This window comes from Delphinapterus leucas, chromosome 1, assembly GCF_059928025.1.
Source record: "Delphinapterus leucas isolate spDelLeu-1000000601 "Yukka" chromosome 1, BTC_Dleu_Yukka2, whole genome shotgun sequence".
NCBI lineage: Eukaryota > Metazoa > Chordata > Mammalia > Artiodactyla > Monodontidae > Delphinapterus > Delphinapterus leucas.
The window spans coordinates 30,327,545-30,461,292 of record NC_143129.1 but is presented as its reverse complement, the minus strand read 5'-3'; the positions used below and the strand labels follow the sequence as shown (position 1 = coordinate 30,461,292).

Below are 133,748 nucleotides of genomic sequence, written 5' to 3'. Positions count from 1 at the left end.
AGTCATACATGGTCTAGTGTTTTTCCACTATTCCTGGTTAGAGCAGGACAATCTTTATTTATTACTGTTTTATCTATTACTAGTGCTGTGGCTTAGGGGATGGAGGTGGTAAAATTGTAGCTAAATGTTTAACCAGGCTTTGTGAATAACCATGTCTGAATCAAATTGTCCATAACTGTAGAGGTCACTCGGTGATATCCACCAAGGAGAATGGAGGAGAAAAGTGCGCTCTAGTTTATCAAAGATTCTATTTAGTGGGGCGTTACATGGATTACCTGATTTCAAAGACTTTATCTTTGTGATTCCAAATATCAGAAAGACACTTCAGTATCTGGCTAGGCTCATGGATCTGAAAGTTGGACATTATTATATTGGTGATGCATACAGAGCCTACTAGTAGAATTCTCCATGACAAACCACAGACCCACTCTCATATCTCCACAGTTTGATCAATTCGGGGGTCAAAACCTGTTTCCCAGAGCATCGAATTTACTTGAGGGAAAGCAGTCTTTAGTCTCAGGGGCATTTCTGGGATCTGGTAGGTCTTACTGCCACCCCTCTGTTAGTAACGGGCTCACTTAGGCCGGGGTTGGGGGGCATGGATGTCGGGGGAGGGAAGCAAGAAGACAAGTGCCTCACTTTCTCCTGCTTCTGACCCTATAGTCTATGTTTGGAAAGAGCCACCTTAATCCATAGATCAACTCTAAAAAGATTCCATAATACTCACCAGCCCATAACGCTACTGGGAACCTTTCCCTGGACCCCCTTGGTGGGAGGTGGGGACAATGGCATCCACTTGAATCTCACCTGCTTGAACTGAATGGTGATGACCATGTGAGACCGGCTGCTGCTGGCATTCATGTTGGTCGAAGCTGTGGTCCTTATTTTTGTTCCTTGTTCCATCAGTCTTTCAATCTGGGCATAGTTCTCACAAGGCACTGACTTTAGACCATCCACATAAAAGCCCAGCTGTTGGTCTTCCCTTACTTTTAGCCCTCCAGGTTTCTTGGTTTTGGACAGCAAATCTTTTACCTGTGTAAAAAAGAATAAATAATGCAAAATTCAGGAAGGCAAGGATTTTTGTTTATTTCACCGTTACAGCCCTTTCTAGAATATATTAAGTGCTCAGTAAATATGTATTGGATGAATGAATAAATGTTAAAGTTCTGTAGGTACCAGACCACCTCATAATTTAAATAAGTAAGGAAAAGAGAAATGACAAGCAAGAAAATATGGAAACCTGCTGTAATTAGTGAAATCAGAAGCATATATTTTTTTAGAAATTCAGTTTTATTATGTTCAAGTACCTAGAGCACTTCAACCAGACTGCGAGGTCCCTGAGGGCAGGGCATGTTTCTTTACTAGGACAGTAAATCCTAACATGGTTCCTGACATGTGATAGGAACTCAGCGAATGCTTGTGGAGAAGATAGTGTAACTGAAGCTAAGCTAACAAGTAATGTTTAATACGCTGAATATGGAGTATTGGCGGAACTGCTTTTGTAGCATGAAAAAACATTTTAGTCGGTATCTACAGTTGTCTGACTTTACATAGGTGATTCTAAAGCTTTTGTGCTTGAAAACATGGTTCTCAGATTATCCTAAATATTCTCCTAGCAATCTTGTTAACTCTTGTAGTTGATCCGCAACTCCTTTGTGAATAATATAAAAAGAAATGATCCCAGCCTCTTTCTGAATTATCACAAATTTTGTATTACAAAGTAATGAAGTCTTACTTTCCTGAGAACAGTGATCAATGAAACTTAAAACACTTAAAAGTTAGTAACATTCAAAGTACCTAATGTTCTGCCTAGGTTAAATCATGTTGCAACAAATGCCACCACTGTGAATATCTACTACCAAGGGAAACTTATTTAACCCAAACGGTATTTGCTACAGCCAAACCTAACAAGAGACTGTGGGTAATTCTTTGGATTTTCTTCTTATTATTGGAGATTTGTGTGATGTCACACTTAGCCCATGGCCTCAGGTGAAAGTCCATGTTGCCTCTCCCCCAAAAAAGCCACTTCTGCCAAGGCACAGTAGGTCGAGCTATGGGAGCCTGGTAGAGCCAGAGTCCCTAGAGCAGGTAGTTGGTATTATACGATGCAGGGAGATCTGGGCTGGGAATCTGACCTGGGCTCTTAGTTCTGGTTCTGCTTCCAAAGTGTGAGAGCTTTGGAAAGTCTCTTACATCCCCAGTTTTCTCCTCATAAGAGAAGAGCGATGGATAAAATGGTCTCTAAGATCTCCCCAAGTATTCTGTAGCTTTAAGTCCTAGAGTCAAAGCAAGATCACAGATTGAATTCAGGAAAGCAAATTAGGACAGTGGACAGAAAGGTCAGAGATAAGCAGACATCAGAATGGAGGCAACTCTGTCTTAGATAGGAAGCCTTTTCTATAACTTCCACTGAGTGATTATAAATTGTAGGAAGCGGCATCTAAGGCTGAAGATGTGTCTGAAGAAGGCTTATTAAAAAAAAGGTAAGTAGGTTTATCTAAATGGAATATGGAAGTGCCCAGAGACAAGGGCAGATCCTGGTACCTGATCCTCCAGGTTGTACCTGGAGATTGAATCGATGGTTATCACGAGAACTTCCTCACTCACCTCAGCTCTTGTGACTCCTAAGTCTGTATCTGGCACTCCTTCAAATATGACTTTGCCGCTAGAGAAATCTTCTAAAACCCCAGTCTGATTCTCTTATTTCCCTGTTTAGAACCCTTCACTGACTCTCCATTGCCTCCCAGACAAGAGCCCTTGCCTTTTAGCAACTGATGTTTAGCGCCATCTACTGATGCTTCCCTGTTCTCACCTCCCCACATGCTTCCAGCTCTGGCTACACAGGACTCTCACTGTTCCCTTAAACGCCATGTGCTTTCACGTATCCGTGGACTTATTAAATACGAATCCTGCTGCCTAAAGTGTCCCCCAGGCCTCCTACTGCCTCACCAAACTCATAAATATCTTTCAAGGCCCAGTCTAACTGTGTTGACAAACACCAACAGTATTAGTTCTCTCTCTTCTATGCCTTTCTTTTCACCATTCATGCGGCATATGTAATATATTTTATTACTATCTTCAGTGGAGGTTATATCTTCTATGAAACTTCTCCATGACAGGAATCATGTCTTAGGTTTTATTCATTCTCAGAGTCTAGTATGATGTCTGAAACATGAAAAGTATCTAATAAATGTCACTTTGTTGAAGTACTGCTGGAAAAATACCAGAGACTCGTAGAAGATGGGACATGAAGAAGTATTTAGGATGTCCAATGTCCTTATTTTAGAGATAAGAAAAGAGAACTCCAGAGAGATTATCCTCATTAATAGGTATCAGTAAGGGACCCACAATGTGATGCAATTCTCCCCTGTTCCTTTCACAGAACTTCATAATAAAGGAAGTAAAGTTGTCCTCCTGAAGTTACTGGCATGAAATAAAGGAGCTATACTGTCTCCCAAGCCCATCAACTTGAAAGAAATATAAACTTAATCTGTGACCTTAACATAACAACCCATTTGAATTTACTATCAACCTTCAACAGTAATAAATGGCTCATGGAAGCATATGAGAAAAAAAATGGATATTTCCTCTCCTTAATATAAAGAGAAAAACACTGACAGATTTATTCCTTCAGTAATATTTATTTAGTAATGATTAAGTGCAAGGCTTTGGGATAGCACTTGGGGTTACACAAGAAATCTTGGGGTATGAAACTACCCTTAAGAAACTTAGAATTATAGATACCCCTGTCAATTTACCCATTCAGCAAACCTTAGGGGCATCCATTCTAAACCAAGTATTATACTAAGTATTGCCAATAGAAAGGTGCAATTATCTGTTCTGGAGATACAAATATGTAAATAAAATTTTACAGTATGATATAAGCACAAAGAGGAAAGGTTGCTCAATATCTAGTGTTTGATAAGCGCTATGTTAGAAATTTAAGATTCAGTGCATCTCAAAGTGTAGTGTCTTGTTTTAAATTCTCTACTTTATAAATAAGCAAACTGAGCTCTGAGATAAAGTGATATCCCAAAGTCACAAAGCTAGTAAATGAGAGAGCTGGGATTTGAACCCAGGTTCTATGATCAGGCAAACTATGGCCCATGGGCCAAATTCAGCCCTCCACTTGTTTTTGTATGATCATTGAGGTAAGAATGTTTTTCACATTTTTAAATGGCTGAAAAAAATCGAAAGAAAAATATTTTGTGACATGAAAATTAGGTGAAATTCAACCTTCAGTGTCTGTAAACAAAGGTTTATTGGTATGCAGCCACGTCCACTCACTTACATACCTCTGTGGCTGCTTTTGTGCTCTGAGGGCAGAATACAGTAGTGGTGACAGAGACTTTATGGCCCTCAAAGCCTAAAATATTTTCTGTCTGGACTTTGAAGATAAAGTTTGCCAACCACTGTCCTGAAGCCCGACTGACTGAAGCCTTAGGATGTATAGAGGAGCTGACATCTGAGCTGGATTTGAAGTTTAGTAGTTTCTTTAAGGCCAGATAAAGCAGGAAGGGTATTCCAGGTAGGGGAAGATAGATGTAGGAAAGAATGACATATTCTGCAAAGGACGAATAGTTCTATGTGGCTGAAGAATAGAATGTGTGGAGACACTAGGACATAAAATGAAGTGGAACCTACCTAAAATGAGGTAGGTTAGGGCTGAATAGTCAATGCCAGGCTAAAGAGTTTTGACTTTATCTGTAGGATAGGTGAGGGGGAGCCTCTGATATTTATTAAGCTGCAGAGAGTCACTCAGATTTGTGTGTCAGAAAATATAATCACTGTTACCTGTTCATTGTAAATTTCCAGCATGCTGAATGTAACCTGTATAAAAAAGGGCATAAAGTAAATTAAGATTCTCTTGAAACAGTCATCTTTGAAAAAAAAAAGTACTAGGGAAATGAGATAAATGTACAACAAAGGAAAAAGCGAAATATTAAATACAGTAAAGCTCTTTTTCACAAGCAATAGGAGATTCTCAAGTAATTTTAATGATATGGAGGAAGTTCTTAATATAAATTAAAAACATACAAAACATTGCATGTGTGTGTGCCTGTGTGTGTGTGTTTCAGCCTCAACTGAGAAGAGAAAAATGTTGTTCTTTATTGCTCACTCTCTGATCTGAACATATGCAGAGAAAAAGATTGGTCTTTAACCCTACTGTGCTTTTGGAATAATGCTAGCCAAGCTTACACCCCTTAAACAGGAGACTGGGGGAATCTGAACTTCTCTAGTCTAGAGAAAAGGCTCTAAGATACTGACATTTTGCCACCACCATCCCTTACCCATGAAAAGCTGGCTTACCTGTTAGTCACCCTGTGGTGAGTCCTGCCTGTCAAACCTTACCTCCCCAGAGCTTCCAACTAGCTTCAGAGAGCATCACATTTTAAGATGAACAAATGGGAGGGGAGATCAAGATGGCAGCGCAGGAGGACGCTAAGCTCACCTCCCCTCATTAACACATCAAAACTACGTGTACCCGTGGAGCAATTCTCACTGAAAACTAATTGGAAACCAGCAGAAGGATGCTTACAAAACCAAGGCTATAAGAAAGATCCACACAGAATCGGGTCGGAAGGGAAGAGAAGCAATCAAGTCGGGACCTGTGCCCCTGGGAGGGACACAGAAGAGGAGAGATGTTACACAGGCTTGGAGATCCTACTGGGGAGTGAGAGGTTTGAACACACAGTGGGCAACCCAGCCCTGGGGTCTGACACCGGGAGGATGAGTTCCCCTAGCTGCTCTGAAAACCAGTGAGACTGACAGAGGGCTATAAGAAACCTAGACTCCACTCACGAAGAGTGTGCACACACTTGCTTACTCCAGAAACAAGGCAGAGGAAGCAGATTAAAACTGCATGGGAGGGCTTCCCTGGTGGCGCAGTGGTTGAGAGTCCGCCTGCCGATGCAGGCGACGCGGGTTCGAGCCCCGGTCCGGGAGGATCCCACATGCCGCGGAGCGGCTGGGCCCGTGAGCCATGGTCAATGAGCCTGCATGTCCGGAGCCTGTGCTCCGCAACGGGAGAGGCCACAGCAGTGAGAGGCCCGCGTACCGCAAAAACCAAAACCAAAACCAAACCAAAACAAAACAAAACTGCATGGGAGGGGAGAGGGGGAAGATGGCAGAAGAATAAGACGCGGAGATCACCTTCCTCCCCACAGATACATCAGAAATACATCTACACATGGAACAACTCCTACAGAAAACCTACTGAACGCTGCAGAAGACCTCAGACCTCCCAAAAGGCAAGAAACTCCCCACGTACCTGGGTAGCGCAAAAGAAAAATGAATAAACAGAGACAAAAGAATAGGGACGGGACCTGCACCAGTGGGAGGCAGCTGTGAAGGAGGAAAGGTTTCCACACACTAGAAGCCCCTTCGTGGGTGGAGACGGTGGGTGGCGGAAGGGGGGAGCTTCGGTGCCGTGGAAGAGAGCGCAGCAACAGGGGTGCGGAGGGCAAAGCAGAGAGATTCCCGCACAGAGGATCAGGGCCGACCAGCACTCACCAGCCTGAGAGGCTTGTCTGCTCACCTGCCGGGGTGGACGGGGCTGGGAGCTGAGGCTCGGGCTTCGGTCGGATCACAGGGAGAGGACTGGGGTTGGTGGCTTGAACAGAGCCTGAAGGGGCTAGTGCACCGCGGCTAGCTGGGAGGGAGCCCGGGGAAAAGTCTGGACCTGCCAAAGAGGCAATAGACTTTTTCTTCTCGCTTTGTTTCCTGGTGCGCGAGGAGAGGGGATTAAGAGCGCTGCTTAAAGGAGCTCCAGAGACGGGCGCAAACCGCGGCTAAAAGTGCGAACCCCAGAGACGGGCATGAGACGCTAAGGATGCTGCTGCCGCCACCAAGAAGCCTGTGTGCGAGCACAGGTCACTGTCCACACCTCTCCTCCCGGGAGCCTATGCAGCCCGCCACGGCCAGGGTCCCGGGATCCAGGGACAACTTCCCCAGGAGAACACACGGTGCGCCTCAGGCTGGTGCAACGTCATGCCGGCCTCTGCCACCGCCGGCTTGCCGCGCATCCGTACCCTTCCCTCCCCCCGGCCCGAGTGAGCCAGAGCCCCCGAATCAGCTGCTCCTTTAACCACGTCCTGTCTGAGCGAAGAACAGACGCCCTCCGGCGACCTACACGCAGAGGCGGGGCCAAATTCAAAGCTGAACCCCAGGAGCTGTGCGAACAAAGAAGAGGCTCTCCAAGCAGCCTCAGGAGCAGCAGATTAAATCTCCACAATCAACTTGATTACCTGCATCTGTGGAATACCTGAAAAGACAACGAATCATCCCAAACTGAGGAGGTGGACTTTGGGAGCAACAATATATATATATATTTTTTCCTTTTTCTCTTTTTGTGAATGTGTATGTGTATGCTTCTGTGTGAGATTTTGTCTGTACAGCTTTGCTTTCACCATTTGTCCTAGGGTTCTGTCTGTCCATTTTTTTTTTTTACTTAAAAAATTTTTTTTCCTTAATTATTTTTTATTTTAATAACTTTATTTTATTTTATCTTTATTTTATCCTTTCTTTCTTTCTTTCTTTCTTTTCTTTCTACTTTTTCTCCCTTTTATTCTGAGCCGTGCAGATGAAAGGCTCTTGGTGCTGCAGCCAGGAGTCAGTGCTGTGCCTCTGAGGTGGGAGAGCCAACTTCAGGACACCCGTCCAGAAGAGACCTCCCAGCTCCACGGAATATCAAACGGCAAAAATCTCCCAGAGATCTCCATCTCAACACCAGCACCCAGGTTCACTCAACGACCAGCAAGCTACAGTGCTGGACATCCTATGCCAAACAACTAGCAAGACAGGAACACAACCCCACCCATTAGCAGAGAGGCTGCCTGAAATCATAATAAGTCCACAGACACCCCAAAACACACCACCAGACGTGGACCTGCCCACCAGAGAGACAAGATACAGCCTCATCCAGCAGAACAGGCACTAGTCCCCTCCACCAGGAAGCCTACAAAACCCATGGAACCAACCTTAGCCACTGGGGACAGACACCAAAAACAATGGGAACTACAAACCTGCAGCCTGCAAAAAGGAGACCCCAAACACAGTAAGATAAGGAAAATGAGAAGACAGAAAAACACACAGCAGATGAAGGAGCAAGATAAAAACCCACCAGACCTAACAAATGAAGAGGAAATAGGCAGTCTACATGAAACAGAATTCAGAATAATGATAGTAAAGATGATCCAAAATCTTGGAAATAGAATAAATGCAAGAAACATTTAACAAGAACCTAGAAGAACTAAAGAGGAAACAAGCAACGATGAACAACACAATAAATGAAATTAAAAATACTCTAGAAAGAATCAATAGCAGAATAACTGAGGCAGAAGAATGGATAAGTGACCTGGAAGATAAAATAGTGGAAATAACTACTGCAGAGCAGAATAAAGAAAAAAGAATGAAAAGAACTGAGGACAGTCTCAGAGACCTCTGGGACAACATTAAACGCACCAACATTCGAATTATAGGGGTCCCAGAAGAAGAAGAGAAAAAGAAAGGGACTGAGAAAATATTTGAAGAGATTATAGTTGAAAACTTCCCTAATATGGGAAAGGAAATAGTTAATCAAGTCCAGGAAGCACAGAGAGTCCCATACAGGATAAATCTAAGGAGAAACACGCCAAGACACATATTAATCAAACTGTCAAAAATTAAATACAAAGAAATCATATTAAAAGCAGCAAGGGAAAAACAACAAATAACACACAAGGGAATCCTCATAAGGTTAACAGCTGATCTTTCAGCAGAAACTCTGCAAGCCAGAAGGGTGTGGCAGGACATATTTAAAGTGATGAAGGAGAAAAACCTACAACCAAGATTACTCTACCCAGCAAGGGTCTCATTCAGAGTTGACGGAGAAATTAAAACCTTTACAGATGAGCAAAAGCTGAGAGAGTTCAGCACCACCAAACCAGTTTTACAACAAATGTTAAAGGAACTTCTCTAGGCAAGAAACACAAGAGAAGGAAAAGACCTACAATAACAAACCCAAAACAATTAAGAAAATGGGAATAGGAACATACATATTGATAATTACCTTAAATGTAAATGGATTAAATGCTCCCACCAAAAGACATAGACTGGCTGAATGGATACAAAAACAAGACCCTTACATATGCTGTCTACAATAGACCCACTTCAGACCTAGGGACACGTACAGACTGAAAGTGAGGGGATGGAAAAAGATATTCCATGCAAATGGAAACCAAAAGAAAGCTGGAGCAGCAATACTCATATCAGACAAAATAGACTTTAAAATAAAGACTATTACAAGAGACAAAGAAGGACACTACATAATGATCAAGGGATCGATCCAAGAGGAAGATATAACAATTGTAAATATTTATGCACCCAACATAGGAGCACCTCAATACATAAGGCAAATACTAACAGCCATAAAAGGGGAAATCGACAGTAACATATTCATGGTAGGGGACTTTAACACCCCACTTTCACCAATGAACAGATCATCCAAAATGAAAATAAATAAAGAAACACAAGCTTTAAATGGTACATTAAACAAGATGGACTTAATTGATATTTATAGGACATTCCATCCAAAAACAACAGAATACACATTTTTCTCAAGTGCTCATGGAACATTCTCCAGGATAGATCATATCTTGGGTCACAAATCAAGCCTTGGGAAATTTAAGAAAATTGAAATTGTATCAAGTATCTTTTCTGACCACAACACTATGAGACTAGATATCAATTACAGGAACACATCTGTAAAAAATACAAACACATGGAGGCTAAACAATACACTACTAAATAACCAAGAGATCACTGAAGAAATCAAAGAGGAAATCAAAAAAATACTTAGAGACAAATGACAATGAAAACACAACGATCCAAAACCTACGGCATGCAACAAAAGTAGTTCTAAAAGAGAAGTTTATAGCAATACAATCCTACCTCAAGAAACAAGAAAGGTCTCAAATAAACTATCTAACTTTACACCTAAAGGAACTAGAGAAAGAAGAACAAACATAATCCAAAGTTAGTACAAGGAAAGAAATCCTAAAGATCAGAGCAGAAATAAATGAAATAGAAACAAAACAGTAGCAAAGATCAATAAAACTAAAAGCTAGTTCTTTGAGAATATAAACAAAATTGATAAACCTTTAGCCAGACTCATCAAGAAAAAGAGGGAGAGGACTCTAAAATTAGAAATGAAAAAGGAGAAGTTACAACAGACACCGCAGAAATACAAAGCATCCTAAGAGACTGCTACAAGCAACTCTATGCCAATAAAATGGACAACCTGGAAGAAATGGACAAATTCTTAGAAAGGTATAACCTTCCAAGACTGAACCAGGAAGAAATAGAAAAAAAAGAACAGACCAATCACAAGTAAAGAAATTGAAACTGTGATTAAAAATCTTCCAACAAACGAAAGTCCAGGACCAGATGACTTCACAGGTGAATTCTATCAAGCATCTGGAGTAGAGCTAACACCTTCTCAAACTCTTCCAAAAAACTGCAGAGGAAGGAACACTCCCAAACTCATTCTACGAGCTCACCATCATCCTGATACCAAAACCAAAGATGCTAGAAAAAAAAAAGAAAATTACAGACCAATATCACTGATGGATATAGATGAAAAAATCCTCAACAAAATACTAGCAAACAGAATCCAACAACACATTAAAAGGATCATACACCATGATCAATTGGGATTTATCCCAGGGATGCAAGGATTCTTCAATATACGCAAATCAATCAATGTGATACACCATATTAAAAACCTGAAGGAGAAAAACCATATGGTCATCTCAATAGATGCAGAAAAAGCTTTTGACAAGCGTTTTACCCATTTATGGTAAAAACTCTCCATAAAGTGGGCATAGAGGGAACCTACCTCAACATAATAAAGGCCATATACGACAAACCCACAGTAAACATCATTCTCAATTGTGAAAAACTGAAAACATTTCCTCTGAGATCGGGAAGAAGACAAGGATGTCCACTCTCTCCACTATTATTCAACATAATTTTGGAAGTCCTAGCCACGGCAATCAGAGAAGAAAATCAGAGAATCCTAAAGATGCCACCAGAAAACTACTAGAGCTAATCAATGAATCTGGTAAAGTTGCAGGATACAAAATTAATGCACAGAAATCCCTTGCACTCCTATACATTAACAACGAAATATCAGAAAGAGAAATTAAATTAAAGAAATTAAATTAATGGTGAATTAATCAATTCACCTTTGCAACAAAAAGAATAAAATACCTAGGAATAAACTTACCTAAGGAGGTAAAAGACCTGTACTCAGAAAACTATAGGACTCTGATGAAAGAAATCAAAGATGACACAAACAGATGGAGTGATATACCATGTTCTTGAATTCGAAGAATCAATATTGTGAAGATGACTATACTACCCAAAGCAATCTACAGATTCAGTGCAATCCCTATCAAATTACCAGTGGCATTTTTTTTTTTTTTTTTTTGCTGTACGCGGGGCCTCTCACTGTTGTGGCCTCTCCCGTTGCAGAGCACAGGCTCCGGACGCGCAGGCTCAGCGGCCATGGCTCACGGGCCCAGCCGCTCTGCGGCATGTGGGATCCTCCCGGACCAGGGCATGAACCCGTGTCCCCTGCATCGGCAGGCGGACTCTCAACCACTGTGCCACCAGGGAAGCCCCACCAGTGGCATTTTTTACAGAACTACAACAAAAATCTTAAAATTTGTATGGAGACACAAAAGACCCCGAATAGCCAAAGAAATCTTGAGGGAAAAAAAACGGAGCTGGAGGAATCAGACTCCCTGACTTCAGACTATACTAAAAAGCTACAGTAATCAAGACAATATGGTACTGGCACAAAAACAGAAATAGAGATCAATGGAACATGATAGAAGGCCCAGAGATAAGCCCACGCACCTACAGTGAACTAATCTATGACAAGGAGGCAAGGATATACAATGGAGAAAAGACAGTCTCTTCAATAAGTGGTGCTGGGAAAACTGGACAGCCACATGTAAAAGAATTAAATTTGAACACTTCCTAACACCATACACAAAAATAAACTCAAAATGAATTAAAGACCTAAATATAAGACTGTAAAACTCTTAGAGGAAAACATAGGAAGAACACTCTGTGAAATAAATCACAGCAAGATCTTTTTTGACCCACCTGCTAGAGTAATAGAAATAAAAACAAAAATAAACAAATGGGACCTAATGAAACTTAAAAGCTTTTGCACTGCAAAATAAACTATAAACAAGATGAAAAGACAACCCTCAGAATGGGAGAAAATATTTGCCAATGAATCAACGGACAAAGGATTAACCTCCAACATATATAAACAGCTCATGCAGCTCAATATTAAAAAAACAAAAAACCTAATCAAAAAATGGGCAGAAGACCTAGATAGACATTTCTCTAAAGAAGACATACAGATGGCCAAGAGGCACATGAAAAGCTGCTCAACATCATTAATTATTAGAGAAATGCAAATCAAAACTACAATGAGGTATCACCTCACACCGGTTAGAATGGGCATCATCAGAAAATCTACAAACAACAAATGCTGGAGAGGGTGTGGAGAAAAGGGAACCCTCTTGCACTGTTAATGGGAATGTAAATTGATATAGCCACTATGGAGAACAGTATGGAGGTTCCTAAAAAACTAAAAATAGAATTACCATATGACCCAGCAATCCCACTACTGGGCATATACCAGAGAAAACCATAATTCAAAAAGACACATGTACCCCAATGTTCATTGCAGCACTATTTACTATAACCAGGTCATGGAAGCAACCTAAATGCCTGTCAACAGAGGAATGGATAAAGAAGATGTGGTACATGTATACAGTGGAATATTACTCTGCCATAAAAAGGAATCAAATTGGGTCATTTGCAGAGACTTGGATGAACCTAGAGACTGTCATACAGAGTGAAGTAAGGCAGATAGAGAAAAACAAATATCATATATTAACACATATATGTGGAATCTAGAAAAATGGTACAGATGAATCAGTTTGCAAGGCAGAAATAGACACAGATGTAGAGAATCGTATGGACACCAAGGGGGGAAAAGTGGGGGTGGTGGTGGGATGAACTGGGAGATTGGGATTGACATATATACACTAATATGTATAAAATGGATAACTAATAAGAACCCACTGTATAAAAAAAGTAAATTAAATTAAATTTTTAAAAAAACAGTCCAACAAGACTAAATAATCATTTAGTCATTAAGCATAGTCAAAGACATTTAGTTCCTCTTCAAGGGCTGTAGATAATATTCTGAGCCATATCCTTTGAGCTGTCTTATAGATACTAAAAACCCCACCAGGTGGAAGAAGTTAACTGTATGATGACCAGACTGTAGCCATGACAAAAGCTGCCAGAATTCTGAGAACTGGCCTCAAAAAAATGGGAACAAACCGACCCTGGAACTGAAGATTAACCATACTTAAAACAATCAAGATGATGCTGATCAGATCACCACACGACCAATTTCAAGATGATTGTCAGAGCTGACACTACTGTTTCTACATGTAGCCCCCTCTGTCCTTTCCCTGTAAAAGCTCTTGCCCACTGACTGTTGGCGGCAGTCGGCCTTCGGACAGGAGTCCACCCTCCCTCACAGGTTGCCAGCCTCTGAAATATAAAGCAAACTTTCCTTTCCACCAACCTTGCCCCTTTGTTGGCTTTTGAGCAGTGAGCAGCTGTACCCCACTTTTGGTAACAATATCTCATTGTGGTTTTGAGTTTCTTTTCCCTAATAATTAGTGACGTTGAACATCTTTTCACGTCCCTGTTGGTCATCTGTATATCTTCTTTGGAAGTGCCTTTTCAGGTCTTCTGCCCTTTTTTTTTTTTTTTTTTTTTTTGCGGTACGCAGGCCTCTCACTGTTGTGGCCTCTCCCGTTGTGGAGCACAGGCTCCAGACGCTCAGGCTCAGCGGCCATGCCTCACGGACCTAGCCGCTCCGCGGCATGTGGGATCTTCCCGGACCAGGGCATGAACCCTTGTCCCCTGCATCGGCAGGCGGACTCTCAACCACTGCACCACCAGGGAAGCCCTAATTTTTTAAAAATAGATCTTTATTGGAGTAAAATTGCTTCACAATACTGTGTTAGTTTCTGTTGCACACCAAAATGAATCAGCCATATGCATACATATGTCCCCATAACCCCTCCCTCTTGAGCCTCCCTCCCATCCTCCCCATCCCACCCCTCTAGGTCATCACAAAGCACCGAGCTGATCTCCCTGTGCTATGCGGCTGCTTCCCACTAGCTATCTATTTTACATTTGGGAGTCTATATATGTCCATGCCACTCTCACTTTGTCACAGCCTACCCTTCCCCCTCCCCATATCTTCAAGTCCATTCTCTAGTAGGTCTGTGTCTCTATTCCTGTCTTGCCCCTAGGTTCTTCATGACCATTTTTTTTTTTTTTTTTTTTTTTTAGATTTCATATATATACATTAGCATACGGTATTTGTTTTTCTCTTCTGGCTTACTTCACTCTGTATGGCAGACTGTAAGTCCATCCATCTCATTACAAATAACTCAGTTTCATTTCTTTTTATCTGCTTTTTCATTTTAATGATGGTTTCCTTCTCTGTGAAGAAGGTTTTTTGTTTTATTAGTCCCATTTGTTTATTTTTGCTTTTCTTTCCCTTGCTTTTGGAGTCAGAGCCACAGAAGCATCACTAAGACCGATTTCATTGAGGTTACTGCCTATGTTTTCTTCTAGGACATTTATGGTTTCAAAACTTACATTCAAATCTTTAATCCATTTTGAGTAAATTTTTGTGTATGGTGTAATATAGTGGTCTAATTCCATTCTTTTGCACATGGCTGTCCAGTTTTCCCAACACCAGTTATTGAAGAGACTATCCTTTTAGGATAATTAACATTATCCTAAAATAAAGATGCCGATAACTTTCATTGGGGGCAGAGAATTTCCAAAATGAAAAAAAAATTCCTTAAATAAGGGATTCTAGAATAATACATACCTGGTATTCTTGATTTTTCTCCCGGTTCTCAATTGCTTGAAATAGCTCTTCACACACATTTGGAATGATACCCTTGTTTGCCCCAAACCCAATCATGGAATAGCTTTTTCCAGAGCCAGTTTGGCCATAAGCCAGGAGAGTAGTATTATAGCCTTGCCAGGCACTGTCCAGAATTCCCCCGCCAAGATCGTGGAAAACATCTCTCTGGAAAGAAGACCACAGGCATCAAGTTCAGCACTGACTTTACACAGTACTCTTAAAATCTAATATTCTGGTTTTGGTGAGTTCCACCTTAATTAGTATCATATGACTTTTACTTGAAATATAACTCAGATTTATATCTGAGTTTATAATATTTATAATATATTTATATTAAATATAACTTAGAACCAGTGAAATAAAGCTGGCAACCGAAAAGGGATTTGTCAGTTTGGAAAACACTGATCACCACAAATCACCATGTACCTTCAACTAGGCAGTATTCATCAGTAATGGATTTGAGTATTTTATAGCCTTGACAAAACATGGGCTAGGTCTTTAAATTCAGCAATTAGACAATAATTTCAAGGCACCAAGGGACACACACCAGTCAAAGTGTTTTCTGCTTTCTCTGTATTCTTTAATCCAAACAACGTCACAAAATTCCTACATGAATTTTAACTCACTGCTGCTGAACCTTCTTTTTTTTTTTAACAAGGCCTAGTGGTTCTGAAGCCAACACACACATATACATATGCACCCTTTTTTTTTTAAGTGGCAGACACAGATGCTTGTGCCCACAATTGCTTGAAAGAGAAGATGCGGTCTGGCTTTTATTATCTATCATCTGATTATCTATTATTATCTATTATGTTATCTATAATATGAGAGATATTATCTGTTATTGCCATAGCCAGCAATAATTCTCTTATTTGAGGCTGTTTCAAAGTGCATATTCTTTTCTGTTCTCTAATATCAATAAAATAATAAGTAAGCATTATACACTCCATTTGTTGCAATATATACAATTGTGTAATTTATATAATTTTTATTTCTGGGAAAGATGCACATACTAACGTAGTGTGATTTATATAAGGACAATAGGCAATAACCAATTTTCTTACACTATTCATTTCTCATGAGAAAGGAATAAAAAGTATTACACTGTAAGTGTTAGGGGAGCTCTAGGCTTAAAATGTGGAATCTGGCCAGTGGTTTTTCAGAACATTGAGACCATACTTTTACCAGAAAAATGTATTTATGTAATAGATATCCACTCTACCTTAGGAGCTATTAGCTGAACCTAAGGAGTGCTCACAAGCTTAGTAAAGTAACTGGTTTTGCTATCTTTTTTTCCTCTGTGCTATTTGGAGATTTGGGGGAAATGCTTTTATTGCCAATTTTTATGAATTGAAAACTTCAAACAAGCAACATAGAATTTTATTAAATAAACAAAATCTTAGAGAATAGAATCATTCTGTAAATTTTGTTAGCTGTAGAGTTTTCTATATAGTTTTCCATTGAAATCTCTTTTGGGTGTCAGTGATTTGCATATTAGGTAAGCCAAGAAGTCACAGAGCTACATTTCTAGTTTCTTCCTGTTCTTCATCCTATCATCAACTACATGAAACATTTTCCTACACTACAGTATGTAAAACTATAATTCTGCAGTATCTTAATAGGTGATCAACAAAAGATAGGGAGGATGAGAGGGAAGGCTGTTGATAAAGTTAATCAAGTCTCTTTACAGCACAGTTCTTGCAGTCTTTTAAAACTATCTTTTAAAAAACTGAGATAGAATTGACATATAACATTATACTAGTTTCAAATGTACAGCATAATGATTTGATATACGTATATATTGAGAAATGATTACCAGAATAAATTTAGTTCACAGAGTTTTTGTTTGTTTGTTTGTTTATTTTTTGGCCATGCGGTGTGGCTTGTGGGATCTTAGTTCCCCGACCAGGGATCGAACCCGGGCCCTCAGCATTGAGAGCACAGAGTCCTAACCACTGGACCACACAGTCCTAACCACTGGACCACAGAGTCCTAACCACTGGACCTAACCACTGGACCACAGTCCTAACCACTGGACCTAACCACTGGACCACTAATTTTTTTTCTTGTGATGAGAACTTTTAAGATCTACTCTCTCAGCAACTTTCAAATATACAATACTGTATTGTTAACTACAGGCATACCTCAGAGATACTCTGGGTTCAGTTCAAAACCATCACAATAAAGCAAATAATGCAATAAAGTGAGTCACAAAAAGTTTTTGTTTTTCCCAATGCATATAAAAGTTATGTTTACACTATACTGTAATTTAGTAAGTGTGCAATAGCATGATGTCTAAAAAGACAATGTATACATCATAATTTAGAAATATTTTACTGCTCAACAATGCTAACCATCATCTGAGTCTTCATAATCTTTTTGCAATAGTAACATCAAAGATCACTGATCACAGATCACCATGAGAAATAGAAAGATAAGTTTGAAATATTGGGAGAGTTACCAAAATGTGACACAGAGACACGGAGTGAGCAACGTTGGAAAAATGGTATCAAAAGCCTTGCTTGATACAGGATTGCCACAAACCTTCAATTTGTTTAAAAAAGAAAGAAAGAAAGAAAGAAAAGAAAAAGAAAAAAAACACAACAACAACACTGTATCTGCGAAGCGCAATAAAGCAAAGCACAATAAAATGAGGTCTGCCTGTATATCACCATGCTGTACATTACATCCCCAGGACTTATTTCCCTTACTGGAAGTTTGTAGCTTTTGATGACCTTCACCCACTTCACCCGTGTCCCACCCCCACCCCCCTCAAACCCGACACCCAACATTAACCCCTGCCTCTGGCAACAACCAATCTGTTCTCGGTATCTAAAAGTTCATTTTTAAAAAAGATTTCACATGTAAGTGATATCATATAGTATTTGTCTTTTTCTGTCCAACTTATTTCACTTGGCATAATGCCCCAAGGTCCATCCATGTGTTGCAAATGGCAGGATTTCCTTCTTTTTTTATGGCTGAATAATATTCCATTGTGTATGTATGTATATATATGTATATATACATTTTCTTTATCCATTCATCTGTCGATGAACACTTAGGCTGTTTCCATGTCTTGACTATTGTAAATAATACTGCAATGAATATGGGGGTGCAGATATCTTATCAAGATAGTGATTTCATTTTCTTTGGATAAACACTCAGAAGTGGGATTGTTGGATCACATGGTAGTTCCATTTTTAATTTTGAGGGGAACCTCCATACTGCCTTTCATAGTGTCTGCACCAATTTACACTCCCACCAACAGTGCACAAGGGTTCCCTTTTCTCCACACCCTCATCAACACTTATCTCTTGTCATTTTCGATGATGGCCATTCTAACGGGTGTGAGGTGATACCATGTTGTGGGTTTTTTTAAATTAATTAATTAATTAATTAATTTATTTATTTTTGGCTGTGTTGGGTCTTTGTTGCTACACACAGGCTTTCTCTAGTTGGGGTGAACACGGGCTACTCTTCGTTGTGGTGTGCAGGCTTCTCATTGCGGTGGCTTCTCTTGTTGTGGAGCACGGGCTCTAGGCACGCAGGCTTCAGTAGTTGTGGCAGATGGGCTCAGTAGTTGCGGCACACGGGCTCAGTAGTTGTGGCTCGCAGGCTGAGTAGTTGTGGCGCATGGCTTAGTTGCTCTGCGGCATGTGGGATCTTCCCCGACCAGGGCTTGAACTCGTGTCCCCTGCATTGGCAGGCAGATTCTTAACCACAGTGCCACCAGGAAGTCCCCACATTGCGGTTTTGATTTGCATTCCCTGATGATTAGTGATGTTGAGCACATTTTCATGTATCTGTTGGCTGTTTGTATACCTTCTTTGAGGAAAATGTCCGTTTAATTCCTCTGCCCATTTTAAAATCACATTTCTTTTTGCTATTGAGTTATACGAATTCTTTATATATTTTAGATATTAACCTTTTATTAATATATGATTTGTAAATATTTTCTCCTATTCTGTAAGTTGCCTTTTCATTTCGTTGATGGTTTTCTTTATGTACAGAAATTTTTTGGGTTGAGGTACTCCCACTTATTTATTTTTGTTTTTGGTGTAAAATCCAAAATATCATTGCCAAGACTGAGGTCTAGGAGCTTACCCTCTATGTTCTCTTCTAGGAGTTTTATGGTTCCATGTCTTACATTCAAGTCTTAAATCCATTTTTTTTAACTGGTGTAAGGTATGGGACCAGTTTTATTCTTTTGCATGTAGCTGTCCAGTTTTCTCAACACCATTTATTGAAAAGACTGTCCTTTCCCCAATATATGTTTTTGGTTCCTTTGTTGTAAATTAATTGACCATATATGCATGGGTTTATTTCTGGGCTCTCTACTCTGTTGATCTATGTGTCCATTTTCATGCCAATACCATGCTGTTTTGATTACTATAGCTTTGCAATATAGTTTGACACCAAGATGTGTGATGCCTCCAGCTTTGTTCTTCTTTCTCAAGATTGCTTTAACTATTCAGGGTCTTTTATGGTTCCATACAAATTTAAGGATTGTTCATTCTATTTCTTTGAAAAATGCCATTGGAATTTTGATAGGGATTGCATTGAATCTGTAGATTGCTTTGGATAGTATGGACATTTTAACAATATTAATTATTCCAAGCCATGAGCACAGAATATCTTTCCCATTTATTTGTGTCTTCTTCAATTTCTTTTCATCAGTGTCATAGTTTTCAGAGTACAGGTCTTTCACCTCTTTGGCTACATTTACTCCTTGGTATTTTATTCTTCTTGGGAAAAACTCTTTATTGACATAAAATTAATATTCACTAAATTCATCAGTTTAAAGCACACAGTTCCATAAGTTTTGACATATGTATTTGGCCACGTGACAATCACCACAATCAGCGTTTTTTAAAAGTTCTCTTGTGCCCCTTTGCACTTAGGCCCTTCTTCTCACTTTCAGCCCCTGATGATTTACTCTCTGTAACTATAGTTTTGTTTTTTCTAGAATTGTCATTTAAGTGGAATTGTATAGTGAGCAGTCTTTTGTATATGACTTCTTTTACCTACTACAATGCTTTGAGATTCATCCGTGTTGTTGCGTATAATCATTAATTCCTTTTATTGCTGAATTGTATTCTATTTTATAAATATATCATAATTTTATTATCCATTCACAAGTTGATGGATATCTGAGTTTCCAGTTTGGGACTATTACATATAAAGTTGCTATGGACGTTTGTATATAGGCGTTTGTGAGAACATATATTTTTATTTCTCTTGGAATTGCTGGGTTGTATGTTAAATGTATACTTAAATTTTAAAGAAACTGCCTGTTTTGCAAAATAACTGAATCTTTTACATGGCCATAGCACTGTATTAGAGTTCCAGTTGTTCCATTCATGTATGTTAACACTTGATACTGTTTTTAATTTTTGACATTTCTCATGTATGTGTAGTATTCTCTCATTGTGGTATTAATTTGCATTTCCTTAATGACTAATAAAGTTGGATACTTTTTCGTTGGTTTTAGGATATGTTGTAATTTATATATCTCTGTTGGTGAGGTCTCTGATCAAATTTTTTGCTATTTTCTTTTTATTTTGGCCATGCTGTGTGCCTTGTGGGATCTTAGTTCCCAGACCAGGGATTGAACCCAGGCCCTCAGCAGTGAAAGTACTGAATCCTAAGCACTGGATCACTAAGGAATTCCCTGCCATTTTAAAAAAATTGACTTTTCTTCCTTTTTTTCCCTTAAGTTGTAAGAATTCATTATATATTTTGGGTACTTTATCATATATATATTTTGCAAATATTTCCTTTCATTATGGCTTACCTTTTCATGTTCTTATTGGTATCTCTCAAAGAGCAAAATGTGTTTTTAATGGGTCTCATTTATCAAATATTTTCTTTCATGATCTGTGTCCTACCTAAGAATCTTTGCCAAATCAAGATCACTACAATTTTCTCCTATACTTTCTTTTAGAGGTTTTATAATTTTACCTCTAAAAGTTAGGTCTACGATCTATTTTGAGTTCATTTTGTATGTGGTGTGAGGAAAGGATCAAAGTTCATATTTTTCCATATGGATATCCTATATCTCCAGCACCATTTGTTCAAAGACTTTAGTTTTGAAGAACGTTGTCACCTGTATTAGTTTGCTTGGGCTTCCATAACAAATTACCACAAACTGGGTGACTAAAAACAACAGAAATTTATTCTCTCACAGTTTTGGAGGCTACAAGTCCAAGATCAAGGTATTGGCAATGCCATGCTCTCTCTGAATGCTGTAGGAAACAATCCTTCCTTGCCTCTTCCTGGCTTCTGGTTGCTCCCAGCAGTTTTTGGCATTCCTTGGCTTATAGCTCCATCACTCCAATCTCTCTCCCCATTGTCACATGGCATCCTCCCTGTGTATCTGTGTGTCAAAATTTCCCTCTTAAAAGAACTGGATTTGTGGCTTACTTTAATCCAGGGTGGCCTCATCTTAACTAATTACATCTGCAAATATCCTGTTTCCAAATAAGGTCACATTTTGAGTCTTTGGGTGGACATAAATTTGGGGAGACTATTCAACCTATTACAGCTCCTTTGTAAAAAAACAGTCGATGATATATGATGATCTGTCTCTGGACACTGTATTCTGTTCCATTGATCTGTTATATCTGTCTTTTAGCCAATACCACAATGTCTTGATTACTGTAGGTCTATCTATAGTGAGTTTAAGTTCTTCAACTTTATTCTCTTTCAAAATAATTTTGGCTATTGTCAGTCCTTTACAATTCCATGTAAATTATTGAAACAATGTATCAATTTCTACAAAAAATTACTGCTGGCATTTTGATTTCTTTCAATCTATTGATCAATTTGACTTCTTAATAATGTTGAGTCTTTTGATTCATTTAAGTCTTCCTTTCAGTAATGTTTCATAGTGTACAGATTTTGCATGTATTTTGATGTTATTGTAAATATTTTAAAATCTTAATTTCCAATTGTTCACTGCTAGAATAGAGAGATATTATCAATTTTTGTATATTGACCTTGCTAAACACACTTATTCACTGTAATAGCTTTTTCTTCCCTTTTTGGGTAGATTCCTTAGGATTTTTTGCATAGATAATTATGTTTTCTGCAAATAGTTTTACTTCTTCATTTTCAATCTGCATATCATTCACTTCCTATTAATTGACTTAACTGCCCTGGCTAGGGCCTGCAATAGATGTTGTATAGAAATGATGAGATTGGACCTCCTTGCCTTGTCCCCATTCTTAGGGGCAACATATTCATTGTTTCACCATCAAATGTTATGTTACCTATGTACTGAAGGAAGTTCTATTTCTAGGAGGCTCCCTCCGATTTTAAGTTTGCTGAGAGTTTTATCATGATTGGGTGTTGAGTTTTGTCAATTGCTTTTTCTGCATCTGATCACATTCCCAGGAAAAGAAGTCCCACTTGACAACGATGTATTTTAAAAATTATACTGTTGGATTCTATTTGCTAAAGTTTTGTTAACAATGTTTGTGTCTATGTTTATGAAGGGTATTAATCTCTAGTGTTTTTGTAGTATTTGGCTCGTTTTGGTGTAATATTTACCTCAAAAAATGAATGGTCCTTCTATCATCTACCAGATTTTTTTTTTTCATAATTCTCATTATTTCTTCCTTTAGTAGAATTCACAGAAAAGTCATCTGGGCTTAGTTTTTGAGGGGAGAAGTTTAACTATAAATTCAATTTCTTTAATAGATATAGAGCTACCTGAGTTATCTATTTCTTTTTGTGTGAACTTCAGTAGACTGTGTCCATTTCATCTATGTTTTTAAATTTATCAGCATTAAGTTGTTCATAATATTCTCTTATTATTTTTTTAATGTCTGTAAGATTTGCAGTAACATCTCTCTTTCATTTCTCATCTTGGTACTTTGTATCTTTTTTTCCTTGATGATCAATTTGGCTACAGGTTTATCAATTTTATTGTTATTTTCAAAGAACCAGCTTTTAATTGATTTTTCTCTATTATTTTACTGTCTTAAGTTAATCGTTCTTATTTCTTCCTCTTTTGCTTTGTCTATACTCTTCTTTTTCTAAATTCTTAGGTGGAAGCCTAGACTGTTGATTTAAGATTGTTCTTCTCTAATATAATCATTTAATGCTATAAAATTTCCTCTAAGCCCTGCTTTAGCTGCATCCCACAAATTTTGATGTTTTGATTTTCATTCAGTTCAAACTATTTACTAATTTCCCTTATGGTTTATTCCCTGACCTATGGATTGTTTAGAAATCTGCTATTTTTTAAATATCTGAGGAGTTTCCTAATACCTTTCTGTCATTCCTTTCTAGTTTAATTTCATTGTGGTCAGAGAATGTAATTTGTATGATTTCAGCTATCTTACATTTATTGAGACTAGTCTAATGACCCAGAATATGATCTATCATAAAGAAAGTTCCATGTCACTCAAAAAAAGTGTGTAGTGCTGTGGTTGAATGGGGGTAGCAGAATTGTTCTATAATTGTCAATTACGTTGATGATATTGTTCTGGTCTTCTATAATATTATTGACTTGGGGTTATTTGTTCTGTTACTCAGAGAGGAGTGATGAAGTCACCAATCACAATTGTAGATTTGTCTATTTCTCCTTCAATTTCTATCAGTTTCTGTTTCATGTACTTTGAAGTTCTGTTATTAGGTACATACCCATTTAGGATAGTATGTCTTCTAGTGAACTGATTACTTTATCATTATGAAATATTCCTTGTTCTGAAGTCTACTTTGTGTGATGTAAATATAGCCTCTGCAGTTTTCTTTCTCTTAGTGTTTACATGGATATCTATTTATTTATATTTAAATTGGGTTTATGTAAACAGATGTAGTTGGATCCAGCTTTTCCTACCAAATCTGATCATCTGTACCATTTAATCGGTGTGTTTATTTACATTTGATAAAATAATCAATGCTTGGCATTAAATCTACCATCTTGTTATTTGTATTCTATTTGTCTCATCTCCTCTTTGTTTTTTTTCTCTCCCTCTTTTCCTGCCACACTTGAGTTTGTTTCATAATTCCATTTCCCCACACTTGACTCATTAGTTATATTTTTGTTGATTGATTTTTTATTCATTGCTCTAGGGCAGTGGCTCTCAAAGTGCATTCCCAGGAGATCCTTTAAATCCTTTCAGTGCATTTGTGAAGTTAGAACTATTTGACAGAGAGTATTTTTTGGGGTGGTTTAACAAAGGCTATAATATTTGGGCTGAATTTTTAAAGATGAGTATGCAAACAAGAAGAACAGAGAGAAAAGGTTGGGAGGAAGTGAACAGAACCTCAGTGACCACAGGGTGTGGAGAAAGGGGAACCCTCTTGCACTGTTGGTGGGAATGTAAATTGATACAGCCACTATGGAGAACAGTATGGAGGTTCCTTAAAAAACTACAAATAGAACTACCATATGACCCAGCAATCCCACTACTGGGCATATACCCTGAGAAAACCATAATTTAAAAAGAGACATGTACCAAATGTTCATTGCAGCACTATTTACAATAGCCAGGAGATGGAAGCAACCTAGGTGTCCATCAACAGATGAATGGATAAAGAAGACGTGGCACATACAATGGAATATTACTCAGCCATAAAAAGAAACAAAATTGAGTTATTTGTAGTGAAGTGGATGGACCTAGAGTCTGTCATACAGAGTGAAGTAAGTCAGAAAGAGAAAAACAAACACCATACGCTAACACATATATATGGAATCTAAGAAGAAAAAAAAAAGGTCATGAAGAACCTAGGGGCAAGACAGGAATAAAGGCACAGACCTACAGAGAATGGACTTAAGGATATGGGAGGGAGAAGGGTAAGCTGTGACAAAGGGAGAGAGTGGCATGGACATATATACACTACGAAACGTAAAATAGATAGCTAATGGGAAGCAGCCGCATAGCACAGGGAGATCAGCTCGGTGCTTTGTGACCACCTAGAGGGGTGGGATAGGGAGGGTGGGAGGGAGGGAGACGCAAGAGGGAAGAGCTATGGGAACATATGTATATGTATAACTGATTCACTTTGTTATAAAGCAGAAAGTAACACACCATTGTAAAGCAATTATACTCCAATAAAGATGTTAAAAAAAAAAAAAAGAACCTCAGTGACTTATGGGACAATCTCAAGCATACATGTAACTAGAGTCACAGAAGGAATAGAAGAGACCAAAAATACTTGGAGAAATTTTGTTTGAAATTTTTTCAAAATTTGATGGAAATTACAAACCCACAGATTCAAGAAGCTTAATGAGCTCTGTCCAGATTGAAATGACCATTTTTCCTTTGAACCCCGTTGTATCCCATAAATATTTTTTATCACAGAAACTGTAACATTTGAATGCACTTTTTTGCCTGTCTCCCTACAGCAAATTGTGAGCAACTTTAAGGCAGAATAGTGCATGGCATATGATAAATACTCAATAAACCAAAGTTCTCAAATGCTGAGTGCTGTGCAATTTTGCTTATTTTGCTCATCTCAGAGAAGGAAATATGACTGACTTGACATTCCTTTTTCAAAATATGTCAGTACATTGGAAAATAACTGACTTGAGTGTCTAAATATTTAGGCAATAGCTACACTTTTGGACCTCATATTTAACATGAAAAGGAATAAATTTAAAACCAAACTCTCATATGGAAGCATATATTTTAGTATGCTTGCATAAAAATAATTGTACCGGTATATTGTCAACACTTTATTAAAAAAAAAAAACTACCATTGAAGTTGTTTTAAAGCAATTTACCTGGCCTGCAAATTTACTGCTAGGATCAGCTGAAATAAACACACCATCCTTATCCTTTTGAAATCCATTGTGAGACCAGTATGCCAGGTCAAAAGTAAATGTCTTCGTATGTTCTGGATTCTTAGGGTCTTGTATAATGGTAGTGGTCCTGGAATGCATGGAAATCACACATTTGCTCCCAGAATTCTTCTCTCTCTGTAGTCAAATTACAAATTCAGAGTCAATCATTACAGTTTTTCTGTCATCTGATTGTTTTGCAGATCTTTACATCTAGTAAGAAATTAAGCCACTAACTTATCATTTATTCATTTTGTTCTCTAATTATGTTATTCTTAGCAGCTATTATGACAACAGTTGCTCTTATACTTCCTCAGAAATTTTAAAAGGCTTGTCTCTAGTCATATTAAATTTCTGAGAATAGCATATCTAACACTCAGCTATACTAATAGCATAAACTATAGCATCAGAGATCCATTTCCAACATGACAATGTAAGAAGCTCCACTGTCCCACTCCCCAGCAAAACTGCTGAAAATTATTAACGAAAAAAATGAAAATGAAAAAATTTAAAGCCTCTGGAAATGGTTCTAAAAGCAAACAGCCAATGAAGAAAGATCTATTCAATAAAATGTATCAAAATTTGGTAAGAAAGGAGAGTTTGTGTTGTTTAAGCAAGACTATTCCTTCCCTCTCCATTGCCAGCTCAGCAAAGCAGAGATGACTTCAGATTGCTGGAGCTAAGAACACAGGGTTCCCTTTCTCCCCAGATCCCAGTAGGAGGGATTTATTCCTAGGAGGAGAATATCAGCATTTCCCACCCTGCCCCCATCTACCTGTGACTGAGGCTAAGTGTAGGAAAGTATAGGTGAGAGGTGAGAGTTCCTTCTTCTACCCAGTTTCCACTCATGGAACGGAGACTCTACTTTGGTTGCAGCATGCTGAGAATACTGGGGTGCTGATCACCCTTACCCTGGTCCCTGAGGTAGTGGTTCTATACCAAAAGAGACAAGCTGTGAGGGTCACAGGTTGCTGTTCCACATTCACCAAGTGCTAGGCTTCTAGAGCAGGGGTGTCATACAGAGTAGCTTGCTGTTGTCCCCACCCACAAATCCAGAGCCCTGGTTTAGAGATCTAGGCAGATAGCATCTAATCTCTTCCCAAAGGCACTGACTTCATTTGCCCCCTTAGAGAAGTTCAACCCTAGGGGCACTCTTAAGAACAGAGGCGGCTGTGATGAAAGGCAATTGGGAGATTCAAGAAACAGGTTAAAGTACAGGCCCTCTAGTTTACAGGGGAGGAACCCACCTGGACACTGAAAAAAATATCAAACACTGATCTCAGAAGTTAAACTTTTCAAAAGAACCAGAATTTGATTGAATTAATTTGTAGAGCAATTTATGCCCAATGTCATTGTTGAAAACAACACAGCAATCAATCAGCAATCAGTGGAGTTTGCAGCTTGGTGTGGACAAGAGGGAAAGGGAGCCCTACAAAAACTGTTACCACCCCAGGGTAACCAGGGCATACCCAAAGCTGTGTCATCTTGAGGAGCAACAAAAAAAGTAGGGGTTGGGGGGCGTGTTTGGTATTTTCACCATTAAGCTTCTTTGCCATAAACATATTTGCTGCACACATTTTCACCACAAACATTTTTGGTGCATAACTAAATGGCCATAAAGCAATTCTGCCATGCCAGATAAAATTAACTGGTTAACAGTTTGCTTTCAATTGGTTTAAATGCATTAGCATTTCTTCCTGTTATTCACGTTACTGAAGGCTTTAACCGCCAGTGACGATTTATTTGCTCCAAGAGTTGTTTTCTTCTTTTTTTTAATAAGGTATTTAAAAAAATTTTTGTGCTCCCCCCACCTTTTTAGGTTTTGATTTTCTCTTTTTTAAAAAAAACTTTTATTTATTTGGTTGCTCCGGGTCTTAGTTGTGGCAGGTGGGCTCCTTAGTTGTGGCTTGTTGGCTCCTTAGTTGTGGCGGGGGGGACCTTAGTTGTGGCATGTGAACTCTTAGTTGCGGCATGCATGTGGGATCTAGTTCCCTGACCAGGGATCAAACCTGGGCCCCCTGAATTGGGAGTGTGTAGTCTTAACCACTGTGCCACCAGGAGAGTCCCTGTTTTCTTATTTTGAAACACACTACGTTAGAGAAGAAAGAAGCTGAGGGCCTCAAAGGCACAGAGTTGCAACATTTCCCAGAGAACTTTGGAACACCCATCAAGGGACATGTGACAATATGCCAAGAACCAACAACAGTGTAGAGGCTTTCACAACACACCAAAGCTCAGTTACAAATACATATCCTAGTGTTTGGAGCTGATACCTCTCTTAATGAAGGAAGAAATTTTAGTGAAAAAGAAAAAAGCTCAATGCCAAATGAGAAGACTAATCAACAAGCAAAAAAAAAAAAAAAAAACCATGATACTATAAATGAAAGACTTTAAAGATAAGTGCTTTACGTACAAGCCACAAAATAAAATCAGCTATTTGTGCAGTATTGCTAAGAATCTACACATAACTTAAATGCAATAAAATATTTTGTATTTAGAAATAGTCTTTTAATGTGCCTCTTTTCTTTTTCATTATTTTATTTTTTATGGCAAAATTACCCTATGGCCAACTAGTCATGTGGTGAAAATGTTTGTGGCAAAGAAGTTTACAGCAAAAGTACCTAGAACCTGGTGGAAGATAAGACTTAACTAAAATAATGCAGCCAATCACTAAACAAATAAACAAGCAAATAACACTAACAAGCTACAGAGGGGCAGGAGGACCAGTACCCAGATTTGTTACAATATATTATCTAAAATGTCCAGTTTCCCTAAAAAACTGTGAGGTATGCAAAGAAATAGGAAAGTAAGACCTACACATTGGAAAAAAAGCAGGCAACAGAAGTAACCAGATGCTGGAGTTATCAGAAAAATACTTAAAGTAACAATTATAAATATATTCACAGAAATAAAGGAAACCAGATTAAAGAACTAAAGGAAGGATTATAAAGGAACAGTATAAACAATTGATTACATTAGATAATTTAGATGAAATGGACAAATTCTTAGACACAAACTACTGAAACAGACTCAAGAAGAAATAGACAATCATCTGAATAGACCTATAACAAATGAAGAGATGGTAGTAAAAACACAACAAATAAAACTACTCATGAAGAAATGGCTTGACTGCTTAATTCTATCAAACATTTACAGAATTAATACCAATTCTTCATAAACTCTTCCAAAATATAGAAGAGGGAATACTCCCCAACTTATTTTTATGAAGCCAGTATTACCCTGATACCAAATCCAGATAAAGACATCACAAGAAAATAAAACTACAGGCCAATATCTCTTATAAATATGGACACAAGAATCCCCGACAAATGATTACCAACGTGAATCCAGCAACATATAAAAAGAATTATACACCGTAACAAAATGAGATTTATCCTAGGGATACAAGGTTGGTTTAACATCTGAAAGTGATTCTATTGATCATGTTTTTTTTATTTTCTATATTTATGAACTTTGACATCCCTGGGGCCTGGAGAGATTGTCCCTCCCAGGGCTAATGAATTTGTAGAGATAGCAAAAAACTTACCTTTCATGCAAACCAACCAATCCAAAGTCCACATCCCAAACACCTCCTTTATCTAACTCACACGCCAAGCCAATATTTCCCTCACCTTCCATCACCCCAGGGCCAGGTACCTGAAAAGTAGGCTGCACGCATGGAAACTACTCAAACTGTCCAATCCTAATATTTCTCAAAGTTGCCTACCATGCCTTGCCCATTCCTTCCTGTGGAAACGACCATAAGGCTGTGGGCCATGCATTCTATTTTTTTTTATTCTTTTTATTTTTTGCGGTACGCGGGCCTCTCACTGTTGTGGCTTCTCCCATTGTGGAACAGAGGCACTGGATGCGCAGGCTCAGTGGCCATGACTCACGGGCCCAGCCGCTCTGCGGCATCCTCCCGGACCGGGGCACGAACCCGTGTCCCCTGCATCGGCAGGCGGACTCTCAACCACTGCACCACCAGGGAAGCCCCATGCATTCTTTTCTCCAGCCTTCTGACCAACTTTGATACTTCCCATGTGGCTGCATGGAATGCTCCTTTCTCTTGAGAATTATAAGGCAGTTGTCACTAAATCTGTCACCTTACTATACCTGAGTAAAACAAATCTTGGGTACACTTTAAAATAATGATTAATGTAATACATATCAATAGAATAAAACAAAAAAAATCACACATCTCAAGATGTAGAAAATGCATTTGACAAAATCCAACACCCTTTCATGATAAAAAACACTCAACAAATCAGGAATAGAATGGAACTTCTTCAATCTCGTAAGGGGCATCCATGAGAAACCCACGACTAATATCACACTTAATAGTCAAGGCTGACTATTACCCCCTAAGATCAGGATGAAGACAAGGATTTCTACTCTTGACATTACTATTCAATATTGTATTGGAGGTTCTAGCCAGGGCAATTAGGCAGGAAAAAGAAACAAAAGGCATCAAGATAGGAAAGGAAGAAGTAAAATGATTGCTCTTTGCAGATGACGTGATCTTAGAAAATCCTAAGGAATCCACTAAAAACTATTAGAATGAGTTCAGTAAGTTTGCAGGATGTAAAATCAATATACAATAATCAACTATTTCTCTACACTTTAAACAATCTGAAAAGGAAATTAAGAAAATTTCATTTCTAATACTACCAAAAGGAATAAAATCTTTAAGAATAAGGTTAGCAAAAGTAGTACAAAACATATACTCTGAATACTACAAAACACTGTGGGAATTTAGAAACACTGTTTCTAAAAATTAGAACAACACCCCATTTTATAGATCAAAAGACTTCGCATTATTAAGATAACGCTCCCCAAATTGATGTACATCCAATGCCATCTCTTTCAGAATCCCACCTCACTTCGTTGCAGAAATTGACAAGCTGATTGTAAAATTCATATGGAACTGCCAGGCATCCAGAATAGCCAAAACAATCTTTAAAAAGAAGAAAAAAGTAGGATTCACACCAACTTCACAATTCAGTACAACCAACAGTGATCAAGTGTGTGTGGTACTGGCACATACACACATACAGACTAATGTAATGAAGTGGAGAATCCAGATATAAACCCAAACATCTGTGATCAACTGATTTTCAACAAGGCTGCCAAAATGGAGAAAGAATAGCCTTTAGAAGGAATGGTGCTGGGAAAACTCAATGGCCACATGCAAAAGAATGAACTTGGATCCTTACCTCACATCATATATAAAAATCAACTCAAAATGGACCAAAGCCCTAAATGTAAGAGCTAAAACTAAAAAAGAAAACATAAATCTTCATGACATTGGATTGGGCAAAGAGAGATGTAACATCAAAAGCACAATTTTAAAAAATGGACTTCAAAATTAAAAACTTTTGTGTTTCAAAGGATGAAAAGATGACCCTTTGGGAGATTTTCAAATCATATATCTAGTAAGAAATTTTATTAGAATATATAAAGAACAGTTCAATATAAAAAGATAATCCAATATAAAAATGAGCAAAGGATCTGCACAGACATTTCCCCAAGGGAGATATACTAATAGGCAATAGTACATGAAAAGATGCATGACATCATTAGTCATCAGGAAAATGCATAATCAAAACCATGAGATACGGAAGGCTTCCGGGAAGATGGCGGAAGAGTAAGACGCGGAGATCACCTTCCTCCCCACAGATACACCAGAAATACATCTACACGTGGAACAACTCCTACAGAACACCTACTGAACGCTGGCAGAAGACCTCAGACCTCCCAAAAGGCAAGAACCCCCCCCCCCCACGTACCTGGGTTGGGCAAAAGAAAAAAGAATAAACAGAGACAAAAGGATAGGGACGGGACCGGCACCAGTGGGAAGGAGCTGTGAAGGAGGAAAGGTTTCCACACACTAGAAGCCCCTTCGCGGGCGGAGACTGCGGGTGGCGGAGGGGGGAGGCTTCGGAGCCGCAGAGGAGAGCACAGCAACAGGGGTGCAGAAGGCAAAGCGGGGAGATTCCCGCACAGAGGATCGGTGCCGACCAGCACTCACCAGCCCGAGAGGCTTGTCGGCTCACCCGCCGGGGCGGGCGGGGGCTGGGAGCCGAGGCTCGGGCTTCGGTCGGAGCACCGAGAGAGGACTGGGGTTGGCGGCGTGAACACAGTCTGCAGGGGATTGGTGCACCATGGCTGGCCGGGAGGGAGTCCGGGGAAAAGTCTGGACCTGCCGAAGAGGCAAGAGGCTTTTTCTTACCTCTTTGTTTCCTGGTGCGCGAGGACAGGGGATTAAGAGCGCTGCTTGAAGGAGCTCCAGAGATGGGCGCGAGCCGTGGCTAAAAGCGCGGACCCCAGAGACGGGCATGAGACGCTAAGGCTGCTGCTGCCACCAAGAAGCCTGTGTGCGAGCACAGGTCACTATCCACACCCGCCTTCCGGAGAGCCTGTGCAGCCCGCCACGGCCAGAGGGTCCCGGGATCCAGGGACAACTTCCCCGGGAGAATGCACGGCACGCCTCAGGCTTGTGCAACGTCACGCCGGCCTCTGCCGCCGCAGGCTCGCCCCACACTCCGTACCCCTCCTTCCCCCCGGCCTGAGTGAGCCAGAGCCCCCGAATCAGCGGCTCCTTTAACCCCGTCCTGACTGAGCGAAGAACAGACGCCCTCCGGCGACCTACACGCAGAGGCGGGGCCAAATCCAAAGTTGAGCACCTGGGAGCTGTGAGAACAAAGAGAAAGGGAAATCCCTCCCAGCAGCTTCAGGAGCAGCGGATTAAAGCTCCACAATCAACTTGATGTACCCTGCATCTGTGGAATACATGAATAGACAGCGAATCATCCCAAATTGAGGAGGTGGACTTTGAGAGCAAGATATATTCTTTTTTCCCCTTTTTCTCTTTTTGTGAGTGTGTATGTGTATGCTTCTGTGTGAGATTTTGTCTGTATAGCTTTGCTTCCACCATTTGTCCTAGGGTTCTATCCGTCCGTTTTTTTTTTTCCCTTAAGGGGTTTTTTTATTTTAATAACTCTATTATATTTTATCTTTATTTTATTTTATCTTCTTTTTTTCCTTCCTTCCCTCCTTCCTTCCTTCCTCCCTCCCTCCCTCCCTCCTTTCTTTCTTTCTACTTCTAATTCTTTCTTTCTACTTTTTCTCCCTTTTATTCTGAGCCGTGTGGACGAAAGGCTCTTGGTGCTGCAGCCAGGAGGCAGTGCTGTGCCTCTGAGGTGGAAGAGCCAACTTCAGGACACCCGTCCAAAAGAGACCTCCCAGCTCCAAGTAATATCAAACGGCGAAAATCTCCCAGAGATCTCCATCTCAACACCAGCACCCAGCTTCACTCAATGACCAGCAAGCTACAGTGCTGGACATCCTATGCCAAACAACTAGCAAGACAGGAACACAACCACACCCATTAGCAGAGAGGCTGCCTAAAATCATAGTAAGTCCACAGACACCCCAAAACACACCACCAGACGTGGACCTGCCCACCAGAAAGACAAGATACAGCCTCATCCAGCAGAACACAGGCACTAGTCCCCTCCACCAGGAAGCCTGCACAACCCACTGAACCAACCTTAGCCACTGGGGACAGACACCAAAAACAATGGGAACTACGAACCTGCAGCCTGCAAAAAGGAGACCCCAAACACAGTAAGATAAGGAAAATCAGAAGACAGAAAATCACACAGCAGATGAAGGAGCAAGATAAAAACCCACCAGACCTAACAAATGAAGAGGAAATAGGCAGTCTACCTGAAAAACCATGAGATACCACTTCACACCAACTATCATGGCTATAATGAAGTAAGATACAAGTGTTAGCCTGAATTAGAGAAACTGGAACCCTCATACACTGCTAGTAGTAATATAAAATGGCGCATCTGCTTTGGAAAAGTCTGGCAATTCCACAAACGATAACATAGAGTTACTATATGACTCAGCAGTTCCATGCATAGGTATATAACCAAATGAAAACGTGTCCACACAAAAACTTGTAAACAAATGTTTATAGCAACATGATTCATAATAGCTAACAGGTGGAAACAACCCTGACACCAAATAGCTGAGGAATGGATGAACAAAATGTGGTATATCCATACAATGGATTATCCAGCCATAAAGAAATGAATTTTTGACATATGCTACAACATGGATAAACCGTGAACACGTTATGCTGAGTGAAAGAAGGCAGTCATAAAAGACTATATAATTCCATTTATACAAATTGTACAGACCAGGGAAATATGCAGAAACAGGGATTAGTTTAATGGTTGTTTAGGACTGGGGGAATAAGGATGATAGCTAAAGAGTACAGACATCCTGGGCCTGAAACCAAGATGGCTGAGTAGAAGGATGTGCTCTCACTCCCTCCTGCGAGAACACCAGAATCACAACTAGCTGCTGGACAATCATCGACAGGAAGACACTGGAACTCATTGAAAAAGATACCCTACATCCAAAGACAAAGGAGAAGCTGCAATGAGACGCTAGGAGGGGCGCAATCACAGTAAAACCAAATCCCATAACTGGTTGAGTGGGTGCCTCACAGACTGCCAAACACTTATACCTTATAACACAGAAGTCCACCCACTGGAGTGAAGGTTCTGAGCCCCATGTCAGGCTTCCCAACCTGGGGGTCTGACAATGGGTGGAGGAAGTCCTAGAGAATCAGACTTTGAAGCCTACTGGGATTTGACTGCAGGACTTCGACAGGACTGGGGGAAACAGATTCGACTCTTGGAGGGCACACACAAAGTAGTGTGCACATCGGGACCCAGGGGACGGAGCAGTGAAACCAGGGGAGACTGAACCAGACCTACCTCCTAGTGTTGGAGGGTCTCCTGCAGAGGTGGGGGGTGGCTGTGGCTCACCATGGGGACAAGGACACTGGCAGCAGAAGTTCTGGGAAGTACTCCTTGGCATGAGCCCGCCCACAGTCTGCCATTAGCTCCCTCAAAGAGCCCAGGTAGGATCCAGTGTTGGGTTGCCTCAGGCAAAACAACCAACAGGGAGGGAACCCAGCCCCACCCATCAGCGGTCAAGTGGATTAAAGTTTTACTGAGCTCTGCCCACCAGAGCAACAGTCAGCTCTACCCACCACCAGTCCCTCCCATCAGGAAACCTGCACAAGTCTCTTAGATAACCTCATCCACCAGAGGGCAGACAGCAGAAGCAAGAAGTACTACAATCCTGCAGCCTGTGGAACAAAAACCACATTCACAGAAAGATAGACAAGATGAAAAGGCAGAGGGCTATGTATCAGATGAAGGAGCAAGATAAAACCACAGAAAAACAACTAAATGAAGTGGAGATAGGCAACCTTCCAGAAAAAGAATTCAGAATAATGATAGTGAAGGTGATCCAGGACCCTGGAAAAACAATAGAGGCAAAGATTGAGAAGATGCAAGAAATGTTTAATAAAGACCTAGAAGAATTAAAGAACAAACAAACAGAGATGAACAATACAATAACTGAAATGAAAACTACACTAGAACAAATCAATAGCAGAATAACAGAGGCAGAACCGATAAGTGACCGGGAAGACAGAATGGTGGAACTCACTGCCACAGAATAGAATAAAGAAAAAAGAATGAAAAGAAATAAAGACAGCCAAAGAGACCTCTGGGACAACATTAAATGCAACAACATTCGGATTATAGGGGTCCCAGAAGGAGAAGAGAGAGAGAAAGGACCAGAGAAAATATTTCAAGAGATTATAGTCAAAAACTTCCCTAACACGGCAAAGGAAATAGCCACCTAAGTCCAGGAAGCGCAGCGAGTCCCATACAGGATAAACCCAGGGAGAAACACGCGGAGACACATGGTAATCAAATTGGCAAAAATTAAAGACAAAGAAAAATTATTGAAAGCAGCAAGGGAAAAATGACAAATAACATACAAGGGAACTCCCATAAGGTTAACAGCTGATTTCTCAGCAGAAACTCTACAAGCCAGATGGGAGTGGCATGATATACTTAAAGTGATGAAAGGGAAGAACATACAGCCAAGATTACTATACCCGGCAAGGATCTCATTCAGATTCAATGGAGAAATCAAAAGCTTTACAGACAAGCAAAAGCTAAGAGAATTCAGCACCACCAAACTAGCTCTACAACAAATGCTAAAGGAACTTCTCTAACTGGGAAACAGAAGAGAAGAACCGAACCTACAAAAACAAACTCAAAACAATTAAGAAAATGGTCATAGGAACATACATTTCGATAATTACCTTAAACGTGAATGGACTAAATGCTCCAACCAAAAGACACAGGCTTGCTGAATGGATACAAAAACAAGACCCATATATATGCTGTCTACAAGGCACCCACTTCAGACTGAAAGTGAGGGGATGGAAAAAGATATTCTATGCAAATGGAAATCAAAAGAAAGCTGGAGTAGCTATACTCATATCAGATAAAATAGACTTTAAAGAATGTTACAAGAGCCAAGGAAGGGCACTATATAATGATAAGGGGTCAATCCCAGAAGAAGATATAACAATTATAAATATATATATGCACCCAACATAGGAGCACCTCAATACATAAGGCAACTGCTAACAGCTGTAAAAGACAGTAACACAATAATAGTGGGAGACTTTAACACCTCACTTACACCAAAGGACAGATCATCCAAAATGAAAATAAGGAAACAGAAGCTTTAAATGACACAATAGACCAGATAGATTTAATTGATATTTATAGGACATTCCATCCAAAACCAGCATATTACACTTTCTTCTCAAGTGCGCACGGAACATTCTCCAGGATAGATCACATCTTGGGTCACAAATCGAGGCTCAGTAAATTTAAGAAAATTTAAATCATATCAAGCATCTTTTCTGATCACAATGCTATGAGATTAGAAATGAATTACAGGGGAAAAAACGTAAAAAACACAAACACATGGAGGCTAAACACTACGTTACTAAATAACCAAGAGATCACTGAAGAAATCAAAGAGGAAGTCAAAAAATACCTAGAGACAAATGACAATGAAAACACGGCAATCCAAAACCTATGGGATATAGCAAAAGCAGTTCTAAGAGGGAAGTTTATGGCAATACAAGCCTAACTCAAGAACAAGAAAAATCTCAAATAAATAATCTAACCTTACACCTAAAGGAACTAGAGAAAGAGGACAAACAAAACGCAAAGTTAGCAGAAGGCAAGAAATCCTAATGATCAGAACAGAAATAAATGAAATAGAAACAAAGAAAACAATAGCAGAGATCAATAAAACTAAAAGCTGGTTCTTTGAGAAGATAAACAAAATTGATAAACCATTAGCCAGACTCATCCAAAAAATGAGGGAGAGGACTCAAATCAATAAAGTTAGAAATGAAAAAGGAGAAGTTACAACAGACACTGCAGAAATACAAAGCATCCTAAGAGACTACTACAAGCAACTCTATGCCAATAAAATGGACAGCCTGGAAGAAATGGACAAATTCTTAGAAAGGCATAACCTTCCAAGGCTGAACCGAGAAGAAATAGAAAATATGAAAAGACCAATCACAAGTAATAATTGAAACTGTGATTAAAAATCTTCCAACAAACAATAGTCCAGGACCAGATGGCTTCACAGATGAATTCTATCAAACATTTAGAGAAGAGCTAACACCCATCCCTCTCAAACTCTGAATTCTATCAAACATTTAGAGAAAAGCTAACACTCATCCTTCTCAAACTCTTCCAAAAACTGGCAGAGGAAGGAACACTCCCAAACTCATTCTATGAGGCCACCATCACCCTGATACCAAAACTAGACAAAGATACTACAAAAAAAGAAAGGTAGAGACCAATATCACTGATGAGTATAGATGCAAAAATCCTCAACAGAATACTAGCAAACAGAATCCAACAACACATTAAAAGGGTCATACACCATGATCAAGTGGGATTTATCCCAGGGATGCAAGGATTCTTAAATATATGCAAATCAATCAATGTGATACACCATATTAACAAATTGAAGAAGAAAAACCATACGATCATCTCAATAGATGCAGGAAAAGCTTTTGACTAAATTCAACACCCATTTATGACAAAAACTCTCCAGAAAGTGGGCATAGAGGGAACATACCACAACATAATAAAGGCCATATATGACAATCCCACAGCAAACATCATTCTCAATGGTGAAAAACTGAAAGCATTTCCTCTAAGATCAGGAACAAGACAAGGATGTCCACTCTCACCGCTATTATTCAACATAGTTTTGGAAGTCCTAGCCTTGGCAATCAGAGAAGAAAAAGAAATAAAAGGATTACAAACTGGAAAAGAAGAAGTAAAACTGTCACTGTTTGCAGATGATATGAGACTATACATAGAGCATCCTAAAGATGCTACCAGAAAACTACTAGATCTAATCAATGAATTTGGTAAAGTTGCAGGATACAAAATTAATGCACAGAAATCTCTTGCATTCCTATACACTAACAACGAAAGATCAGAAAGAGAAATTAAGGAAACAATCCCATTTACCACAGCAACAAATAGAATAAAATACCTAGGAATAAACCTACCCAGGGAGACAAAAGACCTGTATGCAGAAAACTATAAGACACTGATGAAAGAAATTAAAGATAATACCAACAGATGGAGAGATATACTATGTTCTTGGATTGGAAGAATCAATATTGTGAAAACGACTATACTACCTAAAGCAATCTACAGATTCAATGCAATCCCTATCAAATTACCAATGGCATTTTTTATGGAACTATAACAAAAACTCTTAAAATTTCTATGGAGACACAGAAGACCCAGAATAGCCAAAGCAGTCTTGAGGGGAAAAAAAACGGAGCTGGTGGAATCAGACTCCCTGAGTTCAGACTATACTACAAAGCTACAGTAATCAAGACAATATGGTACTGGCACAAAAACAGAAACATAGATCAATGGAGCAAGATAGAAAGCCCAGAGGTAAACCCACGCACCTATGGTCAACTAATCTATGAAAAAGGAGGCAAGGATATACAATGAAGAAAATACAGCCTCTTGAATAAGTGGTGCTGGGAAAACTGGACAGCGACATGTAAAAGAATGATATTAGAACACTCCGTAACACAATACACAAAAATGAACTCAAAATGGATTAGAGACCTAAATGTAAGACCAGACACTATAAAACTCTTAGAGGAAAACATAGGAAGAACACTTTGACATAAATCACAGCAAGATCTTTTTTGATCCATCTCCTAGAGTAATGGGAATAAAGACAAAAATAAACAAATGAGACCTAATTAAACTTAAGAGCTTTTGCTAGCAAAAGAAACCATAAACAAGACAAGAAGAAAACCCTCAGAATGGGAGAAAATATTTGCAAATGAAACACCTGACAAAGGATTAATCTCCAAAATATATAAATAGCTCATGCAGCTCGATATTAAAAAAACAAACAACCCAATCCAAAAATGGACAGAAGACCTAAATAGACATTTCTCCAAAGAAGACATACAGATGGCCAAGAGGCACATGAAAAGCTGCTTAACAACACTATTAGAGAAATGCAAATCAAAACTACAATGAGGTCACCTCACAACAGTTAGAATGGGCATCATTAGAAAATCTACAAACAGCAAATGCTGGAGAGGTTGTGGAGAAAATGGAACCCTCTTGCACTGTTAATGGAATGTTAATTGATACAGCCACTATGGAGAACAGTATGGAGGTTCCTTAAAAAACTACAAATAGGGCTTCCCTGGTGGCGCAGCCGTTGAGAGTCTGTCTGGCGTTGCAGGGGACATGGGTTCGTGCCCCGGTCCGGGAGGATCCCATATGCCGCGGAGCGGCTGGGTCCGTGGGCCATGGCCGCTGAGCCTGCGCGTCTGGAGCCTGTGCTCCGCAACGGGAGGGGCCACAACAGTGAGAGGCCTGCGTACCGCAAAAAAAAAAAAAAAAAACACAAATAGAATTACCATATGATCCAGCAATCTCACTACTGGGCATACACCCAGAGACAACCGTAATTCAAAAAGACACATGTATCCCAATGTTCATTGTAGCATTATTTACAATAGCCAGGTCATGGAAGCAACCTAAATGCCCATCAACAGACGAATGGATAAAGAAGATGTGGTACATGTATACAATGGAATATTAATCAGCCATAAAAAGGAACGAAATTGGGTCATTTGTTGAGACGTGGATGGATCTAGAGACTGTCATACAGAGTGAAGGAAGTCAGAAAGAGAAAAACAAATATCGTATATTAATGCATATATGTGGAACCTAGAAAAGTGGTACAGATGAACCGGTTTGCAGGGCAGAAACTGAGACACAGATGCAGAGAACAAACGTATGGACACCAAGGGGGGAAAGCGGTGGGGGGGGGGTGGTGGTGTGCTGAATTGGGTGATTGCGATTGATATGCATACACTGATGTGTATAAAATTGATGACTAAGAACCTGCTGTATAAAAAAAAATGTGATCAAATGTATTCTATTGGAAAGAAGCAAAAATAGACCATATTTACTGTCTAAATTATATAATTTAATGGTAATTAGCATCTATTGCAGATGTATTCATTATTGCAGATTGTATTTGCTTTATCAATGTCTTTGCTTTGGTAATCAAAATAAAATAAAATAAAAAAAAAGAAATATGTAGGAATTCACTTTTGTTCTCTGATTAACTTTGTTCCTAGCATTCTATTTCTGGGTCATAGATTCAGTATCTTCTCTTACTTATCTGACAATATTAACTATGATGATAATGATTTTTGTTTGCTACCTGCGTTATCTTTTGTTATTTATTTGTTTTAGTCTTTGTGTTTGACCCTGAAGAATTTCCTCAAAAAAAAAAAAAAAGTACATTCTTTTTTGAGGTGCTAAATATGTTCTATCAATAAATCTGACCATGGTGATGGTTGCATGTATCTGTGAATATATTAAAAATAATTGAATTATACACTGTAAATGAGTTAAATGTATAGAATATAAATTATAATTTCAATAAAACCATTTAAAAGATATTGATACCACGGTGAAAAAACTATAGCAGCTACTATTAAAAGTTTCCTTGTCTCGTTAAGCATAGTGCTAACTTACAGATCATTTCATCCAGTGTTTGTAACAGTGACCCTGTGAGGTATCAATATCTCCATTTTACACGTAAGGAGCTCAAGGCTCAGAGCTTAAAAACGTGAAGGCTACACAGTGGGTAAGTGATAGTCAGGTTTTGAACCCAAGTTCATCCGACTTCAAAGGCTCCTGACGGCCTTTTTCTTACAACAAAGGAAGTCTCATAAAGTTGGTTCTCTGATCCCACAGTGAAGATAAAGACTGGATATGAAGTTAGAAAATTGGGCAGGGTCTAGGTCACCAAGGCGGTATAACAGTTGTCCACGTGTGATCCATAACTCTTTACCCCCAAACCACCTCTTGAATTCATTCTCTTTCCTCCTTGCTACTATTCTAGTCTAAGATAACCAACTTTGGTGGTAGATTTGAATCAAATGCAATCACTTTTAGTGGACCTAAAGGCTGTAAAATTATGTAACTGCTTTACTGCCCATTTCTATATCCTTGTTAACTGTTTGCAACTTGCAGTTAGTTTAGTGATATTAAAGTCCAGTGAAAAATACCCCTGGAATAACTTTCAATGTGTTGATGGGTTAGGTCATAAAATGGTTTTATTTCCCTTTTTTTGGCCAAAACATTTAATTTACTGATCACAAGTTAATTCTTTGACATTTTCTGCATCAGTTCCCTGAGAAACTGTGCCCCTTTAGAAACCTTATATATCCGCTACACTTGAAGTTGTCTAGTTATACATATAAAGTTATCTAATCTTATATCTGCCTGATTGCTACAGTATTTTCTGCAATACAGAGGAATGTCAAGGGACAGGGCAGAACTGATACCAACTGAAAATGTGCAAAGCAGTATTTTGTTTTAATGGACAAGAAAGAAAAAGCGGCAAATTGTACAAGCGGGAAAAAAGATGTAATATGAGGTCATCATTACACTGTATCCCATTCAGAATTAATTACTGTCAAATAAACCTTTGCATGCCGTTCTAGCATACTCTTATCCAAATCTTACTTATCCTTTATGGTCATCACAAATGCTTCTAGCTCCAGAAGTCTTCAAGTTCTGTGCAGGCAGAATGAACTACACCTGATCTTTCTCTGGGTGCCAAGATGATTTACCTTACCACGGTACATACTGCTATAAATTATTAACATACATAGACGGTACACTGTATCCTCAGTTTCTAGTTCAGCGTTTGAGCCACAACAAACAATCAAAACTCTGCTGAAGGGGTCAACTGTTAACAGTTATCTTAAGATTCAACTATTCCATTGATAATCAAAGACAGGCCAATTGCTAAAGGTCCCAGAATGAGTATAATCCATAAATTGTTTAACGACTGGTGTTTCTGTAAAGTTATATAAATACAAATATACATAAAAGCCTGTAAAATGCAGAGTTCATTCAGAACTGGGAATTTGTTTGCTTATGACCTATCGTTTCTGAGGGGCAAAAAGTACATTATTAAAAATACATAGCACATGTCTATATTCACCAACGTGCACTGATTTAAAAAATTATTAGCTTGACAATACGTTTTTCTTGTCAATTTTTTTATTGTGCTATTTGCTCAAACGAATGAAATGAAGTGTTTTCTGAATTATGTTTAGATCTTTAAATTACCCATTTAACAAGTTAATTTAAATAAATTTAATATTCGGTAAATGACAAGCAGCTTAAATACAAGTTTGATAATTATTTAAAAAATTAATAAAGTGAAAGTCATAGTCAAACTTTCAACAAGGCAATGTAACATTTATCACTAACCTGACTGAAGGGCCGCACTCGTACTGCCACTCTCACACTGTCAATACTTGGCATAGGCATTTTCATCATTTTCCCATTATTCATATTATTTGGTAGAAAAATAATGTAGAAAGTACACTGCTTATGCTTCACACTGAAACACTGAAAGCTTAGCCAACAAAAGCAGTCTGTTTCTAGACAATCAATTATTAATGGTCCATTCATTACACACTATCAATTACCTGTTATAATTTTACAATACTTATTTATTGATGAATTTTATAGCCCACATCAAGCATCACCACTTAATTGCACACAGTCACATTGCAGAGAACAGTGGTTTTTCTTTTCCTTTTCCACATTTACTCACACTCTTTACCCATCCTCAATATTCTGTGCCTGAGGTCCTATGAGAATTTGTCATTTTAAAACCTGAATATTAAGGGATTTCTGCGATTCAGTAGCAAGCTCCTTCACAGCAAGAATATTTATAAAACTTGATCAGACTTCTCATTCTATGAATATCAGGCACATACAAGGTGCACTGAATAGCCACGAAACAGATGTATTTTACATTTCCTTTCTGACTACTCAAACCCTTTGAAGAAGTTGCTAGTGAGCAGTGAACCGGTCAGTCTAACCTGGATAATCAGTCTCTGAATAATTAAGAGACTTTAAGGATAACAGCCTTTAAGCTTGCTGAACAAGAAATGCCAACATTATATTTAACCAATGCATTACTTGGAAAATTACTAATTTGAGGTAGAATGCACAAAATATGTTAAACTACAAAAAAGTGGCAAAATTACATGCCCATAATTCAATTTCAATACCGTAACAGACTTCCCAATTTATGATTAGAAATATTAATCACAGAAGCAAAGTGCATACATTATAAAACAGCAACTTAAAAAAACCAGTTCAATCATCTTCATTTTAAAATTGGTCTAATACTTTTAACCACAGAGAAAGAAAATGGAACCAATACCTACTAGCATATAAAATCATTATTAAAACAGAAATCCCCTCTCAAAAATCTAACAGACACACAGACTATTGTGAAGTATACACTTTATTTAACATTCCAATAATAAGCTATATTTACATATTATATAAATGTATGAAGTCTTAATATATAAAATAGAAAAAACTGCCTGGACTAAAAGAATCACACTCCATATGGAGTTACTTTACTTACTGAAGACATTCTGTTTACAAAAATTTACAATAATTTATATAAATTATTTTTCTTCCAAATTAATGATTTTTAATAATCCACACAATTCTGATGACTTTACAAATAGGTGAACGTTAAAAACTGGAAAAAAATTACAGCATTTTTCTGCGTAGAACTTGCTTTGGAAAAGAAGACAATTTCTTCCTGCTCCTTCCAAGACTTTTTCCTGTTACTTCTACAGTCTTTCTTGGTTTGCTCTTTACTCCATCAACTGGGCTTGCCAAGGGGGAAATCAGCTTAATTTCTACGGGAGGAGGTGACCAACTTTCTTTTTCTGTGTTTCTGAAATAAAGATTTAATTTAAGTAACAATAAACATGTTATAATATAAAATGTAATTGGCTTCCCAATATATTGAAAGAAATTTTAGGGATTAGTCTTTTCTAGTGCTTTATTTTATAAAGGAGAAGTGAAATAAAACTTTAGTCAAACTAATCAGAGGCAGAGTTAAGGTTTCACATGATAGAAATTTTCTTTATGATTGGGATACTCAAAACAATTACTGCTGAATTTTCATTTAAATGTTTCATATGTATTAATAAATACTGCTGGGTTACAAGGAGGGGTCAAGTACCAGTAGCCAGTCCATGGAATGAGAGCCCAGCAGGCCCATAATGAGATGTATGAGAAACGACAATTCTCAAACACCAGCAATTAGCAACTGTGTATATATTTTCATAACACGAAGTTTTCCACATATACAGAAAGCCAATTTATATGTAGTGTTATTATAGTCAAAAGCTTTCGTTAAATCAGTTTTTAAAGTAAGATAAAATGGATTGATTACTTTGTACTTTTATGAAATTCAACTTAAGCAAAATATATCTGAAATGGAGTAATTTCCCCATGGATGAAATTTTAATTGCTAATAGTGAAATAATCACAGAATTTTAAAAAGTTTTTAACGATTTTTACTGATAGTTATCTATCTTTACTAAGGTGAAACATCCCACTCCCTTCCCCCAGCTCATTGTAAAAACAAAGATTCAGTGGGTATTCAACTACTACTACCCTTCTTTTTTTCTTTTTAATTAATTTTTATTGGAGTATAGTTGCTTTACAATGTTGTGTTACCTTCTACTGCACAGCAAAATAAATCAGCCATACATATACATATATCCCCTCCATTTAGGACACTACAGTGCATTAAGTAGAGATCCTTGTATTACACAGTATGTTGCCATCAGTTGACTACTTTATACATGGTATCAGTAGTGTATATGTGTCAATCCCAATCTCCCAATTCCCCCCACTGCCCCCCTTTCCCCTTGGTATCCATACATTTGTTCTCTACGTCTGTGTCTCTATTTCTGCTTGGCAATTAAGGTCATCTATATCATTTTCCTAGATTCCACATACATGCGTTAATATACAATATTTGTTTTTCTCTTTCTGACTTACTTCACTCTGTATGACACACTCTAGGTCCATCCACCTCACTACAAATAACTCAATTTCATTTCTTTTTATGGCTGAGTAATATTCTGTTGTATATATGTACCACATCTTCTTTATCCATTCCTCTGTTGATGGGCATTTAGGTTGCCTCCATGACTTGGCTATTGTAAATAGTGCTGCAGTGAACACTGGGGTGCATGTGTCTTTTTGAATTATGGTTTTCTCTGGGTATATGGCCCAGTAGTGGGATTGCTGGGTCACATGTAGTTCTTTTTTAGTTTTTTAAGGAATCTCCATACCGTTTTCCAAAGTGACTGTATCAATTTACATTCCCACCAACAGTGTAAGAGGGTTCCCTTTTCTCCACACCCTCTCCAGCATTTATTGTTTGTTGGTTTTGGTTTTTTTTGCGGTACGCGGGCCTCTCACTGTTGTTGCCTCTCCCATTGCGGAGCACAGCCTCCGGAAGCGCAGGCTCAGCGGCCATGGCTCACGGGCCCAGCCGCTCCGCGGTATGTGGGATCTTCCCGGACCGGGGCACGAACCTGTATCCTCTGCATCGGCAGGCGGACTCTCAACCACTGCGCCACCAGGGAAGCCCTGTTTGTAGGTTTTTTGATGACAGTCATTCTGACTGGTGTGAGGTGATACCCTTCTTTAAAAAGGATGAATGAATGGGCTTTCATGCTATATAAGAAAGCCACCTTCTGCAGTGAAATCTAACAATTACACAGAGCCAGTGCAGATAAATGCCCCTAAGAATTACCCTTTTCTGATGAGCTTAATTTCTCTTTTTAAGTTAAGAGTCTTCTCTAATTTTAAGAAACAAAACGGAAAAAAATAATAGCATAGGAAAAGTCTTACTTGCTTGCTTGTTTTGTTTTTGCAGTCCTGGTTCTTTTCACTTGTTGCTTTGCCACAGTTTCAATTGATTGAGCATCATCTTCCTATGGGTTAAAAATTTTAAAAGATGAACCTTATGTAATTAAACAATTGAAATCTAAACTAAAAAGTTCCACCCTGAGTCAAGGAATATAGCCAAACAGTGCTAAATGAATTTAAACTTAACAAATATCAAATGGACTCCTTATATTTTTTGGTAGAAACCCTGGTCATCTAGGACAGCTCATTATCCCTTATCCCCACACATTGTTATCTCCAAGTCTTATCAATTTTATTCTGGAATGTTTCCATTGTCCCCTGCCCTTTTGTTCTATTGACTCTGTCCAAATCCAGGCTCTCACGGCATAAAAATTAGGCCACCAGTGACTATTTTTCCTCCCTAGAATTCCCTTTTCACCGAAACTACTTAAAGCATGCACATGGCTATTTGCTAGTTTGTGAACAGCCCCACCCCCTTCCTCATGCATCACCAGGCTTCTGTGCCTTTGCATCTGCTGTCTTCTCCTCCAGCAATGCCCATCTTCTTTACCTACAGGGTCTACAGGGTTATCTGGGTATAAATGATTCTTATCATGCTGTGAAATAATTATCTGTATTTTTGCCTCTTCAATTAAACTGAACTCCTGAAAAACAAGGAATCTGCCTGTATTATTTTTGTGCCTTTGTCCTTGTATAGTAACTGGCTCACAGCAGATAATTCAAGACATACTATGAATTAAAACTGGTAAATATAAGGGTATCATGCTCACATTCAGTCCCTGAACTATTTTTATTTTAGAGTTACATGCAACTAGTCAGTTCTGAAACACTCTCTCTCCAAGTGTGGTCTGTGGATGACACTCCAGGGAGGTCAGGGACCTACATTTTAAATAAATACATCCAGATAATTATGGTGGGACACTACAATTTAAAAGCCCTTCCCCTAATAGGTAATTTAAACTGCAGCTGCCAATAATAAACCATGAGTAACATACCAATCTGTCTTAAAGGTAGTATCCCCCAAAGTGCAGAAAAGACTATTTTGGACTTAATAGTATAAAGGTCTGCTCTTTTTTAAAGAAGTTTATGTAGGAAGCATTGCTTAAAAAACTAAAAAGCATGTTTAAATACACATGCAAATAAAATCATGCATTTCTTACCAGTTCAGCTACAAGTTTGGATGTATTAGATGTGTTTTTCCGCCTGGTCCTTAAAGTAGGAGGTGAGAAGACAAATTGAGAAGATAAATCCGAAACTAATTCTTGCAGCTGCACAGGAGCCTCTATTTTTTTAGCTAAAGAAAGGTAGAAAGAAGGAACAAAACACTGTATATCTATTTATATATATCTATTTTATGTATAGAGACATACAAATTCAACTTGCAACAAAAAGCAAGATCTGTGAAGTGCAGTTAAGGGCAATAACGCAAAGCACAATAAAAAGAGGTATGGCATATTTGAAGGTTTGAAATATGGTATGGCAAAATGAAGGTTTGTGGCAAGTCTATCAGTGCCATTTGTCCAATAGCATTTGTTCACTTCATGTCTCTGTCACATTTTTGGTAATTCTCCCAGTAGTTCAAACTTTTTCATTATTATTATATTTGGTACAGTAATCAGGGATCTTTGATGTTACTATCGCAAAAAGATTAGCCTCGCTTAAAGCTCAGATGATGGTTAGCAGTTTTTAGCAATAAAGTATTTTATAATTAAAGTATGAACATTTAAAAAATACTATTGCACACTTAAGAGACTACAGTATAGTGTAAACATAACTTTTACATGCACTGGAAAACCAAAAAAATTGCGTGACCTGCTTTAATGTGATATTTGCTTTATTGTGATAGTAAGGAACCTAATCTGCAAATATCTCCCAGGTATGCCTGCCCTGTGTAACCTGAGCTACTTTGCTTCTTAATTCCTACTTTTCCAGAGGCAAGGTTTTTATTTTAAAAAGTAATTTTATTTACAAAGAAGAGACTCAAACCCTCTTTCCTTTCAGCTTATTCTGAGCCAGTTGTTCCATGCAAGGGGAACAACAGAGAAGTCCACAGCATAACAGGAAAAAAGCAAACAGAAAGTAACAATACAGAAAAACAGGCTGATAGGAAGATTTTCCATAGACAAATAGAAATGGTTTAATTAAGAATTACTTGAAAGTATGTAATTAAAAATATTTATCGGGCTTCCCTGGTGGCGCAGTGGTTGAGAGTCCGCCTGCCGATGCGGGGGACACGGGGTCGTGCCCCGGCCCGGGAGGATCCCACATGCCGCGGAGTGGCTGGGCCCGTGAGCCATGACTGCTGAGCCTGCGCATCCGGAGCCTGTGCTCGGCAACGGGAGAGGCCACAGCGGTGAGAGGCCCGTGTACCGCAAAAAAAAAAAAAAAAATCACACACTTCATCTCAGATTTTTTCCCTGTTTTTACTATAGAGTCTCCATATTAATGGCAGTTTAGCAATGTAATTATGGAAGTGGCATGGTGCAGTTGAACCAGTCTGCCAGAAATTAAATCCTAGCTTCTGGATTTATTAGCTGTGGGACAAAAAGCAAGTTACCTAAACCTCTCTGTGCCTCAGTTTCTATAAAATGAGATTCAAAATGGCCCTTTAAAGTTACTGTGGAGATTAAAGATTAGAATAAAGTTAATATATGGTAAGTGCTTTACGGATGTTTGCATGTTATAATGTTATTATTTCAAGAATATAATTTACAAATCTTTGGAATAAAATTCCCAAATTACAGTTCAATGATATTTCACCTACCGGGACAATCAAGAGTTCTATGAGATATCAAATTCTGTAAAGCATGTGATTTTTAACAAAAGAGGGTCAGAAATAAAAGTCGTCTCCGCTCCCAGCTGATAAGTGGCATAAGTGGCACTGGTGGTAACTCCTCTCTTTTGCAGTTAAGATACAGGCAAACAAATCTATGCTCTATGAAAATGATACATTCTATTTTTCTTTTTCCAGGCTACCAGGAGCAACAGCTTCTTTGGCTTTTCAAAGACCAGCTCATATTTTTCACCTACAGTTCCCCACTGCACCCAAAGGAATAAAGAAGGAAATACAAAAATACATTATCACGCGCAAAAATGTTCAGCCCCACCATTCCTTCCATACGCTTCTATTAGCCAGACAAGACTGTATTATACTTTCAACTCCTTGCGTACTTCGGTAAGCTTCCTGAGGGTAAGTTTTGGTGGCCAGTGCTACTTAAGGCCTAAGAAGTTCAAAAGTCCTATAGATTCAAACCCAATAATGTACTGGTAAACAGCTTTCTGGGAAGGAAAAACCAACAACAACAAAAAACGCAACTCTGATTTACAGCATTTGCTTACTTCTGTGCTATAAATGTTCCATGGCTGGCTCACAAAATTCCTGAATATTTAACAACTGGCTCTCACTAGCCAGCAGGAATCGGCTCCAAGACATCACTATTTATTCATTACCTGGGTGATGTGGGTGCTCAGTTTCACTGAATTTCAATTTCCTCATTGTGGAAAGAAGGAATAATAGCACCTGTACTACACTGGGTTATATTGAGAATCAAATGAACTGGTGAATGTATGCCCTAGTATAGACTCAGGTATACAGCAAACCCTTCTAAAATATCTGCTGCTGAGCAATGGCATTTGAGAAAATCTATTGAAATGTAAAGCTTTACATTCTTTTTAGTTAGTGATTCTATGGTATCTGTTTCTTCGACATGTTTCAATTAAATAGAGGGTGGCCTCCAGCTTTCTAACCATATAATATTTCTGTATCCACTCTTCTCTGTACCTCCCACCCCTCCTTGAAGGAGTTTTTTTTTTTTTTTTAATGCAAGTTGAATAGGCACAAGGGACAGAAGGTATTGTAAGAGTGTAGAAACTATAATCTGAGGGCAAAATAAGAAAGGAAACTAATGATGGTGTTAATTAACAAAAAGTAGTGAATACTCAATACTCACAAGAACCCTACGTAGTAGGCCTTATTACCCACACTGTAAAGATGAGAAAACAAGATTCAGAAAGGTTAAATGATTGCCTGCCCAGCTAGTACGTGGCAGAAGTGAGAAATCTCAGTCCCAAATTTCTTATCTAACCTCTCTCTAACCTCATACTAGAAGATGCTTATTGTTAATACCAGAAAATCTGAAGACAATTCAAATACCTGGCAGGAGAATGCTTGAGTGATCTGCAGCACATAAGTGAGACGAAATGCCACACGTGGACTCTATCCATGTGTAAAACACAAACAAAAAAATACAAAACCACGAACACTCAGGGTTTTGAGGAAAAATGCTCATGAAATAAGTAGGAGGTGGGGGGAGCAGTATATATATCTATACACAAACCGTAGTTTGTTGGGTTTTATAAAAAACAAACTATATATTCGACTAGAAGGATATACAAGAAAATGTGAACAGTGGTTACTGGTCCTCTAGTTGACTAAATACTTTTAATTTCTAATTTTCTGTGGCAGGCATATATTATTTTTATTACAGAAAAAAGTTATAGTTAACATGTATACAGATGACGACTATGTAAAGATAACAAATATCAGAATCATTGAGATGTTTGGCTATGCTCTACCAAAAGAACCCCCAAATTTTGCGTTTACTATACTCTAAAAGTCATTAGAAAAGTATAAAAGAATTGTTAATGACATTCTTCTACCACTCACTGTTCCTTTTCATTTTAACTTTTATCTAAAATAGCAGCTTAGTAAAGTCAGCTAAAATCTCACACATTTGGTCATTTCATTTTCCTCCATGCCAAGTATAAGCATAACCACACTTTCCCAACAGCATGAAAAAACTGGATTATACAGTACTACCAAAATCTTCTATAACTACAGGTCATTTTTTGGTCAAATGATCAATTCTATAGCAAAAGGCCCTTTCCTGGGCTTGTGCTATGTAAATATAACAACTGGACTTCATGAATACAATATACTTAAAGAGGTTTTAACACAGTGAATGTTGAAGACAGAAAATTTCAGTTTGCAGGTTTTTAAATGACTTATCTTTCTCTTGGCCTTCCCCAAGTCAGGAAGCAACTATATAGGATGTTCACTAATGCATTTAAAAATGCATGCAATAGTTTAAAAAAGTTTAGTAGAACAACAAAGACACCTACTTTACTTACAAGTCCCTAATCTTTATCAGCACCTTTTTAGACCTTTTTCCTTAATTGTCTCCCTCACTGAATTCCCCCCACCCCGCAAGAAATCTTAATAGCACAGATAATACTGTATATCTGTTTATGTACTTTATGTATATCTCCGCCTTATACATAAAAAAGAGTAAGATATTTTCACCCTTTTGGGAGAGACATCACTCCCGTTGAGAAGGTATGAACTATACCAACCAAACAGTACAATCATTAGCTCATTTATCATCAGTGAGGGAGGTTGGGCATGTAGCCTTCCTTGCCAGTTCATAGACAATAGGGAATATGGATTTAAATAATTTCTGTATTGTAATCAACAGAATTCTACTGCTGTTTCCCTTCAAAACAATTTGAAGTTGTGGACATCACCTGGGATATGAGCCAAAAATGATGGTTCTATCTGGGGAGGAACCAAAATTAAGTCACATGATATAAGGGCAGAATGAAGAGAAATAATACTATTCTAAAAAATTAAACCTGTGTCAAGTGAATTATAGGATTTAAAAAGTCATGGTGAAACAGAAATTCTTGAACCTAAAAATAAACTTTAAAATATAAAATATTTAAATTTTACTATCAAAAGATCAAAATTGGTTTTTGTTTTTGTTTTTTGAAGGGGGAGGAATTCCCTGTAACTACAAATCATTTTTAGAAGAAATAATCCATTAGTGCCTTAACACAAAATCTAATCATGTTTGAACCAACAGAATTTTTTTAAACTGAAGACTTTGAGATGAAAATTATGCTTTGAAAAGAAATAAAAGTACCTTTCTCTTTCCTTGGAACCTTTGACACAGGAGAAGAAAATAAAAAAGACTCATTTTTTGGTTCCGAAAGGTCTGGCAACAAGATGGTCTTGCTAGATCTAGTCCTTGTGCTATGGGAAGATCTAGTCAAAGCAACTGTGGCAAGCAATTTTTCTTCTCGGTCATTTGGTTCTTTGTCTGTCATTTCTTCATCTATGCATTTTTCTGATATTGAGCGTAAAAAACGTTTTTGGCTTTGGTTTTCAGTCCTTTTTGTAAGCTTCTTCTTAGAGCTCATCGCTGTAACAAGTTCCTCATTTGGCGCTAAAACTGATTTTTCTAAAGCTGGTTTGCCAACATCAGCATTTTCACTTTTAGCTGGGGTGTTTCTTGTAGATCTCCTTTGGATGCCGAGACCTTCTCTCTTCTTGAGACTTCTTGCTTCCTTAACAGCCTTAGATTCTACATCTTCAGATGGATTAATTTTTCTTGGTCTACCACGTTTCCTAGGTGTAGCAGGAGTATCAAATTCTGCTTGAAGAGTCAACTGGGATGAACCAAGTTTGGAATCTTCTATTACATCTGACGGACTAACTTCTTTCTTTTTAACCCGTTGACTATGTTGAATTGGCAGTTGCTCTTCAATGGACTCCCCATCTTGTTTATATCCTGTATTTTTAGAAGTTTCCAAATTAGAACTTCTCAATTTCCTGGTACTTCTGCTAGGACTTGCTACTTTACTGACTTTCAGATCATTTATAACTTCAACACTTTCCTGATTTTCGAGAGGTTTTTTAATTCGTTTAGGAGTCCTTTTTGTAACAGATGAAAGCTTAACTTCTTTTCTAAAAGAAGTTTCTTCAGTTGCTGGTTCCAACAGCTGAGATGATTTTAAACTTCTTAATTCCCTACCTGGAGTAACCTGTAATTCTGGTTCCACAGAATTAATATTTTCTAAAGTGTCTTGATTAATTTCTTTTTTTCTCCTTCCTCTCCTAGGAGTAATAGAATTTTGAGGTATTTGCTGGTTATGAGATATTCCTTTATCATCAGAACAGGCACTTTCAAAAGCCCCTGAAATTTCTTTTGTTTTCCTAGTTTTCTTCATAACTGAAAGTCCCAGCATCTCAGGAGTAGCAACATCTGCTGACTCTTCCTGTTGTGCCGATTTGACATTCAGGTCTTGGACACGTCCTCTGTTGCGAGTTCTGGAGGAAATCATGTCATTAACCTCGCTGACATTTATAGTCACCGTACTTGTTTCCTGAACACTCTTAAATGTAGATTTGGCTAACTTGGTGGAACACATTACCTTTTGGCTTATTAAAGGTATGTTTTCTTGAATGGACTGTTCCATTGTATCTGAAGTAATTTCTTTACTTCTTGTGTCTTTAATTACATCTAATAAATTTTCTGCGATTGCTACTTTAATTGGTTCAGGCACATATGGTAATGTCTCTACCCTTTGGGACTCCTGATCACTAGTTATGACAGATGGCAAATTTGCAACATGTCCGTGATTATCATTTTCCCCACTGTATACATGTTTTTCCTCAGTGGCTGCATTAGCTGCTTTAGCTAGCACATTAGATGCTGCAGAATCACCTGTCTCTACTTCTCCTTCTTCACCTTCCAAAATCAAGGTAAAGTTGCTCTGTGGCACAAAAAGTTCCCCATCTACTTCAGCAATGTCACACTCAGCAGAGTCTTTGTTATCAGGTAAGTCACAAAACTGTTGCTCAATGGTATCAAAATTGTATCGAAGCTTAAGAGTTCCTGAGGGATACAACTCACTAAATGAAAGATTCCTAGCCTCTTGTCCTGAATCTTGAACTTCAAGCTTTTCATGTTCAGTTACCTAAAATGAATTAAAGATAAGAGACTGTTAATGTATACATTTATTTTAACCTAAAGCATAAATTTTTTTCATGACCACCTCTCCCTCGGTGTATGAATTGTTAAACATAAACTACATCTGACATGGCATGTACTTATGGGTTTACTTTATAAAATATCCATTTAAGCAATCAGACTTTCTCACTCAGTCAAAATAACTAGATAGAAAAAGATTGAGATTCTGAATGGAATTAAAAGTAGAATTCTACATTTCCCTGGCTAAAAAAGACAGTCTTAACAAAACCTTAAAAATTATTATGATGCTAACAGTTGTGATAATTAAGGACTTATTCTATTCTCACCCAAGGAAAGAAAAATTAACTGGAGAAAAAGAAACAACCCCCAAACTGTGTTTTAATGATAATCCCCAAATTACCTAACTAACCACACTTTTTCTAAACAGCATGATCCCCATAAGGTTGAAGAAGAATTCACCTACATAAGCTCCCTTGGGCTAGACTCAATCCTCTTCCCTTTGCTGGGGCTGCATAAACCATGAAATTCCTAAGGCTTTCAAGTTCAGTACCTCTCTTGCAAGGGTTTGGTGGAAGAAGGAATGCTCCTTGCATTTACCTTTTGGTAAGGGAAGGGGAGAAAAAGGAGGAGGCAGAAAGTAACAGAGAGATCTCCTGACCAAGAAGGTAGAACATTACCACCCACCTAAACAATGACATTTTCCCACTCCCCAAACATTCAGTGAAATGAAAGACTGGAAATACCCAGAAATGAGGATTCCCATTTACACCATGCCCACAAATTGTGTTAGCTTCCCAGCTGAAGGAACAGGGACTTTATCCATCTAACTCACGGTGACAATACTCATGAAACTGAATATGGATAACCATGACATTTCTATGAGTTAAACCTCCCAAATATTATACAATCACATCTCTATAAATAATTAGAAGAGGTGATTTTTCTTCATCTTAAATTCATGTATCATATAAAAGTTGCCTGTTGATAATAAAAGAGATTTGGTGGAATTTTAGGAAATGTAAGTCATATTAAATACCAACCCCCCCCCCCACACACAAAAAAGCCCCCACCTTTCTGGAGCGTCTAAGAAGTTAAACCCCAGCCAGCAGAACAGCATTTTCCCACAAGTATGAATGGGGGGGTGGGGAGGGTGGGGGGTGGGAAAGAATCCTATTTAACTGTACTCAATTATTCTCAAATATACGCTCTGGATAGTTTCGATGTCACACATGTCTCTAGAGTAACCAATATCTGTTTTCTTATGGCTAAAAGAACTTTCAGTTGAACCGGATACTGAGCAAAAATTAAATTATTAAAATTGTGACTTCTTTAACACAGCCTTTTGGTTTTCATGAAAAACAATTTCTTACTTAAAGGATGTGCTCCGTAATTCCACAATATATTTATATACTTTTTTGAACACAGATTTTTATAAAGAGGTTTTCATATAGTAGTCAAATAAATGAATACATTAGATTTGAACTATGGTTTGAAACCTAACTAAACCAAAACTGACAAAGAAATGAAAAATTATTTTTTTTACATGAATTTCTTGAGTATCAGGAGAATCATCAGAAATTGGAGGCTTTTCTTCTGGTAAGTCAACACTTGCTTTTAGTACATCAACTTCTATTTCATGATCTTCTTTCAAGTTCAGTGCTGTTTCCTGGTCAAGCCTATGTTCAGAGATAATAGGGCCTTCAGAGATAACAAGCCCAGAGCTTCCACCATCACCAAGAACATCAGCCATAGCTGAAAGAAAAATGAGAGTTAATCTTCCATATTTTAAGCTAAAAACAAAAAAAGATATATACACAACTGGGGAAGCAAACAGAAGGGAAAAGGCTGCATTGCACTTAATGTTTCCTTGAAAAACTGTCATAGTGCCAAAAAATTTCTAACATCTTAAAAGAGGAAAAGCCTATGAGGATTTACCTATCACTCCTGTTTCATCAGTATCCAATCACTCAGTTTAAACAATACATATTTGCTTTCCACAAAAATAAAACACAGAAGATAAATTTTACATTTAAAAATGACAACTTTGGTTTTTCTCAACTAGAATATAATTCTTGCCCTTACTGTGAAACTTCAATACGATGATAAACTGCTCTGAGGAGCTCAGATGTGTTTGTTCCTTATTAATCTGAAAATTATGTTCACCAGGTGGCTACTAGACAACCAGCTATCCTTGTTGAGCCATTACAGAATTACATGAGGGACATGCAATCTGGGCTTTGATCTGGCTGTGAAAAGGACTAGATATTTCCCTTTTGGCAGAAAGCATCCAAATGGCCACATATTCTACCACTTAAATAAATTGGGGGGGATCATAAAGAAAAATTTCTCCTTATCTTTCACTTTCCTCTTTAAACAACCTTTACTGGCGAAAACAATAAAATATTAAAAATCTATGCACACTCCTTGACCCAGCAAGGCCACGTTTAGGAATCTGCTCAAAAGAAACACTGACACAGGCTGTGCAAAGATGCATACACAATAATATTCACTGCAGAAATGAGACAGCAAAACAAACAAAAATGGTCATCAGCTCAAACTGTTCACCAATCAGCAATTAGTTAAGCATACCACAGAACATCCATACTATGAAATACTATTACAGCCACTAAAAAAAACAGAATTAATCTGTATTAATGACATGAAAAATATCTTAAATATACTGTTAAGTGAAAAAAGTTGTTGATTATAATAAATTTAATTGTTAATAATTTATAATAGCTAACATTTACTGAGCTTTTATTAACAGTGAAAGCTATTAAATTTTATAGACAAAGAAACAGAGGTATAGCTCATAGTCTTATACATAGTAAGTGCAGAACAGGGTTATGAACCCAAGCAGTCTGTTTAAATCCTTGGTATTCTCCATCCACCACACTTACCTCCTCTTTCAACATACTGGGGAAAAAAATGCACAGGAAAAAAACTCAGGGAAAAGACACTTTCTTAATAATAGATTCTTAAACTGGGTAACCGGGTTATGGGGATTTTTACTTTATATGTGAGACTATGATTTCCTGATTATTTTACAGTAAATATATATTACATTCTTAATGGGCGGGGTGGGGTGGGGGGAGAACAGGCCTACTCAAGCTTGTCCTAAGCCCTATTCATAATGTGACAGGCAGAAGGATATAACGGTTAAGAACATGAGCTCTAGAGTCAGACAGTGTCAACACCATATGTGAAATGCTTAGACAAGTCCTCACGTGAAATGCTTAGACAAGTTCTAGGCACAGGCATTCAAGGTGTCTGCTTTCCCTAAACCCAACTGTGAGTTCAATGAGGAAAATATATGTTCCTCATCTCTGTATAGTCAGGGTCTGAGAGGAGGCACTCAAAAAAAAAACCAAATTCCACGTATCTGTTCATTTTCCCTGGAGCAAATTCAGTCATTTGAGATTATTTTCTAATAATAATAAGCCAATCTTGGCTATATGTTACCACAAACACAGAATAAATATGGAAGTTTCCCTGTATATATAACTGAATCTCAGAAGATCAAAAAGCAGGTGTGCAGTCTGGCTGGGGACTGGTAATTTACTTTGCTCTTCTTTAAATATGTCCACAAAAAACATTCTAAGACTTCCACTATGAGAACCAAAGAGTGTTTTATAAGCAACCCACTGTTTGGTAGCTAACACACCTCCTCAGAATTCTATTTTTAGCTGGGGAAACAACTGGAGAATAACTGGGATAACAAAGTCTGGATTATTATTCAGATTCTTTTGTCCTAAGAATAGAACACTCTTTAGACACAACACTAAAATGAAATAATTCTAAAGTCAAAATAATACATACATTTATTGTTACCTGCTCCAATTGTAGAGGTACAGCTTTCAACAGATACTAGTCCTTCGTCTAAAACAGGTACCTTGGACTTCGGGGTGAGGATTTTCCTTTAGAAATTGAAATATATACTTTAGTGTGTAAGAAGATTCCATCTACTATAACCTGCTTTACCCAATTCTTACTTTTCATTTTGTTCATGAAAACTGAGGTTCAGAGAAAATACCATGCAACTTCGTCCAGAATACTACTAAATAATTTACAAGTGAATTTAGAAACAAGTAATGCTGTATTTGTTTTTCCTATTTTCTAAATTTTTTTTGTTGAATACAATGGCATGACCTTAAACTACAAATAAAATGATTTTAAAATGCTGGTCAGTATAAATTACACTTAGGCCAATTTTTAATTATCTGTGGCCACATTCTTCAAATAAATCTATCAAATATTATAGACATTTCCCCCATATACTCAGTAGAATCAGATTCAATATTTTAATGCTAACTGGAAAGCACATGATAAATGACTCAAAATCGGAGACCAGTGTGACCTGCGTTAATTCACTTGATAAGTGTTCTGGAAAGATGTTGACAGTGGTCCCTTTCTATTCTGAGCTGGCCTTTCCCTAAAGCCAACTAAAGCATGCTGATTTTTTAAACTGGACAAACTGTAAAGTAAATTCAAGAAAAAGTATGTATTTGGAATATATACACACTTATTTGTAGGTATATTTGAAAGACTTAACTCAATCACAATATTTATAGTAAGGATAACTAAGAACCCACAACCAAATAAGTTTACATTTAAAAAGGAACTAGCTTGCCAAGGATGGTGAATATTCACCCAGATTGTTACTGATGATGGCTCTTTTGATTTGCCATTGTTGTAATTATCCGTCAAACCCATTACAATAAATATTAGTTTTCATTAAAATTTTAAAAACCTTAGAATTAAACAACAAAACAATCTTGATAATCCTTTTGTACTGTTTCTCCCTCTTTTTCCATGAAGGCCTGGCAAAGATCACAGTTTATCAGGATTTCTCTTCTCAGAAGTGAAGCATCTGATTGAGTTCAATGTATGAGAGGTGACTATCATGATACTGATTTTTGTGGGTGGTTTGTGAAGTCACTCTCAAGACTTATAAATTAATGAACCATTTACAACGCCTTAAATTATCACATTTTATGTGGGCTAATCTTAGTAAATTACCCTTACTACTTCTTGATAACTGAAGCTGCAACTTTTTTGGTATTCTCTACAACAGCGGTCAACCTTTTTGGCACCAGGGACCAGTTTCGTGGAAGACAGTTTTTCCACGGATGAGGGGGGATGGTTCAGGCAGTAATGCGAGCGATGGGGAGCGACAGATGAAGCTTCACTTGCTCGCCCGCCACTCACCTCCTGCTGTGCGGCCCGGTTCCTAACCGGTACCGGTCCGCAGCCCCGGGGTTGGAGACCCCTGCTCTGCAACAGTGCTACTCAAAGTGCTGACATACAATGTGTCCAGTCTTGCAGTGAGATAAGGAGTTTATGCCAGAAGGTCAATCAATCAATTACTTCACTGATTAGCTCAGCTGACTTTCAAAAAAGGCTACTGATATATATTCTAACAGAAGCTGCTATCTTGTTGTAGACCATAAACTGGGAACTGGCATCAATCTTATTAGACCGCACTTTAAGTAGCACTGCCATACATCATCTAGTACACGGGCTAAATGTGTTAAGTGCTAAAGGAAACGGAATAATTGGGAGCATAACAGTTCCAGCAGTCACTGAAAAACAAAAACTGCTAGAGTCTTGTATCAATCAAATGGCAGGGAACACTACTGCCTCTGAACCATCTCCCTTATGCTCTGCCTTGGTGCTATAGGATACATACCTGATCATCCTGAAACCACTGATAATGGGACAGCATAGCATGGAGGGATGCGTGGCTGTGAGTGACACTTTTGGTATTCAACAAAAATAGAATCACCAAAGAATATTAAAGAGTTCTGCCTCAACTTATCATGGCTCTGTATATTTAGGAAACATCTGGTATCATTCTCAGATTTCATAATAACTACGAAATAACACAGTTGTACAAATTAACTTCTTTCATAACAGAAAACAATACCAAAATGGAAATGCCAAAGATCAAAATAAGAGCTCATCTATGCATAGAACAAATATCAATATTTACTACTGCTTCACAGTTGCATTAAACTTTATTAATATTTGAAATTTTCTCTATAAACTTACCCTTCACAGACTGATGGTACACAAAGAGAAGCTTCAACTCCTTGAATGGGGCTTAAGGTATTTAATTCTGAAAGTGCCCCCTCTGCAACTAAGAGATCCTTTGTTTCTGCATCTTCTAAAGTGCCTATAAATCACAGTTAAGAACATTCATAATTATTTAGGCTAAATGTTTAGCGATTACTCACGGCCTTGGCCTATTCCTTTTTAATAAGTTGTTGGGTCTGCTTTTTGTACTTTTACATTACTCCATTGGCAACAGACTACAAGTTCCTTCTAATTCTCTGAGCCTAGGTCAAGAGCCCCCCTCCCAACCCCCTCTCTTTCATCTACCACTCACACTTTTGGCTTAACAGGCACTGTTGCAAGTGTTTTACATTTAACAACTCTCTTAATCCTCAACATCCAAAGAGGTAGTACTATTACTCCCATTTTACAGATGAGAAAACAGAAGCATACGGTTACACTGCTTATCCCAGATCACAAACCTAGTAACTAGCTGAGCTAGTAAGATTCAAATCTAGCTTATTTCACTCTAAAGTTTGTGCTACATAATCCCCCACAAAAACAATAAAAGTTTCTATTTGAGACTGTCTAATCATTTTAGGGCTAATCAACGAAGATACTGCCATGAACATCCTTGTCGAACTTTCACCATTCAAATATTTCAGTGGAACGCAGCACATCAAAAGAGTAAACTTCTAAACATATGCTATTTATAAAGAGAGTCCTAAATTCTTAGAGCAATTAATAATGTGTATATTTATTAAATAAAGACATCATAGCCCAAACTTCACTGCATTCACATTTTAAGAAACCTTAGTTCAGCTTAGGCAGAACGTATCTCCCCAAAGAAACCACTATGACACAGATTTTTATATAAGTATCGGGTTTTACGTATTTAAAGTTAAGAATTACCTTTAAATCTATGCAGGGGTAAGAAAACATAAAAATAGAATAACTTTTCTGATCCACCAATTCTAAGCCAAATCTCTCCCCTTCCTGGTGTTCTACTGGTCCCTTCTATGTTCCCCAGTGTAGCATTTATCAAACTGCATTGTACGCGCTTGTTTGATATAATCCACTAGGTTCAAAATTACATGTGGGCAGGTGCTATGTCTACTTATTACTTTATCACTTAGCACACACAAAGCCGGAGCCCACCTGTTGCACATAAATTAGGGGCTCAAAATTTTTTTGACAAATGAATATAAAGACAATAAATTCATGGGTCTTTGGACATCACTTTTCAGTTTCCAGTGATTATTTTGGAGGTAGGGATGGAGAGTAGAATGAACTTCCTGTTTTCTGAGCAGCCTTCTAGAAAGTTGAGGCTGCTGTATGCATAAGTTAATCTAGTCTGTAAAGGTAGTATTATTATTTCTCATAGCTATAGGAAGACCTTAAGTCACACTGATACCTGACATTTCTTCCTTAACCATTACTGTTCTTTTCCAAATTTCATTTCCAAATAAAAACAGAACACACATTAAGTTCTCCTCTCCTCAAATCTCATACCTACTTATAATGAATGTAACAATATAAATAAGCCATATTTGTAAGTGGAAAGAATTAAGATATGTGTATTATGTCTAGAACCTACCGTGCTGTGACCATACAATTATTTAACCCCGATGCTTTTCTTATGACAGAAAAACCTCTATTACAGATTTTACTGAAGAGTATCAATGGCCATTTTGAATATTTGGGATGAGTTCTTACCCATTTGTTTCTCCAGGTCTGGAGGAGTTACTTCCAATTCAAATGTATCTTTATCACCGTTCTCAGTCTGTTCAGTTAAATTAGTAATTTGTTCAGTGGAAGAGCGTGTCACTGGCTTAGAGGCCATGAAAATACCTTCAAAGTCTTCTGGTGATGGAGCATCCTGATACTCCAAGGTAGTCTGGTCTGATCTGGTTGAAGTATTGCTATTTTCTATGTTCACATCCAGTTTCTCCAAACTTTGTGAAGTTGTATCCTGTGACCTCACATTAATTTCTTGATGGTCCTTTTCAGGGCTATTCAGGGGAAAAGATGTTGCCTTATCTTTATTCTTCAGCCATTCAGCTTCTGCTGGAACTGCACATTTATGGAAAGGTGCAGTAATTAATGCTTTTGTTTTGCTGTCATCTGCAGCCTGTTAAGTAAAAGGTTTGGAGAAAAATAATTTTACTAGTAAAAATCAGTCACATCTAAGCTATCCATCCCAATCATACCCACCCTTTCCACGTTCCGTTTTTCTCCAAATTCTTTTCTCCATCAAAATTCACTTATTCTAAATCCATTCTCTTCAGATTGCTGATTAAAAGTTAATGATTGTTAATGGTTCTCTAACTGGTAATAGATCACTAATCCCAAAAGACTAAAACACAGAATAGGCAAGATGCCCAATAAGCACCAATGAGTTCCTATTAACCTACAGTGGAGCTCTGAAGACATACCCTCCCTAAATAGACAACAAACTAGGAACTTAATAAGAGAAGCAGTACAATACGGGTTAAAAAAACAAAGAAATTTAAAAAAACAAAACAAAACAATTCTAGTCCCATTTCTACCACCAAAAAGCTATTTGGTTATAGATAATTTGGCTTGGTGCTTCTAGTCCTATTTTCTTCACCTGTAAGTGATGGGTTTCGCTTGGCCAAGGCCCTAAAGTTGCCTTCTGAACTAATGTCTTCTGATTTTATGACTACCTGCAAGACTGTATATAAAAATCTATAGTGATATTATATAAATCAATTTATCTAACTTTTTACTTATAAGAGCTAATATAATCTTATTAAATCCTTTTGTTCCAACTATTATCAAACTTACTCCAGCAGTCCATTTTGTGGTTATGCCTTCTTCCATGAACGAAATTCTAGTTTCTTTAAGTCGTAAAGGAGGAGTAAGAGACCTTCCAGGTGACAAAGAGGGAGACGCTAAAGGTGTTGTTCGAAGACCAGACCTTAGGATGGATTGAGGAGTGAACTCGGCAAATCCAGGGGAAGTAACTGACATAGCCAAAGTCTTAGCTTTCTATGACAAAGAGCAAATGGAATTCACCATTAGTGTTTGTAAAAGGCACCTACACAAGGACAGACAGGGCCAAGCGAGTCACAATGGTGGCTATATTCTCATCTCCAATAAAAATATCAATAAAAAGTTGTATTACACATTACTGGAAATACAAAATTCTACTCAGGGCTTTCTATATATAAGGCTATAAAAATAAACCATAAAGCTGCATCCATAATCATTCTAAAGACCTTGGTTATTCCCAGGTTTAAGTTCAACTTAATAAAGTGCTGAGATAAGATAAATTATTTAACTATTGCTTAGAAAACTTTAGTTAGGTGAAAGAGATGATAGTGTGTGATGAACAGAACCTAGTTTAATTATAGCAAGCTAATCTAAATTAGACTAACTTTAAGAATGTTTTAGAAAAAATATAATTCCATCACGACTCCAATAGTAACTGAATTACTTATAAGAATTCTGACTGGTTTACTATAATGAATACAAATAATTAGCATAGGAACTAGTTAGCAGAAATACTGATAATTCCTTCACTTAACCTCTCCTCTAAAGGACTAGTAAACAGATTATTGGATCCTGTTACATTATTAAATTCCATTAGATCTGTTACAAGATTATACCGATTTTTTTCCTAGATTCATTTTGGTAGCAAGTACAAAATTATTCCCTCATTTAATTTCATTTGAACTTAGCCCTAGAGAATAAAATGTGAATGTTTTTCTATAGAAGAAAAAAAGTATTACTATACTGGATATTAAATGTCAGGAACTTAATAATCTTAGCAAGCTTCTTTTCAACTTCTTTTAATAACTATTTTAGGTCTAGCATTTATTAAAGTATCTTTTATCCAACCTGAAAAATAAGAATTCCCTGGCTTCACTTTAAATGCTGGATATCCAGAAACAATTAAGAAAAAACAACAACAAAAAAAAGAAAGCTTCTGGGACTGAATCCAGAGCACTGGACAACAAGCTTGTGGATAACATATGTGAAAACATTTTGACAACGGGAGGGTAAAAGTCCACTGCTACCAGTCATCACAAGTTTAGTTTTGTGGTTTCTCAGCTAATAATTTATCAGAGTGGGTGAAGGAAAAAGCAATTCCCTACTGATAGTAGGAAAGAGTAACAGTTTATAATTTTATTGAAGCCAGAATTTTAAAATAAATTTTTCTAAAAATATTAAGAACTAAAAAGCATTTGATAAAGGAAAGAAATAATGGCAAAATGCTATCAGAAACTGAATTAAAAAAAAAAAGCAAATCCAAGAATATGAAAGCATTTTTCAAAGGAAAAAGGCCTATTTATAATAACCACAGAGGCTTGCATTACTTTCAGAGCAATGTAACTGTTAACCTTGAGCATAGTGCCCGTTAACCACAAAGGGTAAATTTAATAAAGTCTGTTTCTGAAAATATAAAAATACAGTAAGCATTGTGGAAACATATCCACAGAAAAGAAAAAAGGAAAATAAAGGCTTAAAGCCCCTTATTACCCAAAGATATCAATTATAAACAGCTTATTTCTCTCTGCTACTTGAAAAGTAAGAACTTCCTAGCTTCACTAGGAATGCTAGACATGTTAATACTTACCTTAACTACAAGAGGAGTTTCAAGTAAATGTAATTCTGAAGCCCTGGAAGAATTGTGACGTGATCCTTTTGATTGTGAATTTACTGGCAATGAGGTGGACGCCAGGGACAAAGGAGATCTTGTGGGGCTTTGCTGAATAAATCCCAAACACTGAGAAGGCTGGGGGACAGGATGAACAACCAAATCCAGCAGTCTGTAATCACAGCATATATATAAATAGAAAAATCCTGGTAACATGCTTGAGTTATACTGAAGGAACAAAAGAATTAGTATCCCATTTAATTACGCAGACTTCTATATTCACTGGTAAATATAACCATATGAAAATATAAATTCAGACAAGTATATTACTGTAATGCCACCCTTAGTTCCAGAAATCAAAATTAATTCAGGAGCAAAAAAGAGAATTATGAATTCTAGATAACAATTTGGTCATCCCCCCGCAACCCTGACAAGGAGTTCTAGTCCTCCTCCCTCCCTTTTACCAATATTTACTGAGCCCCTACGATGTGCCAGGCATTATTTTCAAAGGAAGATGAACTGTTAATGATTTAAATACTCAAGAAAACAAGGCAATGTTTCCCTAGCAATCCATTTGCTACGTTTCCCTAGCAATCCATTTGCTACAATTCACTTTCACAACATAAAAATTCCTTTCACCCACGTGAGGTACCTAATGAATACTGGTTTATTTACCTTTATGGTTCTGATCACAATAAAGACTAGACTTACCAACCAAAAAAAAAAGTTCATTTTCTCAAATTAATGAGGTTAGTGGCAAAAGAGAATCCCAGGATTCTACTAAATGGCTTTCTATAGTGTCCTGGATATTTCTATCATATCAAATGATACGAGAGAGAGCCTTAATACTTTTATTATCGCTCCTTTCTTGAACCCCAGATCTATTAAGATACAAAGGAACTGAGAAAAAGTGACTTGTGGGAAAAATATCAAAACTACTGGTAGGAAAACAGAATGCCAGTGATAATGACATCCATTTGAAGCAATCTTCTTGCCATCTCCTGAGGGTAATTAAAGGAAAAGAACCTCAATCTAATAAAATCTAATCCAAGAAAGGGAAAATCCTTTCACGATTTGAAAATATATCCATTATGCACACTACAAACAGCTTTGGCCCCAATTGCTTTTAAGTTATTAACTTATTCTGAGTACTTTATTCTTAGTATCATAGATTCAGATAACTTTATTCCCATAAAATTATGTCATTCTGCCATTGATAAAATGTAAACAATCAAAAATTTCCAACAATTATGGTCATGTTATTAAAGAGAAAGAATCATTACATTGAGACACTTGTTTGTTCTCTGCTATTGATGATTATGAACACTTCTCAACTCTTCAGTGTTCTTAAATAAAATAAACACAATCACAATTTCATGTTGGATGCAAAATTTCAATTTAACTATTTACTTTTCTAATACCACAGGTTAAGAAATAAAATATTATTGCATCTGAAGCCACTTAAGACATTTTAGTAGGCTCTGTTACACAGGAACAAGCTTTAAGAAGCCAACCAAGATTAGTTGGGATTTATAAAAATAAGCTTTATTCATGGGTCAATCAACAATGAGATTAAAGTTTATTTTGCTCATGATTTTAATAAAACAAAGTTTGCTTCTTTTCTCTAGGCAGTCTGAAATCATTAAGCAAAAATTCTAAGCAATCAACTGATGCAAAACTTCTTAAAATTACTATAATACTGTCCAAATTATTCATTTACAGCAAGCATTAAAAACTCATTCAAGAATTTAAAACAATATTTATAAAAATTTTAAAGACAATTTAAAAATTACAGTGTAATTATTAACTGTATCACCTCACACTGGTCAGAACGGCTATCATCAAAAAGTCTACAAATAATAAATGCTGGAGAGGGTGTGGAGAAATATGAACCCTCCTACACTGTTGCTGGGAATGTAAATTGGTGCAGCCACTATGGAGAACAGTATGGAGGTTCCTTAAAAAACTAAAAATAGAGTTACCATATGACCCAGCAGTCCCATTCCTAGGCATATATCCAGAAATGAAGAAAATTCTAATTCGAAAAGGTACATGCGCCCCAATGTTCATAGCAGGACTATTTACAATAGCCAAGACATGGAAACAACCCAAGTGCCAATCAACAGACAACTGGTTTAAGAAAATGTGGTATATATATATAATGGAATTAGTCATAAAAAAAGAATGAAATGTTGTCATTTGCAGCAACATGGATGGACCTAGAGAATACCATACTAAGTAAAGTAAGTCAGATAGAGAAAGACAAATTTTATATCACAGTGTAATTCTTATCTAGCCTTGTCTTTTAAAAGTGATTTAATAAATTCTTACCTAGAAATTTTTTGTGATGCTTTTGAAATTGGTGTTCCAACAAATGCCTCAGGCAGCTCTGGATCTGGGAGGGAATATACTATAGGAGATGGTTCCTCCATTTTAGGACTACAAAGAAAATAAAAATTTAACTTTTGATTATGTATCATGAGGAGGATTAAATTACAAATGCTATAAGAAGGTGAGATCAGATGGGAGAAGGGGGCTTTCATTTTCTTCCTTAGTGCATTTCTGCTTATTTACAAATAATGAACATAATTTGGTTTTAAATTTCAAGACAAAGAACATTCTTCTTGCAAGAAAAGTAGACAACATAAAAAAGAGTTTTCCTTTTTATATACATTAATAAGCTCTAAGGCTGGACTGTTTATGAATGCAGCTGATATCCAGGAAAGATTAACAAGTAGCATGACTATAAAAGGTGTAAGAAAAACATACCTATTGTAGACAGAGATGCTATTTTTAGGTTCATTACTTGCCCAGACCTCTCCAATTTTAGATAACACATTACTGATGAAAGTAGATCTTGTTAACACAGTCCCTGTTACAGCTTGCTTTGGAACTGCTGATAATGGTCTTGGCCTAGAAACTGTAAAATGAAAAAGGTAGGATTTAATTTCATCTCTAACACCAGAATTTTAATAGATTAATATGAAAGAGTGATTGGAGAAAACGAAACACAACATAAGAGCAGTTAGAGTTATATTTGGTTTAGTAACATCTATGCAGAAATTTAACAATTTGGGCTTTTAGGAGATGGTAAAGTAATTATTCTACATGTTTTCTACAAGTTAGACAGGAGTCTTCAAATGAAATAAAAAGAGTTCTGTCATTTTGTATTAAATAAACTGTAAAAAGTTCCAAGAAAGCTTTTGAGTTCTTGGGGTAGAGTAGCCAGTAAAAAAAAAAAAAGTACCACTGTGAGGGATCAAAGCAACATTGAGCTAAATAGAAGATAACGATGGTTTCAGAAGATAATCAATCACTCAATATCTTTTCTAGCCCAATACTTTATGACATTTTTCAATGATATCCTACCTTCTCGAAGAACTGATGATGCTGACAGATGGTAAGGCTTAGCTCGCTCAGTGGCTAATTTTCGCTGGACTCTAGGAAGAATTTTCCCATATTGGTCTAATATAGAATTTCGAGCCACTGATCTCTCTCGCAAACGAGGATCACGATCATTCTGTTGAACATATCATAACTGGTAAAAATTTAATCTTCAAAAATGTTAGTGCTATGTTTATATATTTACCATTTAACATTAATTATGAATACGCAAGAATATCTTCCTCCTTCCTACATATCCATTCTTCCAAACCAAGGACCTCATACACACACCTAATTGCTTCATCAGTCCCTACCTGTCACTAAATTCTAAGCCTCTCCCTTCCCAGCCTTGATTATTCACAATAAAAGCAATCGTTATCATTTACTAAGCAACATGTTCACACACACCTCTGCGCATCCTCACACAGAGATACTGTCATTTTGCAACTGACGAAACCAAGGTTCAGAGAGTGTGCTCATTTGTTCACACAGAGCAAATGAACAATTAGCCCAACCCCTACAGTCCATACTTGTTGCACTATTTATTTCCTACTGCTATCCTCTACCAATTCCTCTTGTTTTCCGAGTGAAGCAGTAAGTCTGGCAAGACTGTGGGCAGATATCTAAACAGAAATTGCATATATGAAAGAATTAGATAAGTAACAATACCCTGTTTCTCAATTCTGCTACAGAAGCCAAGAAGAGGATTTCCTAAACTCAAGATTATACAATGCTCAGCGGCTACCGAACTACAAGCTCTCATATAATAAAGTCACCTGTTTTCCCTATTCTCTTGTCCCCCATAATAAAACAAGTTTAACTGTACCATAAGCTTTATCTTCAGAGTTTGGTTCAGCTTCAAGGCAGGAATATAATTGGCACGCTGCAAATGGTGAACTAAAAGGAATTCATGATTCTGAACACTGGCACTGGACTGTAAAAATCTCACCAAACACTCCTAGAAAGAACAAAATAGATTTGTAAGCCACTAACTTATCCTGAGTTTCTGGATATAAGTTTATACTGATAAGTCATTACCTGTTCAGTGTCTGTGAATGGCAGCTTCAGTAAATCCTCCATTAAGCCCATTTCCTGACAGACTTCATATGTGTGCTTGAGCAACTCCTCTATATCCAACCTATTAGAATGCTGTCGCAGTAAACTCCAGGCTTCAACCATGCACCTGAAATCAATATTTATCAAAGTTTAGTTTTAGAAAAGCTATTTAAAATCTTCAAAACAAGTAATCCACCTGAAGAATCCCAAAGATACTTTGTACATGTGATTTAAAAGTACTTTAAAATTTTATAGAATACTAATCACTGCACAATGAAGTTGTCAACCAGAAGATAAGGCATCTCTAAAGACTTTATATTATAATAAAATGTTGAATATTTCATGTAACTTATTGAATACTGCACTGAAAGTAAAAAACAGAATTGTTCTATGGGTAGAGAATGGTTTTAAGCATATGAATTATTTACCCTCGTGATCACGTGGCTGACTGGGAGCTGCAGCTTGCTGTCACTGCTCAGCATCATTAGAGAGAATCACACCGCATATCATTAGCTCAGGAAAAGATCAAAATTCGAAGTATGGTTTCTACTTCATACAAGCATATTGCTTTGCACCATTTTAAAGTTGAAAAATTGCAAGTCAAACCATTTTAAGTCAGGGACCGTCTGTACCCAAGAGTTCAAGAAGACAAAAAACTAATGTGGTCTGCACAGTACTGAAAGATTAAAGCGAGGTTCTTAAGGAGGTGACACTCAGCATGAGAAGAGTGGAAAAGAAAATGAGCAAAGACCTACAGACAGAAACAGCATATTGTATTGAGGGGAAAATAAAGGACTTAGCTTAGTAACAGACGATTTTGGCTGATCTACAGCAAGATCTGACTGGAGAACTTGGGTCAAATTAGACAGTTTTAGATAACATGTGGGGCTGCTGAAACATCCTTCTGTGGGCAATAAAGTGTTAAATGAAGCAGTGTTTCTCATGATATATTGTTAAGCAGAAATAAGCTTAAAACAGCATGAAGGGGCTTCGCTGGTGGCGCAGTGGTTGAGAGTCCGCCTGCCGATGCAGGGGACATGGGTTCGTGCCGCGGTCTGGGAAGATCCCACATGCCGCGGAGCGGCTGGGCCCGTGAGCCATGGCCGCTGAGCCTGCGCGTCCGGAGCCTGTGCTCCGCAACGGGAGAGGCTGCTACAGTGAGAGGCCCGCGTACCGCAAAAAACAAACAAAAAAACAGCATGAATAACTATAATTTCTAAAAATTAATCAATAAACAAAGCCTATAAATGTTTATGTATTTATTTAGATAACAAAATGTCTTGAAAAATATACACTGAGATTAACAATGATTAATCTTGACAGGTAGAATTTTTGGAAGGGCTGATAACTGTCAAGTCAGAAGCAGGGGTAGAATAAAAAATGGCAAGCAGATAGGAATAATTTCCTAAAAAAAACAATCATCATTCCTAATTTTAAGTGAATAATTTTGATTTTAATAGGCATCTTAATTAAAAAGCTTTAGCTATAGTTTTTATTGAAATAAAAACAAAAACTGAAAGAAGGACTTATAAATAAATAACTGACCCTCGTAAGAAACACAGAATGTGTGAACAAAGTTACAGCAATTAGTATTCATAATGAAAATGCATCTGAGGAAATTTTGGCAGCACTGTCCCAGACTCCCACTAGACACAAAGTTTCCTGGGGAAGCAAATCCCACTGCTGGCAGTTCAGGGCCCTGTTAATTTTACTGTTTGGGGATTAGAATATTTTAACGTATTCCACAGAACTTATAAAGCCTAACGACCCAAATAAGTAAAACATTTGTGGTGTATTCCCTAAAAATCTGCATCTGAAATTGCCTTCCACGTCTTCTTCTACCAGGACAGGCATGACAGTGTAGTTGTTATAACCTGAGTATCTAAGAGGACTAATTTTTTTCCTAAATCAAAAATCTGGGAATGTTAAAATGAGCACACCATTTCTGTAGAAAGAAAAATAGCTAATGAGGATGAATGAACACCTCACCATTAATTTTAATATAAAGAAATAGATGAAGTGGGTATAATAAAATCTTGGTATCTGTTGAATTTGATTTAGGATGGGTGTATGGAATAGTCATTGCACTATTCTACTTTTTGTGTATTCTGGAATCGTCTTACAAAATGCTTACACCAAAATAAATTTCAGATGTATCAAAAATTTAAATGATAAAACAAAAAACATAGAATGGTAATAGAAGCAGTGAGAGGATTAAATAATAATATTGAAGTGGAAAAGACACAAAAGTCATAAAAGTACTGGTCATTCTGACTTCATAAAATAGCTCTTTATGAAAAGATGTGTTCAATTATTATAGTGAGATCATATTAATATTACCATTTTCACCTATCAGATGGATAAAACTGATGGGTGAAAATGGTAATATTAATATGATTAATTATTATTAGGGGGGTTAAACTGGCATGACATTCATGGAAGGCAACATGCCATTATCAAAATTACAGTTGCAAATATCCTTTTACCCAGTAATTCCACTTCCAGGATTTTACCTTACAAAATAAATTTGCACTTGTGTAAAATGGGTGGTTACTCACACACAGCAGTGTTTAAAACGGTAAAACATTAAAACCACCTAAATGTTCACTAAGGGAAGCCAGTTAAAAAAATACTGGTACATCCACTCTTTATGTACTATTATGAAATGAATTCCAAACTAGCTTTAAAAGTATATTGCAGAATGATGTACAGTATGCTGTTTGTATTTTTTTAAAAAGGGAGAGGGGGTGAAAATGACATATATACACATTTGCTTAGTAGGTCCAAAACGGCTTAGGAAGGATACACTAGAAATTAACATTGTGTGGGTAGTGGGAGGAAGCTTAGGAGGCTGGGAATTCACTGTGTATCCTTTTGTACCTTTAGAAAGAAGCATGTATTTATCTTACTATTCAAAAACAGAAAGAGCCATATTCTTGCCCCTCTTCCCCCAGCCCATGGATATATATTTTAAGTTTTCCACTTTAAAGTACCATATCTACCCCCAGTTGAGCAGACATACTAGTAGGAGTAAGATTAATTTATTTATGACTGATCAAATATTAATCTAGTAACAGTGAGCATACCTGAAAGCAAAAGACAAATGATAATGTTTTTTCCCAGTTTCTCCCCTAGCAGGAGAAGACACAGTTACCTCCAACTACAAGAAACTGATGCTCCATTTTGGGCCAACACGTGCATAAATTTTAAAATAAGTTAAGTTTCAAATTCCCGCTCTCTCCTGCTTCCTATGGCAGAAAGGCATGATGCCAGGAAAAGCAGTAAGAAAATCACTTCAACTGATGAAAGGCTAAACTAGCATGTTGATAGTAAAAGTTATTTCAATAAGAAATGTATGGGGGTTCTTGGCGATACAGCAAGAAGAGAGCCTGAAAAACACTCCTGTGACAAGCTCTAAAAATGCTAGATTGAATATAAACAATCTTTTGAAATGCATCATGGAGATCACAATGAAAAAACAAATTCCAGAGAGGTAAACAAGCAACTACTGGTTTCCAGTGATTAGTGTAAAAGTTAAAATATTTGGAAAAGATATATCATAAATAACAGAATACTGGTATAGCTACATTAACAATTACTCATGATGAAGGTTACTCTATAATAATAAAAGGTTAAAGTCATTTTAAAAAACTCTTATGTATCTAATATTCGACATACAAAAAGTTAGCAGTATTATGAGGAATGAACACATCCTTCATTAGAGTAGGCAACTTGCTATCTATCTATCTATCTATCTACCTATCTATCTATCTATCGCTGCATCGCACGGCATGCAGGATCTTACTTCCCCAACCAGGGATCAAACCCACGCCCCGCTGAAGTGGAAGTGCAGAGTCTTAACCAGTGAACCATCAGGGAACTCCCGCAAACCTTTCTTAATAATTAAGCAGACCACACACATACACACACACACACACACACGTACACATCATTAAGGACATACAAGGATTAAAACCACACAATGAACAAACTTGATCTTTTAGACAAATACACTTGACATCTCACCTAATAAATGAGCAACACATTGACTACTTGTGAATACAAGTCTTAATAAATTTTAGAGGATGGGTACCACATTGATCACATTATGTAGTCACGATGCAATTAAGATAGAAAAGAATAAGATAATTTTTAAACCCACATTTGTAAAGTGAAACTTTTAAATACCTGATAGGAAGAGAAAAAAATCATAATGAAAATTTAAAAATACTTAGAAAGATAATTAAAATTGTGGGATGATGCCACAGCAATAGACAGAACATTCAGATTTATGTTTTTATATTAGTAAAGATAAAGGGTTGAGAATGAGAAATCATCCAACTTGAGTTAAAAAGCACAACTTGAGTTAAAAAGCACTTCTCTGGGCCTCCCTGGTGGCACAGTGGTTGGGAGTCCGCCTGCCAATGCAGGGGACACAGGTTCGTGCCCCAGTCCGGAAAGATCCCACATGCCGCGGAGCGGCTGGGCCCGTGAGCCATGGCCACTGAGCCTGCGCATCCGGAGCCTGTGCTCCGCAACGGGAGAGGCCACAACAGTGAGAGGCCTGCGTACCGCAAAAAAAAAAAAAGCACTTCCCTGGTGGTGCAGTGGTTAGGAATCCGCCTGCCAACGCGGGGGACACGGGTTCGAGCCCTGGTCCAGGAAGATCCCACATGCCGCGGAGCAACTAAGCCCGTGCGCCACAACTACTGAGCCTGCGCTCTAGAGCCTGTGAGCCACAACTACTGAAGCCTACACTCCTAGAGCCCATGCTCCACAACAAGAGAAGCCACCACAATGAGAAGCCTGTGCACCACAACGAACAGTAGCCCTCGCTTGCTGGAACTAGAGAAAAGCTCGTACGCAGCAACAAAGACCCAATGCAGCCAAAAATAAAAATAAATTTTAAAAAAATTAAAAAAAAAAGCACAGCAGAATAAAACCCACAGGAAGTGGGAAGAAAAGAATAAAGACAATGATTGCACCTATACAAAAAGGTTTTCCAGCTCTACTGTACTTTTATGTTACTAAGACTGAATACTCAATGTTAACAGCTGAAAATCTAAACCTGTTACTTTGAGGCTATCGTGTACTGTGCATCATGATTACTTTGCAGGTAAACCTATTTGCCAAGCCATAATTGTGATGGTATGTCTATAAATAAAGCTCATACAACTGGAAAGCTACCATCATAATGGTTTTAAAGAAAGATGATCTTAATAAAGAAGTGGTAGGGTTTCCCTGGTGGTGCAGCGGTTGAGAGTCCGCCTGCCGATGCAGGGGACGCGGGTTCGTGCCCCGGTCTGGGAGGATCCCACGTGCTGCGGAGCGGCTGGGCCCATGAGCCATGGCCGCTGAGCCTGTGCGTCCGGAGCCTGTGCTCCGCAACGGGAGAGGCAACAACAGTGAGAGGCCCGCGTACCGCAAAAAAAAAAAAAAAAAGAAGTGGTAGAGGCTAGAGTCAGGAGTCAGGCTGGAAAGTTAAATAAATGATGGCAATGACGGTTAACTTTAAAAAAATTCAATCTACCACCATTTACTAATGACTTACTACCTGCAACTATAATAGTGCTTGCAAAATTTAACCCTCGAAATGTTGCAAGCTGGTCATTATTAACCCATGAGGAAACCTGGGCTTGGAAAGGATAATTTAACTGCTTTTGATCATATTTTAGAATGTAGCAGAATTCAGGTATAAATTCAGATCTATTTGCGTCCAAAGATTGTGCTCTTAACATCTTTGCTACCATCAGCAGCTATTACAGTATCGTTATTTTTTTAAAGATATAGATTAATAAATAATATCATCATTAATATAAATTCAAACAATAGCTGGAAAACCAAACAACACCTCACTTATCTAGCATGTGGTGAGTTTGGGGAGAGGGTTAGTATTCTGACAGTTGAAGTATCAAAATTTTTTCAGCTATTTTAACTATTGCTATGCAATCATGGCATATGGATGTTAGCGAGACCGCTGTGTAGCCTGACTTGCTTTTAGTTCAAACTTCCCAAGCTTAGCTTTTTTCCATGTTTAAGCACACTGTGGTTAATCATTCTGTTGGATTAGAGATGTAGGCATTTGGGGAAATTAGGTGATTATGTGCTAAACGTGGGACATACCTCAGAACTTTGCTTTCTTGAATTAGTCCCTAAAAATCAGCTTGTTTTCTTGTCATTTACTTCTTTCTAATAAAAGTGGAGGGCAGAATATGTATGTAGCTGCATGACCTCCTGAGCAATGAAACATGGCTGCCTTTCTGCACAAGTATCAGTTCAAAAACTAAAGCAGCCTCTTCCTACATTGTTTTCTTACTTTCAATAAAAACAACAAAAAAGGATGAAATCTTGCCATTTGGACAACACAGATGGATCTTGAGGGTATTATGCTAAGTCAGACAGAGAAAGACAAATACCATATAACCTCACTTCAATGTGGAATCTATCAAAAACTCATGAAAAAAGATCAGATTTGTGGTTACCAGAGGAGGGGGGTGGGGAGTGGGTGAAATGGATGAAGTGTCAAAAGGTACAAACTTCCAGTTATAAAATAAATAAGTCACGGTAAATAATACTGTATTGCATATTTAAAAGTTGCATATTTAAAAGTAAATCTTTAAAGTTCTCATCACAAGAAAAAAAATTCTATATATATGGTGACAGATATTAACTAGACCTATTGTGGTGATCATTTTATAATACATACAAATTCAAACCATTATGTTGTACACTTGAAACTAATATAATATTGTATATCAACTATACCTCAATTTAAAAACAAAAACAAAAAAACCCCCACTGTTACTTATCCTAACAGTTGTCTTCTGCCTCTCTAACATTCGAGTCATTCTCCAGTTATAGAACCAGTAATTATCTTAAACATTTACTGAATCTGAAAACATGCTATCTCACAAATGGCATTTTGAGTGGTCCTTTGTTTTCACTCCTGCACTTACTGTAAAGGACACTTAATAATGCTAGTGTTCTGGGGACTAGATAACTGAGGCTTTATTGTACTTGAGAAATAAGGTTTTGAAATTACACTATATAAAGTCTGTATTATTATAAACATTATTACATAATGTTTGCTATGGCTAAGGGAGAGGAAATGAGAATCTAGCAAAACAGAGAAACATACTCTGGATGAATCAAAGGACAACGGAATGAAAAAGAGGAAAAACCACCAACCTTTCAAAGTTTTTGTCCCTCAATGTTCCAACATCTGCTTTTCTGATGTAAAAGCATTAGTGTGCAAGTACCACCTCTTTAAAGTCACTTAAGAGTGAGAAGCTTACATGCAACTGAAAAAAATGTACATGCTACTTGCCTACCAAGTACTAGAACTCTTAACCCATTTATTAAACATTTATCTCCTTTAGCTTCTTTAAATTTTTGTTCTTATATTCATTCTTAATTTATTCGGCTTAGTCAAATACTTCTGCTAACCAAAATTATTTCAACAAGTACTTTTTAGTTCATTACTTCTGAGGACACTGTAAGTTTCAATATGTCTAACGAGTCTATTATTAAACTGCAAATCTGTCTGAAAGGGAAAGATTCAACCCTCTCTCCTCAGAAATACATCCTGCTTAACCAAAGAGAACAAAGAAAACAACTTTCAGAGTGCTGACACTGAAGTGCTGTATGGTTCATAAATGACAATTTGGGATGAGTAAAGTGACCAATTTTTAAAAATACAAAAAATGACCCAACCAGTAAGATTGAAAAAAAAAATACAAGTTGAAAAAAACAGTTACAATCTAAGAAATTTCAGCCCCAAACGAGTTTCCCAATTAACTAGGTATTAGGAAAACCCCAAAACCAGATTACTATATTTCCAATCATGCCACTTAACTTGTCAGTTATTATATACATGATAAATATAATTATTATAGCAACAGTGTATTGCTATAATGCAACAAGAAAAATCAAAGAATTGCAACACCCAAGCAACCAAGACTAACAAAAATATCAGAGTACCATCACTGGAATATACCCTCAAAGAGCATAATTTATCAACTCAACATATTTCTGGCTGCTTTTCAGCATAATCAAACTTAAACTGTCCACACAGGAGACTGTCAATATTGCCAGGTAGAAACAAATACAATTTTTAAACCTCAGTTTGATTTCCCCTTTTACTCAAGGTACTTCTTTTCTTCGTCTTATTTTAGATAAAAGGTGCTTTACATTTTTCTTAATGATGAAAAGATGAATAACATAAGAATACTGTGTAATGCAACCAAATCAAAATATACATTGCTACTGTCTATTTCATCAATTCCACTTTATTAACACATGAACAAGAGTTTGACTGTACTTTCAAAATAGGTACTTACCTATTAAAGAGCAAAACAGTGAGGTGAAGGATAACATCACTACCACTGGACACTGTTGGCTTCATTGCTTGAATATATCTGAGGGCTTGTCTGTGCTCACCCTGACCCATGAAGGCTTCAATAATCTTTGAATGTTGCCATGACACAGGTTTTACAGTAGCTGGGTGAAACAGAAGATCCAAACCACTCTGCAAAAATGACATAAAAATTGGTAAATACAAATATAATGCTTTGCTTTTAGAAAAAAAAAAAAAAGGCAACATACTAAACCTACATAAACCAAGATAAAACCAATTTAAATACATCTGAAAATATCTACTTTAATCTATGATATTGTTTTATTTTAAATAAAAGCCTTATCAAAAGCCTCATACTTTTGAGACCTTTTTAAGCTAGTATATAGAATCTTTCCATCACCAGTTTCATACATCAATGCCAAATTCTGCCTTCTCTAGTTCACCCAACACACCAACCATATCTCTAACATATCAATCACTATATTTGCACTATTAGTAATTATTTATTTGTTTCCTTCCTTCCTTAGACAGTAAGGAACCTGGGGTTCTAAACTATTTTATCTTTGTACTGCCTAAGATGGTGCTTGGTGAAGGTACTGATTAAATTGAATCCTTAAATTACCTCTGGAAGTAGGTGTCACATCTTTAATATCAAATTTAAATCCAGTTACGTATTTTTTCTAAAATTCTAATAATTTACAAAAGCTTACATTATAAGTGAACTACAGACTTACCTCATAGTCATTATGATCTATCAGCCAAAACCCTTGAATAAGTTTAACCTGGCCCCAAGAAATGGCAAAGGCAGTGGGAAATGATTCAATGGAAGTATCCGTTTTGTTTGGAAAGGAATACATAATATCAAGTAGCAAATAAATAGTCTTTAAAAAAGAGGATTAAGGACAATAAACAAAAAGAAAAACTCCTACGTATATATTTGCAATAGGTAGCAACAGAAGATATCAGAGAAAAGGCTTAAGACACTTCTTTAAGTGTTCAGAAAGCCATTATGGATGTCCAGCTACAGAAGTATAGTTTTATTAAACATGGGTACAGCCAATCCCACAACCGACTTCATTCATTCTCAATAGCAAGTACCACCACAAAGGAGATGATCTAAAGCATACTTTCTTCATGAAGTTAGTAGCTTAGCAAATTTAAGAAAGCTATAGACTAAATTCCAGTTATCCAGCAAAACCTGGCAGCCTTTAAGCAAACACATCACTTATTTTATAAATTATTAATAAAACTACACATTTTGACTAAGAAACTGACATTAGTACAAAAATCTTATTTAAGAGACCACAAGGCTCAAACACAATGCCTAAGTAATTTAAGCTAACTTATAATGCATTCATATTCAGCACATGAATTAACCTCAGAGAATGACCACTTGCTAGCAATGTTTTAGAGCAGATGTCCCTTAACTTTGGGAGTGTCCTGGACACATCTGAGAGTCTGATAAAAGCCATGAACCCTATCCCTAGGAAAATAAACTTAAAACAAAATTTTGCATAGATTCAAGGTTAACCATAGACCATCTGAACCCAACCAACAGGTCCTGGATTAAGAATCTTTCCTTTAAGACAAATCCAAATGTGAAATTGAGATTGGATGAGATGCATAAGGTTCCCACTAGTCTGACACTGAATGATTTTGGTAATACATGAATTATTTGATAAAATTTTAAAGGATACAACAGAATGCTTGCTTGCTTCGGTAACGTTGTCTAGTAGGTATATGTCAAGTAATGCCTATTAAAAAAAAATTTAGTGCATTGTATATATTCGTTCATCTATGCTCCTTGCTTTCCCAAGCCCGTGCCAGGTAGGAAAAACCCCGCCCAACTTTGGAGACTAAAAAATGATATCATGTTATTGCAAACCTACATGTAGACTAGTAGGAGGATATTTTCCTGTGCCTCCTTCATCCCGTTTCCACAACTTCTCTACTCGATCTCCTAACTGAGAAACCATTCCATCAATCATCAAGCAATCAGGGTTCCACTTCCCTCTGCAATAAGGGCAACATTAAGGATATTTAGCATTAGTGTTAAATTATTATTATCAAAACAAAAAGCACCAAACTCTTAAAAGTAATGATCTCAACTATCAAAGGCAGAAGAGATTCGAGGACAGGATCCCATCAGGAGAAATCCAGATATCAAGGAAAGTTAGTCAGATAAACCCTGAAGAAGCTTCAAGTTTGGTCATCAGCAAGTCAGTCAGTGAAGGTCAGATTCCAGGGAAGAATGTGGTCTAGCTAGCAAAATGCCTGAGGCTTACTTTTTACCATCTTGAGATTACCAAAGAGCATGGCAGCTCAGTATAAAGAAAATAATACTGTAGTTCAATGTCAATATTTTCAGTTTCATCACTTGGACTAGTCTTTTAACCTCATTAATTCCCTGATAATATATATTACTGAGCACCTACAAGGGGGTAAGCAGATATGGACCTTGTCTGTTTCCTCATCTAAGATTAATAACAGCAGGAGCAGTTACTAATTATTGAATGAAATTTTCTTCGGAGTAAGGCACTGTAAGAGGTACCTTGCATATAATATTTTATTTCATCTTTATGTTAACTTTATAATTTATGTGACAAATATGATTAGAAAGCTTAGCCAACCGGCTCAAGGACATACACTTTGGAAATAACAGATCTAGAAATTTTCCCAAGCCAATGCTCACGATCGTAGATCAGTTACTCTAAAGTACTGGATCTCCCAACTTGCCATGCGCAGCCTTATACAGATTTCCAAGTGAGTCTGACACAACAAACCCAGAACCAAGGTTTGTGAAACACTGCTCTAAAGGTTCTAAGCTGCTCTACAATTCTGTCATTCCAACCTGTAGAAGAAGGCTATTTATAATCCCAAGGTAGAGCCAAGGCTCTAAACACTACTCTTTTTTCTTCTATTACTTCTATATATTTATTTCAAAGGAACCAACTACATGTGTATTTAAAGGGAAGGGGGGAGTATGTATTTAAAGAAAAGAGAAATAAAGGAAATAAAGAAAAAAGTGGTTGAAGTGCTGAAATGCAAATGGTAATGGAAAAATAATGTAAAATAACTAACGTGATATATATTTTATGCTTTAATAAACAGTTGCTTCTAGTCTTTTTCTGTGTAAGAATTCTCAGGAAAAATACATGCTTAAATTATAGAATCTCCTCCAGTAAATCAATCATGTGGTAAATAGTTTTATTTAGGATATAATAAATAGCTATTCTCAAGTTCTAAAATAAAGGTGTAACCATTAGGTCAAGGCAAACATTACAAGTAAAATAGTAATGCTGGTGACAAATTCATATACTTTACTGAGAATTCCACCCATTTAATCGTTTTATAACATGATGAATTCTGTTCTGAGAAAGCTTTAACTTCTTACACAAGTAACTTCTAAAATAGTTTTTGAAGGTTCTGGATGTACTATACCTTGATGAACGCTCACACTTCTGTCGACGACTGGTGTAGTAGTTCTGAATTACAGGGTAGTTGTAGCATAACCTTGACAACTGCACAGCATCATCTAGATGTTTTTTAAGAGTTAGAAGAAAAGCTAGTAATATTTCCAAAATATCCCCCAAATACTTAAAGTTACATACAATGATCTTTTACTATAATTTTGTAATGTTGTTCAATTTGCAGGCTTCTTAAGGTAATAAAAGAACACTGCACACCTTTATTAATAGATGCACAAATGAGAAAACTGAGTGTCCCATAAAAGTCTTGTAACAAAAGGAAGCTGGCTTAAAACCATGGAAAAGCTATTCTAGAAAATGATTTTACTCCCTTAGGCACAAATGATAATTTAAAAGCAAGCAAGTTCACTATCTGTTCAAGTAAAACTCTAAGAGAATTATGAAAGAATAAGATCAACAGTAAGTATGCACAGTGGCAGAAGCACTTCTAAGTCCGTGTATCCTGGAAATGCGAGAAGTTGGATACTTTTGTTCTAAACAAATATAGTAAGTCAAATTCTCTAATTCTTGGTATTAGATGAGTTATTAGATAAAGAGGGTATTTAACTGATGGCTAATAATACTGGTTAATAACCATATTAAAAGAACCCTTAAGAGAAAAAGATGGACAAATTAGATTATAAAATTCATAGTTCTATGGATCTAAATTATAGCCGGTGATATCATTGAACCCATCTTCAGAAGCCATGTTTCAGCAAATATTCTTTCCTTTTAACCCAATAAACATGTATGGAACACATGTGTATCAGGCATGGGATGAAGCACTGAAGGTACAAAGTAGGGAAGAATGTAAGAAAAGAAGAATACAAGAAAACATAAGTGAAGTGGTATAAGAAAGGAATCCTGCAACAGAACAACAAAATTATAAAGATTTAAGAATGTTCCAATGTTAATATTTATAGATTAGGTAAATATTTTACCTAAGCCCTCTGGTAAAAGCCCAGAATGAGAGAACCAAAGAACCACTTGTGCATATTGACAGATGAGCTGGGTAACCATATACTTATTGCTTAAATCCATAAGACCTGCAAAGAGTTAAAATCTGTTGTTAGCTTTCAATTTATCAACCACAAATGAAAAATCAAGGCACTCAATAGTTTTCAAAAAAAGTAATTAATTACTTGGTGATTTTAAGCAATATGTATGTATTTTTAAACAAACTTAGCTTGAACAAATAATCTCCAAAATGCTAAACTAACTCATTGACTAAAATAGACACTTTAGGTACGTATGCTTCTATATTAGCTATACTTCCATTTATCTAATTTCAGTAGTCAGATTTTTACATTAAAACAAACTAGTACAGTATCATTATACAGGTTGTTCAAACCAGGCCTTTAGACGAAACTGGCTATTTTGTTTAAATGGCAAAACAGAGGAGAAAAATTACAATGACCGAACTCTATGAATAAAAACTTACATATAATTAAAAAATCTGAAATTCTACCATTAGTACACTATCTTAACAATCCTTAATCCCCAAATTTCCCAACCTTATTTAATCATCAGCTCATGGCACATCTAATAACATTCTGTAGCTTTTCATTAAAAAAAAAAAAAAAAAAAAAAAAAATCCCAGCATTTGAGAAATAATAACCTGTTTGCCCAGTAATCCATCTAATACATAGGAAATGTATTCTTTCTCGAAGTCAAGAAGTAAAAGTCAATGAAACACTCATTTATATAAGACAAATAGCACACCTCTCTCGGTGATCTCTTGGGCCTCAGCTGCAAAACAGCTTAAGACTATATTAAGGTTGCTAAGAAGTAAATGGCACTGCTGGAGAGACTGTATAGTTTGTGGATCGATGAAACGACACGAACCATCAAATAATGGCACACCTTTCAAGGATAAAATGTGAGATTAGTTTTGACACAGTACATCTGAATTAACTAAAGTCACAAATGCAAAACATATCAAATTCCTATTAACCAGAGAATTATTCTATATGAGATCTACAAAGACAAGCCTCAAATGACAAATACCCTCAAGGAATCTAGAAAGGCAGATACAAATACAAATTTTTATTTTTTAAAAATGTAGAATGAGACTTCCCTGGTGGCGCAGTGGTTAAGAATCCGCCTGCCAATGCAGGGGACAGGGTTCGAGCCCTGGTCCGGGAAGATCCCCCATGCCACGGAGCAACTAAGCCCATGTGCCACAACTGAGCCTGCGCTGTAAAGCCCGCAAGCCACAACTACTGAAGCCCGCAAGCCACAACTACTGAAGCCCACAAGCCACAACTACTGAAGTCCACACGCCTAGAGCCCGTGCTCCACGAGAGAAGCCACTGCAACGAGAAGCCCGCGCACTGCAAGGAAGAGTAGCCCCCACTCGCCACAACTAGAGAAGGCCCGTGCGCAACGACGAAGACCCACTGCAGCCAAAAAATAATAATAATTAAAAAAAATAATAATAATAAAATAAAAATGTAGAATGAGGTAAGCAATAGGTGAGCACAGAGGAAAGTGATATAGATTCAACTTCAGATTCACTAGAAATCAGTTATATCCATTAAATGCTTCTCCTTCAAATAAATCTTTTATATCAGGCATTTTACTATGTTGTTTTGTGATTATTATTTGATAAGAACTCTTTCTTTCACCGCCAGTCTTCAAAAGTGAGACAATGAAATTAAGACTCAGATAGAGACCTATTACAATATAATTGCATGCTTTCTACAATGAATGCACTGTAGACTCGGTTGTCCTCTCATTTCAAACTCAACGTTTAGTTTACAAATGCACTTTTGGGAGAAGCTATTTTAGCAGCTATTGGTTACATTGTTTTAGATAAGATTTAATTACATTAATAATTATGTGTGATTTGACCAGAAAACAAATACCTTAATTCTGAATACTTCCTCAAATCATTTGCTTTACTTCTAATACATTTAAAAAACTATTATGCTTTGTATTTTAATTATTCTTAGTTAAAAAAAATAATAAGCAGTAATAAAACTCAAAGCAGTAATAATAATGGTTAAGCTACCAAGTTCAACCCTGAAACACCACATTATGCTCAAAGCAAAATAAAAGCATACAATTTATGAACTGAGTCGAATTTATTTTTGGCCAAGCCACATGGCTTGGGGGATCTTAGTTCCCTGACCAGGGATCAAACTCAGGCCCCCACAGTGAAAGCACTGAGTCCTAACCACTGGACCACCAGGGAATTCCCAAGTTGAATTTTTTTTACATAACTTACATAATCAGCCCTGAAAACATTTTCCTCTCAAAAAAATGTTTTTTTCACCCTGATTCTGAATTATCAGGTGTTCCACACTTCAAATGTACAATGATTACTGAAATATTTAAAATTACTTATTTCATGTTTACAATTTCATTTAAGTACACCCTAAAAATACTATACAGAACCCCATGTACTCCTATCAAATTTTGTTGGTTTAAAAATCCTCTACTAGGAATAACTTTTTAAATAAGTCCGATTTGTTAATTCATCATGACATAATAATACTAATAACAAATACATATATACTTCTAAATAAACTTAAATTTTACTTTCATGTACAGGGCAATCATATATTACCTTTAACATTATTTTTGCACTAGTTGGGCATAATGGGCTAATATTCACAGAATACAGGAAAACTCAAAGTGTACAATTCACTAATAAACAAGACTAGATAATGACTAATGACATCTGTTAGTAGAAGACAGGTGATTGAGTTTTTGCCCTGCTATTTAGCTTCATAAATATTTTAAATGGAAAATGAATAAAGCTCAGAAGTTAACTGGCATATTCTCTTTACTCCATCATTAGCATATTTTATAAATTAAATGCCTATGATCAAAAGATAATTAAGCTATAATTCTGAAACTTGCTATTGTGGACATACCTAACATGCTGCCAATTTAAATGATCTGCTGAATTTAAGGAGAGTCCATCTCAAATTATCCATGATGATTGCAAAGGATTATATGAATAAGTAATATGAAGTTGACATTTTTCAATGTGGGATATTTTTACTGTTTTATTAAAGCTAATACATGCTCATTTAAAAAATAAACAAAAAAAAATAAACGATCTGTTGAAAAACCCTGTCACGCTAATGTAAAAAGAAATAAGTTTCCTTCTGGGACTTCTTTAAAGAGTTTGCAACTTCAAAATGATTAAAAATTATTATTGCTATATACTCAAAACATAACCCAAGATTAGTTTTTTAATATACTACTTACATAGTCTGTCAAATTCCTCTTTTGTGAGAACCGCTTTATTCCATGTCCATTCAAGAACAAAGCGCAAATTAGCAGCAGAATTTGGTTGTTCTTATTTGTAAATATGAAAGGGAAAAATAGAGAATGATTATTAATTACAAAAAAAAAAAAATTGGAAACTTTTCAGTGGAGAAACCTGACAGAAACCACCCTAACCAAGTGAGCGCCCTTAACATCAACATTAATGGAGACAAACTGGTAACATGTACCTTCAGGGTATCACTTCAGGGAGCACATCAATTTACATAACACTGCTGCAAAACTGTAAAATGTGAATCTAATCATGAGGAAAGATCAACAAACACAAACTGATAGGCAGGCTACAAAATAATACTGCCCATATTCTTTAAAAATGTAACTTTCTTCAAAGACAATGGCTTAAGAATTATACAAGATTAAGAGAGAGTTAAAAAGACCTGAAAACTAAATACAAAATATTCTGGATTGGATTCTGAATTCCCCCTCCCTAAAAATGTTACAAAGGACATTAGGACAATTAGTGAGATTCCAATAAGGTCTACAGATTAGACAACAGCATGCATCAATATTAGCTTTCTTGATTTTTATAACTAAAAAGTGTTTTTTTAAGTGAATATCCTTGTTCTTAGAAGGAATATATCGAAGTATTTCAGTAAAGAAGCATGATGCCTTCAACTTATTCTCAAATGGTCAGAACAAAAACAATGTGTGTGTGTGAAGTGTGTGTTTATAAAGAGAGTAATACACACAACTTGAATGAATCCCCAGAAAACTTTTGAGTGAAAAAGAGCCAATCCTAAAAGGTTACGTACTGTAGGATTCCAGCCATGAACATTTTTGAAATGACAGAATTACAGAAATAGACAATAAATGAATGGGTGCCAGGCATTAGGAATGGGGTGGCGGCCGGGGGCAGTAGGCATGGCTATGAAAGGGCAACAAGAGAGGTCCTGGGTGTGATATAATATTAGAGACTTGCCAGATCTTATCATTCATGGGGGTAAGGGTACACTGTAAATGTCTTACAACTGCACATGAACCTACAATTATCTCAAAATAAAGTTTAACTTAACCCCCCGCAAAACAGTGAATTGATAGTTTTAAAAATACGAAAGTAGTTTTTAATTGTTAAAAATCATAATCTTACCTTCTGTTATCCACCTTTTGATACATCCAGTCAAAAGTCCCAGAGAACTTGTCTGGATTGCTGCTGACAATATAGCTTCTAACTGTTCTTCCTAAACGATGTGTTAAAAAAAAAAGGAAGAAAAGAAAGGATATGTGATCAGAGACAGGCAGCAAGTTCTAGTTCAGAACACAAATTTTTAAAGGATTAAAAATCATTATGATTCACTAGGATGGCTATACACAAGGTAAGAAGCATTGGTGATGGTGCAGAAAATCCTCATACACTGCTGGTGGGAATGTAAAATGGGACAGCCAGTTTGGTCTGGTAGTTCCTCAAAATCTTAAACAGAGAGTTACCAAATGACCCAGCAATTCCACACCTAGGTACACACGCAAGAGATATAAAAACACATGTCCACACAAAAAGTGTACATGAAGCAGCATTATTCACAACAGCCAAAAATGAGAATAAACAAAATGCCCTTCAACTGAAGAACGGATAAATAAAATGTAGTATATCATACAGTGGAATATCACACAGCCAGAAAATGGGATGAAGTACTGATACATGCTCCAACATGAATGAACCTTGAAAAACACTGTGCCAAGTCAAAGTCAGTCACAAAAGGCCATATATTATTTGATTCCATTTGTATGAAATGTCTAGTACAAGTAAATCTATAGACAGAGAGTAGATTAGTAGTTATCAAAGGCTAGGAGAGAGAAGGGAGGAAAAGGAAGTGACTGCTAATGGGTATGGGGTTTGGGGGAAGGTGATAAAAATGCTCTAAAATTTAATGTTGTGATAGTTGTACAACTCCATAAATATACTAAAAACCAGTGAACTGAATGGTATATGAATTAAATCTCAACACTATTTTTTAAAAAAGCATTATATATCTCGTTTAGGAATCTATGAATTTCATTCGCTACAGCAGCAAAGACTTTTTAAAAAAGGAATCATATGAATAAATAGATAAGTTAAACAGGAAGAGGGAGCTACAATATGATAAAAATTCTCCAAAACTAAAAATAGCATGATTCTAAATGGAGATTCACCAGAACAATTTACATTAAAATAAGGGACAAAACAAGGATGACTGCTAGTACAATTATTTTTCTATGGTTTGTAGAGGTTCTACCAAATGCCATGAGAAAATAAAGTAATAAACAAAAATGGGGGGGGCGCGGAAAGCCTATATTTGCTGCTGGTTGCATACCTTGAAAATCTAAGATATTCTAATTTAGTTAAGTAGATACCAAATGAATATACAAAAATCAACTCCATCTAGAAATGAATATAGGGAAAACGGTCTACTCATAAAAATACTACAAAACACTTAGGGATAAAAACAGAAAGAAACCCACTAGAAAATAATCATAAACTCTTACTGATAGATGTAAAACAAACCCTAAATAATTGGAAAGATATACCATTTATACCTAGATGATGATAAAGATGCCAATTCTCCCTCAAATTAACATGTGGATATAATAAAATTCCCAAAAGATTTCCAACAGGAGCACTGGATAAAACCATCTTATAATTAATAAAAAAGAACTGCCTATGAACTTTCAAAAATTATAGATTAAAAAGAGACTGCATTACCAAATATCAAAGCAGTATATTAAAATGGTATAGAAATAGGCAACTAGATTTATGAAACAAGATAAAAACCTGGAAATAGAAGCCAGTAGATATGGACATATAATATCAGATAAAGGTGGTATTTCAGTAGCATGACAAAAGGTTATTATGGGTCCTGTTCCACAAATGATATAGCACAGCTGGACTAATCATCTGGCAAAAATAAAAATGTACCTTTACCTTATGTGACACACAAAAATGAATTACAGCCTTAAATGTTAAAGAAACATTTAGGTGCTAGGAAAATTTTTTTAAGCCAGAGCTATAAAATGCACTTGACTCTAAAAATATTATTTTGAATGTGGTAAGAGATACCATAAAACAGTGAAGAGCAAATGACGGGGGAAATATCTGTAAGATTTACGACAGGATAAATACCTACATATTTTAACAAAGAATTTCTATAAAGACAACCCAATAAGAAAAAAGGTAAAAACCTACAAATATGTAATCAACAGAAGAACAAATCCTGACAACAATATATGAAATTACATATATATCATCCTTTTCATGTATATGGAGGGATAAAGAGATACAGGAAAGTATACATATCAAAAAGTCCATATACCATACATACAACTAACAAATAATTACCAAGTGGACACTGATGAAACTATGGCCCAAGTCTAGATTGAGAATACTTCCCAGAAGCCCTGTCTCCTCCTACCTGATCAAAAGCAAATCCCACTCACTCCTCCCATCCCCCATGGTAACCACTCTCCAGCCTTTTGTAGCAATCGCTTTTTTTTTTTTTTGGCTGCGCTGGGTCTTCGTTGCTGCGCGCGGGCATTCTCTAGTTGCGCGAGCGGGGGCTACTCTTCATTGCGGTGCACGGGCCTCTCATCACGGTGGATTCTCTTGTTGCAGAGCATGGGCTCTAGGCGGGTGGGCTTCAGCAGTTGTGGCACTCGGGCTCTAGAGCGCAGCCTCAGTAGTTGTGGCACACAGGCTTAGTTGCTCAGTGCTCAGTGGCATCTTCCCAGACCAGGGCTCAAACCCGTGTGCCCTGCACTGGCAGGTGGATTCTTAACCACTGAGCCACCAGGGAAGCCCTAGGAATCACTTTCTTGCTTTTCTTTTTGTTTTACCTCTGTGTACGCATCACTAACCAATTCAGCTCAATTTGGTCTATTCTAGGAATAAAGTTTTAAAGAAGATACATGGAAAAAGTCAACAAAATGCCAATATTTGCATACTTCCATATACTTTAGTCAATTTTCTCAATTCAAATTATTCATGTATTATCTATATAAGTGGAAAAAACAACAAGGGTCGGATTAACACAAAATAATCACAGAAAACATTAAATGCTGTTTCATTAACATGGCTGAGTTACAGGTAATTTTTTTCTAGTTTCACTTTTCTTTTTAAAACTTAGATATCATTGCTTTAACTAAACTTGATAATGTATAATGGCAGCAGGGGTGGGGAGGAATCAGTATTAATTCCCTAAAGTAAAAAAATTAAATAGAGCACTTAAAGTGCCCAACTCCTAAGGATGATAAACAGTTCCCACACTATACTAATTTGGAGCCTTTGGCAGGGAAGGATAGTCAGTTTCATTTCCTGACCAAAGGGCCCTATGAGCAGGGCCACCAGGGCAAAATTTACCTGAGGTCTTTTAATAAATCTAATTCAGAGCTGCATAAAGCCATTTTGAATCTTGTGTTTTCAATTTTGTTTTCTTGGAGGGGAGGGGAATGGAAGCCCACTAGCTTAAATGCAAATGCACAGCCCACAGATTGTCCAGGGACTATTAGACAGAAGAGATTTCTTCTACACAACATATTAACAATTCTGCTAGAACATGCAACAAACAGATGGGCTAAAAAGATCACACTACTCGCAATGAACAAAAGAAGATTATGAACAAAACTATTTCAAAACCTCAAGCATCTAGAAAAGAAAGTGGACCTGTTGTAGAAACTGTTCAGGTTCCATTACTAAGGTGAGCAAAATTTGTTGGACCAGGTGGATATCAATTAAAAACAACTTCAGGCTGAAACAGGAGTAACTATTAGTCAGGTGTATGAAGAAACATTTTCTGTATTTGTACCAACATCCAGTGCTATGCATGAAGCAAGAGACTTCATTCCTGAAATCTGCGAAGATGATCAAGAGCAGCAGTTAGAAACGGGAGCAGTGTACACCGTCACAATAACTGAAATCAGAGACACTGAGTAATGGTTAAACTATATTCAAATATGACTGCAGCACTGCTTCATAACACACAACATGATCAACGGAAGATTAAACATCCCACTGCTTTAGGATTAGAAGTTGGCCAAGAAATTCAGATGAAATATTTTGGACGTGATCCAGCTGATGGACGAATGAGTCTTTCCCGTAAAGTGCTCCAGTCTCCAAACAGGCTTCTCTTAAAAAAAAAAATCCTTGTTACTTGTGTCTAAAAATGGAACATCACACCACAACTTTTATTTCCTACCCCTACATCATCACTGGGTCTCACTAAAACGATGGTAAAGAGTCAAAAAAGGTATAAATCAACAAGGACAAAGAAAAGAGAAGGGAAGGCATCATGGGATAAAACAGCTCAACACAATTTTTGAAAAGCAGTACTAAGCAGAGGAAAGGTGACTGACTTAGCAGTGTGAAGGAAACCACGTCCTAGAGTCCCCACAGAGGGGAACTATAGATGAGAATACAGCCAGTTTGGCTCTCAGAGTCCTATCAGGTTAAGTTCTTGGAGAATCCAGGTACAGAGGAAAGTGGGTGAAAGAGTGATCAAACATGGGACTGAATACAGGCAACGGGTTCAAACTTAGTATCTAGAACAGACAGTCCCCACCCTTCTGTTACCCGGCAGCAAAGAACTGTGGAGCCAGCCTGATAGATCTCTGGAGACACTGAATAGCCCCAGAAAAAAAATCTGCGTTTCTCAACTAAAATGGTGCACATCCAATCTATCGTCCTAAAGTAAAAGATACCTCTGGATGAACTCTATCCACACAAAACACGCAAAAGACAGTTTATAATCTGTTACTGACTCACTTAACGTATGAAAAGATAACTAAGAACCACCAAACATTTAAGGATAGCCACCAGATCAGAAAGACTACAGTAATAAAAATAACTCCAGAGAAAATAGAGATAATTCATGGAACTAAATAAAACCTGAAACATACATAGCTAGGAGAAGATATTTCATCCATAAAATAGAACAGAATACTATGAAAAAAGGATGATCAAAGAGTAAGAGCTCACAGAAATTTTAAATTGGGGCTAAATTTTTAAAATCTAAAAGAAAGAAAGGAAGATGAAGAAATCTCCCAGAAAATAAAATCAGAGGCAAATGAGACAAACAGTTGGAAAGCAAAGATAAGTTAACCTAAGATCAACTTAGACAGTCAACATTTGTCTAATGGGGTTCTCTACAGAGAGCAAAAACAAACTGAAAAGAAAAAATTAAGGTTGTGTGAATGACAGGCTAGGCAAAGGTTTTTGGTTTTTTGTTAAGGCCATCTGGAAACTCCAGGGAAAAACAAAAGTTATATAAGAAAATGTTTATGTAGATATCCACAGTCAGTTCCTCATCTACAATACAACCAACTGCAGACAGAAAACATTCAGGGGAAAAAAATTCCAGAAAGTTCCAAAAAACAAAACTTGAATTTGTCGTGTGCCAGCAACTACTTATATAGCATGTACGCTGTACTAAGTACTTTAATCTAGAGATGATTTAAAGTACTTGGGTGGGTGTGCATAGGTTACATGCATATACTATGCCATTTTACATAAGGTACTAGAGCATCCTTGAAATCTGGTATCTGTGGGGGTCCAGGAACCAATCCCTCGTGGATACAGAGGGACAACTGTACATGACTGCACAGTGAATATTTGCTCAGTACAGTAATATAAAAGGAGAGGGGGGAGAGAAAGGAAAAAAAAATCCCCTAATAGTATTGAAAATTTCTCTTATTTCTATGAAATTAGGCATTAAATTCCAACTGCAGGTGTTAAATCACCAGCAGCAATATTTACATTTCGTCTGATATTTAAAAGGCTCTTTTCCTAACAATTCATTATGTTACATACCTGCAGTTATTTAAATAACTTAATTCCAACACTACTTGAGGGGAAAGTTAATAAAACATTTTCTCCTTCTCCACAGGAAAATGACCTGGGATTGGTTTACTTTCTTTAAGCACATTTTACTAGCAAACATCAAGTTAAAATAAATGTGAATTGTAAGTTATCACCAGGCAACACTGTTGTTTTTTTTTTTGGCAACACTGTTTAAGAATGTCATCTGACTGGTAAAATGTACTGGGGCTATAAAAACTGTGAGTGGATTTTACAATATTTTTATTTATATATCCATTAGGAAATTAAGATTTTGGCTTCCACGACTAAGTCTGACTCCCATAACTGTCTTGTGTTTTACAGGAACTTGGAATCTTCACTAAGAGGCTTTCACAAGACACTTGTTTCTATAGAGCACTGGTTCTCAAACCATCACAAATCACCTCAAGGGCTTATTAAGATACGGACTGCTGGGCTCTACTCTTGGAGTTTCTGATTCAGTAGCTCTAGGGCAGGAACCAAGAACTTGCATTTCTAACTAGTTCCCAGGGAAGCTGATATTGGGAACCCTAATTTGTGGCTATAGACTTTGAGATTCACCTAAGTCAAGATGGTTTCCACTCATGTGGTCTCATTCTCTTGCACCTAAGCTGTTCTCTCTGGGGGCTAGAAAATGGCCCCTCGACTGTTATAATGACTTCTACTCATGACATGCCTGATGCAGCCATGATGTGTTTCCTAGCCTATAGACCTGGTGGCAAGTTAGGCCTATTGGGTCCTACAAGTATGAATTTCAAGCCAAACCCAAGAACCACAGCTACTGACTTGCAGAGTTGGCATTATATTACTTAATCTACTTTTTTAGAAATTATCTAATAGATTTTTGTTATAATAGAAAGCTAATAACACGTGATCCAAAAGAAACAACAGAGTTAAAAATCTCTCACCTGACTTAAACTGGAAGGTTGAATATCAATAAGTCTTGGTGAGAGAAGGCCAGCCGCAAGACATCGATTGTAACTATCGGGAATGACTTCATTGAGAGATGGTCCTGATTTCTTTAAAAAAGTCAAAGTCTATAATAGATTGATTAATATCAGTCACTATTCAATTCAAATAATCAAATTTAAGAATAACTAATAAACTCATCACCCTACTTTACACTTAACATTTTGAATAAAACTAAAAGGCAATGAATGAAAATTGTGGAAGACTACATTTCTGTACTTCTTGCAGGGAAAAGTGCTTATAGGTTCTTGAGGTAACCAATGCTTGCTAGTTACAAATAATACTACTGATAAGGGTATTTTAAGTTGTTTATATGTAAGGTAACCCTATTACCTTCTATAAAGCTGACAGACTTGGTAACAGATCTTAACAAACTTAATACACAAAAGAAAAATCTTGCAGTTTATTCCTCTTGGTCTAATGTGAAAGAGATCTGATATGAAGTATAAATATGGCATTCATCCACATCTAGCTGATTATCACTTAAAGGGTCTGCCACTTTGTGTTTTCCTGGAAAAGTATTTTCAACATACAGTCATAACCCACTCTGGGCCAGTCACTGTGCCACTGTGCTAGGTATCTTCTTTGCATTACTTCATTTACCCATAAGCTTTCTGAGAAGGAAGAGAATTAAGAGGATGGATAAAAAGGGATGCAGTAAAGCACTGCTTTACTTTTGGCTGGGGTTCAGGAGCTAACACCCATATAAAGCTGCTAAAAACATCCCAATACCTTAGAACCTAGAAGGTTGCCGTCAGTAACTGATGCTACTAGCTGCTAATCTCATAAACCTAGCAGAAGCTACCTTTTAAGACGAAACAATAGTTTATGTAAAGTTTAAATCCATGATCTGACTTCAGTTCAAGAAGAAACACTGTCCAAATTGTCATTTGTTACCTACCTCCTTCTGAAAACCACTACAAGTTATATGAACAACTCCTGAGTTTAACAAACAAGTGGCATCTAAAAAAAAAAAAAGATTAAAAAAAGTCCACTTACATATTATATTTGGGATGGTATTAATACAATAAAATTTATCCTAATAACAGATTCTTAGGCAAGGTATGGAATTACTACATACAATAAATTTTTAAGTAATTTGTCCATGTATTTCTATCCTAACAAGATACCAAACCTTATCACAAGTGTACTTAATATGAAATAGTTAATACCTTTTCTAGCAAATTCAAAATAGTGATAATTTCTCTATAAAACATATAAACACTAAACTTCTTGTGTGCATATATCAAGTTAACTTCCTAACTTATCCATATATTAACTAATAACAATGAGAAATGAACAATACACTATACACACATATACACACAACACAAATACAAACACATACTCTTGCATGTTATTTTTCTCAAAAGGTAATGTTAAAGAAATACATACCAAAGTTGTAAGTGCTTGGGTTAAAAAACTGCTCAGGAGGTGGATATGAAGGAGGAACTCCTCGACTTAAACTTCTCTCATGTACTAATATATCCAAGATGTAATGTGAAGAAGTCCTACTTACAACAGAATCCAGTGACCACAATGCAAAATAAGAGCAATTATGTAGATATTCTCCTGATCTAAAAGAAAATTTTACACAATTATTAAGTCAATGAACTGCTACACATAAAATTCCTATATATGTATATATAAATAAATACATACATATATACATAGAGAGAGAGAGAAAAATCATACCTTAACGAATCTGGCATTTGTGCATGATACCAACGATTTATGTCGAAAAGCCCCAAATATATAGAAGGCTTTCCTTGTCCATATATATTCACCTGCCAAGTAAAGACTGAAACACTGGTGTCAGGAGACAAAGCTAAAAGAAAAGAAGATAATCTTTAAAAATAGAATAAATAATCTCAAAATAAATCCCCCAAATAAAATTAGAGCAAGACTTTCTCATAAATTAAGAGGTTTAATTCATATTTGATTTGATTTGTCAAGACACATTTCTATCATTTATTCTATAAGAAGAGATTCATTCACTTGTATGTTGACGGTTTTTCTATTTCAAGAAGACCTTATTAAAAAGTACTCATTGGCAACTTTGAGGTATTGTAGGTAGAAAAGTAGAAAACGATTTGAATGAAAATTCTCCCACGAATATGTCACTGCTACCAGACAATATCAATACTTAAAATGGATGCCTTTAGGCTTTAGGGCTTAATTCTTTAGAAGAATTCTAGTTGAGAAGGACTGATCCAGCTATATGGTAACGGGTGGGGTGGGGGGACATAAGTACCTGGATGGTGGCTGGCCTAGAAGGATAGGAACAAAGTTAAGAGATCAATAGAAGGAAAGAGGAAAGTAAAAATCTGAGGCACAACTAACAGGCAATATAAAAAAGAAGATGTGAGTGGGGAATAAGAGACAGGGTTTTATAAGTTCTGTTTTGACATGTTTAGTTGGATGTGAAGAATGGATCACAAATATAGATGCGGGGACTAGGACAGAGGCCATCTCTGGAATGAATGAGCTAACCATGAGAATGAATCCCAATAAGAACAAACAAAACCAGGGCCCCAATGAACATTCCCAGAACTAAATAAAACTATCCCATTATCACATTCAATCCTCACAACCGACCCTTTGCAGAAGGCATAAATGTATTATTCCACTCACAGGTAAGGAAACAAGAGGCTCAGTCACAAATGTTAAATAATTTATGAAAGGTTACAACTAGTGACAGAGCTGGGACTTGAATCCATGTTGGTTGGATTCTAAGATCTATGCAATTTTCACTATGCCAGGATGTTTACCAGGAAGAAGGAATGACACTAAAGGAGACAAAAAATTCAAGGCAACCAAAGCATGTTTGCCGTATACGTCTCAAAAAATACAGAGGTAAACATTATTCAGAGACTATTCATACTAGTTACAACTAGAGACCTTTTTTTGTATGTCTGTCTGTTTTGAGAGCTGGATCAAAATACAAGGGTTTCTTATTTTCTTAATCTATTCAATTCTTGAGTTCTACACATGGCAATCTGGAGAGCAAGACATACCTCATATCTCATACAGACCTGAATATATTCCACAATTAGTATTCCAATGAACTACAGAAAACAATACCTGTCATATATCTTAAATCAAGATGAATCTTAAATCAAGTATTCACATGGTATATAATAAGAGTACTTTTAACCAACCTTCATTCATGCCTTCCTCCCTGTCACCATGAGATCGAAATTTCTCTACAGTTTGGCATCCCAACAGTTTGGTATTACCAGTCTGGCCCCTCAAAGGAAACATGCCACCTGTGAGGTCCAGTGTATATCTTTCTTCACAGTACTCTAACCCCTGAAATAGAAAATGTACAGCAATCTATATCCTAATAGGATTCTAGGAAAAAGTCATTCTAAAATTAAATGTTCTCCAAAAGAGTTTTCTTACAATACAAAGAAAACAAAAAAGTTAAAAGACTGAAGAGGACAAATTATTGAAAAGGGTTCTAAAATTTTATATAGCATAAAACACAAATAAAAGACTAAATTTAGTCTCCCAAAAATAATTACCAAGAAATCTTCTAAAGCTGTTACTGAACACGGGAACCTTCATGCACTACTGGTTGCGGGGGTAAACTGGACCTAAGCATTAAAATTATATATACGTATACTCTAGACCAGCAAACCTACTTCTGTGTTCTCACTGAAGTTCTTGCTCTAAAACAGTAGTCCTTAAATTTTTGTTCGCTGATCCCTGTAACAATCTGACAAGAGCTATGAATTTTTCCCCAGAAAAATGCATACAGTTGCCCCTTGCTGTCCATGAGGGACTGGTTCCAGGACCCTCTTCGGATACCAAAATCTGTGGATGCTCAAGTCCCTCATATAAAATGGAGTAATATTTGCATATAACCTACGCACATCCTCCCGTTTACTTTAAATCATTTCTAGATTACTTATAATACCTAATACAATGTGAATGCTACGTAAATAGTTGCTGTGGCACGGAAAACTCAAGTTTTGCTTTTTGGAACCCTCTGGAATTCCCCCCCCCCCCCCGCATATTTTTGATCCGAGATTGGTTGAATCCACAGATGTGGAACTGGAGGATTGGGGGGGCGGGGGGAGGGACGACGCAGACACTGTGATCATGAAGATGCCACACGTAATTCAGGGGCTTCACAAATTCCCTAAAACCCAAACACACACCCTCAAATACTAGGTTAAGAAAGCCTGTTCTAGAGAAGTTAAATGTGATGGCTAACCAAATATGGCTATTAGCAGGACCCCACTATTTCCTCAAGAATTCAGCCAGAAAAATAGTCATGTAAAACGTAGATGCATTTACCCTCTTTCACAATTGCAAGCGACAAGACTATAAAGTCACCCCATGGCTTACTGCTTGTTATCTTAGAGCAAGAAAGTGGGGTTATTTTTCCTGGCTACCAATTAGGCCACAAGTTTGTCTTGTCTAATCCCCTCATTTTAGAGGAAAGTGACACCTGAAGATTTTAAGATTGCTACCTTGGTAAAATACCAGTCTCCTGATCCCTAATCTAATACTTTTTACATTATATTACGAGTACAGTATTAACTTGAATAGAAGAATAACATTTCAATATCTCAGTATCTTAAAACAAAGACTTAAAACAGGCAAACAATGAACAAAATGGTACTCTGAACCCATACTACCGTTACCATTTACCTCATATAAAATTTGTCCTGATGCCAAACACTTTCTGTCACCAAAGGCCAGCTGAAGCAGATGCAAACTCAAAACATCCCCTTCACTGAAAGAAACAGAAATTAGCTAAGGAGAAATACTGAATATCATATTAATGCATTAAGCACCTTTTATTGTCCAAATAAATTTAATCTGCATACAATATTGAGTGCATGTGACAAAACTGAGGTCACTGTAAAGAATTTAGTTTTACTTGGCTGTTTTCACAAAATGTAGTCCTTTGAAATAATAACTGATTTAATTATTTATTGATTCTAATTAACTAAAGCTTACGTTGCTTGCATATTTTAGGTGACATCTTATGTGCCTGAGACTGTAACTCTTTACCTAATATTCCTTCTCCCTTTCTTCAATAGGTGTGCTTTACTTAGGCAATACTGGAAGAAAAAATAAATGGGATACAAAAATTGTTCAGATAAACGTCCCTTCTCATTCACCACATGGAGCCTCCACAAGGCACATTACTCAAGCTGCTGCCAGCCCACATTACACTCAGATGGATGGAAATACGGATTTCACTTAATGAGGAATATCCCAATAGCTGTCTCTATATTTTTATTTCTATTTTCCTCCAGGATTGACAAAGTGACAAATCAATTCTTCCTTCACTGACTTACTCACTAAAGCTAAGACAAAACCTCAAAGTGAAGACATCTAACACAAAAACCCAAGCTGACCACAATTCATGTACGGACTTGGGAAGAGAAAGTATTAGGAACAGTTATCAAATCATGTCATTTATGCCACAGACTTAACTGTTTCATTGATCATCAAAGAAAGTACTAAACACCAATGAAAAATAAGAGAAAATCAATACTTACACTGTCCTAGCATTGCAAATGAACAAGCTTAACTGGTTTGAAATTAAATTGAAAGGAAAGATTTCTCACAAGCTATAGCTGGAATAAAATTAAAGCTTATGAAAGATGGAAAAATTAACTGAATTAACCCTAGGAATATACTGCAAAAGGCAAGTAGAGGGACTAGAGAACACAGTACAGATACATACACAACAAAGAGAAAAAAGGAATGAGATTATAAAAGAGAAAAAATGCTCTCATGAGAGAACATAGAAGGCCATAAAAACTGCCTAAGGAATAAGAAATTGCCTACTCATGTGTATTGGCTTACTCTCTGAAATAACACCTAAACAGGTCAAGTAAGCACAATTTCTTCTTACTGATATCTCAGCATGACTCAAACATGCAGAAATAATCATTTCCCTTTTAAAGTCATTTCAACTACCACTTTCTAATTCACTGAATTTGTCACTTTCACTAAAAAGAGACAACACAGTACAAAGCTTTGCAAAAGAAATTAACTGCTACTCCATTCCTGACAAATATTTAAAACCACATGTATCACACTTACCTATCTTGTGTAGACTGAACAGCCCACAAGTAACAGCAATTACGAGGATCATTCTCAGGTTCTTGAAAAGTGACAGCATATACAGGAACTCTTCCACCTTCCAACTGTGTGTAGTATCTATAACAGGCACAAAAATCAGTACACTTCATACTTTTAAGTTATAATTTCATGAAAAGGAAGAAGATGCCTCATGTAAGAATCTGGGTTAGAGCAACTGCTGCTCATACAATCATCTTATCTTCAAAAGTACACAGGGTACAAGACATCAAGACAATGAGCATGGCACCCCATCTCCCAGGTAGAACTGGGAAGGGTTAAAATTACTAAAGCACATGCATATACACATGCGTGAACTAGTCCTTCCAGGCGTGTAAACATATTCCACGATGTACTGTTCCCCAATAACAGGTACTCTAGAAAGAGATGAAATACTGCCACAACATTCTATTTCAGCTGCTTGGGTTTAGAGTCAATTTCCCCATTACGACAACAGAATGAGTTAGAATCTGAAGAGTTCTCACAAACCCTTTGGAAAATCATGATCAGTGAAGGATGATAGTGCTAAAGAAAAAGCCAGGTTCTCCAGGCACTCCTTTGGGAGCTATGCAAAAACAAGAGCTGATAAAAAGGTATCAACAAAGAGAGTTGAGATGGACTTCCCATAGGGAGCTACTAGGCAATAGCATTGCCACTTCATCACTGGCACTTTGCAGAAAAATTTGACTTTGAGGAGGTGCAAGGACCGTTAATGTTTACTTAAGGGGCTAGTAACACTCTAATATCATCAAAGAACCCAACAGTAAAAAATGGGTATAGATGAGAATCTTTATTTTCTACCTCTCTCTTTTTCCTTCACTTCAAACTTGGCAAATATTTATAACCAAACACAGCCAAGTAGGTACCAATTTGTTGGTGAGACGAACTGAGCAGAAAGTTTGGAAGGGTGAATATTTTGTTGACTCATTTGCAAGACAAATTACTCAAGAAAATATTCCAATATTACTTGGAAGAAAAAAGAAGAAATAAATATTAAATTGACAACTTAAGAGACAAATAGGTATCTACTTAACTCTTAACAGAGATTAGACTTAAAACCTATAGTGCCTTACCTCCCTCAATAAAGAGTCAATTCCTCAGCAATTTTAACAACATAAAGATTAACAGAAAAGTATCAATATAATTATACTTGGGGGAAGTTTTTGACAGCATAAAAAATTTTTAACACAGTATTTTGTAACTTTTTAAAAATGCTTTTGTTTTTCTGTGAACTGAGAACTACTACTATTAAACTACCTTACACATATGGTTATGTAGAAAAGTACTTCTGAAGGAATTCATACTATACAAATATGTAGTTTATCTTAATATAGTCATAGTTACTAGCAAATTGAACACCACAATGACTGCAATGCCTTTATTTCCCCTGGCCGAGCCACACTGCTTGCAGGACCTTAGTTCCCCGACCAGGGACTGAATCCGGGCTACAGCAGTGAAAGCACAGAGTGCTAATCACTGGACCACCAGGAAATTCCCTGAAATGCCTTTTAAATATACTAAATCAACCGAAATTCATGTGCTAGGTCACTCCTTTATTATACAAAGTTATAATTTAATGCAATGGAAAATTACATAGTCATTCAATCATTATCCTATCTTTTCCTGTTTATGTTAATTTTTAAATATTAGTAATTGAGAACAAGTTACATTCACAAAGAAATTACCAATAATCACATAATCGAAGAGAAAAAAAGTTGTACTTACTCTCTTTTCATGCTTTTCATATTCCAAAGTGCTAGATACCCATCAGAAAAACCAACAGCAAGCTGATTTGTCCGGTTTATGTAACTAAGGGTTGAAACAGCTGTTCCTGATGGGCTTACTAATTGAAAACACAGATGGCGTCCCTCTTGCATCACATTTTCTCTGATGTGTGGTACTTCAGCTGGGATACCAGTTATAACTTCAAGGTCTAAAAAATAAGTAAGACAAGTAAGATTAACGAACTATAAACATCATAAAAGCAAGTGTGTCGCCCATTATTCAGGCAGCAACTGAAAACTACTGGGGTCAATTAAAATAAGATTAGTGATAACAAAGCATACTGAACTATAAAATAACCGCCTTTGTTTTAAATGCTATAATTTTCGAAGTATATTTAATTGTATAATTTCTTAAAAATCTCATAGCACACATCAAATATTATCTAAAGTAGACTCTTTATTTTAAAAGAATTAAACAATTTCCTTAACAATCATAAATAAAGCTGATGGTTTCTTTATTCAAATTTACAACTAACAACCTAAATATTCCCCTTGGAGAATGGCTGGTTCCAAGTCAGAAGCAGAAAATATATAAGATGAGCCTGGCACATCCTGTGCCAGAAATCTAGGAAGCTATCAAAATCTGAGGGGATGTGTCAGACTACATGAAGGTGCCTTCGTTAGCAAAAACAGAACATTTTTGAGCATGAGAAGAAAATAATGAAAATGAATAAAACACATTAAGTACAATATATAAAACCCCATGGGTTCCTGCCCTCCTTACTTACAAGAGACCTTAATGAATTGAAACACTGAAAGTAGGTGAGTACCAGCTTCTTACTCTGAAAATTAGTACTTAAAGAAATAGTAATATAAGCATTTATTCTCCCTTTTCTGTACAAACTGTATTTCAAGGTGAACAAATAGCCCTAGTTAATCAGAAAATTATTCTTTAGATTAACAGAACTTTAAAATCATCTTTTTTTGCAGCCCTAATGACACAAGAGACCTAGGCAACAATCTCAGTGGATGAAACAAAGTATGGTTTTTCAACCTTGGCTCCACTGACATCTTGGGTCAGATAATTCTTTGCTGTGGGGGCTGTCTTGTGCTTTATAGGATGCTCACAGCATCCTTGGCTTCTATCTACCAGACGCCAAGTAGCATCATCTCCCTCCAGTATTAATGGCCAAAAATGTCTCCAGATATGACCAAAAATCTAGAGGGCAAAAAATCACCCAAGAACCACTGGTACAAAGGTTGATGGATCATGCTGTCGTCATCTGAACCCACTGATCACTGAACATGAAACAAGACACCATGTGCCTCCTGCTGTGATACATCATGAAATACCCAGCACTTCTGAAGTATACTTGTCAAGTGTTAAATCAATCTAATCAGAGCTAACTTAACAATTGCAGAAAATACAAAATGTAAATGACATCACATGAAGACACACAGATAATTCCAAAATGTGGGGCATTTTACCAGAAACTAACATCTTCAGCAAGTCAGTGGCACTAAAAATAAATAAATGAATAAGGAGAGGATAGAGGGAGGACGGCTCTAAATTAATAGACATGAGACGCAAACTGTCAAATGTAAGTCCATATTTAATGTCGTTAACAGTGGTAAACCACATCATGATTATGTAGTAAAATAACTGTTATTTGCTTTAGATTAGTACAGAGTAAAAAAGAGAGAAGGGTGACTTCCCTGGTGGTCCAGTGGTTAAGACTCCGTGCTCCCAATGCAGGGGGCAAGGGTTCAATCACTGGTCTGGGAACTAAGATCCCGCATGCCACACGGTGCAGCCAAAAATAAAAATAAAAAAAAAAAAAAAAAAGAGAGAGAGAGAAGGGGGGAAAAGGGAAATAAAAGAGAACAGATGCACATATGGGTAAATTCTGAAAACTGACTTGAATTTAGGTAACAGGTTTGTGGGAATTTTTATACTGGTCTATCTACTTGAAGATGTTTGAAATGTTTAAATAAAAAAAAAATTCAGGCCCATTCATTGATATAACTGTTGTGCAAGAGCAGATTCCCTCAATGCTGTTATGAAGGGGGAAAAAATCCTATCACATTGTACTTGAATGATTACCCTCCTAATCCATTCTGCTTCTGATTTTTTCCCCCAGAAAAGAGCAAGTGATTACATTTTGCCAAAATAACTAGTTAATAAATGGAATACTGTAAACTTATTCAAGAGAATAAAGTAGACTCTATATGCACTGATATGGAAAGATGTATAAGAAAAACTGTTAAGTTTGAAAAAGTTGCAAAATAGTATTTATAATATGTTTATCATGTTAGGAACTTCATTTTCTACGTTGTGTGTGTTTCAGTGAAGTCTAAATAGCTGTAATTATAAATTACTTCTGTAAACAAAAAATTAATTTTGCATTAAACCCCAAAACTCAACTTTTTGTATGCTATAAAATTCAATGGCTTCCTAATTCTCAGAATTGAGAAACTGATTCTGATCTTTGATTACAATCCAGAGTTTCATTATAAAATTACCCTTGTGTTGAATTTAACTACTAACTATTGACTCCTGAAATAAAGCATGTTTCAACTCTACTATTTTGATCTGAAGAGTTTTAATTATGAATACAGGTATTTTAATTAGCCTTAGACCTATAGCGATATCATCTACAAAACACTCTGGAACAAAACTCCATCAAGACTAATTCCTTCATCAATTTTCTACAAAGAGCAGTTAAATCATTTCTAATATTCTACAAATTCATTTTTAGTTACTGTTATTTATACTAATCAATTCTTTTCATTTCAACTTTACCCGGGATTTTATTAAGATCAATCAGATCTTAATACATATCAAATTTCCAGGTATAGTTTCCATCACTATGAGAATTTTTTTTTCCTTAAGTGCATGTGTGGCCATTATTTCTACCAAATCAAACTTTTTCATGTCATATTTTGCAGATTTAAATTTTGATCAGATAATCTGGTTCTTCAGTTAATTTCTGGTCAAACATAATTTTTACCACTTGCAGTTTTAATCGGTTTTATTACATACCAACAGTTCTTATTATACTCATTATAAATTGGGACAAAATACTGATTATTTGTATCTATTTCTTAGCTGATCCATAAATAAACAGATCTGCACTAATATTACAGGACTATTTTTTTTTAAGATTTATTATTTATTTATTTATTATATTATTTATCTTTGGCTGTGTCGGGTCTTAGTTGCGGCATGTGGGATCTTCATTGAGGCACACGGGCTTCCCTCTAGTTGTGTGTGCAGGTTTTCTCTTCTCTAGTTGTGGCGCACAGGCTCCAGGGCACGTGGGCTCTGTAGTTTGCAGCACACAGGCTCTCTAGTTGAGGCGCCTGAGCTCAGTTGTTACAGGGCATGGGCTTAGTTGACCCGCAGCACGTGGGATCTTAGTTTCCTGACCAGGGATCAAACCTGAGTCCCCTGCATTGTAAGACGGATTCCCTACCACTGAACCACCAGAAGTCCCAAGAGGACTATTTTAAAAATCAAGAAGGTCCTCAAGGAATAGTCCTTTCCTGAAACTTTATTGGTAATACACACATTTTTAGAAGTTTTTAGGTTAGCTCTCCTCCCTACATAAACCAATCAAGTAAGAGTCTCATAAATCACAAAAATAACAAAACAAAAAACACTTGAGGAGTAGATTTATAAATATATGCATTAGTATTAAAGGGGGAAAATTATCTCTCTTCACTTAAGTAGCGTTAGTTCTATTTTAGGATGTTATTTTGTGAGGGAAGACTTTTAAATTACTGTTATTTATTGCTTTATTTCTATCTTGGGCTTACTGTAGGAACAAGATTTTATACCTTTCAGCCCTTCTTCTGGCATTTACTTAATAACTTGAATATATTATTCAAGTGTATATCTGGAAACATACCCCTATCTCTTTCAAGACCTAGTCTATAAACACTTCATCAATAAAGTAGAATAACTCATGCAAAAAAATCTCCATAGTGCCCAAAACAATAGGAGCAAACATTTTTTTAAAAAAAGATACATAAAAAAGTTTCTATATAACATTTTTTGACTATTAAAAAAAAATCAATCCATTGCATCAGAATACTCAGGTGCTTAATTTCTGGTTTCAAGCAAAGAATGACTAATTAATTACCTGATGCCTCTACTTCATTCTGATTGCATGACACGTCATCCAAACACAGGTCAATAAGAAGGATCTGTCCAACATCAGTTACCACAGCTGCCACACCAAAAAGCCATCGCAGACTTGGGTGTAAATGCTGAGTACTTGCGCTGGCTCCCCCATGATTAATTATAGGTTCAATAGCTGTTACCTAGAAGGCAGAATATATCATTTGCTTTTCTTATACAAAGTGAGAAAACACAACAAATTTTGAGGCTAAAGCATACAGATGTTAACATTTTCCAATACAGAATCATAAATCTGCATTTGATACTTGCAAATCTGAATAACATAATGAAATGTTCAGATATAACAAGAATTACATGGTGCAGTTAGAATAATAACTGATGTTTATCAAGACTTTACTATATTCCAGGCATTATGCTAATCAATTCACAATAACCCTTTGATATCAGACTATATATAATTATCTCTGTTTAAAGACGAAACACCCTGAGGCTTAGAATAGCCGAGTTATTCAAGTCACACAGTCATTAAGTATAAAACTGAAACCTAGATTTTTCTCACTTTAAAACTCTTAACCAGCTACTGTATAAGTATATAGCCTCTTCTCTAAGGAAGACTAAAAATAAATCATTCCAGATAAATTTACTGTTTACACTTTTTTAAAAAGGTCTTTTATGCCCTAAAGCCTGAAGAGGTCTAACCTTCTTTAAAAGGGCTACATTATAACGGACTTCACACAAAGCTTTGGCAGTAACTGGATCACTGACATTTAACAAGGACTGAAATTACTTAAAGAAAATCATACTGTAGCTACATTATGGAGTTGTATTTTTCCTCTTCATCTCATGAGTCAAATTTTAAATGTCTGTACCTAATAGTCTGTATTTTAGTTTACACTTAGCTTTCCTTCTGTTTCTTATTAATTCACAAAAATTAATTAGGTATGATATTTGATAATTAAGTATTTGGTGATTTCTACTATAATACTGATGAATATCCTAGAAAGAAAAGAGGAAATTTGCTATCAATGGTTTACGTGTTAATGTAAGGTTAAAGTTTGTTTCAGGTTGTAATTTATTATTACAGACAAAACCCTGGCTTTCTCAATATTTCATTAGTACACAAAACATTCCTTAGTGTTTCTAATTCTGAAAGCTGTAATTTCATGGATTGTCTTCCTTTTCTAAATTATGTAATAATGTCTATAAATACTAAAGCATGTTCTCTTTAATTCCTTCAGTGAAGGGTAAGGGATCTGTTTGCATTCCTCATATAAATACTATACATGAAGTTATCGACAATGCTACCTTAATTAATTTTAAAGTGAGGCAGTTAAAAACAAATTTAAGAGGGGATACTGTGCCCTAGTCAAAAAAGAGCTAGTTGACTGAACTCCTTTTGAAGGTATCTATCACTCCTCTCCCAATCTTTTCCTTCCCCTATATTCCATGTGATATCAACCATTCGTCCAATTAAGCAACCAATAATTTATCTAATTCTTATTCCTTCTCAATTACTCTTATCCAAATGATCAACAAGTCCTGTCCATGTTACCTCTGGAATCTACTTTGAATCTGTCCCATCTTCTCCATTTCTAATGCCACTTCCTCGGTTCAGTCCATTATCCTTATTTATCTGAACTACCCCAACCAAATAGCTTTTTACACTACAATTCCACTTTAAATTTAAAATGATTTCACCACAGACTTTAAGAGGAGGCCCCTAACTGCAATTAAGGCCATTCACAATCTCAATCCTCACCATTTCTGGCACTCACTTCCTCCTTCCCTTCTCTCCCGCCATTCTAAATAACATTAGTTTTCCAAATGTTCCATACTCTGTGACTTTTTGCACTTTGGTCTCTTTGCCTAAAATGTCCAACCTTTTTGAACAGAAATCATCCAGGTGTTCTCCACGTTTCAAGTGCTAAAATTATCAAAACACTTATTATATTTATGCTATCATCCTATAATCTGTCTTCTCCCACTAGACTACAAGCCTTTTTGGACAGCGTGGACCAAGTTCAATTCATCTACTTACCCCCAAAATCTAGCACATAGCTTGATTTACAGTAAGCACTCAATAAATTGCCAAATAATTCTGTCTTTAAAATCATCATCACTGGCAAGTACATATAAGATACCAGGCTATAAATTACTTCAGACCCCACATTAGCCCACTGGGTTGGCTTCCTCACTATAAAAACATTATTATTTTGTCATTAAGCTCCCTTTTAACTTTAAAAATTCTATTCTATGACAATATACATTACATACATATATATGCATACATAGTTACATATACTTTTGTGTGTAAAGTGCATACTTCTTTCACACTGGTAGAAAAAGAATTCTACTCTTCCATGATTTTTGTCTGTGTGTATTTGTAAGTGTATACATTTTCTCACCATGTAAAAAGAGCAGTAATAAATCTGCTGAAGAAACAACCTGAATTCAAAGAACTTCTATAATTACTACTGGATAAGATGCCTGGCATATCAAGGCATACATATGTTAGAATTAATAAATGGTGAATATAAATGAACTCACTATTTAAATATATTATTCACATCTTAAATGGTAATAAAGACATATTTTACATACTGCTGCAAGGCTACAGTCTCAAATTAAAAGAGAAAAAAACAGGCAAGGAAAAAATGGCATAGTAATGAATATAATATTTTTATAAACTTGGTATCCTCATAAAACACAACTGGATGTAAGAACAAAACTCAGATGATACTTTTCATATATAAGAACACTACATGTCATCACTATTTTTACTCTAATTTTCTAACCAAGAATAAGGAAGTTGTATTTTAATTTTTTTAAAGTTTCATTGATTTACGTTGTGTTAAATTCTTCTGTACAGCAAAGTGACTCAGTTATACATATACACAGATATATATTCTTTATATATATACACATATTTTCTTTTCTATTATGGTTTGTCACAGGATATTGAATACAGTTCCCTGCGCTACACGGCAGGACCCTGTCGTTTATCCATCCTGTACATAATAGCTTGCCTCTGTGAGTATCAAGCTCCCATCCCTTCCCTCCCCTACCCACCCCCCCCACCCCCAACCCACCTGCGGCAACCACAGTCTGTTCTATCTCTGAGTCTGTTTTTGTTTCATAGATATGTTGATCTGTATCATATTTTAGACTCCACATATAAGTGATATCATATGTGGAGTCTAAAATATGATACACTGAAATATTTTAGAGTCTAAACATTAGACTGTCTAATATTTCTGACTTACTTTGCTTCGTATGATAATCTCTAGGTCCATCCGTGCTGCTGCAAATGGCATTATTTCATTCTTTTTGATGGATGAGTAATATTCCATTGTGTGTGTGTGTATGTATGTATGTATGTATATATATATATATATATATACACACACACACATCTTCTTTGTCCAAAGAAAGTTTTATTTTAAATGTTATGTTGCTTTGATAATACATTTTTAACCTCTTTATTTTAAACTTTATAATGAAAAACAATAAACTTCCATAAAAGTAATCTAATTACAAATGTATATAGCTCAATGAATTTTTACAAAGTGAACACACCCATGTAACCAGCAGGGTTTCGGTTTTGAAAGCAGAATGTCCACATATCTTAAGCGGTACCTACCCTTCCAGGAAGAACAACTGCTTTAACCACTCTTGATAAACCAAGGTCATAAAGACAGAGAACACTCCCTTCTGCTTCTTCCAATCCAATTAACAATCCAGTTCTCTTCTGCCAAGAGAATTCTTTCACAGCTAGGACTATAGGAGGCTGTTCATTCACTCCACTGAATCTATATGCAGACAACCGCTCTCCTGTTAGAGAGTTTACTACCTCAAGTTGCGGACCACAAGCCAAGCAAGCAAGTCCATTTTTCCCTAGAAGAAAAAAACCAAAAATGTTGCTTATTTTAATATTGTATATATACAACAAAACTAAATAGCAGTTAGTTCTTTTACATATATAATATACAGCTCATTATCTCCAAACTGAAATCTAAGCATTTACAGAAGAGTGGTCCTCTAATTAGTAAAATAAATTGAACAACTACTAATGCAATAATAATAAAGTAACCATTCAGTAAAGGTACCATGTTATATGCTTAAATACATTATCTCACTTACTCCTTGTTACACCTCAATACAGAAATAAGGCAACTAAACTTTCATACAACTGTATGAATGAATGACTTGCCCAAAACCCACATGGCTACGAATACCAGAGCCAGAAGTGGATCGCAAATCTGTTTAACTCCCAAACTCATATTTTTACTACATTATACCTTAAGAGTTAAACTAGGTGTTATGGGAGTTATAAAAGTATAACTCATGATTCTGTCACTGAAGAGTTCAAAATGTGAGAAGACGAGACATAACCAGTATAATAATAGGAAATATCAGAAGCCCTTCTTGGCCTCTGACTAGTCATGTCTGGATTTTATTCTTCATGCAATCTAAAGTAACTGGAGGGTTTTAAGCAGGACAGTGACAATCTGATTTACATTTTTAAATGTTAGTCCAGACGCTAAGCAGAGAATGGACAATACGGTGGGACCAGAGCAGAAGTAGGGAGATGGTACCTTATGCGTGGTTGGTGGCCATGAATAGAGAAAAGGGAATTGACTGGAGATTCATCTCAGAGGCAGAACTGAAAGGATTTGCTTGCTGATGAATAATATATAGGGAGGTGAGTAATACAGAAAAATCAAGAACTAGACCCTGAATTTTCCCTTGAACAGCTAGATGAATGATGTTAATTTTTACTACTAAATTTGTGATGTCTACTATGCATCCAAATAAATAGCTGTATATACTAGATTATAGCTGAGAGAGACTAAAGAGTTTTAAAAAAAATAGCACGGCACAGTGGGGACCAAGAATGCATGGGTTCAAAGCTCATTTTTGCCACTTGCTTTCTATGTAACTGGGACCAAGTTACTTAACCTATTTGATTCTCAGTTACATAGAATAGTGCCTAATTAGAGGAACCTAGTAGTTACCTCAATGAAAAGTTGTTACAGTACCTAGTATGTAAGAGTAGTACTGTTATTACCTTCAATATTCAAGAGAATAGCACTATAAATAGCTAAATTACTGATCTATATGTTTTGTTGTCTTCCTGCTAGGCAGGATGGCTATAAAATTCATTTTCAGAAAAGTCTTCTGCAACATATTTCACTGGACAGAAATCCATAATTTAATGGCTTCTCTGGTCTAATTCTCTGCTGTATTACATAATGTAAAATATCATTATTATTAAGATCTTGTTCAGATTAATAGAATTAAGAAATAAGACTTTCAGAATATATTGTATCACCTAGGGCACTACAATCAGGTTTTTCTACTCATAAGACTGTTCAGGTTCTAATCTAAACTCATCACCGATAAAACTTACTAATTATAAAGGAAAACCAGCCATGTATCATTTCTACTTTCCAAATGCAGATACTCAATACTAAGAGATATAAAATATATGGTATTGCAAAAAGGAAAAATGAACTATAATACCCCAGGAGATTCAATGAAAATGTGCTCAAGTAGGTAGAAATTAATACATATGTAGTTGTAGATGTAATATAGTTATATAAGACCACTCTAAGCAGTTCTGCTTTTTTTTCTTCCACTTCAAAGGAACTGTAATATATGCTTAATATCATTTATCTTAATATATAATGTTGCTAAATTTTCAGCAACATTATTTTACCTGCAGCAAACTTTCCACGAAGCACAGATTCTAATGTTATTTCATCTTCTCCAAGGGCTTGGATAGTCACTTCTGGGAATTGTGCTGTTACAGTCACTTGGGCTGTTAGGTCTCGCATACTTCCACTGCAAACATTTTTTAAAGTAAGATTATTATGATATATTTGTACTATAAGACACTTGATTATCTCTAACCAAGGGGAAAGGGAAAAAAGAAAAGAAAAAGAAAAAGCTACCATACAAAAGTAAATAAACTGAAACTAAAATCATTATGAACTACACATTATGTGCTTTGGGTCTGAGACATTCTCTCCTAAGAAAGTATTTCCCAAACAGCCTTAGGAGGGTAAAGATTCATTAAGCCAGATGTCCTAAGGACATACATGAGTGCCTAGATTCTTCGAAGACTGGGTTCAACGCAATTAATCTTATTGCTTCATTTACTCTCAAAGAACATTTCACACACAAAACAGGAAAAATTGCTATTATTTTAGGAAAGTTACCACTACAGTAAAAGAGAAAGTGCATGAAAAATGTCCAAACCCACAGTAACCTCAGGAATTGAGTTTGGCACATGTCTTTAACTGCACAGAAAAAAATCTAAAATTATCTTTCATTTACAATGTATACAACAGTAGATTTCCTAAATGACTCTTCCACTGTAAACAACGAAAAATGATGGCTGAAATATAAAAGTATCTTTTTGAAAGATTACAGAGTTGGCAAAGCCAAAAGTGGAAACAGTAGGAATTTTGGAAAATATATAAGCTGGCTTGGGTCTTGAGGGTTAGCTACAGTTCTGGTGACCCTGATCTTGTTTTGAGCATCCTGAGGTCCACAGAGGCTGAAGAAAAAGCTTAGGGCTAACCCCCCCACCCCCATTAAACTCCATAGGGCTATATCACCAGCATAAAGGTGAATGAGACAAACACCCTCTGTGCAGGACTGCGAGCAATAAAGCTGTTCATTTTGACCATGGCTGAAAGTTTCTACACAGAAAAAGAAAATTTCCCTTCATACAAATTAGTGGCCAGAATTCAAGCTATGGTACCAGAAAATACTCAGGTGAAGAATATTATAAAGTAGTTTCAGGTTGGTAATGCTCCAAGCAACCCACAGAAACCACCAAATATTTGAACTGAACCCTTTGGAATCTCAAAGAGTTCTCAAAGATGAAGTTCCAAAGAAAATGAGCTTACAATCAAAATAACAAAACTTTAACAAGGATATCAGGATCAACAGCCAGCAGAAACAGGCTATCAAAGACTTCATTCAGATACTGAAAAGATCAGAGAACAGAAAAAAAGTATGTTTAATAGGTTTAAAGAAATCAAAGATTTAGTTTGCTAATGAGGAATAAACTTTAAAAATTATAATGAAGGGGCTTCCCTGGTGGCGCAGTGGTTGAGAGTCCGCCTGCCGATGCAGGGGACCCAGGTTCGTGCCCCAGTCCGGGAAGATCCCACATGCCGCAGAGCGGCTGGGCCCGTGAGCTATGGCCGCTGAGCCTGCATGTCCGGAGCCTGTGCTCCGCAATGGGAGAGGCCCGCGTACCAAAAAAAAAAAAAATTATAATGAAAATTGGTCAAGTAGATTTGGGGGGGGAAAAAAGAACTTCTGGAATGAAAAATGACGTAAAATTTAGAACTCAATGGGGAAAAAACCTCAATGGAGCAATGAGAATGTAGCAGCTACAGTGCAACAATGTGAACAAACATCAGAGTATATTATTAAACAGAAGTAGAGAAAAAACATGCAGAATTACATTTATATAAAGTTTAAAAGACTACAAAACTAAAAAAAATATTTCCTAAGAATACAAACACATGTAGCAATAGTATGAATAACACAAAGGAAACCATAAATACAAAGTCCACAATAGTAGCTACCCATGAGAGGAGAGAAAGGGGAATGGAATGGAGAATACACAAGGGACTCCAGGTAATGGTAATTTTCTTTTTCTAAAACTTGGTAGCGAGAACATAGGTATTCTTTGCATCACGGTTCTTCATAACTTACAAATATTCTTTTGTACCTATTTAAGTCAATAAAAACAAACTCAAAAGGTAAGAAAAGCAGTGGAGAGAGAAAATGTAGTGCAGAGAGACAAAGAGATAAGTAGTTAAAAGTTACAGGCAATACAGGGAGAAAATCTAACATACGTCTATTCAGAATTCCCCCAAAATATAACATGAATGGCAAGGAGGAGGCAATATTCTAAAAGATATTTCCCAGATTTGTAGAGACAAACTAATTCTCTGAAATCAGGAAGACCAGTGAATCCTAGGTCAAATAAAAAGAAATGACTTTTCAACAACAGTGGAAGTCAGAAGTCTGGAATATCTTCAAAATTCTAAGCAAAAATAGTTGTCAACATACAGTTTATATATCACTGAAATTATCCTCAAAAACAAATATGAAAACACATTTTTGGACAAAAACTGAGTTTAGCACAAACAGATCCTCCCTTAAAGGGAATTCTAAAAGAAGGCTTCAAGTAGAATAATGATCAGACACAACTTCTGAGACACAAAAGAATGGTATGCCAAAGTACTGGTAAATAAATGGAAAAATCTAAAATATGGACAACATAACAGCAACAATAATAATGGTCAAGTACTGGATTTAAATAAAGCATCTGTAATTCTCTTGTCTTGAGAATGAAGAGACATTTGACTTATCTTAGACTTTGTTACATATCCAAGTTGAAAATATATATAGGAAGAGGTATACACAAGAACGTATATATTAGTAGAAAGTTTCCTTAATAGCAAAATACTAAAAATAACCAAACAAAATAAAGAGAAATCTGCTTTATCAGATTATAAAAACATATTATTCAATACATTATAATAATTAAAACTGTAATAATAATATGCTAGTAATGGACAAATCGATCAATGAAACAGATAATTTAGACACAGAACCACAAAAATTTAGTAGATGATATAAGCATATTTGGGTATTTCAAATCGGAGCAGAAGTATGGACTATTCAATTAATGTTACCAGTACAATTTGTTCCAGGAAAGAAGTTACACATTGGTAGAGCAAAGTTATACACATTACCCACACACATACTACACACTCCTCCCCTAATATCTAGAAAATGAATAAAAGTATATGTGTGTGTATGTGTACATCATGAAACAATACAGAAGAAAGAAGGTGAGTTCAAAAAATCCATAGAATTCTAATATCCTTCAGTTTGGAAAGAAGTAAACTAAAAGGGTGAATAGATAACCCTAGGAAAATTCCAGGTCTAGAAGCCTCTCATTACATACTACATACCATTGAACCTCATCAGTGGGCCATCTTCCAGGGCACTGTGCTGCTTTATTGGGAGAAAGGCATTAACATCCAAAGGAGTCTCCCTGGCAGGAGAGTGATACCAAGTACAAGTCATTTTACTAGGTACATGGTTCCCCAGCAGGGACTACACACAATTGTAACACTCAGCCCAAGCCATTCTCAGAAAATAAAATCAATACTATCAAACTGAAACCTATGTCAAAACAATAGTTAACAGCCACTCTTAACGGATCTTTCTTTTAAAAAAAAAAAAAAAAACCAAACACCACTTTTATAAAGAAATGACTGATGTGTTAAAAGAATTATCATAAGCTTAATAATTCCTGTCCTTTAATTTTAGTTTTTTCTTATAAAATTAATTTTCTAAAAAATAACATTTACAGTCTATTGCATTTCATAAAACTAGTCTCTGTATGAAATCTTCTACCTATATATCTGACTACAGAGATGTCTGAAATACAAAACATTAGTACTATTTACTTTTGTGTGACCCAAATTTGGGGTGATTTGTTCCTTTCTTTATACTTTTTTGGTATGGCTTGGATTTTTTTTTAATGTTTTTCATTTTTATAAACTGAATTAAGTAAAGAACTTTTTAAAAACAAAAAAAATCTAAAACAAAAAACTTTGAAAATACAGGAGATATTTATATAATCTAAGATGGGAAGAAGGTGCAAATCAACCTAATATTCACTAACAATCAAGAAAATGCCATGTTAAATCATGATACCATTTTTGCCAATCACGGTTAAAGGTATAGAGAAAACACACATGTGCTTATACACTCTTGCAGAAACATAAACCCCAAAAGCCTTTTTGGAAGATAATTTGCCAGGCCCTAATTTTATGCGGACAAATCTTTTGACTTGGTAATTCTAGAATTTTTATTTCCTACAGGTAAAAAACTTTACCTCATTATCATATCACACCAGATCATCAGGAGAAAGAGATCCCTGCTACTCCATGGCTTCAAATACTGTACGACAGCAACACCATATTTTTTCCAAAGTAACAGACACTACTAACCATTCTCTATGTGGATGCTTCCACTGCACCTCAAATTCAACATTTCCAAAATGAAACAATCTTTCTCCCTCCTCTCTACAGATTTGTTCCTTTTCTTCTGTTTCTTCTCTCAGTTAATGATTCCATCACCTACCCAGAAACTTTGAGGACTTGGTTAAAACAATGATTCTTCAAAAAAAATTTTCCTTGCCCGGGTTAAGTTACAATTTCATTTGCTCCTGATAAACCTGGTACTTCCCCTATCATGGATGGTACTTATCTCACTCTATAATTTCCTCTTTGCATACCCAACTAGAAAGTTCTAAGGGGACAGATTAGATCTTACTTATTTTAATCCAAGTAGTTTCCACGCTGGAGGGGGCAAAGAATATTGGTTGACTACATGAATAAATGGTTTCCTTTTCCTCCCCTTACCCTGCAATACAAGTGGTCACCAAAAACTGCCCATTTTACTAAAAACAAAAACAAAAACAAAAAAAACCTCTGCCTTCTAGTCCATTATTTCTCTTCCTAGTGACTCAGCCTTTATCAAAAACTAGACTAATAGTCTTTTTTTTTTTTTTTTTTGCGGTACGCAGGCCTCTCACTGTTGTGGCCTCTCCCGTTGCGGAGCACAGGCTCCGGACGCACAGGCTCAGCGGCCGTGGCCCACGGGCCCAGCCGTGGGATGGGGCATGAACCCGTGTCCCCTGCATCGGCAGGCGGACTCTCAACCACTGCGCCACCAGGGAAGCCCTAGACTAATGGTCTTTTGATCTCCAGTCTCCTGTTCTTTCTGGTCATTCTATAATTGGCAAGTACTTATTCTCACTACCAATTTATGTGAAAAGAAAAAATAGATTTGAAAAGGTTACTCAAAAACATGAGTTATAATTTTCTGTCCAGGCTATGAATGCTATTTTCTGGACAAAAATCTGATCAACTACGTCAAAAAACATGTATGTCACCATTAACTCAAAAAACTCAAAAAAAGTTGTGTTTGAGACTTCCTAGTTAAAGTGTAAGTTTTTTTTAAATCCAAAACAGATCTAAAAGTATAATCAAATATAAAGTAATTAGACTATTACTACTATAACATAGAGTCAGTGAGAAGTAATGACCTTTAGCCTCTTATAATTATATTAACATCTTATATATACATGACGGTCCTAGGCTCAAGCTTTAGATGCTGAAAGCATTATGTTTTCATAAAGTGATTGTATCCCTCTCCTAAGTATTTTAGTACCAAAGAAAATTTTACACAAATTTAGGTAGGAAAGGCCACAATCACATTGTTATTATGTTGGTTTCACATCTGATGGCCTTCTCTAGTCTTGATTTAAAAAAACAGTGTAATGGTAAACTGAAGTTAACACATTTTTCCTATTAAACTTAAAACCCAAATCATTTCTCTAAAGCTAAAACCTCCAAAATTCCATACACTTTGGGTAGCTTTTCCCAAAGTATAGTCACTGGAGTGTTCACGGACATTAGGCAAAAAAGTTCCATGATCAATGCAAATCAATCAACCAACAGAATTATGAGATGACTTCCACAAAGTGATTCTAAAATTCATCTGAAAGGTGCACAATAATCAATTTTTTGAATAAGAAATATAATAAATGTTTCATTTCTCAGGCTGGATGTGTTTTCTGTTATGCTCTTTTTAATGTAAAACAAAGATTACGACATGGAAGTAGTGGCTCAAACAATCGCAATATTTAAAAAGAGAATTGTAATTTCCATTCCCAATATATTCTCCCACCTATAAAAAAAAGAAACGAAATATGTGAAAACAAGTTGTTCAGACACCAGACAATAGGTAGCACAGGACAGTGGTCCCTAAGAAAAGAAAAACAAACAAGATGACTTCTAGGACTGTCCCAGGTTACTGTGTATAGCGTGTATCCAGAACACAGAGCAGAGAAAGGGAACCCACAGAGAGCCCAAGGGTCGCCTTGAGTTGAGAAGACAGAGTTGAGAATTCCAAAGGTAGCTAGAATTCAAAGGACAGAGTACTGCAGTACAAAGGGTCATACAAAGAGCTCCGGAGATTTGCAGTGGGTTCTCCTGAATCTTCACATGGTTAATATAAGCATGTAAGGAAATTACCAGAAGCCAAGAAATAAATCATTGGAAAAGCAGAGGAGAAACAATCCCCAAAGTGTACGCACGCCTAGGTATAGCTCCAGAGTGAAAAAAAGCCTAATACATGGGCAATGAGTAGAGTACTCAGAAAGGTACTGACTGCTTCAGGAGTGGGGAGAAAAATTAGCCCTTGTCTAAAGGCTGCTCTGGTCTAAAGTTCAAAAAGCAAGCCTCAAAAGAATCAAACTGTTTCCAAGAAACTTAGCTGCATCCCAATACAAAGCTCAAGAATATATAAATGATTGCAAAAATATTCAGTACTCAAGAAAGTAAAATTCACCATGTCTGGCATCCAATCAAAAACTGTCAGGCCTGCAAAAAGCAGGAAAATGTGACCCATAATAAGGGGAAAAAACAACAACAAATAGAAACGGACCTAGAAATCACACAGAAGTTAGAATTATTAGATGAGAACAGTAAATCAGTTATTCTAGCTATAGTCCCTAAGTCCAACAAGATAGAGGAAAGCACGAACACGTTAAGGAAAGACTTGGAAGATATAAAAATGTCTAAATTAAATGTCCAGAGATGAGAAATACATTGGATGGGATTAATAGATTAGACACAGAAAATATTAGTTAACTTAAACACCCACAGTAGGAACTATCTAAATAAAATGAAGCACAGAAAGAAAAAAGGCTGGGGTGAGGAGCAAAAGAAGAGAGCATCACTGAGCTATGAGGCAACCTCAAGTGACCTAATATGTGTAATAGGAATCTCCAAAAGGAGAGGACAGAAATATCTGGAAAACTAATGGCCAAATTATTCCTAAATTTGATGAAAACTACAAACTCATAAATCAAAAAGGTCAGTAAACTTCAAGCATGAGAAACATGAAGAAACTCCACCAAAATATTAATACATCCTAATCAAGGGACAAACAGAAAATCTTAAAGTAGCACACTGCAGAGCAACAAAGAATTACAAGAGACATCTCACTGAAAACAATGCAAGCCAGAAAAGTGGAACAATGTATTTTAAGTTCTGAAAGAAAGCAAGCTGTCAACCTGTAATTCTATATCCAGTGAAAATATCCTTTTAAAATGAAGGCAGGGCTTCCCTGGTGGTATAGTTGTTAAGAATCCACCTGCCAATGCAGGGGACACAGGTTTGAGCCCTGGTCCGGGAAGAACCCACATGCCATGGAGCAACTAAGCCCATGTGCCACAACTACTGAGCCTGCGAGCCACAACCACTGAGCCTGTGTGCCACAACTACTGAAGCCCATGTGCCTAGAGCCCATGCTCTGCAACAAGAGAAGGCACAACAATGAGAAGCCCGCGCACCGCAACGAAGAGTAGCCCCCACTTGCCGCAACCAGAGAAAGCCCGTGCGCAGCAACAAAGACCCAACACAGCCAAAAAATAAATAAATTAATAAATATTAAAAAAAATAAATTAAAAAAAAATGAAGGCAAAAGAAAGACACTTCAGACACAGAAGAACTGAAAAGATAGTCACCAGTAGATCTGCACTACAAGGAATGTTTAAGAATTCCTTCAGGCAGAAGCAAAATGATACCAGATGGATATCTGGATCTACGTAAAAGAATACAGACCTCCAAAAAAGGTCAAAACACTTTTTTTTCTTATTTTTAATCTCTTTAAAAGACAATTGTTTATTCGAAGCAAAAGTGACAGCAATATATTGAGGAGTTTATAACATATTTACAAGGAAAACAAATGACACAATGGCACAAAGGCCTAGAGAGGAGAAATAGAAGTATATTGTTACAAGGTTCTTACACTATACATGAAATGCTATGTTGTTTGAAAATAGACTATAGTAATTTAAAGATGGACACTAGACACCTTAAAATAAACATTAAACACACACACACAGATATAATAAGCCAATGAAAAATAAAATATCAACATAAAAAAAGTTAATCCAAAAATGGTATAAAAAGAGAAAGAACAAATGGCTAAATGGGAAAAGAATCTGAAAAAGAATAGATACGTGTATACGTATAATTGAATCACTTTGCTGTACACCTGACACTAATACAACATTGTTAATCAACTATACACCAATATAAAATAAAAAATTTTAAATAGAGTAAGTGGGACAAATAAAAAAATAAGAAGATGGTAGATTGAAACCTAACCATATTACATCACTAATTACATTAACAAAATGACTTTAACATTCTAATTAAAAAGCAAAGATCAGTCAGACTGGATAAAAAAGCAAGACAAAGTTTAAATAAAAAGCTTAGATAGGTTAAAAGTAAAATAATGGAAGATATATCATGCTAACAATAAAAAAAAAGCAGAAGCAGCTTAATGTCAAAGTAGAATTCACGAGAATTCACGGGACTTCCCTGGTGGTCCAGTGTTTAAGAGTCTGCCTTCCAATGCAGAGGACGCGGGTTTGATCCCTGCTCAGGGAACTAAGATCCCACATGCCACAGGGCAACTAAGCCCGTGTGCTGCAACTGCTGAACCCATGCGCTCTAGAGCCCACTCACCACAACTAGAGAGCCCAAGTGCTGCAACTACTGAGCCCGCGCGCTCTGGTGCCCACGCACCACAACTAGAGGGCCCAAGCACCACAATGAAGGATCCCACATGCCGCAACAAAGATCCTGCATGCCACAGTTAAGACCTGACACAGTCTAATTAATTAATTAATTATTTTTAAAAGTAGAATTCAGAGCAAAGAATATTACCAGGGATAAAGAGGGTCATTTCATAACAATAAAGGGGTCAATTCTGACACACAGGAGTTCAAAAAAAGGTTCAGTGAGTGAAAGAAAAAGTTTTCCAAATTTAGAAGTTAGCCTTTGAATCTATAGGGCAAAAATTGGCTTCTGGTTTCCAGACCTTTCAAATCCCATATTTACAGTGTGAATTTTAACATTTTAAGCACAATGAAGAGAACTTCTAAATATTATATTAGAAAGAACATCTTATATAAAGACATATCTATATATACGTCTTCACAAAAATACATTAAGCAGCTATGGCCAGTACTGTACAAAATTAAGTACAGTCCTAGCCTGACATGCCAGTATTGGCAACCTCTAAAAAGTAATTTACAAAGTTTCAAATCCTTCCAAGGTCTAGATAGGCAGAGCAAGAAAACTGTGCCTAATTTCAATGAAAATACTGTCCACTGTCTTTATAAAGCACAGATGGATTTTCACTCCCTTCACAAAAACCTTCAATGACTCCCCTACTGAATATAAAAACTGACATCTTCAGCCACAGGTAATCAAGGCCCTCCACAATCTGGCAGTCTCAGACTATCTTTACAATGTTTGTCTCCCCACGTCCCTTCCTTCATCAGTTTGCTATTGCCTCGCATATTCATTCTTTTATTTATGCTGTTCCCTCCTGTACCTCCTTCTGCCAAAGCCCCATTTAAGGACCAGATTCCCAGTGTGGTCTGGGTAGATCAATCCTTTTCCTATTTAATCTCATCTCTGAGCTCACTCCTTTCCACATTTATGTTAGCAATCCTAAAAATAATTTTTGAAATCCGTTATTTGTATTTGCCGGTCTTCCCCACAATACTATGAATTCCTAAAAGACAAAAATCATACCTTATTCCTGTGAATTCCAGAGGGTCACAATGCCTTGCAACTAACAGGTCCTAAACATGTCATAAATTAGGATAGCAAGATACTAGCAGGGACAGGAAAATACATGTTGAACAATAAATATAATCAATTTTTAAAAACTCAATATTCTTAAAACCCAACAAGAAAACAAACAACCCAATTAAAAAATGGCCAAAGATCTAACAGACACCTCAAAGAAGATATACAGATGGCAAATAAGCACATAAGCAAATAAGCAAATAAGCAAATAAGCACATGAAAAGATGCTCCACATCTTATGTCATCAGGAAAATGCAAATTCAGACAATGACCTACCACTACACACTTACTAGAATGGCCAAAATCCGGACGCTGACAACAACCAAATGGTGGTGAGAATGTGGAGTAACAGGAACTCTCATTCATTGATGCTGGGAATGCAAAATGGTACAGCCACTTTGGAAGACAGATGGGCAGTTTCTTACAAAACTAAACATATTCTTACCATATGACCTGGTGATCACCTGCACATGGATATTTTTAACAGTTTTATTAATAATCGTCAAAACCTGGAATCAACCAAGATGTCCTTCAGCAGGTGAACTGATAAACAGTGGTACATCCAAACAATGGAATATTATGTAGTGCTGTAAAGAGTTACAAGCCAAGAAAAGACGTGGAAGAAACTTAAATGCGTATTGCAAAGTGAAAGAAGCCAATCTGAAAAAGCGACATAGTGCATAATTCCAACTATAAGACAATTCTGAAAAAGGTAAAACTATGGAGACAAAAAGATCAGTGATTGCCAGGAATTAGTAGAGAGGGAGGGATGGAGAGGGGAGCACAGAGGATTTCTAGGGTGGTGAAACTACTCTGAATCATATCATAATGGTGGATACATGCCATTAGACATTGACCCAAATCCATAGAATGTGCAACACCAAGAATGAATAGTAAACTATGGACTTTGGGTGAGGATGTGTCAGTGCAGGTTCATCAATTGCAACAAATGTTCCAGTCTAGTAGGGGATGTTGATGATGGGAGAAGTTATGCATGAATAGGAGCAGGGAAAGCGTATACTGGAAATCTCTGTGCCTGCCACTCAATTTTGCTGTGAACTTAAAACTGCTCTAAAAAATAAAGTGTATTAAAAACAGAAAGCTCAGGGACTTCCCTGGTGGCGCAGTGGTTAAGAATCCGCCTGCCAAGGCAGGGGACAAGGGTTCGAGCCCTGGCCCGGGAAGATCCCACATGCCGCGGGGCAGCTAAGCCTGTGCGCCACAACTACGGAGCGTGCACCCTAGAGCCCGCGCGCCACAACTACTGAAGCCCACACGCCCAGAGCTCGTGCTCCGCAACAAGAAGCCACAATAAGAAGCCCGCACACCACCACGAAGAGTAGCCTCCCACTCACCACAACCAGAGAAAGCCCGTGCGCAGCAACAAAGACCCAATGCAACCAAAAATAAATTAATTAATTAAATTGATTCTTAAAAAAAAAAACGCTTAATATTGGATCCCACTTATTTTTAAGTATATATTGCTTCAATATTAAGAAGCAAAGCAAAATTTGCAAAAGTACTAGGAAAGATATTGACACAATACGAAAAATCAGTTGTGTGAAATACACACATCCTAGAAGGCTGCTAAACTCCACAACAGAAAATAAAACTTTAATCTAGTTGTTCAATAATTATAATGCACCATATACTGAGCGAACATTTCTACAAAACATTTTGTATGCATTTTGACTTTAAAAAAAAAAACACTAAGAATTATGATATAAATGGAAACTAGCTATGGACCCCAAAACGTCCAGCCTTTTAACAGTTGTTCTTTCAAACTTAATTCAAACAGTTACCAATCACGAACTACTTTTAAAACATCGCGTTGAGAAGGGAATGCAAGGGCAGAAAGATGACCTACTTCCTGAGACCAAGGAGTTTACATTCTAGGAGATACATAATCAACCATGAAAATAAATGCTACAATAAAGGTGTATTTTCTGTGAGACCCCAGGAAAGAACTGGGATAAAGAGAAATGAAAGAGTGTATAGAAAAGATGGCATTTAAGGCTAAGGAGGATTTGAAAGCTGAAAACTTGAAAAAGGCAGCGATGGCACTCCAGGCTGAAGGACAGGAGCAAAGGAACATTAAAGTACATCTTCAAGAAAATGGGCCCAGGATTGGTGATGATTCTGGAATAGCCGAAGCATAAATTCGTGAACAGTTGAGGGTGGACAGCTGACAAGATTTACTGTAGAGACCGCTGACCTAACCTAGGGAAATGAGACTTCATTCTGAAGAAGAAAACGAAAAATCTCCGGAAAATTTTTATGGTTAGGAAAGAAACAATGTTTTGTGTCCTCTTAAATCGAGATGCGTCCATCCCAAAACTGCTGTATAACAATCTTTAAAAAAGAAAAAAGAATTTTTTTGGTAATTATTGCTGTTCTGCGAATCGGTGACATTCTGGCACTAGGTTATTGAAAAATTAGAATCAAAAATTACAGTACGGGGAGAATGTAGACTTTCCCTAGCGCTTAACACACTCAAAGCATGCCTCAAACATTAACTTGAGCTGGGCTTGTCATCCCTAGTCAAATCCTCCCAAATAAGTAAACCTACCCTAATTTCTTCTCTCCTTACAGACTTAAATCAATGAAAGCTCACTAAAGAAAAGTCCTTAACATCTACTGGCTCTTTAGGATATTTTAAGAATACACTCAAGTTTAGAGTTTCCAAGAGACCTATATTTTATCCTCAAGGACCCAGGTTCTTATCAAGTATCTTCTCAAACTGCCCATTTGAAAAAAGATAATAACGGCCAGTTTGAACCTCGTTGGCTTTGAGAACAAATTAACCTCCCCACGCCCCCCAGTCCACGAGTAACAAAAGTAATCGTCCTCAAGTTTCCAGGTGGCACAAGCAAGGCAAATTAATACCCACTCCAAGATGTATAGTTATTTTAAATCTCCTTTATCGAACCAATTCACTGCACTTTTCAAATCACGAGGCAAACTTCTCCGCCCGGGACTCATCCCAGCCAGGCCCAGGAGCATGGGGACCACACACCAATGTTAAGACAGACTCAAAGTACGAGCAGGTTCCCCCGGAGGGAGGCCCGCCAAGGTCTCAACCGCACCAAAGAACAGTAGGTTAGAGGCGCCGCGGTCCAGGCCGCCGGGAGGGCGTGAGCACCCGGCTGCCGGCGCGTTAGGCGCGGGGGTTGGACCCCGAGGCGCCTCTACGCCGCCATGTGCCGCCGCTCCGCCGAGGTTATATAACAAACTCCCAGAGCCCTGGAGCTTGCCACAACCGCCAACGCCCGCATTCGCCCCCTCGGGCCAGCTCCGCGAGTCGGGCCGCTCCGCGAGTCAGGCCGCTCCGCGAGCCGGGCCGCCGCTGCTCGCTGAGCGGCCACAAGTCCGGCCTAGGCCCGGCGCGCGGAGGGCCCGGCGTGCCAGGCGCGGCGAGAGAAGCCGGGCCGCCGCTCCGGGCCCAGGCCGCGCCGACCAGCCCTCCACCGTCCCGGCCCAACCTCCTCCTTCCCTTCCCACTACCTGAGAAGGGCGGGTGACCGAGCGGCCGCGGCCGCCGAGTCCAGGGGGGCGCGAGGCTGGGCGCGAGCTCCTCCCGCGCGGGTCCGTCACAGCATCTCCCAAGAGACACAGCCGCCACCGGCAGGGCGCGCACACCTCCGCACAACCCCCGCGAGCGCCTTCGCCGGCAACAGGCCGGCCGACCGCTCAGCGACTAAAACGCAGCCGTTGCCTGCGCCGCGGCCCCGGGTCCCTTCCCCACGCGACTCTGTCTCTTCCGCTCGCGCAGCGATGACCCGTCTTTGCGCATTACCACCCGGCCGACACACAGTTCCAAACAACCAGGAGGGGAGGGGAGGGGCGAGGAAGGGCGGAGAGAAGTGGGAAACGGAAAGGAGATCGCGGCACTGGGACCTGAGTTCTCGCGAGTGTTCCGGCCTTGGGCGCCGGCTCTGCGGGAATTTCAAACTCTCTGCGAAAAAAGGTGGGGGAGGGAAAGGGAGGAAAGGGAAGCAGGGTGGGGAAGGGCAGGGTTTTTTTGTAAAATAGAATCTCCCCACCTCCAAAGAGCTGAAGGGAAGAACGACTACGAACCCCACAATGCCTTGCGCGTTAAACCGCTCTGGTCGCCCAGCCCTTGGGCCCAGCGCGGAGTCGGGAGTGGTAGTCTGTACCCGAAGTAGCGCCCGCGTAGCGATCCCGCCGGGTGTCTAATGTGACGGGAGAGTCGCCGCGTTATCTTCTGGATCCGCTCGCCGGCGGCAGAATGATAATCTTTGCCTTCGGTGTTTTTCTTTCTCCCTGCTCCGGCTTTCCGTGCCAAAAGTGGGCGCCTGACTTTTGGGGAAACGCTTCTTTCCCTCTCTGTATTTTTAAACATCCGAGCGTGCTTTCGTGGCCAGAGATGTTCACGAGGTCTAGTCTAATCTTCTAAGTCAAAATTTTACCCCAAGTCAGTGTTGCATGTTTGGTCACCCTGGGGTTTCATAGTGGAATTTCTTTCATTTGTTGTTAGTATCTTTGAAGTAAGTCCCAGCACCACACACTCTTCAAACGTGTGGAATATATCCACAATAGTAAATTCCAAATAAAAGAATTATAATGGGAGGTAGAGGTAGGATTCTAGCAGGCCACGTTTTTTTTTTTAATCAGGAAAGTTTATTCTTTTCTGTTACCCTTTCCCGTATGTTTTTTGTCAAAGGCTGTCTTTTAGAAATGTAATATCCTTTTCTCCATAATTTTTGTTCCTTTATTGACAGCAACCTCTGAACGTGACATTTGTTTGCAAAAGGTACTGGGCTAAGTTGTGGTGGAGAAGGAGTTAAAAGAGGTTTTTTGGGACTTCCTTGGTGGTGCAGTGGTTAAGAATCCACCTGCCAGTGCAGGAGACACGGGAAGATCCCACATGCCATGGAGCAACTAAGTCCGTGCACCACAACTGCTGAGCCCGCTCTCTAGAGCCCGCCAGCAACAACTACTGAGTCCACGTGCCACAACTACTGAAGCCGGCACACCTACAGCCTGTGCTCTGCAACAAGAGAAGCCACCAAAATGAGAAGCTCCTGCATTGCAACTAAGAGTAGCTCCTGGGCTTCCCTGGTGGCGCAGTGGTTGAGAGTCCGTCTGCTGATGCGGGGGACGTGGGTTCGTGCCCAGGTCCGGGAAGATCCCACATGCCGCGGAGCGGCTGGGCCCGTGAGCCATGGCCGCTGAGCCTGAGCGTCCGGAGCCTGTGCTCCGCAACGGGAGAGGCCACAACAGTGAGAGGCCCGTATACCGCAAAAAAAAAAAAAAAAAAAGAAGAGTAGCTCCTGCTTGCCACAACTAGAGAAAGCCCACAAGCAGCAACAAAGACCCAACACAGCCAAAAATAAATAAATTTATAAATTTTTTTAAAAAGGTTTTTGGTTGTATGTCTTAATTATTTTAGACTTCTTCAAACAGAATCTACTCTGCAGTCAGATGTGCTAATTCATGTGCTTGCTTTGCTCCCCATTCTACACTTCCTTTCCTTGGCATCATTTTATGCCCAATTCATGGGTGCTGTACTTCTCGGTAGTCTGAAGACCTGAGTTCTCAACTCAGGTGTGCTGCTAATGAGCTGTGTGACATTAGGAAAATCAAGTGACCTCTCTGGGCTTCAGTTATCAGATTTAGAGAGCAAGAATGGCTGGATTAGAGGTTCAATGGATTCGTTAGACAAACATTTGTTAACTTTGCTCTAAGAGTCCTGCCAGTTGTAAAATTCAAAAATCTGTCTCATCATACTTATCCAGATTAATTGACTTTCTAAAATGATCTTTCAGATTTTAATCTTTCTTTGCATAATTATGACAGAATGCTGGTATGGTTTCTGTATGATTGTCTATAATCTGGACCAACACTACCTGTCCTATTTTATTACCTTATGTAGTTCCTGAGAATCTTTTCTTCACTTTCCTCCAAACATGTTTCTCCTTTTCAGTGTCTTCCACTGAAAATGGTGCAGCTCAAGTTTCTTTTCTCTCACAAATCTTCTCAAATTCAGCCCATATTAATCACTAAGAACTCACACAGAATATATGCTGTGCATATTATTTTATGTCTGTTTCCCCTTTTGCCTCAGACTCCCTCCACCCACCCAGCATCCCCATCTCCCAGCTACAATGAGAGCAGACTGTATCTTATACTTTTTTAATGCTTCCCTCATAATTGCTAGTTTTTTATTTCAATTGCTTTGTAAACCAAATTTCCACTTTAAAGCTCTTATTAATTCCTTTTTCCTCTTTTCAGTCATTTGAGCATATGCCAAATTGTTTTACTTTCCAGAGATGTTAATAACTGTTAAAATGGAAAAAAATCTGTGTTTTGTAATCAGATGAGTTTGGGGGAAAGGGGACTAAATGAAATTAAACATTTCTTTTACGTAATACTTCACTGTCTTTAATATGCTTGGCATTTCTCAAAGTTACTTGACCATGGCATGAATCCATTTATGATTGTGGAACATTTTGCCTCATTAGTGTTCCACAGGATGGACTGGTAAACATGGCTTCAAAGCCTTCCATTACTGGAGGAAGCACTGCGTAGTGGAAAGAACATGGTTATTTGGAACCAAACAAACTAGGGTTTTAATCCATTTCACTACTTTCTAGCAACATGATTCTAATGGAATTACTTCAGTTTCTCAGCTTGTTTTCTCATCTAAAAAGAAAGGCTAATGTTACTTATTTTCCTTGCAGAGCTGTTGCAGAGATTAAAGGGAAGTATGTGCCCATTTCAGAGCTTCATTCCCGAGATAGCCTCATCCACCAGAGGGCAGACAGCAGAAGCAAGAACTACAATTCTGCAGCCTGTGGAAGGAAAACCACATTCACAGAAAGATAGACAAAATGAAAAGGCAGAGGACTTAGTACCAGATAAAGGAACAAGATAAAACCCCAGAAAAACAACTAAATGAAGTGGAGATAGGCAACCTTCCAGAAAAAGAATTCAGAATAATGAGAGTGAAGGTGATCCAGGACCTCAGAAAAAGAATGGAGGCAAAGGCTGAGGAGATGCAAGAAATGTTTAACACAGACCTAGAAGAATTAAAGAAAAAACACCTAGAAAAATTAAAGAACAAACAAACAGAGATGAGCAATAAAATAACTGAAATGAAAAATATACTAGGAGGAATCAATAGCAGAATACCTGAGGCAGAAGAATGGATAAGTGACCTGGAAGACAGAACGGTGGAATTCACTGCTGCAGAACAGAATAAAGAAAAAAGAATGAAAAAATGAAGAAAGCCTAAGAGACGTCTGGGACAACATTAAACGCAACAACATTCGCATTATAGGGGTCGCAGAAGGATAAGAGAGAGAGAAAGGACCTGAGAAAATATTTGAAGAGATTATAGTCCAAAACTTCCCTAACATGGGAAAGGAAATAGCCACCCAAGTCCAGGAAGCGCAGCGAGTCCCATACAGGATAAATTCAAGGAGAAACACGCCAAGACACATAGCAATCAAATTGGCAAAAAATTAAATACAAAGAAAAATTACTGAAAGTAGCAAGGGAAAAACGACAAATAATATACAAGGGAACTCCCATAACGTTAACAGCTGATTTCTCAGCAGAAACTCTACAAGCCAAAAGGGAGTGCTACAATATTTTTAAAGTGATGATAGGGAAGAACTACAACCAAGATTACTCTCCCCGGCAAGGATCTCATTCAGATTCAATGGAGAAATCAAAAGCTTTACAGACTATCAAAAGCTAACAGAATTCAGCACCACCAAATCAGCTCTACAACAAATGCTAAAGGAACTTCTCTAAGTGGGAAACACAAGAGAAGAAAAGGACCTACAAAAATAAACCCATAAAAATTAAGAAAATGGTCATAGGAACATACATATCGATAATTACCTTAAACATGAATGGATTAAATGCTCCAACCAAAAGACACAGGCTCGCTGAATGGATACAAAAACAAGACCCATATATATGCTGTCTACAACAGACTGACTTCAGAACTAGGGACACATACAGACTGAAAGTGAGGGGATGGAAAAAGATATTCCATGCAAATGGAAATCAAAAGAAAACTGGAGTAGCAATACTCATATCAGATAAAATAGACTTTAAAATAAAGACCGTTACAAGAGACAAGGAAGGACACTACATAATGATCAAGGAATCAATCCAAGAAGAAGATATAACAATTATAAGTATTTATGCACCCAACATAGGAGCACCTCAATACATAAAGCAAATGCTAATAACCATAAAAGGGGAAATCGACAGTAACACAATAATAGTAGGGAACTTTAACACCCCACTTACACCAATGGACAGATCATCCAGACAGAAAGTTAATAAGGAAACACAAGCTTTAAATGACACAATAGATCAATAGATTTAATTGATATTTATAGGACATTCCATCCAAAAACAGCAGATTAACTTTCTTCTCAAGTGGACACAGAACATTCTCCAGGATAGATCACATCCTGGGTCACAAATTAAGCCTCAGTAAATTTAAGAAAATTGAAATCATATCAAGCATATTTTCCAACCACAATGCTATAAGATTAAAAAACAATTACAGGGAAAAAAGCATAAAAAACACAAACACATGGAGACTAAACAGTATGCTACTAAATAAACAAGAGATAACTGAAGAAATCAAAGAGAAAATCAAAAATACCTAGAAGGAGGGCTTCCCTGGTGGCGCAGTGGTTGGGAATCCGCCTGCCAATGCAGGGAACACAGGTTCGAGCCCTGGTCTGGGAAGATCTCACATGCCGCGGAGCAACTAAGCCTGTGTGTCACAACTACTGAGCCTGCACGTCTGGAGCCTGTGCTCCGCAACAGGAAAGGCAGCGACAGTGAGAGGTCCGTGCACCGCGATGAAGAGTGGCCCCCGCTCGCTGCAACTGGAGAAGGCCCTCGCACAGAAACGAAGACCCAACACAGCCAAAAATAAATAAATTTATAAAAAAAAATTACCTAGAAGGAACAAGACAAGGATGTCCACTCTCACCAGTATTATTCAACATAGTTTTGGAAGTCCTAGCCTTGGCAATCAGAGGAAAAAGAAATAAAAGGAATACAAATTGGAAAAGAAGTAAAACTGTCACTGTTTGCAGATGACATGAGACTATACATAGAGCATCCTAAAGATGCCACCAGAAAACAACTAGAGCTAATCAATGAATTTGGTAAAGTTGCAGGATACAAAATTAATGCACAGAAATCTCTTGCATTCCTATACACTAATGATGAAAAATCTGAAAGAGAAATTAAGGAAACACTCCCATTTACCACTGCAACAAAAAGAATAAAATACCTAAGAATAAACCTACCTAGGGAGGCAAAAGACCTGTATGCAGAAAACTATAAGACACTGATGAAAGAAATCAAAGATGGCACAAACAGATGGAGAGATATGCCATGTTCTTTGATTGGGAGAATCAATATTGTGAATATGACTATACTACCCAAGCAATCTACAGATTCAGTGCAATCCCTATTACATTACCAGTGGCAATTTTTTACAGAACTAGAACAAAAAATCTGAAAATTTGTTTGGAGACACAAAAGACCCCGAATAGCCAAAGCAGTCTTGAGGGAAAAAAATGGAGCTGGAGGAATCAGACTACCTGACTTCAGACTATACTACAAAGGTACAGTAATCAAGGCAATGTGGTACTGGCACAAAAACAGAAATAGACATCAATGGAACAGGATAGAAAGCCCAGAGATAAACCCACGCACCTATGTTCAACTAATTTACGACAAAGGAGGCAAGAACATACAATGGAGAAAAGACTGTCTCTTCAATAAGTGGTGCTGGGAAAACTGGACAGCTACATGTAAAAGAATGAAATTAGAACACTCCCTAACACAATACACAAAAATAAACTCAAAATGGATTCGAGACCTAAATGTAAGACCAGACACTATAAAACTCTTAGAGGAAAACATAGGAAAAACACTCTTTGACATAAATCACAGCCAGATCTTTTTGGACCCACTTACTAGAGTAATGGAAATAAAAACAAAAATAAACAAATGGGACATAATGAAACTTCAAAGCTTTTGCAAAGCAAAGGAAGCTACAAACAAGACGAAAAGACAACCCTCAGAATGGGAGAAAATATTTGCTAATGAATTGACGGACAAAGGATTAATCTCCAAAATAAACAGCTCATGCAGCTCAATATTAAAAAAACAAACAACGCAATCAAAAAATGGGCAGAAGACCTAAATAGACATTTCTCCAAAGAAGACATACAGATGGCCAAGAAGCACATGAAAAGCTGCTCAACATCACTAATTTTTAGAGAAACTAATCAAAACTACAATGTGGTATCACCTGACACCAGTTAGAATGGGAATCACCAGGAAATATACAAACAACAAATGCTGGAGAGGGTGTGGAGAAAAGGGAACCTTCTTGCACTGTTGGTGGGAATGTAAATTGATACAGCCATTATGGAGAACAGTATGGAGGTTCCTTAAAAAACTAAAACTAGAATTACCATATGACCCAGCAATCCCACTACTGGGCATATACCCAGAGAAAACCATAATTCAAAAAGGCACATGAACCCCAATGTTCAGTGCAGCACTATTTACAATAGCCAAGTCATGGAAGCAACCTAAATGCCCATTGACAGACGAACGGATAAAGAAGATGTGGTACATGTATACAATGGAATATTACTCAGCCATTAAAAGGAATGAAATTGGGTCATTTGTAGAGACGTGGATGGATCTTGAGACTGTCATACAGAGTGAAGTAAGTCAGAAAAAGAAAAAATATATCATATTAACACATATATGTGGAACCTAGAAAAATGGTACAGTTGAACCAGTTTGCAGGGCAGAAATTGAGACACAGATGTAGAGAACAAATGTATGGACACCAAGGGGGGAAAGCGGCAGGGGTGGTGGGGGTGGTGGTGGTGGGATGAATTGGGGGATTGGGATTGATATGTATACATTAATATGTATAAAATGGATAACTAATAAGAACCTGCTGTATAAAAAATAAATTAAATTAAATTTTTAAAAAAAGAACTTCATTCCCTTTCCCCCTATATGATCAGTCATTTGTTATTTTGGTAAAAGACCTAGAAAATGATAACGACTAGTGTGGATCCTCATGCTTCCATTTGGAATGTTTTATTCAAGAGATGCTATTTCAGTACCAATCCAGCATCCTGGGAGCAACAGACAGCCATCTAATTTTGGAGAATTTAGAACCTCACTGGGGACTTCCCCAATGCAGAGGGCACGGGTTTGATGCCTGGTTGGAGAACTAAATCCCGCATGCCACGCATTGTGGCCAAATAAATATATAAATAAATGGGAAAAAAGAAAACAAAAAGAAATGAGTGGCTTGAAAATCTTTTAAAAAAAAAAAAAAGAAAAAGAACCTCATTGAAGTGTTCTGAATTAGATCTTGTTTGTTTTGCAAAGTAATGGGGGAAAACCTTGATATTTTAGCAATAACAACAAAACAGAGCTTCTCTGTCTCACATAGAAGCGGTGCCTCTGTCAACAGCTACGTTTTCGTCAATTTTGTGGAGATGATTTTTCATAGCAAGGAGTACCCCAACCTTGATTTCTCCAATTGACAATAAACTTGGTGAGTGAAGAGTCATTTTTCATGTTCCCTACTACATTTCCAGTGATGGCATAGTGGCCAGCATATAAATAAGTGCTAAAATAATTTTTTAGTGAAAGAGTATATATTTATTGATTTCACCATTCAAAAAGCAAAATATAGAATATTAGATTAAAAGGGACTCTAGAGATATTCTAGGTTAAACATCTCGTTCTATAGAGGGGGAAACAGATTGTCAAATGTTTTGCCACAAATATTTTCGGACGGATTATACTTGTTTTGTTTAAAAAATAGACATTGAATCAAATCTAAAGTTTTTAAAGAAAAGCAATAGAAATATTTTTCTGCCATTAAAATATAGCCTTTTATGCAGTTGAAAAATTGTTTTTCATGAATGGTACCCCCAAAATTCCACAGATTTTATTTCTTTCTCTGAACACTAGTAATATTTGTCATAGACATGGTACCACATTTTAATTTCTTCTTAAAAATTGTTCCCCTTTCTACCTCTCCCTTTCTTTCACATCTTCCTCTTTTAAAGTTACTTTAAAAATCTGTATGTTTTAACTAAACATATCACGGTTATGATTTCTCTGTTCCTTAACCCCAAAGAACACTGTCAATGATGGATCTTGAAATTCTGCTATGGGTAGCTACAGGTTATGTACTCACATATCATTGCATTTTTCATTTTTCAACCTTTAATTCCTCAAGGCTCATGCTTGCCTTAGAGCATTGTTATGCCAAATTCCAGGGGGCACATAATAGTTTTTATGCTTCTTTTAGTCAATGATGTTGCAAGTATTGTTCACAAGTCACAAATCACTCGCCTGAAGCATCCTGCCTCTAAGGAAACCAGGCGGGTAAGAAAAGTTGGCTCTGCAGCATTGGAAAGTGATGGAAATGAGAATAGTCAAGTCTGATATTCCATTGAGGGAATAGGTCACCCATTTTAACAATGCTTCGTGCCTAGTTTATTAGGTGGATTCTCAGTCTTATTTTTTCTTGTGAATTTAGTTTAGTCCCATTGAGCTTGCACGTCCTATATGAACTGGGATGTTTACATTGTGCTTCGTAAGTTTTCAAAGCATTTTAATTTGTTAGTCAAAACAATATCTCTACATGGTTTATATTATAGACTATAGGGATTTTTTTCCTTTTGCCTTTTCTATCTTTACTCCTTCTTGGATCCTCTGAATGGCATTTTAATAAATTTCAGGTAGACTTGTTAGATTTGATTGAAGAAAAGCATAGGTGACATGGTATCAATTTTTCACCATGAAAAGTCTGAAAATTGAAACAAGATGTCAACTAGGATGCCCTAAGTGGACAGCCAGCAGTGGAATGCCCAGAATAAAGTTCAGCATGCCCTGGAGCAGCGGTCCCCCACCTTTTTTGGCACCAGTGACTGGTTTCGTGGAAGAAATTTTTCCACTGGGGGGAAGGGGGGGATGGTTCAGGCAGTAATGCGAGCGATGGGGAGCGATGGGGAGCGGCAGATGAAGCTTCGCTTGCTCGCACCCC

General features: G+C 37.2%; 1 protein-coding gene and 1 pseudogene across 10 annotated transcripts; one reads left to right on the top strand and one right to left on the bottom strand.

The window, feature by feature from the left end:
• Positions 1-43,640: 43,640 nt before the first annotated feature.
• On the bottom strand, positions 43,641-124,486 carry AHCTF1 (AT-hook containing transcription factor 1). 10 transcript variants are annotated; one of them, XM_089907614.1, is made up of 37 exons: positions 124,148-124,486; positions 111,776-121,014; positions 110,578-110,702; positions 108,499-108,752; positions 104,860-105,040; positions 100,716-100,923; positions 98,955-99,071; positions 97,545-97,629; positions 96,044-96,194; positions 94,578-94,710; positions 94,278-94,459; positions 93,784-93,845; positions 92,822-92,950; positions 86,202-86,292; positions 85,037-85,126; positions 82,538-82,678; positions 81,757-81,861; positions 80,790-80,883; positions 79,238-79,361; positions 79,046-79,102; positions 78,083-78,229; positions 77,332-77,519; positions 68,975-69,119; positions 68,763-68,894; positions 67,922-68,072; positions 67,322-67,472; positions 66,884-66,991; positions 64,532-64,724; positions 62,737-62,940; positions 61,645-62,059; positions 59,926-60,049; positions 57,694-57,791; positions 55,418-55,626; positions 52,024-53,860; positions 47,263-47,396; positions 46,085-46,167; positions 43,641-44,105 (listed from the first exon to the last, which is right to left on the bottom strand). In XM_089907614.1, exons 3-37 carry the CDS (start codon positions 110,693-110,695, stop codon positions 43,916-43,918), a joined length of 6,831 nt encoding a protein of 2,276 aa, XP_089763740.1. In that variant the 5' UTR covers positions 110,696-110,702; positions 111,776-121,014; positions 124,148-124,486; the 3' UTR covers positions 43,641-43,915. The 10 variants fall into 10 exon arrangements, 9 of the variants coding, with proteins under 9 accessions (XP_089763740.1, XP_089763746.1, XP_022435097.3 ...); XM_089907620.1 differs by having other exon boundaries at positions 120,934-121,014; XM_022579389.3 differs by lacking the exon at positions 111,776-121,014.
• Positions 122,647-132,862, top strand: LOC149750434 (uncharacterized; annotated as a pseudogene).
• Positions 132,863-133,748: the final 886 nt, after the last annotated feature.

What these genes read in the sequence shown, in the direction of transcription:
- AHCTF1 (XM_089907597.1), bottom strand. Translation starts at nt 110,815, where the DNA reads ATGGTAGCTTTTTCTTTTTCTTTTCTTTTTTCCCTTTCCCCTTGGTTA. An exon ending in GTAGTGGTTTTCAGAAGGAG is followed by an intron (nt 92,951 to 93,783) that starts GTAGGTAACAAA and finishes AATCTATTATAG; the next exon opens with ACTTTGACTTTTTTAAAGAA. An exon ending in CCAAGAGATCACCGAGAGAG is followed by an intron (nt 81,862 to 82,537) that starts GTGTGCTATTTG and finishes AACTCTTTGCAG; the next exon opens with GTCTTATGGATTTAAGCAAT.